This window comes from Dermacentor silvarum, chromosome 7 (genome assembly GCF_013339745.2).
Source record: "Dermacentor silvarum isolate Dsil-2018 chromosome 7, BIME_Dsil_1.4, whole genome shotgun sequence".
Lineage (NCBI taxonomy): Eukaryota > Metazoa > Arthropoda > Arachnida > Ixodida > Ixodidae > Dermacentor > Dermacentor silvarum.
In genome coordinates, this window is record NC_051160.1 from 35,202,756 (window position 1) to 35,346,934 (window position 144,179).

The window sequence follows — 144,179 nt, forward strand, 5'->3', positions numbered from 1 at the left end:
TTTTTTTTTTTTTTTTTTTTTTTTCTGGTGTCGAGTCCGGACATTCAGCAAGTGGGAAACACGCCTTGGAATCGCGTTTTCTTTTTTTTTCTTGCTCGTCAGGAATCTATGAAACAGGTTACCTATCGCACTTCTGTCCTAGGGCGTGCCACCAGAAAACGCGTGGGACATTTTTTGGCTAGAAAAAGAGTGATATGTATTACGGTCTTTAATATTTATAAATGTACTTCGTAGTTTTATGCGAGAGCAGTCGAAAGCTTGAGTCAGGGTTTATTTTAGTCAGCTGTTCATTCTGTTACGCCATCAAAAAAGCACTTCCTCATCCTTAACTCAACCCTAACCACGTGTCGAACAATAACGAAACTCGTCTAACTACCGCCATTGGAATTCAAGCTCACGCAAATGCAGAGATGTGCTTTTGGTAGGCACACGCGCTGGCCGCTGAGCGATCTCCCAACTTTTTTTTTTACCTGTAATGGCCATGCCACCAAATTTCAAAACTTGAGTTATAGATTGCGTATGAAACAGTTTTAATCGCACAGCAAACTGATGAAATCCGAGCGCTTTTGGTGCTGTCGAAAGTTTGGATTCCTGTGATGTCGCAGTTCAAACCGTACAGCAGCAGTACGGCAACACTAACGGGTGATTATATGAATTGCCTTCTCCGTGGTCAGCACGTGGCCTTTTAATTGCATCCCGAGCGACTGCTCGCTCGGAGTAAACGGAAGCCAATCTCAAAGGCCATGCTTTCGTCTACTGCAATAACCGGAAGCAACTTCCGGAGCCGGAAAGACGTTATCGTTACTATGTTTCGGTATTCAAATTTTATTTCCAGTGATGGCTCCCTTGGAGTAACGGAAGCAAATCTCGAAGACCAAGTCTTTTTGTACTCGAGAGCCGAAAGCGTTGGCGGGAGCCGGACACAGGTTATGGTTACCATATTCTAAACGCCGCCCATATTTGCGATATACGCATGGTTTCGTTTTCGCATGTGTGTTTTGGCAGACAACCCGAAATATTATATGTATTCGTTCTTTTGTTTTAGCATTGATTTTCTTGTGCGAGTGAAACATTTGCGGGCGCAAAAACTGCATAGAAAAATTGAGATCCCTTCCACTACTGTGAAGATGGAAGCCAGTGGAGCTGTGACTATGGTGGGTCTGCTGTAGTGAATATTGCTATAGTGAATTTATATAGCATCATTATTGACTTTATTGAGTGGCTTCGGCAAAGAGCAAGGACGCCGTCGTCTTGTTTTCGCCCGGCGCGTTGGCCAAGTAGTGCGTTTGCTGCACCAAGTCCGCCCGCGACGCCGACGAGATTTGTCCCGCTCCTGCTCTCGGCGGCTGATACCCACATATCCAACGCGGGTATGAGCCACACGTGATTTGCTTTCTTACTTTCTTGCTTTCTTTCTTTCTCTATTTCTTTCGTTCCTTCCTTCCTTCTTTCTTTCTCTCTTTCTATCTTGCCCTGGTATATCCTGGCTCATGCCCGCATATCCAATGCGGGTAAGCGCCACAAGTGATTTTATTATCGTTAATTGTGACGTAACTGACGAGCATGTGATGTTATTGATGTCATGACTTATCAGTCATGTTAGTCATACATTCGTGTCCTTCCATGCCAATTTTGGTATATACCAAGTGATCGAGACGCCACAAAACAAGACGCCACCAAATTGTTGCCTACTTCTCATGTACACGGACGCGATCTCCTGGAACCTAGCCCTTAACAGCTTCACTGTAATTTTTGTCCATGAGTTGTAAAATATATGGTAAACGTACGTGGCATGTCCATGAGTGACGGACTGCTTGGTCAATGAGACCCTTGCTGATTGATCTGAAAGCACAGAAAACCGCACGATGTGTGCTATTGTATTCTGGTGGTTTCACTATCTTCTACCTACCTGGCTAGTTCTCGAATAAAAGAGTTCAGTATAAAATGTTTTACGAGCTACGTTTGAACTTGCAGCCGTGATGGTCGGCAATATACATACCCAGTCCCCGCCAGAATCAGACCAGCTGAATTCATTGTAGGAAAAAGATATCGATTGGATTTCCAGAGCGCGCCCGATGCTAGCGAACGTCGTATTCTTGGCCCGTATTCTGAAAAACGCTGCTGCACTAGAACTGTTCGTAAGAGGAAATGCCAGCCAATCGTGATGATAGACATAACAGTGAAGACAAACGAAACACTGTTCTGATTGCATTTTGTACTCTGGGTGACATTTGTGTACCCATGCTTTATGCATGACCACAAAACGTTGAATGTAACAGGACCTGCCTCAAGGAGGGTCAAGTTTTCGGCTGACGTAATGTGTCTCTGGCGTTTGTTTTAGCAGTCCGCATTTTCGGGACCCAGAGGCTTCACGCCGTGCGCGTGTCCAGTGCAGCTGTTAGGATGTGTTCAACTCGTTCCTGGTACATCCCCACTCTCTCTGCAATTACACATTACGTCATACGGCTGTCTGCCATTGCGATATCATGGATTGCTGTGATGTTTTCTTCCATATTAGCAGTATCTGGCCTTCCAGTGCGAGGGGCATGTTGAACAGAGGGGTTCCCTCTCTTGAATTCGGCCACCCACTTTTCCACAGTAGACTAGGATGGAGCATCGATATAACCCAAATGTTTCAATCATGTCCTTGTAAATGCCGTGGCCACTCGTACCCTTTTCAGCATGTATAGGATAACTGCACGTTTGCTCACTGTATCCATTTTGCAGACAATGGTCACCTTCTGCAGTTAAGTCTTCAATATACAAAAGAGGAATTATGATTTTAGCGTGAAATTTTACATGAAGCCTTGCAAAGACATCTACTGTTAGTTGCAAAGCTAACATTTGGCTAAGAAAATATGCATCGTGGTTAGGCCGAGAAGTTTTCAATTTATAGAGTATAGCTCTTACGAGCAAGAACCTTTGTGAATTGAGTAGAGTTGATTAATTTTCAGCACATTGGTACACACCAATATGTACATGAGTGGCAAATGATAGTGGGATACAAGCCGCTTTTCAACAGCTTAACATCCCCCACTACCCTACTACCCCATTATCAAATTGGTCCTTTACCTTTGCATCTGATATGCCAATGGAACATCCGCTATTCTTTCCACGCATCAAGTATTCCGCATAAGTCAACTTGTGTTTCTAAATCAAAACTAATGTTGCTCTTCATACTCCTGCTTTTAAACTTGCAAATTGGGGATGAGGACTCAAGGGGTTTCCTGCGTGTGACCGGGTCTCATAAAAAAAAAACTTGCATATGTCCTTGATTACAATGCTGCAAGGCAACCTGCAGCCTGTGACGATTGCATATTGTCACGATCAAGCCAACATTGATGGGCATTGGATCGCATTGTAGTGGATACCTGGCCACTGACGTACTTAGAAAAACTAAGCGGATAAGAAATCCTACACTTCAAACGATGGCCGAATATATATATATATATATATATATATATATATATATATATATATATATATATATACGCGTATGAAAAAAGGCTCGGGAGTCTGTTGGTTCATCAGGACAACTTCGTGCGATTGGTTGGCCCAAGAGTAAGATTAAGAATTCCGCAGAATGTTCGTCATCAGTAAGATACGTTATGCCGTCGGCTTTGATGTTACCCAGCATTTACTTCTTAGCATTCATCTATCAGCCTACCAAGGGCGAACAACCAAACCCTAGATCCCTACTTTGGTATATGAAAACCATGTTACTTAAATGCTCAAGAGACTTTCTTTCTTGAGCACAAAATAAACATTTTTTTTATGTCCTGCCCTTCAAACACCTCCGGGACTTGGTTTCACTGTTCACACAGCTTTAAGAAATGCGCCTTCCGAAAAAGCTCGAGTAAAACTTTGCGTCAAGCTAGAAAAAGGCGCGAATTTTCCCCCATCGCCTCAACTGTAAATAGTGATGTTCTACAATTTCAAATAAAGGCAATATATTTGTATTCGATTCACTGCTCGCACTGAACAGTTAGTATTTGAAAGAAGAAAAAAAAGAATACTTATTGAATAGTTTTTGAATAAGCAGCAGCGATGAGCAAGCATCTCAAAAAAGAAAGAAAAAAAAACAGTAAGGCGTTCATTTGTATAGTTTTCATCCTTCGACTACGTGAAAACAATGCGTAGTCAAAACTTTGGTGGCCACAGTATTGACCTTGAGGAGATGTTGCCACTTAATGGCAATGTGGCACCGATGTTCTGATGTTATTATCATCTGGCTAGGGGCTTGCATGGTTACTTATATCGCATTCTATCGCAGTGCTTTCAGTTGACCATACTCTCGGCGGAACTCTGGTCGTGGCTCGCACACACCTACTAAATATCATTACCAGGTTTCCGCACACATTTATTGGTTCTCGCCTTTTCTTCATTGTTTTAATCTTTTAATCTCCTCCCTATGCCGATTAACATGTCAGAGGTCCACACCCATGCCGGCGAAAATCCCTGCCTTCAAATAAAGGACTTGAGTCTGAAACCTGGTAGCTAGCCTCAACAGCACCTCACCGAGAATGGAACAAAGGAACATTCACGTCCATGTTCTCCTTTTCCAGTTTAAGACGAAAAAAAAAAAAGAATAGAAAGCAAGCAAAAAGAAAGAAAGAAAGAAAGAAAGAAAGAAAACGTTCATATGAAAAGAAGTAAATAAACTAGAACGTTGCACTTTCGTTTCAGCCTTTCGAAATGCACGCATACCCGTCTCGACGTCTGTTTCCGACCTGTCGTCTGCTTCAAGAGGCGTGACGCGCTCGCTCGCGTCGTCTGCAAATGTGGCGCGCGCGAACCGGAACCGGAAATTGAGAGCCGTGTCGGCAGCGCGGCTGGACGGGCCCCGCCCATTCACCACCAGCCCCCTTTCGCACTTACCGGAAGTGTTCGGGGAACAACACAAATCCCGGAAATACGACCACAAATAAGCCGGATACCCCGCTCGATCGAGAGCCGCTTTAAGCGTAATAATAAACTGCCTATACCCTCACTTTCTCCCACTCCTGTCTCTATGGTCTCCCTCGCCTCTATCAGTTATGGTCGTCTGCATGAAGTAGTCGTCTGCTACTGCTGCTGCTGCTTCTGCTTCTGCTGGGTGTTTTTATGCGATTCCGAGAATGAGTCACGCATACATATAGCGTTGACGTCGAAGTAAGGTTAAATACAATAAGATATGTGAATGGGAAATGTCGCTAGAGGTCTTTCTTTGCTTCTGACATTTCGGGGAAGGCATTGCTCCCTATAGCCGCATATAGCGGTAGCCTGCATTTAGAACGTTGTTTTATTTTATGCATGCTTTTTGTCTCGTGCACAAAGGAAGCGCTTGACTAGAACGCTGCGCTCTGGTAAAGAATTTAAAAAAATGTGAGAGGACGTTCGAAAGGATAAAGCCATAGAGAAATAATGAAGTTGAAGCTCGCCGTTCTGCTGAAATGCTCAGCATTTCACTGGAATCGAGCGTACACATGTATTTCTGCTTGTTCCATGGACAACCGTCACCAAAAGTAAACGTCTGCTTCTGAGCTTCCTTCCCGCCGTAACAGACATGCTGTTATCGTCTGCTCTTGAGGGTGTTGTTGTTCAGAAGTACAATAACATCGTATATAAAAGGAAAAAAAAAAAAACGCGCAGGCCACCGGTACAACTAGCTATATAGCGAGGAAGCGCAACTCAACATGGGAAATTGAAAAGCGGTTGGGGGTGTGTTTTGGTGTCGGGTGTGCGTTACGCACGCCGCCATTGTGCCGTCATTGATTTCTCAGTCACTTCTACACCCTTTTGTTCTTGTCATGCACTTCGACTCACTTCCTGTCTCTCTCGCCTTCTCTGATTTTGTTTTTTTTACCGCTTTTCGTTTTGCGCGCGTTAATCGATTTCGACTCGCAATGCTGCCAGCGGGGTCGACCTGTAGTGGCCACTCAAGCCAAAAGAGCGTCGGCTTGGCTTTTTTTGACGCCTGCCTTCCCCGGAAGCTTTCAGAGGCAAGCAAGCGGCGTTCTGTGAACGCCGACGCCCTTCGATTTTTCTTTTCACCTAGCGCTGCTGTTTCTGCTCCAGCGGCAAAGAAAAGACCTGTCACGGCTGCCGCTCGTGTTGTGAGCGGTTCGCGTTCAACGCGGTTGTCGTCGAAGTGACTTTCACCGCTTTGAAAAGCAGCGCATAACGGTACACGCTGCTCCCCGCCACAGTTAGAGGTTCTTTTTACGGATCCATTTTCATTATTGACTTGACGTCTGCGTTTGTATTTTGTTCTTAATTCTCTCCTATCTCGCGCTACGTTGCACAAGTTTTCAAAACTTCGGCCAGAGTCGATGTTTTAGCGTTATCCTTGCTGCGTGTACAGCCTCGGTGAAGGCGAGGCTTGCATGAAGCATTTTGTCCTTGAATACATTTCCCCATGTTTAGTGACATATTAAGCAACTTTCTTCCATGTTATCGAGGGTACCCTGTTCAGTCAACCCACAGCACTATCATATCCAGTATCATTATACTATTAATGAGAAGCGGGTTTTATATAGGAACCCATATGCTTCTTTGTGGATTCGAGACTTCAAGCATACCGCTGCGTTAACGAGCGGCATTCATCACACCATTATATCCTGATCACAATCAACATTGACCAGCATGGACTAGCAAGTTCAGGATGGCAGTCTGTTGGGTTAGTTTGTCTTGCATTACGTAACTCCAGTATCATTATACTATTAATGCGAAGCGGGTTTTATATAGGAACCCATATGCTTCTTTGTGGATTCGAGACTTCAAGCATACCGCTGCGTTAACGAGCGGCATTCATCAGACCACTATATCCTGATAACAATCATCCTTCACCAGCATGGACTAGCAAGTTCAGGACGGCAATCTGTTGGGTTAGTTGGGTAGGATAATGTTGGGTAGGATAATGCGTCAATTCTTAGCTTAGCGCAAAGAATAAACGGACGCAATGAAAACAAAACAAAACGGACCCGGACGAAACCTTCTTGCAACTGCTTATCCATAGGCCAGGCCACCGATATTTCTACTAATTTGTTGCGCATGCACCAGGTCACATCATCACCTCTCAGAGCACGAGTGTTCCTTTGTAAAATGCTCCATCGTAGTCGTTTACTCCATTCCATGCCACGCGGCAAACTTTACATCAGCCAGACGAAATGATGCGTTAATGACCGTCTTAGGGAACATGCTCAAAAAGAAAACAGAGAATAAGTACGTCCATTTGGTCGCGCATGTTACTACTGCATTGGGTGGCAGACCACGACTGCGGGAGACAAAGATTCTGGGCAGCAGCAAGAGCCGTACGTCTCGGTTGGCCTTGGAGACATTCAATAATCCAAAATAATGCCTCTTTCTGTACCAGCGAAGCATCCTTAAGCCTGCACTCTTCGGAGTCTCATTTTAAGCAAAACTACCTCTGACATGAACGAACTTAATGGCGTGGTTGTTTCCGCTCTGATATAATGATGTCACGGTGTGCACGCGCACAAAGTTAGTACAAATATTAGTGGGTGGCCTACGAATAAACAGTGGTAGCGCCCGTCCGTATCAATTTTGTTTTGTTGTTTTTGTGTAAGTTTATTCTTTGCGCTAAGCTACCATAGTTATATGATTAGCCAGTTAGAGCGTGCAAGCTCAGATCAGCCTCTCTGCCTTCTTTCTCGTTATTGGATTATCGGATGTGGCAGCTAATGTGCTTATGGCCGCTTTCGGTAGGATAGGAGGTGTTCGCGTTTAAGCATTTACGGTTTCGAGGAACCGAATAAAATTAAATCGTTCAACCTGTACGTATACATAGCCAACTTTTGGCGTTTAGTAAAAAAGCAGACGAGATAGAGTTTCACAGTAATGGGGATGCTTGAAGTGATGACTAATGGTCGAACGAAGAATGCCTCAGGAAGAAACGAATGTTTCGGCTTACGGCTACAAGTTGGGCTAGTTGGATTGGATTCGCGCTAACAAACGAAACTCAGCGCTGAGACCAAGTACAGCATTTTTTAATCGCTGCGTTCGTGTGATGCTGTTCTTTCGTTTGTATCGACATTTTGTTTCCACGAAGTAACGTGTCTGGCTCAGGAGGACCCGGAATACAGACACGTCCTGTCGTCGAAGCATTGGGTCCAGCCTGAGGCGAGGCGTCCCTTGTTGGGCCACTGTCCATCACACTAAGTTCAGGCACGCACACACACACGTACATAAATGAACGCACACATACGCACACACACACGCAGACGCACACACCAATTATCGTATTTCTCGGCTACGTCCTACTCAGCTTGTAACGAAAACTGTTTGATAGCAGTGTCATTGACGTATATAGTTTCTCTTTTTTATTTTTTTTTCGACCATGAAACTTAAGCAAGACAAGCACTTTCCTAAATAACTTTGGTTTTACAAGACGCCACAAGATGCCACTAGTGGTGCTGCCGCTTCCGCGTACGTGTAAGGTGTAAACCGTAGTACCGCAAATGGACGGGCTTAATTTCACGGTTACTTACCGTACAGAAACAGTGCATTATGATTTTGTGAAAGTTACAAAATATGTATAAAACAGGTATTCAAAAGACAATGCAGATATCGTTAGGCTGTCGTATGCACAAGCAAGAGATAAATGTATCTGTGGTAAGCACACACACGCAACACGCAGATAATTACAGTTTACGCGTTCCGTGTACTAAAAGGCTAATCGTTAATCGTGGCTACGGTGCAAAAACTGTCAGCAACCCTGCTGAGAGTTTTGAAAACTAATTCTTTATAGGTAACCTCGGTGTTTCTCGGAAACACGGGGATAGCGTGACGTCACAAACCGAACTGAGGCGTGTGTGCAGCAGGCCATGACCAGATGGGTTTGTGGCGGTAATTATTTTGTTGTTGGCCTGGTGCACCGATTAAACGCGATGTTACCGTTTATTTCTCTGTGTTGGAACGTTTCAGAAGACTTGGCTGGCAACCTTCACATATTGATTAATTATAGCGCGTCGGTGCATAGCACTCTACCAATCGTGATGACCTGTTGCGTAGGCGCATTGTTCTCACCAAGAACGCGTAACTAATATACGGCACGCGTCTCCTGATCGATTATACTCGATCTTCGCGTCCGCATCAAGGATACACGAACCATGCTTCACTCGCGTCCTCCAAGTGATTGAAGTGCGATTGAAGCAGACCTGCGAGCGGTCATGTGGTCCCTCTTTGAAGAACAAGCAAAATCGGCTTATATTCGAATGTGTACGGTACTGGTCGAGCCGTTCGCGGACAACGGTCAAATAGGACAGGGTCCGAGCTGTCGTCGACGGAACTATGCTGCCGCTTCGGCAAATCTGTCCCTCTGTCTCCCGTTCTGTTTCTGCCCAGTCCGGTATAGGAAGCTCTGGTGTTTGCCGTACCAATTCCCAGCCAGCCCGCCGTGATGCCTGTCGGGCCCAAAAACCACCGCACTGAGACACCCACGCGCTGACAAGCCTATAGAGAAGACCTTAGACAAGCCATAGCTACTGCCGCACGCCCCTACCCCCCCCCCCCCCCCCGGTTCCTCTTCCCCCTCCCCTTCCCCTCTGCGCACACGCGACCAAAACCACCCAGCTCGTTCCTCCCCTGACACGAACAGTCCAGTGTTTGTTCGAGCCCGTTTTGCGAGCTTTTATCCTCTTTTATTGGTCCCGTTCTCAGTTGGGATTGAGTGTGCATGGAGATAGTTTCTTTTTTTTTTCTTTTCCTTTCTTTGTCCTCTTTGCTTCGTCACGACGTATCCATCATTGTCGCCGATCGGGCCGCCATTTATATTCAGGTCAGGGTGCGAACGCTTTTCACGCTGGATACCGTAAGTGCACGGGTGACCGCTTGCGCGCTGGCAACACTGGGCATCCAGAGTGTGTGTCCAAATCTCTGGACGGATGCCGGATCGAGCCGGAATAAAAAAAAATACGAACGTGAAGGCTTAGTAGCGATCAAAAGTCGTTGCCAGAAAAGAACCACGTCGACTGTACTTCGATTTGACGGAGAGTTCTCAGTGATTTTATCATGTGTACGATGCCAGCTGAAGTGCGAACATTTGTAAAGAATTCTCGCACCCCCATAATGTGTTCAAACTGTGTATTTATGTAGTGTGCCTACTTGACTTGTTTATATACTTACTTATCAAACATACTTGCTTACCTACTTAGACGACTGCTTGCGTATAACGTATCTACTTACACACTTACAAATTGGCTTACTTGCTTGTTCGCTTATCTACGTACTCGGTTATTTACTCGCCTAATTGCTTAGTGGGCAGTTTACTTACTAGCTTTAGTATGCAATACGTACTACTTGCGTGATTATTTACCGCATTCTTTGTTTGTCTACTTTATTGTTTGCGCACTCACTCGTGATATAGCTGCCTTATTTTCAGCTTGCTTACAGCAGCATTGATGCGATAAGGCGCGTGCGATTGCACATCGTAGGTACGGGGAAATCGAGTCCGGCAGAAAAAACAACAACAACGAAAAAACGAGAGAACACGAGAACAAACATACAAAGGAACAAGCAAACAAAGAAACAAGCAAACGACGGCAAAACAGCAGCAAAATACTGGCGTGGCTAATATGCGTGTATGGCATGCTATCATAGGCTATCAGTAAACGGGGCATTTTCATTGGCTGAAATTCACCTGAAAAAAAATCTGGAAAAAAAACTAGAAAGACTTCTAGTGTGAAAAGTATATGATTATATTCTACCCTCTTATGTTTATATATATATATATATATATATATATATATAACAACAAGATATACTGTACAACTTTAACGTACGTCGTACTCTCTTCATTATACTACCGGGGCCATATATATATATATATGCACGTGCGTGTGTGTGTGCGTGAGTAAAACTCGTGGTTGGGCTTGTTTGTGCATGATTTATTTACAATATAGGTTTAGCGCGAACCAAAGACCACACACACAGATACAGGATATACGAGCGCTTGTCCCGTGCGTATTTGTGTGCCTGCATTGTCACTTGCTTTGCGCTAAACCGATCGTAAGCTGTCATATACATGACTGCACAATCACAAATGACACATCTTCAATTCGACAAATATCAGCCACATCTCAAAGATATTGCTTCCGGCCTACTCACAACGCGCGGCGTAAGATAACGTGATGAATCAATGTCAGTACGCGAAAGAAAGTGATTCACATTCTACTTGGTCAGCATTACGTGTTAGATTGACGGCCTGCGGTTTCCTGGCGTCGTCACCTTCCGATGTGTGGTGATTACAAGGTATCAATGTTATACAGGTTTTGAAATGTTACAGTTCATGCGCTGTTCTTCTCATGTTCATTTAGCGTGCTTTTGCCTGCGCTGCGCGCTTCCGACGGATAATTTGAAAGGAAGCTACCTAAGTAGCTCCTACCTAATATATGAGAGCGTAGATGCTTTTATCGGAATTCACTGCACCGAATTTGATAAAATTTGTTCCATTTAAAAGTAAATGTTAAAATACACCGACTGTATAACGATTTAGATATATGCCATTGGTCGTTCTACGATAGTTTGTTGACACTGGCTAAAGTTAACATATATATATATATATATATATATATATATATATATGCATATCCGACGTATATACATACATCTTGGAATCTATGTGAAGCAAAGCTTTCGTGAAGCAGGTATTCAAGTGCTCTAGATTTGACATTTCATTCCTTCGTCTCTGGCGCAAAGGAAACTGACGCGCACGCAAATGCTCTCGCGTACCTGCGCTACCCAATGCGACACATGCATCGATCATCTCAGAGAGCTAATTAGCATTGGCACAATAGAACTATACGCGCGCCGGCGGCTTAATGACGGCAATTTACAGAAGACGCAGAAATGCATTTTTTTATGTAGCCACGGTATGACAGGTAAAGTTGTTGCGTGCAATTTCTAGAGAAACGTTTTCGTGCATTGCCATTCTTTGCGATGTACCGGTAACGACAGAGCATAGGTTTCATGAGTCGTAAATATGCAACATTGTTTCGGGGCGTGTTAGAAATAACTTTCGAGAAACAACAAATAGCTGCGGAAACCATCTTTCGATGACTGTCGACGGTAGCGCGTTTAGCATTGAATCAAGAGAGAGAGACACAACGTATTGACACCGTCGGAACTAGTTCTGCATGACTCGTGTACTGCAGCGGTAGTACTATTTCGAGCTTCCCTATAGGAAAACTCGGTGCCACCTTGCGCCTCTGCCGCGAAGCTTGGGCGTTGGCTCCGAAATGCACGGCGCGCCGGTGCGTGCGAACGCCGAGGAACGCGTCACTGCGGCAACCTAGCTCCGCTCTCGCGCTTTTTTTTTTTCGACGAGGCTGGGCCATCTGGTGGTACTGCCGGGAAGTCCGCGCGTGGCCTCAGAGACTAGAAGCGTGGCGCACCGGTGCCTTCAACCGCGGAGTACGGTTCCCCGACTTGCCGCACTCTTAGCGGCACATACTCTGGGACCCAAGTTGGTCCAAGGGGTTGCTTTCGAACGCTCTTACCCCAGCACAGCAGCCCCAATGCGGTATCCATTTCGGCCACTGACTACCCGGAGACCCAGGTATAGGCGGGAAAACGGTGAGAAACATACGTGTATACATAGATAGCCCCCTGAAAGTGCATGAGGTACCCTACGATTGCTAAGGCGTTAAAACTAATTTGAATTTACATACCGCTCGATATTTGATTGTGTCGGGTGACGACGATGTGCCTTTTAATGTGTTTTTTTTGCTAACTGGTCGGCACATTTTGTGGAAGACACAATGCGGAGCCCGCTTGTTTCTTCGTCAGTGGAGTCAAGGAATGATACGTGCTATGGCCCTACGCGGCCTGGACCCATGCGCGTAATGTGAGGGCTGTGCGGTGAACCTGGGCCCTTGAAGGGTCCAAACTCGCTCGCTTAATAAAGTTTTTCCATCCATACATTCACCTAAAGAGCCATTTAGGACCGAACAGAACTTCAACCGGAATATTACCTCGATTGATTAGTTGTTTGTTGTTGATTTCCTTTTAGGGGAAACTATAGTCTCGTTTCTTTTTTTTTTTGTTACTACACATAGAAATCGCGCTTTTTGTTTACTTGTAAAGTGGCCGGAATTGCCTTTTTGCCTGCGTGATACTTACATACGATGTTAATTCGCTGTAATAAGTACCACGTATAAAAAATTGGAGGACGCTTAAGCTTCGCCTTTAGGAGTGTACGGGTAAGGCGATCGCATTCAAAATTCCCTGGCTACTCCTGATGCTTCCTGGCAACTGCAGCTTATGTAACTGAAACGCTTACCGGGAAACGCTTGCGGCAAACGCTATGCACGAAGGCGAGCTTTCTGGTAGAGAAGTGACCACTTGCGGGGCGCCGATCCAGGGGATAGTGCACAGCCGTGCCAAACAAACTTGCATAATTTTCAAGTTTCTGCTATTGTTTTGCACTTTTAATACTTCAGTCTGAGAAGATTTAACTTAATAGCTAGGCATGCGCTGTCGGTCTTTGGTTTCATGACATTTGTTTGTGGGTTGGCATTCTCAAAATTGAGAGGAATAACTTTGTCAAAAATGTAAGGCAAGGCATGAGCAACTTAAGTGGTAGAATGGTGTGGCAATAAAACCCGCATATGCCGTATGTCATATAGCAAGGCGTGGCATATCAACATATACCTAAATATATACAGATATTTTCGCTCACAGGACAGCGACGCGGACTCTGGATTATCTGCAAAACGGGGCCCTTAACGCTATCGCGTTAAATAAAGTCATTGTGGCCTTATGGTTAGAGCATCGGGTAGCTGTGCAGTGGGACAGAGATGCGATCACGCGATCGGGCAAGTAATTCATTTTTATTGCGATAGCAATTATATGGACACTCAAAAGCAGATTTCTGCCGTCGGCGTCGCCGTCGTCGTCGCCGTCGCCGTCGCCGTGAGGTTCCGTATGACGTCAAAGGAGATGAAATCGTCGCCGCGCGCCGAACGTGGTATGTGCGAGTGAAAGGGTGCGAGGGGCGCGCGCTTTCACGGGGGGTGAACGCACGGCGGAGAACAAACGCGCGTTCTGCGCCGTGCTCGCTTAAGGGCTGCAGAAGTAGGCGTCTCTTTCCTCCTTTACAATCACCATATATGTAGAGCAAACGCGCCTTCTTCCGACGCGCTAGAGGCCGTGGGGGAGGGGGGGGGGGAGGGAAGGGAGGCGACGTTTAGCTGCGGCACCAAGTGCCTATTTATATCAGAGGCTCCGGCAACAGTCACCAACGCCGCACGCATTTTGAGCGAACGCGGGCAAAACGCCGACGGTGTCGACAATAGTTCTGCGTGTTGCCGGTGCTGCTGCATGTCCAAGTTTATACAGCTGATAAAGCTAATATCATTACTACGTATAGCTCTCTACAAATTTGCTATCGCAATTGATGCTTCGCCTTTCAGGTGCAACTGCGACCACTTTTTTTAACTGTGATCTATCCTGCGAAACAGCAGCAGCACCCAGCAGCCAAGGTGAGGAAAATCCGGGAGGGTTACCAAAGTAAGCTTCGCTTAAAAAACAAGGGAAGAATCAAGTTTACAACATTGTAAGTCAGCAATTCTGTAAACTTCGCCTAATTGAGACATCTAAAGTGGACAAGATTTACGTATTATGCGCACCTCTCCAAAATCAACCACTAATTTGTGAGGAGGCCGTTTGGCACACCCTCCTAAACAATTACTGTAGCAGTTTCACAGTAAACTGTGAGCTCATGTATCCCATTCGTCTGCTTGGACTGCTCTGAAATATGCTGGTTACAGAATTGCGATTTTGTTTTGGCACATGCTTATGGGTTTCACAACTCAACTTAATGCTTGAGTTTTATTTTTTAATTTTTTTACGCTTTCCAATTTTGGGCAAAAAACAAAACTGATTCGGGGAGAAAAACATTACAGCACTAAACTAAAATTTCGCTTTTTGCAGTTGCTTTATTTCTGCTTTGTCTCCTAAATGCAACAAATTTTATTCCAATCAATTCAGTGGTGTTGCAATGAGAGCACTTCTGCACGTTAAATGCACTTCAAAATCGTTATCGGAATTGGCAGCGAACTAAAGTTTCTTCAACCTTCCAGGCGCCAATTCAGTGTTAATTAAAACTTGATTTCACTGGCATTTCTTACATCTTCATATCATTACAAGCATGCAGCTGCAGAAGAGTAAGAATTTCCAATTCTTTAATGAGTTTTGTCCAGTTTAAAGAATGCGGGCTCCATGCTAACACTCAATGCAAGCACATCATATATGAGAGCATCCACTATTTCATGTGTAGCAGGTTTAGAAAGCACCTATCCAGCCACTTGTAAATTATTCCTGGTGCAACACATTGTCACAAAGAATTAAAAAAAGTGAAACCGCTGCATGCAATGACACATTGACGTCCACAGAGCAAGAGCACAAAACTTGCTTTACAAAAACATTTTGCGTGCAGAGTTAGCACTTTCGGCTAAAACGCGAAAACGCCAAAGCAAACAAGATCAATTAGATGTTGAAGTAATCACTTTCAACCATGAAATGCAACTTTGCTGGGCTGTTACCCAGCATGAACAGAAAAAAAAACAGAAAGAGAATAGACGAGTAAACTGCTATATTCAGTGAGATTGCAAGCTTGAACTGACATGACATGTGAGCAGCGTCGATTGCACATGAACTGACATACTTTGATTAACAAAGCCCACGCGACCTTGCGCTCATATCAACTAAACTTGTCCCGGCGATGGCGATAATATAAGATAGAATAAAAGTTCATGCAGTCTAGGTGAGATGATGGTTGGAAATACCCGCTTTCACCTTCCATTGGCTTCCTTAAATCGAATAGTCTAATAATTAAGCGCATACTTTAGTAAAATTAAAACGCGACGTATGCGCGCCTCGTCACCACGTAGGTGGTTTTGGCTAAGTGCAGTTATTTCCGTGTCCGGAATGTACCAATGTCCCGTGATTGTGATAACGACACAGCCTTGTCCATATACCATATGTACACGCCGCGTACTGTGTTTCCATTTTCACCATCAGGAAAGCAGAGTAGCGGGAAGTTCGCTGCCGCTAACACACAGCGTCTCGTTCAATGGCGTCCGGTTTACCCTACCGACATGCATTTGCGTCCACTGTGTGCACCTCCCTTCTATACCGGCTTTGCTTCCATTGCCATAAAAATGAATCTCTACTGTTGATTTCAAAATGTTAGTTGCTAGCCTTCTCAACGAACGCATCTTCTAGTGTTCGCTACAGAACTATCGGGTAAACCAGCACCGCTGCGTGCATGTGTAGCATGTGTGTGATGTGTTTCTGCGTACTGTGTATGAGTGGGTAATTTCACGCATCACCCTTGGCATCTTCGCTCCGTTTCATACATCGAGTACAACACCGTTGGAGCCTATCCAAGACGTTTTTCAAGTGGCCGGCACTGGCATCGAAAAAATTAATTTGGTGTCTTGTGTGAGATGTGAAGCTGTTCTTCATTAAGCTCGGTAATAAAGGAAAGAAGTTTTGAACCGTAGAACTCAATCAAATTTTGGTGTACGGCTGGTAATGCGTTGTTGTCAATCATTCTGCTTCTCGTTGTTTTCCGTTCCGGGTTGTAGCGTTTTACGCCCGTCACGGGAGCCTCACGCCCATGCTCGCGCGAGCATACACGGTTTGCGCGCAGTGAAGCTGCACTTGTTTGGAGGTGTGACATGTTATCTCACAAGTCTGGTATGAAGTTCACAAGTTCAACTAAAACAGATTTTAAAATTCGCCATACCCGAATGAAAAATCAAGTCTTCAAGCAAGGTATTCCTTTAAGTTCTTTAATTCAGAGCAGAATGTCCACATCAATGGACCTCGAAATGTTTTTTTTCTCTTATTTATTGCGAGAACATGTAAGCAATGTACTGTACACACGAATTCATCATCATCATCATCATCATCATCATCATCATCATCATCATCGGCCTATATTTATGTCCGTTGCAGGACGAAGGCCTCTCCCTGCGATCTCCAATTACCCCTGTCTTGCGCCAGCTGATTCCAACTTGCGCCATAAAATTTCCTAACTTCATCATCTCATCTGGTTTTCTGCCGACCTCGACTGCGCTTCCCTTCTCTTGGTATCCATTCTGTAACCCTAATGGTCCACCGGTTATCCATCCTACGCATTACATGGCCTGCCCAGCTCCATTTCTTGCGCCTAATGTCAACTAGAATATCGGCTATCCCCGTTTGTTCTCTGGTCCACACCGCTCTCTTCCTTTCTATTAGCGTTACTCCTAAGATTTTTCATTCCATCGCTCTTTGTGCGGTCCTTAACTTGTTCTCGAGCTTCTTTGTTAACCTCCAAGTTTCTGCCCCATATGTTAGCACCGGTAGAATGCAATGATTGTACACTTTTCTTTTCAACGACAGTGGTAATTAAGCTCCCAGTTAGGATTTGGCAATACCTGCCGGGTGCTCTCCAACCCAATTTTATTCTTCAGTAAATTTCTTTCTCATGGTCAGGGTCCCCTGTGAGTAATTGACATAGATAAACGTACTCCTTTATACACTATAGAGGCCAACTGGGAGTTTGAATTACCGTACACAAAAGGCAGCTCAATAAAACCCATTGCTTGGCTTGTTGGGGCGCTCGTACAATGTCGGCTCTGTCAAGCCTGATATAATGCTGCCCCGCAATTCTGGCAAAAAAATCGTGGACTAACAAGTACAGCAACGTGTTTTATTGATCTAATCACAGCGTGCACGCACCTACACGCAAACACGCACACCAACACACGCATCATTACCGGACTTCATGCGTAGCCTCCACAACCGAGTATGAAACGGAGCCTGGATTAACACGCTATAGGCGGGTTAGGGCAAGCACATCCCAAGGCATCGATAGAGCAAACACCTCCAGTATTTATTAAATAATAAACCTCTCTCACCTGAACAAAAATAAGATTTAAACTACAAAGATTTAAAAATCGCCATGACTTACGCCAAGTAGAAATGCAATATAACAAAAATTGTATGAACATGTGTTATGGCTAACGAGCGCTTTCGGATGTTATTTGACTATCCAGAAACACCTGTGACGTTTTCTATAGCATCGTTGTGCTGCAGCACTTTCGTGTACAATACCTGAGAGTTAGTTCGGTGTTTGAACGTTATGTCTACTCGTGCGCCTTGTCAACGACGAAGACAAAGAAAGAAATCAGACAGGACAAGCGCTGAACCTTATGCTCGAAAAAAACGCTTCTTTAAATACGAACAGAGAACACGTATGCCCAGCTATTACATGCCCAAAAAACAACAAACAGGAAAACAAACCAAGAGGATTACACATCCAAGGCCATAAAACCATGTCACAATACTCCAAAATTGAGTCACATTACGAACCTCACGTATGAAGCTTTTTTTTTTTAGAAAAGTTACGTCGTTTTCTAAATGCGAAGCTGATGGCTTGTTCACGCACGTGACCCCCCTTATTTAGGAGGTATGCCTCAATCAGCTCACGCGCACTTTGACTTTCGTGCTGCTACATACCGGAAACATCTCTGGAAACCAGCCCGCAACCACAACTCTTGTAGAGCAAGACCAATAGAGAAAGCGCTGCGCCTTTCCATATGAACTATGATGCCCCTTTATTTTCATATTTCTACACGTCCCAGTTTGGCCTATGTATACTCGACCACAGAATATCGGCAGAAGGGACATCATCCCGTGGCTTTGCAGGAACAAACTGCATGTGATGTTTTCTTTTCTTTTCTTTTCTTTGTACTTTGCAAACACCTCATTCAGGGGTGCAGCTGTTCAGCTCTCACTGATCAGCAAATCGTTCCCAGTTTACGGCATGAAGAAAACACTGCATTCACGTTATTACAATTGCTGGTGATTGTTCTTTCTTCAAGCAATGAGACGGCGCACTAACATGCGGAATCTCTACCACTTGCTCGCTCACGCTTTTCCTGCGCTCTTCGAGGCCGTGTTTTCAAAGAAGCGCCCGTGCTTTTCCAGCACGAAAATCAACGGGCGCCCGTGCGGCTTGAGGCATAACACATAAAGCATAGAGAGATCACGTACGTCAACAAATCATCAGTCTCCCCTTTTTAGAAAGGGAAGTAACCTTTTTCTTTTTTAGGAAAAGTTCTATAGGCACGCGCGAGATATGTGATATATGACTCAATTTGGAAGTAGTGTGTCACGGTCTGGTTGGTGCCTGTGGTGTCCGCATCAAAGTCTTCCCATATATTTACGCGTTTGTTATCCTCGTGGTAGCTTTTTCCGCTTCTTTTCTTTGTTTTTCTTCTTTGCGTGTGACGGCTGGTCTTACGACTTTTCTGTTCGTATTTAAAAGAGTGTTTTTCTTGAATAAATATGTAGTTGAAGTTCAGCGCTCATTCCTGGTGGTTTATTTCTCTGTGCTGGTCGTTCGCGCTGCTCGTAACCATGAACCAATGTCAACTCGCCAAATTCTCCGTCCACTTTTAATGAGCACAATCGTTTTGAATATTCCTAATACATGTCGCTAGTAGTCACCAGTTATATCAGCAAATATGCTTCAATCGTACCGCCACACGAGGATAACATGAAGCACCATATTCGCTGACATCGTAAGCATGACAAAGCACTCGATCGTTGAGACTGTCTATTTTGTTCACCTTTCCGCCATCGCCATCAAGTAAGTATCCTTCGATATGACTTCACAATAGTATATCCGGTCTCTCAAGGATCTACATCTGCACGATAGGAACGGGACGGCTGAGAGCGCTGGCAATTCCGAAGGCTGAGGGTTCGCGTGACGGTACCCCGCGTCTCGTATTTTCCCGTGACTGATGACCCCTGCGCTGTTCTCCGCTCTGCTCACTGTCGCAGTCGGTGACTGACAAATTAGGGGACGGGGTATGTCGACGCGAGGACAGATGCGGGGGTCCCGCAAGACGAATCCAAAAAGCAATGAAAAACGGCTACACCATACAAAAAAGCATCGACAACGGCCCGGTGCGAGCCCCCCTGCGCTGCTCGCAGCAGGTATCGCCGGCCGTCGAAAAGACCTCACCCCTCCGCGACAAAAGGTCTCATGCAAATACAAGCTCTCCCCCCATGGGCCTGCTGCAGCTGACGGGAGGAGAAGATGCCGTTTCTGCCATGAACGCCAGAGGGCGCTCTGAATCTTTGACTCCCCTCTTTCTTCTTTCTTTCCCTCTCTTTACCTCTCTCTCACTAGAGGACGGCGTTTTCTTTTCCAAATGAAAGAAGTTTGCCCCCTCTCCGGAATAGCAAACATTCGGGATTCTCTCCTCTTTTCCTCAGTGAGGAGAGAAGGAGTACCCGCTCCGTCGTCAAGCAGTCTGGCATAACCGGAGCGTCGTCAAGCAGTCTGGCAGAATGCACCCTCCTCTCCCACCGCCTCCCCCCCCCTCCGCTAGCACCGACAGCCCCTCAGAATCCACTCCCCCTCATTTCTGCCTTCTCACCAACCTTGTAACTTCAGCTCTTCCACCCCTTTCATGGCACGGTTAAGAACGAAGCCAACTCCGGCCGGAGGGAGTAAAAAGAGAGAAAGAGTGTCCACTGGGCAAACAGGGGGAACAGACACCAATACAATTCCTCTTCTTCTTCGTCAAGACCTGCTGGCATCCACCGCAAGCATCAAGCTGGGAAGCAAACGCCTCGCAGGTAGGAAGGCCGGCCCAAACAGCTGAGGGGTCCCCGAAGAAGCTCCCGCAAAGAGCGGCAAACTTTCTTCTTTTGCCCCCCCGTTCTCCCTTCGCCACACTCTTCGCCGCCTGGCCATTGTCCGAATCTACAGGCTGGCCTACCGACCGGCCCGCTTTGTGGTCATCGATCCTGCTCGGCACACATGTGCTAGTCGACGATGGCCCCGGGTCCCAGTAGAAAGCCATCCTGCCACTGGCCTTCGGGGCTGGCTTTCTTTCCATCCACTCGGTTCAAGCGGTATGGGTTTCGTGCTCCAACGTCGAAGCTTTCTCTCTCCTTTGCTTCTACGTAGATGTTTGCCGGTTCGAAAAGAAACGCTGTAAACTGATCCGGTTGTTATCCGCTGCCGACTGCTGCCGCTATGGCCCTTGTGAACGTCGCCCGCCCTCTCCGGCAGACCACGGAAGTCTGTGGACATTCCCTCTGTACGTATGCAGTGGCCTCTCGCCCTACCACACTCAACCTGCAGTAACCCCCCCCCCCCCCCCCTACTCGGCCTCCCCCGCACTGGAATTCCGCACGTGCGGCCAACGGAATTTATCTGCCCTTCTCGGGGTCTCGTCCATACCTTTCCAGCTTTTCACCTCGGATCTTTTCACACCCCATTGCCTTTCTCGACAAGGTTAACGTTCTCCTATTCTTCGCCAATTTGCAGAGGCGCGCTCCGGGCCTCCAGAGGCACCCGGTGGATTCCTCGAGATCGCGGTCTTCTTTTTCGGCCAAGGAAAAGATGAAGGGTAGATGTGGGGGTCGGTGGGCAAGAGGAAGTCGCTGACCGCCAATGACTGACTCTCGCTCTTTTCACCGTTCTTGCGCCAGAGGCCTGGCGAACATAAACGTCTCTTCAGCACTCGCGTGTGTGTGCGCGCGCGCGAAGAAAGAAGAATAATTCAGAAAGGAGTCAAGAATGCGACTCCCTTTTGTGGGACACTTTGCTCAGTTCTCTGGAGACGCGCACCTGCGAGCTGAGCCCCTTTCCAGGCAGAGACCAAGGGGTGATGGATATGGTTAGCGAGATGTCGCAGCTCTTTGCGTGCGCTTCACAGCGTCTTTCGACCTTCCACTAAACGCTCTTTCTTTTTTTGTCATGCGCGAACCTTCGGCCCACTGAGAATTGTTTGCTTCGTCTGTAAGTCTTTCGCAATATATTTTGATGCCAAGGGGATAACACTTGGAGAAGTCTGTCGGGCAGCTTAAACGCGGCGTGAAATTGCTGCTGACCTTTCTGTGCGCTGACCTTTCTGCCTCTTCTTCGGCGGCGTCTTTCTTCTTTTTTTTTTTTACGAGGAGAATCATATGGAATGCGCGGAATGTTCCCGGACACGGGCGTTTATTTATTGGTAGCGATTTAAAGACTAAAGAAGAGAGGTTTGGGTGGGGCTTTTTGAGTTTTGTGAATGTTTATCTCTTGCAATAGCTCTGCTTGTGGAACATAGGTGGTTTTCGGTTCAAAAGAGTGGATTCAATAAGAATGATCATTGCTGAAGCCACCTGTTGAAGCCACGGAACAGCAGTTACGGTTTCTTCGACTCGAACTGAAGGGACTCTGATCAGAGATACTAGTAGCTTCAATGAGGAAGCAGATTGATAATTTAGGATGGTCGGTGCATAGTTGAGCAAAGAAAGAAGAGTGTGTATTAACAGGACGTGGAACAGAAGAGACTCCGTCGCTGCGTGTGAGTCGTCAAAATTTGGTCTGTTATTCGGGTCTGCATTCTTTGTGCCGCACCGTATGTCCAGCTGGCACACAAGAACGTTAAAATACACACCACCGGTGCTGTGAAACTTTTTTTTTATTTCTTTGTGCGTTGTCCGACACATGCAAGCTGCATGTCACAGCACAGAAATGAACAGTGCAAAATACACAGTCTGCGGTATCTTGACACAGATGTGGCTTTCCCATTATCAAAATTCAATTCTGGGGTTTTACGTGCCGAAACCTCTATCCGATTCTGAGGCACAACGCAGTGGGAAACTCGGGATTAATTTTTACCGTCTTGGTATTTTAACGTGCACCTGAACCTAAGTACACGGCCGTATTCGCATTTCGTCTCCATCGAAATATGGCCATCGTGGCCGCCGCCGTGATACCCGAAATGTCAAGCTCAACAGAGCAATGCCGTACCCACTAAGCTATCACTGTGGTTAACGCTTCTCATTATTGTCATAATCTGGACACCGTGTTTGGTGACAGCGTTGGGGGGTCTTCTCTCACCACGCCATCTATGGAAAAGAAAACTAAATGATAAATGCCTCTCTTGGAGCAGAAGAACAACATCGGATGTTGGCATGTACTGTAAGAAAAATAATGGAAACAACATTTTCATATAGCACTTTTTATTTCATTCTAATTAAGCATATGAAGCACTTTCTTGCAGGCTATGGTTGACGCAGAGTCATCTTGTCATTCTGTTAATCATCTGTTAATAGACGGACACAATTAATCATCTGGTAATAGACTGACACACCACTGGTGGTGTGTCAGTCTATTAACATCTGCCCCCCTTCTCCCCCAACCGCCAACCCTCCACAAAAAGATACGAGTTAGATGTGCATTTATACAGAACAGAAATGCTCTGCTGGCAAACAGCGTTAATGAACCGGATGGACAGAACATAGACGACACACGTCCAGTGGCGTGTGTTAATCGTGTTCTTCATGCCGTCTTGATAGGCACTACTTATAAAGTAGCTTTTTTATGACTGCCAATCATACGATGGTCAGTGGCTTACCCTTCGGACCACATTATAACGAAAAATATGAGAGGCCTTTAACACAGCAGAAGTTCCTGGGAACGGGCTCTCCGAGTGCCAGCAGTGCAAAAGCTATGGAATTGCTGTTGTGTTTCCGGAGATCCATCGGCCTCTATGACCGCTTGTGGCTGACTGAACGATGAACGCTTGTGAATCTGTGTATCGTGGACACTTTGAAGCTGTATTCTCCCGTTCTACTCATTCTTAGTCTCAATTCCCTGCTTCCCTGTTACGAGTAGCCAACAAGGCTCACTTTGTAAACTCTTATCTTTCCCTAATCCATTCTCTCCCTTAAACCAAGTATGCACAAACCGGCCCAATGTTTTACTCTTCTGCCGCATAAGAGGTTCCGGTAGCTTTGAACGTATTCCGTTAAGGTTAAGGTCCAAGAAACCGTAACTCTAATGTCGTGTACTTTGTGCTCTGTTTATTAGCACTATTTCTTCTTCACCCTCTTTCAGCGTTAATTCGTTGGTGCTGCAGGGCATATCTGCAAGAGCGCGAGTAAACATACTTAGAAGGATCGTTCGAAGGGAAGCCTCCAGTGGCATCCAGGATGGCACAAGATGACTGACTCAATGACGTCAATAGGCAAGGGTGTTCCCACGTCGCCTATTTTCTGTCTAGCGCTGAGCAAGGGCAAATTGACTTTTCTGGTTACTTGCGCGGGGAAAACGTGCTGATATTACCTGTGATAGGCTATCAAAGCTGGACGAAGTGCTCTGGACCCCTATCGCTTTAAGATTAGTTGGTACATTTGATTACATTTGTGCCAGGCAAGAGTGGTCCAAGCGACGACACTTCTGTGTAAACAGTTTTGGTTTTAGAAGACTGCCCGAATCATTGTCTGTTACGTCTGCTTTCTGACAAGTTATTGTGCTACAATATACCTAACTAAATTACTGAAAAGGCCGAATGTACGATTGGTGCCTTTGTATAATGCGCGGTTGGTGCTGTAAACCCATTAGGTGTTGTAATCCATCTTAATGTTTCACTGCTCGAAGTTCACCCTCTAATAGAACATGGTCATATCGGCCGTTGAAACCTTGTATTTTAGGTGTGACAAGTTGCCGATCGCAAGCTATCCCCCCGCCCTGCCCGAGCATGCCGGCGATGGCCGACGACTCGCCACCGTCCAACGTCCATTCGGGTCACCCTCCCCGCCATGGATAACGAGAAATACGTATTGCTCTTCGGGAGCCGCTGCTTGCCCGCAGGAAGCTTTGCTAGCGGGGCCGTACGGCTCAGGTGATAGGCAGGGGGACATGCGAGATAAGATAAGCGCGACGGGTGGGGGTGGGGGAAGTGATGCGAGGGGAGGGGGGGGGGGGAGTCCTAGCCTCTGGGCGGGCAAGAACCGAGATTGTCGCCATGGCCGACGTCGTCTCCGTGGCGGCGTCACTATCGGTTGCCTCCCGGGGACGTACGCGCACAGTCGCGACCCCAGTGACCGTTCGGCGGTGCTCCGAAGCTCCTCGCTTGCCAACCCTGGGCCCCCGACTAACCGAGATTGGAACGTGCCTGGCCGCTGGTGTCGGAATCCGTGGCATCCCGCAACCCTGTCCTGGACCCTTCTGGAAAGGGCGGCGATGCTTCGCCGTCGTCGTCGGGGATACTCCGCAACCTCTCTTCGTATCGTGGTGGTTTAACCGTTCGTCCGCGTTGAAGCGGAACTTCGAATTGAAACCCGTGACGCGTGTGCGAGAGTGGAACGTTCCGGAGTCCAACCCCGTGCCTTCGACAGCGTGCAGCCGCTCTTCAGTTTCCCATCCACAGGAGGCGTTCTTCCATCTACGTGGCCGTCAAGGATTGTGCGCAACGTTTAAAACTGAACATAGAGCTTAGCGTGGCGTACTTCGGCGCTTCCAAGTCTAACAACAAGGCTTTCCTTTGTCTACGCTTGAAAAACTGCTTCAAGAACCCACGTGGAATACCAACTCCGTCTGGATAAGTCTTACATAAGTACATCACGTGAATCTTCTTGGATTTTGAACCCTCTACAGAAGCTGTAGCGACGAGCGAAGTTTGTGAGATTGTGCTGGCGTGCCCAATTTTGTTACTCCGGAGTGTTTTCTCGGTTCCGGTGCCTTGCCTGATTAGCGAAAAGAAGGGTGGTGCCCGTTTAATCCTGCATCTAATCGAGCCTGAATAAAGGTCCACCGTCGATGTGCCCGCTTGGATAGGGCCGAGATATTTGAGTGGACCAAGCGAGACAACATTGTGCTGATCGCATCCTACCTGCCACGTCTATAGATTATTGTAGATTGCCTATAGACTATCAGCGATTGAAGAAAAAGTAAAGGCACTGTGAGCAAATTTACACTGTGAGTAAACTGACAGTGTTTATTGCACTGAATATTCCTCCTACATATGTTGCGTACTAATAGACAAAAAGGTACGGCACTGCTTTCACCAGCGTATTGAGGCGACACCTACGTTCTAGAAAAGTTTCCGTGAGTGATGTCACACGTGCTGTGCTTGAATCATTCATTTCGCCAACCTGTGCTCTGTGCGTGTTCATAAGGGAGCCGCCGTGATCAAGCTCTCAGAACGGAGCCTAATCCCAGGAAGCTGTATTCTAGGAGTTTTCCTCCATCGGGCTGAAAAAGAGTGATAGCCCGGAAGCAAAAAAAAAAAAAAAAAACTTATAATCAAAAACACCAAACTGTGAGTTCTGAGCCCATAGCATCGTGTTCATCACAGCCTGCCAACATTTACCACGTGTGTTCGCCGCGCCCATGTAAGACCACAACAAAGTGTGGAGCATTTCAGACCAACTAATTGTTCAGTCCCATCAAGATTCAAAACTTCTTGAGCATCTACTTCTATTCACCACGTGTGCTAAACTGAGAACACCTTTTGTCAATTTCATCAATCAACTTCAGCAACTTCAACAAACCATCAAGAACTTCTTCTGCATTGATTACGCACTGTTCTTCAACGGAACTTCAATTTCAAGCTATCGCAAGATACACAAAGCGCATATTTTGGAACCTTCACTTCATGTGCATTTCAGGAGGAGTGTCTTCTACTTGCATTTGTCGGCTTGAAGAGTTCTTCTCATCAAGATTACAAACAATCTACAGTTGCAGTGTGCCAGAGCATCAAGGTACCGCCATAAGTATATAAAGCTTTTCACTACCAGCTGCGAAGAAGACGGATAAATATTGGACAAAGGCCATAAGCTTTAAGGGCACTTGTCGTACTGTGGTCCAAAGAACCAAGGAGTGCAGGTTGTAAGAAATAATTTGGAGGTCCTGCAAGAGGCAGCAACAGAAGCAGCTTTGATGGAACTAGGTCCCGTTTCGACGATGATGTATGGCGACCGCTGGTCTGACTGTACGTACATGCCAGACCCCATGGGTCTACAGCCGGGACCGTGTGGCAGTGGTCAGGAGTCGCAGCTTCTGGAGGACACCCTTGATTATCGGTGAGTGAACTTGTTGAGCATAACATTGAGGCTAATTACTCGAACGTTATAGAGCCGCGCAGTTAGGGAAAGTTAGTTTTATGACTTTAGGCGGTACGAGCAAGGAGACATGGTAGCAAACGGTATCAACGATATGCGGTATGCTAGCATTGCAGGAGGCTAGCAAGAAGGCTTCCCAACGTGGGAAGTCTTCTAGAATTCTTCATACTTGTGCAAGTCGGGAATGGTAATGTTGCAGTTTTACAGGGTATACACATTCATGTTACTAAGAGCTGAAGACGTTGTTAGGACTTGAATGATTACTGGTGATTACGCTTCGTTATCGGTCAGTGAGCTTTCCGGGAAAGATGCTTAGTAAAGACTCGAAATATGTAGACATGGGCGTTATAAGCTAGGAGCAATGTAACGTGGTGAACACTGAGACGGGGATACAAAGGACGTGAGCACAAGCTCTACCACGCTGGTATTCCAGCATGATGGACATAAGCCTATGCCTCAGCCTTGTAGTTGACTTGTACATGCAAGTAGGGTACGGATTGTGTTACTGTGGACAGTAGGTGATGTCTAAAACATGGTGACCATGACTTGTTTTCCGGCTCCAAAGTTACCCCCGGCGCGTACACCCCGCAAGAACATAGCCTTTGAGGTTAGTGTCTGTTACTCAGAGGAAACCGCTTCTGAGACACGGTTTTGGACACCACCTATGCGCGTCCATGTTACGACGAAGCTCTAGTTCATGGCCCACTCCGATTTACGTAGTCAAATAGATGTAAAACATACAAGTGCTCACATGAGACAGCCAGTGGACTGACTTCACCAACATCTGTTGCATTGACAGCCGAAATGAAATTCTAGCAAGTACTGGGAAGCAGAATTTTGATTTAGAGCTTCCAGCTTATTGACTAAAATTGCCGTAATCGGTGTTTGAAAAATTGAAGCGCGAAGTTTACAAATTCTCAACTTTGCACCAAAACCAGATATGGCAGCTCTCTAAACTTGATCTCTTAGAACATCTGAAGCAGACGAATATGATATAGGAGTTTACAGGTTTTGTGAAATTGGCACAATGCGACTACTCACAAACCAATGACATACGTCAGAGTAGTGCTAGTACTTCAAATTTGTCTGCTTTAGCTGTCTTAATAGGTACAATTTACAGAACTGGGACATCCTTATTTAATGCTGAAATACCGAGTTGAAACCTTAGTGCTTTATATTTTCAATTTGCAATACTCATGAAATTCTTGAAAAATAAATTAGCGGTGCGAACAAAAACAAGACTACTTGTAACTTTACTTTTAAATACAAGAATCAGAATTAAAATGGTTGCAGTGTATGCCTAGCAAGTTGATTTCTCCATTTTCACGCATCTAAAAGGAAGCTCCTGACGTAGTTTTCTCTGTGTACGAACCGAAGGTATATATCTTTTACTGAAAGTTTGCCGTATATATATAGCTAAAGCAACGACACGAACCTTGGGTTTTGAACAATACAGCAGCGGTAAAGAGTGGGTCAGAAATGCCGTTTCGCTCCTTTGCTACATTTCGGCTACGGCGTAAGTTTATGTAGGACTTGAGACGCAAAAGCCAACGTATTAATAATAATCACATTACTTAAGTCAACATCAGGATGTGGACTTCGTCCACCCATCTTCTGCAGCCTCTGTCCTGCGTCAGCCAAAGTCCATCCTAAACATTCAAATTTCCAAATCTCATCGCCTCTGCGACGTTGAGTCTCCCTTGGCAGCGATTATGCAATCCCTGATAAAACACCGGATGACTGTTATAGGCGTTACAAGATATATCAAAACAACTGCTTCCTTTTATTTCCAATCAAGGTATCAGACACCCACATTTGGTCTCTAATCCTTGCCGCAGTCTTCCCTTCTCTCAAAGTTACACCTCGCGCATCACTCGATCATTAACTTACTTTCAGGTTTCTTTCGAGTTTCCCACGGTTCGAGCTTGCAAGTTAGTAAATCTTCATGAAATACCACAAAGCTAGTAATCCCAACAACAGCGCAGAAAGTGCGCGAACTCGGTCTCTCAATACGGCGCTCTACACCGCTGGAAACTTTCGCAGCACGGTCTGGTCGACCCGTGGTGGCGTCAAGCATTCTCACCTGTCCCGCAACGACGATAATTCACAGTTGTTGTCTTCGAGCTCAAGCACCGGCCAGCGAAGAGGACGCCCTCCAATCACGCCCTTTTCTCAACAAGTTCTCTCAACAAGCTCGCTGATAAGGTACCGTGTTGACCAAAAAGAAAGAAAGAAAGAACAGACGAGAAAAGGATAACGAAGATTCTTCGTTTTCGACCAGAGTTCTTTCTGTCTTTCGGGCCTTGCTCTTTAGGGAGGGGGACTGGTGTCCCTCCGTCTCAGCCAGTTGCTTGGCTGAGGCCTATATATAGTTTTGGCATCGGTTTCACGGCGTATACGAACCTGTTGTCCGCGATGGTGAAAACGTTTGTCTGTGCTAACTGAGAGTTCTGGCAGCGTGCCTCCACCCAAAGGCGGAAGTCGTCCCGGATTACGAAGCCGAATGGCAGTCAGGAGTCTTGCTGGCAGCCGTGGCTCATTGTTTACGGGGCTGTGCCTCTGATCACGAGGTGCCGGGTTCGACTCCAGGTCACAGCTGCCAAATACCGACGGGAGAAGGATCGAAATGGCATTCCTGTGCTTGCGTGCTAGCCAAATCTTACGAAATTTCCGTAAAGTTTACGAATTTCGGCTCGTTCTACAATTTCACCAATGTTACGGCAGGTTCTGCGAAAACTAAATTATACTCGCGAAAAACATGCTTCGCTCATTCATCTCAGACCGTACACTTGGAATTCGCTGTAGGTTCATTAGAGGGGTACTTGCTACCGGGAGTTTGTTCACAGGGGTTAATGAAGAAGCGAAATTGGCAAGAGCAAAGTTGCGGGAAAAGTCTGCGTTATCTTAAAAAAAAAACAAAAAAACACTGTATTGCTTCTCAGTCTCTGCTGTTCCACGTTCACTGCTTGCTTGGGTGCGGCGCGTAAATTCAAAACAACTTTAATAAAAGTCGTAGGTATCTCACAAAAGGTGTATGCTCAAGGCGAAAAACAAAGCGTGCTACTTCCTCCCATTGTTGTGTGGGTAGGATATTAACGAATTTGAAAGCTCACAGGCTGACAGGTGTGAACTGTGGTTTAAGTGCAGGTTGAAAAACACTCGGCGTGGTCAAAAGTATTTCGCAGTACACCATTACGGTTGTCTTTCAAAGAACACTATTACGAAAGGAAAGAGATGTTATCCACCTGAGAGCAACGTGAAGCTAAGCTACAAAGGAAAACCATAAAACAAAACCCAAAGTGAACCTTTAACTAAGATTTAGACTCGCTTTTAACTTACGGAAAGACATGGAAACTTGGTTTCAGTGACTTGAATCATGTGTGGCATTTAACCACAACATCCTACATAAAATATGGTGTGCTGAATCATCCTCATCAGCATATTATAAACCAGATGATACATTTCAGGGTGTCCTAGCTGAACGTTGCCGCGCGACTGGCCGCTCGAGGCTCTTTGCGTGTATTCGCGGGCTTCTTTCATACTCGAAAAAAAAAAAACTTTTATGTAGCACGTATTGAGCAACAGAAAGCTCTATCGGGAGTTTTCATGTTGCTCTAGAATTCTTTCATTGACACTTTTCATGTAATTATATTATTTGAGAAGTTGATGAATTAATTATTCATAATTGTGTAATTAGGCAGGATGCAATAAAATAATCTGAGTATCTCCAAGCGACGGCAAACAGCATTACCTTGGTTCTGTCCAGCTACGTGGCATTTACACATTTTCAAAGCTTGGCTAAAGTTACGTGGAACACCCTCTATAACGCTTCCATACACAGTCAGAAAGCAAGTTCTTGGCAATATAATTTAGCCCCTAATTGACGCACAAAAAATCAATCTTTGCCCGCACATGAAATGTGACATCGGTCAATTTCGTCTAAGTTTATTCTTGGTGCATCATTTGCTCCTCTAAGGACACCGAGAAAACACACACATAACGTTTTCGAGCGCTTCTATAGTCGCCTTAACAGCTTTGCCGTGGGATGGACAGAGACAGAGTGTTTAAGCTTTTCGTTCAAAATGGCTCTATATTCGGCCAACCGCTTTCGCTAATGATATTCCACTTATTGTGATTTACAGGTACTGGTTCTCAAGAAACGCTCTATAGCGTAAGAACCAGTACGCGAGATACGGTCCCCGCTTCGAGCGTGGCTGCCGCCGTCCATGTGTGTCGACTGCTGTTTACGACTCTCAAACAGACTAGGGGGCGCACTCAGTAGCAAACTAAGCGACTAGCTGGTCTCGCACCGTTATCTCGTGATAAAGCCTTCTCGAACGATAAGATTGCCTTATCAACTGCCTCCAAAAACACCTCCTTTAACTTGTTACCGAAGAACGCTGCTACCGAAAAACCCATATTGCTTCCTTTTTTTTCCCCCGAAAAGAATACTTTCCTGCAAGGAAGCGGTGTCGTTAAAGAATGCAGCGTTGCTTTGAGTTCGTGGGACAATCCAGAAAGAAAATAAGTGTTCGTTCGCTTCAGTATTGCTTTTAGTGGCCTCCGAAATATACGGACAGACGCCGCCGCTCTCTGAGCCTACGTGGCGCGCTAATTCCTGCACCATGACGACAGCTCAGAGACATAAGCACTTTTCAAGCCGTTTCTTATTGCTGACTCGAATTTTACGAATTTTTAAAAAAATACCACAGCTAGATTCCGAAGCGGCGACTCCATGTACGTGAACAGAGTGGCCGTCTCCTGTAGTTTGAGATTGTGATAACGGCTTTTCTTCACCTAAACACAGAGGTGAAGATGGAATATCGTCTTCATCTGTGCGTCTTCGCTTTTGTGCGTTAGCTTTTAATTAGGATGGTTATTAGAGATGGTTCTAACAAGACTAATGGGCAAGTTCAGCTACCACATGTGGCTTAATTTGCTTGGAGGCCTTTTTCTGAAAGGTGCATGTCATAACTAGGATGCACCTTTCGAATGTAAAAATGTACGGCACACGAACGTCCAATACGAGCGCACCGCGCGGCTGAATCGGCAAAAACAGGGTAAAACGCGTGCTGGATGAGTGGATGGAATGGAAACACTTTTCCATTTAATTTTTTTTTTGTTATCGGCAGCTGCGTGACGAGCAACCAATAGGAAACGACGAATGTGACATCAGGCTCCTATGACAACGCTTTCACGCCAAAATGTTGAGGCAGAACAAGGCGCGCCCTCTCTCGGCTTTGCTCGCGTGGGACGAGAAAGCTCGAGAACATCGCGCTGTCACGTGACCGCCGCCGCACGTTGAAGCCCGCTAGCATGGCTTCCGTCAAACGGCTTCCGTCAAAAAAAAAAAAAAAAAAATTGTATTCGTCTCGTGTTGGCTTCACTGATGATGAATATCGTTTTTTTTTTTTTTTTGGCGCAAGGACCAGAAACGGCCAAAGAGCGCAATGACATTTGTTGATGAATGGCAATGAGAAGATGAGTTGCAATGGTCTAAATCTAGATGACTGTACATTAATTGGCCTAAAAGTATACGCTGTAAATGGCGTAAGATATCGGTATACCTTTTTTGCATATATAGACGCATGCCAGTCAGTCATTAACGCCATTATAATGGTGCCTGTAGCCCCTTCTTCTCGTATGGAGCGTCATTTGTGTCGTTTCGAAACAACTTCAATTTTCCTCCGATGAAGCATATACTTCATGAACGAACTACCTTTACGTGAGTATACGACCATGTCAACTGATTACCGAGACATTTCACAACATTCAAGTCGCATCCATGTCGGTCGCGCTTTAGTATACAGGGATGACTAATATTCGCACGTATACACCCAGGGCAAGCCTTTGTCCCGAGGAACAAACCAGGCTTGCTTGCACGTCTTTAGCGCCGCGTTAGACTACAGGGAAGGGAACAAACAACGAACGCTCGCTGCCTGCCTTTCAACTCTCTCTAAAAAACCTCGACAACCTTCTTTCCTCTAGCCCAGGGTTTGCCGACCTGGCGTGAACACAATGGAAGAAAAGCCTCTCGCTTATCGGCGCTCCGGGCTGTCTCCATTCTTTTGTCTTTTTTCTTTTTTTTTTACTATTTTCTACATGTTCGTTCGCTTCTGCCGTTACTGATGGTGCCTGAGCTTGCAAGGCGACCTCGCCATCTTGGTTTTTGTTCCGTTTTTCTTTCCTTCATGCTTTTTTTTATCTTCCGGCGCGTTCCTGTTGACTAAATCGTTTCGAGCATGCGCCGAGTATGTGGTGACACTGTCGAAACGCACCTGAGGCCTGTCCTGTGATTGCACAAGCCTTCGGCAACATCGTTACGAAGATGCGAAACAAATCAGGTGTATTCGGAAATTTCGTGTTCAGACGTTAAGCCTGATACACCGTACGGAAATATTAGACTGCATTTGGGAACGTCTTCTTCGCAGTTGCCCCCAATGTTTTATGTAGCTATCCTACTCTGCGCCGACAATTTAGGACCCTTGCCGTACGTCAGTAAACAGGGATTCGCTGGTAAATCACTACGGGGTTTTCTCCCGGACAATGAACACGTAGATCCTTGCGTGAAACAAACGAGTCACAGAAAAAAAAAGTACTCATAATAATAAATAAAAAGAAAAAAAAAACATACCGTGCATAGACACGACACTTTTCTTCCGCACCTGTTTTGGTCATGCGTTTCACCCAAGGATCGAAATATTCACGGTCGTGAACTGACTACCTCAGGTATTTGTCAACTTAAAAGCTTTATTTTTTTATCTATGCTCTCACCACTTCTTCATGCACGTGTTGTACTTTTGCTTTTATAACTGCTTTCTTTATTTTTGTTTAAACAAAGGAAGAAGGGGAACCAAGGGGTTAGATTTTGTTAATCATAACCACATAAAGCCAACAGACAATGAATCGAAGGAAAGCATCGGGGAAACTAGGTGCGGTTGAAATTGGAATGGAGAAAATAATGAATAAAAGGGAAATGAAAGTGGACGAAAACATAACTTGTCACCGGCGGGAGTCGAACCCGAAACCTCCGCATTACGCGTGCGTTGCACTATCAATTCGTACACTCACTTGGGTATTTATGTTTACTATAGATGTAGCCCTAGCTGTGCTACCCAAGTTAGTGGACGAATTGATGGCCGTCGCCGTAGCACAATTGGTAGTGCAACGCACGCGTAATGCGGAGGTTGCGGGTTCGGCTCCCGCCAGTGACAAGTTATCTTTTCGTCCACTTTCATTTCCCCTTTATTTATAATTTTCTCCATTCCAATTTCAACCACACCTAGTTTCCCCAATGGTTTCCTTCGATTCATTGTCTGTTCGCTTTGTGTGGTTTTTTGTTTCTCATATAAGGGGTTCCTTTCATATCATTGTCCTATATCGTTACGTCTTTTCGTTTGCTTACTGATGATTTCTTTGGCGTAATATTATTGCGATAACAATTATATGGACACTTCAAAGCAGATTTCTGCCGTCGGCGTCGCCGTCGCCGTCGCCGTGAGGTTTCGTATGACGTAAACGGCGATGAAATCGTCGCCGCGCTCCAGACGCTGTATGTGCGAGTGAAAGGGCGCGAGGGACGCGCGCTTTCACGGGGAGCGAACGGAGGTCGGAGAGCAAACGCGCGTTCGGCGCCGTGCTCCCTGAAGGGCTGCAGAATTAAGCGTATCTTTCCTCCTTTCCATATATAGAGAGCAAATGCGACTTTTTCCGTCGCGCGAGAGGCTGTGGGGGGACGGGAGGGAGGGAGGGGAGGCGACGTTTAGCTGCGGCACCAAATGCGTATTTATATAAAAACGCCGCGCGCGTTCGGTGCGAACGCGGGCAAAACGCCGACGGCGTCGACAACAGTTCTGCGCGTTGCTGGTGCTGCTGCATGTCCAAGTTTATACAGCTGATAAAACTACTATCCTTACTCCGTATAGCTCTCTACTAATTTGCTATCCCAATTGGTGCTTCGCCTTTCGGGTGAAACTGCGACAAATTCTTTAGGGATACATGGCGCTCCCGGTGGCTAAACTTCCCATATTTCGTAGCTGATACAGAAGAAGAACGTTTCAATGATTGCACAACACAGGGAAATTTGCACTTGAAAGCTCATTCTGCATTCGAATGAGCATCGAGTGTGGAGTACAAGACTCAGCTTGGGGACACAAGCTTAGTGTCCTTAGCATTTTGTTCACTTGAACAAAACGTTAAAGGTAGCATAAACTCTCGCATAATATACGACGTTTCCTATTTTTTTTTGGGGGGGGGGGTGTCAGATTTTTCTCTCGTAATCCTTCGCGGTGCCGACGCTTTAGGGGTTTCAATGTTCATTGGTCTTGTGCAACCGAAAGCAGCGTGCTCTCAGTCGCGTCTTCGGACAAGTTTCTTAAATTTTCCATTTCACGAGCGCAATTGCCCGTCGCGACATGTTCTGGGTTACACCAAAAGGAATAGAAAGGAAACTACAAAATACGAAATTTACAAAGCATTACCTGTTCTGTCTTTCGTAGGAAGTCCTGTTTGCTCGTGTGCGTCTACGCACTCAATAAGAGAAATAGGTTTTTCGTAGTTTTTTTTTCCAGGACACAGCAACGTCAGAAACAGCTCCGAATAGCTGCCTAGTACAGTTATTATACGTTTGAATGTTCTGTACTGTGATCGGACACGGTGCGTGCGCTCGTATATAGTTGAGGAATCCATACTATGCCCCCGTCATAGTAGCCGTTTTACTCTTAACAAGCTAAGCCGCAACCTTTGGCGCATGCTTAGTTTTTTTCTTGCGCTGGAGTTGGGGCTGATTTAGGGAGATTTATGGAAATGCCTGTAGAATCGGAAGGATTGGTCTGAATTCGGGAGTCTCCCTGCCAAATCGGGTAAGTGGCAGGTATGAAAGGTGTCAGCATGGTGTTGCCAGCGCCCACCAGTAGCGCAAAAAGTACTGGCAGCCACGCGCTCCAAGTATCACGCTTAAATCGCTGAGGACTAGCCATTAAGTAGCAGCGTAATGTTAAGAAAAGTGCCGCAATTAACTGAGGCTAACACAGAGAAAAAAAATACTATTTCACGGGGAAAAAGGCGCATACAGAGTGCCTCCTATTTGACATGACATCTGCCTACCACAAGACACCGGCTGATTTCCGTAATGACATCGATGTACTTATGTAGTTGGCATTATAGTCTGAAAGATAGAGATTCCTTTTGTAGATAACTGTAATCCAAAAGCATGCTTTAGTTGGTTTTGAAACAATCTTAGAAGATAGTTGCCCTATGGGCCTCTATATCGTCAAACAGTCTTTTCCCGGTGTTGTGTGCACTATGTACACTTAATGAGTGCAATAAGTTATACATAATCATTAAACTGCGCGTATTGTATGCGTTCCTATAACCTGTGTATAAACAGGTGTACGATTTTATCTCCTCCACAGGTTGTGCTTACGAAAGTGTTTTTACATCTTTATCTTCTTTTTTTTTTCGAAAATTGTTGCTCTTACTTTTCGTCGTGGAGTTCTTGCGTGTGGGGTAATGAATTATGAACTGGCGCATCGGATACCCCAATACAGCTACGTGTACATGTCTTCAGCCTCATCCGCATTAGATTTACTCTTCATAATGTAATAAAGAACAGCTATCATATCAGTACGTAACAATCCCCTTTTATCTCATGTTTACGAAAAATAATATATTATTTTAGGCCTACTGCCACCTTGGCTACTCAATAAAAAAAAAGAAGAAAGCTTCTGGAGGTTCCGCTTAGCAATCTTTCGTTGAGTTTATGTAGTCCTGCTATACTCTATTTGAAGCTTCGGTACTGAGCTTCAAGCCAGCCATGGGTACGTTTGCCGGGCCATATACGAGTATAATTGCCTCTGCGAAACAAAAATAATGCTTGTACCATGCATGTTAATAATTTTCTATAACAATGGCTCGCTCCATATGCTTTATACCCTTGGTTTCTTTTTCATTACCAAATTTTTAACAAATTCTAAAAACCGGAATGAAGCATACAAAGTGAATATTCGGGAGATCTCCTTTTTCACACTTTCTATTTGCTTAGCTACAATTTTTTTGCAAGGCTGATTACCCTATTACGCATTCATTTATTGGTCTCGCGATAGGTCTCTGTTCTATTTTTGATACTGTTTATATTTTCAGTATACCACACATTTTTTCGCCTACCATGAGTACTGTTTCGTGTCATTTTCCGACGAAATCGGAGATCATTAGCACCATCATCACCAGAGAGCGGTAATCGTACTACGGTCTCGACCGTAGCAGAAGTGCCGGCCTTCAAGGAATGTCAAAGAAACTCCGAAAAAAAAAAGACAAATTGCCTCGCGAGAGGGGTTCCCACGTCACTCGGGTAATGGAGCAATTTAGAAAGCGAAGGCGACGTCTCATTAGACTATAGGGAGGGCAAATCGATGTAGCCCTGCGCAGGTCCCGAATCCCCAGCTAACCAGAGGAAAATCGCTGTCACTCCCCATTTTCCACATCCCCCCTTTTCCCTGTCCCGGCGCGCGCTCCGCTTTCCTTGGAAACCAACCCCGCTTCCCTAAACCACACCCCCCAGGTGGTTCCCCTAATTGTCCCGACAATTGATGCGCTCCCAGCGTAGATTGAGCGTGCGTCATCAGTCGCTGGCCGCGCTCTGGGACCTTTGCGCGTCCGTTTCCGGATCGTCGAAAGGTTCTGCATCGAAAGTCGCTACTGGAGTGGCAGTGTTCGTACTTTGTTCAGGGATTTCAAGTACGTGCGAACCTCGTGTATCACATTTCGAGCAGGCAAATAGGCTGATGGCCGACGCGGCTACTAACAGGGGGAGAGACATGCCATCGCCGCAAGTTAGTGTATACTTTCTACTTAAGTACGAGGGAAATGCCTGTTACATTACTCAGGAACAACAGATTATTTTTCCCACGAAGTACCGGGAGCATAAGTTGGCGTGATGTTAGGGAAGTTTGGGAAGTTATCAAAGGAACATTTCTGTTCCTTATTCAGTTTACGGTAATAGCAAGCATTGGCAAAAACGCGAGGCGCCCTCGGCGACTGCTACAGAAACTACTGCCCATGGTACGCTGTGGTGGTCCGGGCTGTGGTTTCTGCGCCCGGCGCGTCCAGATGGCCAGAGAGCCGGGATGTAGTTTCGCTGGAAGAGATATAGTAACCTAAGATGTTAACAGTGGCCTTTGAGGCCAAAGCTGAGTGCAGGAAACCTGATCTCTACACTGGCGCCCAACTTGGAGACAGGAACCCATGACTTCGACATTAATAGTCTCACGCTCTACCTAGCAGAAATTGAAACACTTTCTTTCTGCTGTGAATACTTCAAGTTTTATACAAATCAGTCCGGAAACATTTGACAACTGTTCCACGGCAGCTTGGGCAACAGCGGAAGATGTGCGCGATTTCATGTAAGAAAGAAACTGAGAATATTTACAGAACTAGAGTTTTGGGACATTGCTATCGTATTGTTTCAGTTGATTACTATTATTACTACGATGTTGTATTAGTTATTAGTATATTTATATAGTCTTAGTCACCATGATGCATCCCTGTGCTTTCACTCCCTTTGTGCAGAGTCGCAGGGCAGCTTCTCAGCTTTTCCTTTAATCAAAATAGCATTTTTTTTGTCAAGCTAGATTGCTAGTCACTAGGCAACAGATGTAGCCGGAAAGTTCATAATACTGTTATAACTGTGCAGATCGACCCCAGTGGAATGCTGGAAAGCGAATGGGAGTTTTGAAATCCGTTCCCGTGAAATGGTTTAGACATTTCCTGTCCCGCGGGCCTTCAGCGCGCCAGGCGAGTCCTCCAGGACCGCTATAGTCGACCACCGCTGACCTCCAACCAGGGACGGCCGAGGGAACTCAGCGGCGAGCGCAACGATATATCCGGGCGGGTCTAGAGAAGGGTCAGATGGCGGACACGTAGCCCACACTGTGACCTCGCCTGTTTTTGCACGGCGTTCAGTTTGCACTGTGCATTGTGCTCTGTTTACACGCTCGCGCGAGCACGCGTCGATAGCGAACGGCGCGGTGGCGACACGCTATTCGCGTATCACGTGGACAGCGCCAGCCTCACCCTTTGAGAAGAGCACGCCACTGCACGTGCAAGCCGGAAAGATTGGCACGTGTCTTTATTTTTTGTTGTGGTTGCTGTGACCAACGGTTACGAGAAAGAAAACAGGCCGGTCTTGTTGGTTTTGTTCGCTCTTTCGTTATCATTTGGTTCAGGCACGGCTGTGAAGAAAGAATACATTTTAACGAAAGTTATGACGGCACGAAAACATCGAGACACCACGTCATCGACGAAGACGATGACTGGGGTGACGACGGCAAAATGTTGATGGCATCGCAGTGACGACGCTGACGTCACGACGATGACGACGTTAAGAGAGCAACAACTGCAAAAGACCATGAAGCTGGCATGAAAATGACGACGTGACGAAGACACAGTGACGACGATAATGATACAACGCGATGATGATTGCATGAAGATGACGAGATCACGACAACGACGAACTGCAACAGCACGATGACGATGGCATAAGACGGCGCAAGACGATTACATGGCCATCGATGACGACGACTAGATGACGATGGCGATGGCGTGATGAAGACGTTTCGTTGACTAATATCTGAGTCCGCAATCACGTAGGATACGCAAGATCATGTAAGAGTATTTGGACGTACCTAGAAATCAGGGGCTTGGAACTGTTTTCCGCAATCATTGAATTTAGGGAATCAAAACGGTCGCTCAAGTACACGCAGTTTTTTTTTTCTTTAACCGTTTCAAAGCCACTTGCTATCGATGGCACCAAAAATGAGAAACAGAAAACTTCAAACACGAACCCCTCCATGAATGTAAGAATTTCTTAAGTAGAGTTTATTGGCAATCATCGCCATTATCAGCATCAGTGGTACGTGATGTACAACGAAGGTCTCTCGAGATTTCTAATTGCTCTTCTCCCGTGCCAGCTAAACTTATACCTCTGTCACACGAGCACGCAAAAACTCTTTTACACAAGCGGTCTTTTACCAAGCTGAAAGACTTTTGAATGAAGAGGTGTTGCGCAGCAGACACACGGCGCCGACATGCGCCGACGATCTCCTTTTAGTGTTTCCTTCTTGACATGCTACCGAAAGCGTGGCGCTAGCGCTCGAAACAATGTCGGAAAAAAAAAACTTATGTATCTCGAAACATAACGTGAAAACTTATTGTTTACACGTTTTTCAATTAAATTTAACATAGGAAACGTTAATATATAGATTTATTATAGTAGTTTAAAGAGCGTCATCACGTGACATTCTCAGCCCGTTCGACCTGCTTACGAGAGTACAGAAGAAAATGAGCATTACTGGGTTTACTACACCTTCTGCGAGACATAAAATAATTTTTTATGATGAGCCTAGGCGACAGAAAATTACGCATTCGATTATTTTGCTTAATACATGATAATTGCTCGTGCCGACTGGTTTCGAGGCTACTCCTTTTCGGCCGTAAAGGAGATCAGCGAACTCCTCTTCCAGAAAAGACCGCTTCTGAAAAAGAGATCGCTCCCTCTCGTGTGTGTGCGGGTGAAACTCTTTTTCGGGAGAAGTCTTTTTGCTCAAAAGAATTTTGAGTGCCCGTGTGACAGGAGTATTAGTCTTTCGAGGCAAATATATTTCATATGCGCATACTGTTATATTTTGTCCACATGTTACATGTGTTGTCACATGCATGGTTAAAAATCGTTACTTTAAGAATTTCAAGGATTCGCTCAGGACTCTAAATAACTCTTTCTCATTACTCTCGGAAATTGAAAAAGAAAGAACATATTTATTTAAAGCAAAACCCCATCCTGCCACACTGGCGAAGGAATACCTAAAGTCTTCGCTGTTACTTTGCCTCCACGTTGATGAAATGTGCTTAAAATACTTTATTCAAAGTTACGGAACAATCACGAAGAAAAAGAAAATTGCTTCCTCCACACCTGATAGTGTGTAGGGCGTATAAAAAATCACAGCCGCTGCGCGGCGCCCATACAAGCTTCCTAGATTGGCACATATGTGCCTCCGCCAACGCCTCCGCCAACGCCAACGCCAACGCCAACGCCAACGCCAACGCCAACGCCAACGCCAACGCCAACGCCAACGCCAACGCCAACACACACACACACACACACACACACACACACACACACACACACACACACACACACACACACACACACACACACACACACACACACACACACACACACACACACACACACACACACACACACACACACACACACACACACACACACACACACACACACACACACACACACACACACACACACACACACACACACATACATACACATACATACATGCACACACATACATACATACATACCATACCATACGGCAGAAATCTGCTTTTGAGTGTCCATATAATTGCTATCGCAATAAAAGCACAGCCGCTGCGCTGCGCCCATACAAGCTTCCTCGATTGGCAAATATGTGCCTCCACCAACGCCAACACACACACACACACACACATACATACATACATACACACATACATACACACACATACATACATACATACATACATACACACATACACATACATACATACATACATACATACACATACACACACACACACACATACATACACACACATACATACATACATACATACATACATACATACATACCACACACACACCACACACACCACACACACACACACACACACACACACACACACACACATACACACATACATACATACATACATACATACATACATACATACATACATACATACATACATACATACTACGGATTTACACTTCCCGAACCCGCACATCTCGCTGAAAGAATGTGAGGTGCGATGCAAGCGAAGAGAGCTTCCCCGCACTTCACGCGCATCACCCGTTGTACTAACTACGTTTCGGTGAAACCTGTGGTACTGCGTACGGGATGAGGTCGACAGAAAAACTTTCAGAATTCGTCAGTGCCCAATAAAGCGAGTGTGCCGTAGTGATTGTCAATGGTTGGTTTGAAACGAAATCAAGTATTTAGTTGGATCTCAGGGTGGCATATCCTTTTAAAGAGAAGCTTTGTTAGCCTGTTGTCACTGTTTTCGCGTGCTGTTTTCGCACTGTTTTCGAGTGCTGTCTGTCAGAAAAAAAGACGAAAGATGCCTATGTTGGACTGAATGCTCATGAACAAATTTACCGGTGAGCACCCCTGTGTTCCGCTTAAACATAAGTAAATAACGACATAAATGATCTACATATAATGTTGGCTCGTGGAAATATCTAAGTCACATTGATCTCGTTATGGAATTACCTTATGTAAATGGCTTCTTTGATTGTAAATTTCTTATATATATCCCATTCTCGGACCACTGGGTTTAAGACGACTTAAACCCAGCACATCCTTGGCAAATCCCCTAGCACGGCTACACGCCACTGTAATACGAGGAGTATAGAAGCCTCAACTCTATTTATACATGTGTCCTACTTGTATGTGCATACACCCATCACCATTTGTAATTTAATGGCGGACAGTGCCAAATGTAACGCACGTAGCATGGACTGAACCTAGAAAACATCTACTGTGTGACTGCGCACTGTAGTAGGAAGACCAGAGTCTTCACCTTCGGACAGCTTTGTGACAATTGCATGACAGGCCTTTGGCAGGAGAGAATATCCTGGGATCAGTGCATCGTGCTGTATGCGTAGTACAAAGCCACAAACGGGCAGCTGTGTTTTTAGGGGTGTACCGGCCCATATGATAAATTGCGACGAACTGAATGATGGACGTTTCACTATGCACGTGTGCAGCCACGCTGCGGGGAATAATCTCCTTCTCATTTTTCAGTCCGCTTTCCCCCTTCCCCAGTGTGGGGTTGCCACCGGACTCACTCTTTTTAACCTCCCTGCTTGTCCTATCACTTCTATCTGACCCTATCACAAGTTTTCTTTCGACAAGCATCAGACATATCGCCTTGGTACCCATGCATTTATGAAGCCTCAGGGTTTGCTGCCGCGCCGAATTGTGGCGCCATCTGGCATGCATTAGGCGAATGACAGATGCTGTCTCCGAGATATTGATACCCATGCCTGTGTATTTTCCCGCCTTTCTTATTTTGTTGTTTTCTACATGATTAGACATATGACGAGCATGCGGCTTCAAACAAGATGACTTACAGCAGTGTCCTTCTTTCCTACCAGACGTAACATTTTGCATAATTACAAATCTCCGAAGCACGTACGAGAGACAAGCGGTTTCGGAAAGATGAGGCAAGCCGACGTTGTTCCATGCTGTCATAAGTAAAACTTAGCGCAGTTACACGTCTCGGAGGCAGATGGGGCTTCACGAACCAGTACAAAGGGCTTCACGAACCATTACAAACACTAACCAGACATCGCTAGTAAACCTTACGCGGTAATGGGGGGAACGAGTGGCTTTGTCCCGACACGTTCTCGGCGTCAAGGTTCGCTGTGGTCAGATATGACAACGCTACGCCGTCCGCTCCCCAAATTACCTAGCTCTACACATACCTCCTCGTTTGCCCGTTCAAGAAGTCGCCGTGCGTTCCAGTGCAATCTGATGAATACGTATATAGGCTGACGGCAGAGATCGCCGTCACCGGAAGCTACGGGATGGAGGTGCGAGACGGAGGACAACGATTAAGCCCCCCGATCATCGGTCTTGCGGGAGAGCGCGTGCTCCCCCCTCTCCCCACACTCCCGCTAAATTTGGGCCGAGATCAGACAGGATCACCGGGATTCATTTCGGAATCGGTCTTCCGGTTCCTGCCCGGCAAAGCCGGAGCTGGACGATCTGAAACATTCGGTTCAGATATGGGAAGGGCCCGCCCGGTAGCCGTTAGATTCCGCGTAATTAGGGAAAAGCAACGTAGTACATTTCCTCTTTGCGGAGGCTGTAGGAACGGTGGGAAGTTGGCGGGAGGGGTGAGGAGGGGGCAGGAGGGGTGAACGGGGATGTTGAAGGGGGGCGAGGGAGGAGAAGGTTGCTGCGGCGTGGATGAACGGAAGCCATATACGTGTAAGACCAGGAAAATTTAATGAAGCCTCCTCATTTCTTGTCGTTCTCGCTATACATTTAGGGTCGTTTTACCGCTTGTATAAATGCATGCCTCGACGTTCCAATACCTCGCGAATCCGGTGGTTCTTTAATTGGACTCCGTTGCCGAGGGAAAAGCTCGTTTGCGGGTGCATGGAACGAGGGACGGTGGCGGGCGGGACCGGAAGGTTGGGGTGGTGGTTAACCGCTACTCCGAATCAACGTATGGGTGACGTGTCTCTTCGAGCAACTCGAACGGAAGGCGCTTACAGTAAGATTAAACAGACAGCAAATACTATCGCCAAAAACCACACTGCTTCACAAAGATCCTGACGCTGGAGAAAATGCTTCTGCCTGCAGCGTGTGAACCAGAAGAAATAATCATCGAAACCTCAATGCTTGTAAACTTAAGTAGTGTGAATATTACTGATTTCGATGTATTTTTTCCTGCATAAGCAAGTGCGGAACAGGAGGACTTACCGGAACTGGCTATGGTGAAACTTTTGCACTCAAAGCATGCGATGATGTTCAAACCTGATAAACAATGCACTCCATCTCACAAGTCACTGGCAGCACTGCGGAAACTGCAGGGACTCCTTAGAATCAGAATTTATTATTAAAAGTTCGGTCATTGTTACAGGTATTTAGCATTCAGAAGGAGGTGCCACAGTGAAATACTGTATTGGGACCTCCAATAGGAAGGCAGAATCTCCCTCGATATGTGGTCGTCCGCGCCGCGGCGTCTGCTGACCGCCACGGTAATTCGCGGTACACGACATGTATGCGCAGACGTCATAACATGTCACGTATCGCTGTAACGTATCGTGTACCGAGCACCAAGAAAAAAAAAAAAAAGGTAAGTGGCACTTTAGCGGCAGACGCGTCATCGCACCGCCTTGATGTCCCCTATTTATGATCGAAACAGTGTTCACCACATCGCAAAGTGTCGTTCAGGAGCTCACTCGACACGCGTCCTGACCCTTCGAGGAGCGAAGCGCAACTGACGATAGTACGGAGCATATCACGCTATTCTAAGCTCTCTCATACACTCTCCGCCTCTACCACGTGACCACCGTCCCACACTTGACACGCATACACTTTTTTCCACTTTGACGCTCCTAAAGATAACGCATAAAAAAGAAACATCCCTAATCCCACCTACAATCAGACAGTCACGCCCGGGACTACTATATATTCCGCTGCGCAAAGGGTATATTGCCTGTGTACGCCTCGTACCTTCCGTAGTGCTGCAAACAACTTGTGCGAGGTTGTGTAGACCTGAGTGCACTGTGAGTTGGAGGGAAACTTCAGGGGTGCTGTTCCATTTCGTTTGTGCGTATTCCCCGTATTACCAAGCCTATTCTGACGGTGAAATAGCCGTTTCACTATTACGCTGAGGTAATTTAATAATACAGTGAAATAATAGTCCTCTGTAGTGGGACTTTTCTAAACCAAGTTAAACGAAATTTCGCGCAGTTTAGAAGGCTCGGGTCCATAATGACTGCTACGCATTTCCGCGTAGTTTGGTTGTAGCTTTAGAGTGTCTAACTGGAGGCTCCACCTTTTGGGCAAGTACCATTACCCTATTCAGGTACGGGCAAAACAGGGATACCAATTTGACAAAAGTTGCACTGATTTGATGTAAATATGCTTTTGGGTGAGAAATCTGAACTCCACCGATCGCAGGAAGCAGTTCTTAATTTAGAGCCTCAAAGACTTTCCGAGAATTGCGGAAAATTGTCAACCTAAAGAAATGTCAAGGGCGAAGTTTTCAAATCCTACACAATGCTACAAAAAACACATATCAGCGCTCTGTAAACTGCATGTTAAATCGCGTGAACCGGAAGCGTACGGTAATAGTAACAATTTTTTACAAGACTTTTGCAAAAGGTTTTGTTTAAATCCGTGCTGCATTGCAGAGTGGTATACAATAGATCACTCTTGTCTGCTTTAGACATAGCAGTTGCTGTTTAAAGTAATTTTTATAGTTTTGATATATTTTTTGTTACAGAGACGCAAATATGATACTTCAATTATATTTAAAATTTTGCCATGTTCAATACTTTTTTTATTGATGGCCTGGATTTAAAACCTTTTTCCCGCAGCCTGCATATTTTAACGTTTTCTTTCAAACGCAGAAAAATTTGCAATGCCTTTATGGCGATGTTGGCATAAAATAAATAAATTAATTAATACGCATAAATATTTTACAATGGACAGCTGAGCAAGACAATTTCTCTGTTCCCATGCACTTAGATGGAAAATTCTGAGGTAGTACTTCCCCTTACAAGCCCCAGTGATAGTAAACTATTTTTTTTTCAATCGATCATTAAATCAGCGCTTCTCTGTAGTGTTCCTTGGGGAGCAACAAATGGGCTATCGCAGCCTACGTGGCGCATCCCTGGGAGATATAGTCTATCGGTTTATCTGAGCAACAGAATCGCGTGCCGAGGCAAGCAATACGCTGTCGGGATTTGCGGCGATTCTGATTGGCCGATAAGACGGGGAAGTGCGAAGCGCCAAGTCAGCTCTTTGGCTGTCTTTCGTTGCAGCTGTAATCCCGGGAATTCAGATAAGCCTTCGTGATTTAGAGGTGTTTGTCATAGATTTTTCACAAGAACTATGCGAATTCACTTCTACTTTGGTGAACTCCCGTGCACCAGCGAAATAAATCAATATATATGTTGTTTACAAACGAAAACATACAAATACTGCGAGGATTAATTTACGCAGCATTCAGCGCCGTCGGGAAAAAAAAAAACCTGAAAGCAGCTTGAGTTGATGTGCTCTCCTACAGCTTAAACAAACGGCGCTAATTTTAGTGGTGAACAGATACGAAAACAAATTTATTAATCCGAATGTATAGGTGTACAATACAGCTTACTGCACAATCTATAAAGCAGATAATAAAATATAATGAATTAAGTAACGTGGCATCATGTAGTAAGTAAACTGTACTAAGTATATATAGTATCAACTAAGTAACACAGTATAACAAAGCAATGACTAAATAACACTACACAGAAAACTACATGCCCAGGTGAATTCGCAGTAAAAAGACAAAGTCTGGGAAGAAAAAAATCAACGAAAGACTGTGAACATAATTCTAGGGATATAAACACAGTAAAGGAAATAATAAGTTCCCGACATGTGTTAAAAAAAACGAAGTGAATTAGTCTTATTATTATATACGTCGCAGCACCGACATTGTTGTTCTGCATGACATCGTCCATGCGCATTCCGAAATTTCAGTACACGCTACAGCGCCACGTCTCCCTGTTGGCAAGCTCTTGAAGTTGTTTGTTGGCGGTGAATTCAATGACTTCTTTCGTTCGTTCTTTCTTTCTTTCTTTCTTTCTTTCTTTCTTTCTTTCTTTCTTTCTTTCTTTCTTTCTTTTCTCGTGTGGATTCACACAAGACCGAACCCTGTTTCCGAGAAGCAACGTGGACTCTCGGTTGCAGTGCGCTGCCTGGAACCGCCGCAATCCAGATTAGGTTCGAGACGCAATGCACATAGGTGTGCATAGGTGTCCTCTGCACATAGCCAGAAGAAAAGCTCGCCGAAGAAGCTAGGAGCAGCGGCGATAAGATTAAGGTGGCGGTCGCGCGCAAGCTGTATGCGCCCGCAGACGGGACCGAACGGAGACGAAATACGTTGCGCGTATCGGCAGTGGCCGTCTGAAATCGAAGCCTAGCTCGGGGGCACGCAGCACTTCAGGCGCTCGCAGTGCAAGAACGCGAGCGGCGTTGAAACCAGGCGCAGGTTACTTTTCTATTTCTCAAGGTCACCGATGCCGCACGCGGCGCTGACGGTGGCGTATAGAAAGTGTGGGAAAAGCATGCAGGCGCATCTTTCATGTGAATTGCTGCACGTTTGATCGTTAGATTGCTTGTAGGGTAAGTCCTAAACGATGCTGACGGGGTATAAGAAAGAGCTTTTTGACAGGAAACAAGCGTAGGTTTGCTATGAAATGTTGCAACATTCATTCATTCATTCATAGAAATATTAACTGACCGACCGACCGACCGACGAACCGACCCGACCACTGACTGACCTGACTGACTGACTGACCGACTGACTAATCACCCACAAGGGTGGTGGCTTACTGGCTATCAGGTTCTGTTGCTGAGCAGGAGGTCGTGGGTATGATTACCGGCAGCGATGACCTCATTGCAACGGGGGTGAAGCCAAAGGCGGTCTAAACTAATCCGTAGCCTTCCGCGAAGCCTCATCTACTAGCCCCATCATTTCTCTGGGGCGTCTGCGAGGTTATCCGGGAGCAGGTGGAATTGCGCCTCGGCCTGGACCAACGAACATTCAGAATTCTGCGTCCAAAATGGCGGCAGCTGAAATCGAACCTCTGCGGTATCATGGAGGCGAGAGCTTAAGTCTGGAGAGAGAGAAAGAGAAATTAAGAAATGAAGAGGGAAAGGCGAGGTCACTCTTGTGAGGGTCATTCAAGCCTAGTGCTACTGTAGGTCGCCTGTGCAGAAGGCGAAAGAAAAGAACACCCGACACGTTGGACACGTCGCAGAGCAGGTGCCCTTGTGCCTGTCTGTATTTAGTATTCTTTACTTGGCTCGCTAATGGGTGAGAGGGGGGGGGGGAGCGAGTGCCACCTGACATCTGGGAAGCGGATGCTACAAGCTGGTGGATCTATCTATCTATCTATCTATCTATCTATCTATCTATCTATCTATCTATCTATCTATCTATCTATCTATCTATCTATCTATCTATCTATCTATCTATCTATCTATCTATCTATCTATCTATCTATCTATCTATCTATCTATCAATTATTCAATCATTTAGTTATTCAATCAATCAATTACGCAATAAACCAATCATTGATCATTCGATTGAGTGATGTCCTTTAAGGTCCCACAGCAACAAGCGGTTTTAAGGCAGGCCGGTAGTGGAGGGCTCCGGTTATATTTTGACCCCCTCTGGTTCTGCGAAGCACACTCAAAGTGCTGTACGCGAACGTTTTCGCAGTCCGGTCCCATTGAAATGTGGCTGCCGCGGAAGGCGGGATTCGAACCTTCGACGCCGTGCTCAAACGAAGGACGCCATACTGACTGAGCCACTGTGAAGCGGGTGACTACATGCTTGAAACTCAAAATAATTATAGCGATAATAGATGAGATAAAAATCTGAGCACACAGAATGATTATTATTATTATGTCGTTTGTAAACGTGCATAAATATTGACAGAGATGAAAACAAGGGACGGGAAAGGCTGGAAACTAACACCGGAAGCCGCACAACGACAGCCTGTTCTTCAGGAAGGCGGGGACAAAAACACAGCGATGGAAGATGGGAAGAAGGGAACGAAAGTGGAAATTAAAAGAACGCAATGATAAATAGATAAAAATAGATTGTAAAGTAACACATTGACAAAGAATAACAATGACCGAAAAAAATGACCACAGGTAGCACTAATTAGAAAGGAAAGGAGTGCTTCAAAATGTAGCTACAGAGAGAAAAGCCAGCACGACCGCGAAAATCCTTGGTTCTTCCTCGTCAAGAGTGCCGGCAACTGTATACGCCCGTACGCTCTCCGCATCCTGCTCAGATGCCACTCTTGCGCAGCTACATACCCTAGCACTACCAACCCCCTCCTTCGCCCCCTTCTGCCCAAGAGCCCACGCACACCCTCATCGTTACTCCGTCTCGCCAATTCTGCGCAGTGCGGCTAAAGCTATGGGTCGCGTCACTCAACCGGAGTAAAGAAAACCAGAATAAGGGCTCTTTGAATTTCCGTCTCTGAAAGGAAGCAAGGAGCAGCAGAAAGAAAAGGAAAAGCATGGTGGTTAGCCACTGTGAACACCGCCTAGCTACCCTGTGCTGGGGAAAGGGTGTAAAGGTAATGAAAGGGCATGGAAGGAGAGAAGAAATAAAACAAAAGAGAGAGAAGAAAGAAGTACGCACACAAACGCGATGTAGTGCGCTACGTCCCTTCGCTTGCAAGAACTCGACGCAGCAGCTGGTCGAGTCATAAGTCGATCTGACCCATGACCGACCCGACAATGTTTACACGCATCTTGCCAAGCGGGTTGGGTGATTCAACTCACTCGCTGGTCACGAGTTGGCCAAACTCACTTCGACGCTCCCTCGAACCGCCCCGCGCTGGCATTGACGCGAATCCGATGGCCCGAATTTCGATCCGACGAGCCGATTCGAACCGATCTAATTGAATTTCGTGCATAAACGTAGCTTTATAGTCGGTCACACCGTCCGCGGTTTCCCCAAGTAGCCAAGCGATGCTTTTAATTCCTTATACGTTGAACACGGTTTGTGCGCTGAAGAATTACAGTACCGTGCAACGGTCGAGCCCTTTTCTTCCTGGCTAACCTGGAAGTAGGCTTCTCATTACTACGGCTGATACGGATCCCATACGTGGCCTTCGCCGCACTGCATGAGTTGTTGCGGCGGAGTGCAGACCGGCGCCTTCGCCACTTCGGGCTTCCCGTGATCCTCGCTTCACGCCTCGCTAGACCCTCATCACGGCTTCGCTATGAGCTCGACGGACAGCAGCACAACAGCTAGCTGCGAGAGAGCCAGGCTATAGTAAAGCGTGATTAGTCCCGACGTAAGAGCCCGCGGGTCCTCGAACCGACGTTATTCTTCGTTAGCGCGAGGCCGCACGAGAAGAGTTTATGAGGCCCTCCAGATTCGCGTCACGTGGTGCCTCGGCTGTAGCTTCTGCTATCCGAGCTGAAGTCTCGTACAAGAGAGAGAGAGAGAGAGAGTCAGAAGAAGTTTCCTTGGGCTTCTGGCGCGGAGCGTGCGTCGGTTGAGTGTGGCGCATGTAGACGCTGCGCGTTCGCGCAGATCATTCGTTTGTGTTTGCTTACTCAGCGGAGAACACCACGCTAAGGCAACTGCAGTTCCGCGAGAAGTGTTGTTTACCGCGGGGCACGTTTCTCGTGTCGAGGGGCTTGGTCAAGATGGTGGATATTCTTTCCGTTATATACTTCGTGTACTGTGTGTGTTGCGCCTGCTGCTTCAGCTGCCTTCCTTCAGCACGCGAGGGTTCTTTTTGTGATCCTTCGCTGCGTGTGTGTTTGTATTTGTGCGCATGTGTTTGTGTGAGTGTGTGTGAGACAGAGAGAGAGAGGGAGTGCTGTGTGCACTTCGTTTTGTTGCCATTTCTGTCAGTAACGAAGAAACTCTCGCGCACAATAAATAGGCGGTAAGTTCGCGGTTTCTTTTTTTTTTTTTTTGCTTCTATGAGTGAAACGCATTGCACTGACTTTCAGAGGGCTTACCGTGAACGACGTCTTTCAGCGGCCATCGATGTTAGAGAGAGAGGGCTTTAAAGAGATTTGTAAGACTTTGATATATGCGCATACAGGCACGCTTTTCTGTCTGAAGAACATATGCTGTAAGTCTATGCGGCAGTTAGAAACGTCTGGGTGCTTCGTGGTGTTCCGGGTCTCAAAACGCGTGCAAATGTTTACGCGCTCTAGAGCGTAACACAGAGCGTAAGAAAGGAGGAATACGCCGTTTCGAGTAAGCTCTCGAGAAAGGGCCGTTTAGAGAGCTTATAGTCGAGACGGGGGCTCTTTTCGATCGTGTGCCTACATCGCTGTGGAGGAATATCAGTCTTCTTAGAATGTAGCCCAACATCTAGCTCACTGCGTGCATCTCGTTTGCATGTCAGCATGTAGTTGCATCGTGAACAGAGCCGTGTTTTGTTTGAGAAAGGAATTCCAGTTTTTAAAGCTCGGCAGCTCTCCTGGAGAAAAGAGAGAAGAAAAAAAAAAACGAAAGAACGTTTCGAGTTCCTCGCGTTCAAGTTTGCATAAGAGATCTCGCCGCTGAAACCTGAGATCATCGAGAGAGAAAGAACATTTATAGGCAACTGTGTGTTTTGGTGGTGGTGAGAGTGGGCGGGTAAAATGGGCCGAGGGCGTCACGTTGATGACGTTGCATGCCTCGTGATTTCGGATTGGTCTGGCTTCTTTGTCAAAGTGACTCGAGGGGCGGTGGTCATCTCCGTAAGCACGGCCACGTTGGCCGGTGTTGGGTTTTTCACAGTTTTGACATTTTTGATTGTGCGCACCCAAAATAAATAATGAAACTAATTTCTGGGTTCAACGTTCCGAGGAAAAAGAGTGGCTATGAGGGACGCGGCAGTGGAATGCTCCGGATTAATTTCGACCCAGCTGGGATTCTTTAACTTTCATCTAAATCTAAATGTACGAGAGCGTTTGCATGCCGTCTCCATTGGAAGGATGTCAGTAATCGAGCTCACGACATCATGCTGAGCAGTAGAACGCCGTAGTCAGTGAGCCACCTAGGCGTGTCGATTACGTATCGTGGTGTTTAGGTAAGTTCTACAAAAATCCGCTAGGGGGAGGAAAGTTAACCCATGGTGGGATGCCTTGGATCAGGTTACCTTAGAACAGTGATAAGGTGGGGTACATCAAGGAGGAAGAAGCACGGGCTTGCTACGGTAAAGCCAGGGAAACGATGATGTTGTTGTTGTTGATGTTTTGAGGCAACAAGAACCACAATGGAACATGTTCTAATAGAATGTGAAGATATCTGCCCGGCTATCGGTTTAGGCTCCGCTGGCCTCTTTGAAGCCCTTGGTTTCAGGGATGGCCGGGGGAAAGTAAACATGTCCGCAATAGAGATTCGTAAAAGCTGTTTCGAGGTTTGGTGGCAGAAAATTAGGGAAGCCACAAACTATATATATACGGAGGCGTTCAAAAAAGAAAGCGCCCAATAAGGGTTCAGAATGGTTGATGCTGGGAACCTTACCTCTGTGAAAAGAATGAGATAGGTAAGACATTCGGCAAAATAATAAAAAGAGCTTGGTGGCGCAACCAACCACCCTGTTTCAAAGGGGACGCTCATATCATCCCTCCAGCCGATCTTCCATCTATTCGGTGAGAGTGATTTTTTTTTCTGTAAGACATTGTGTGCAGTTGTCAGCAATACACGGAATTCATTTCTGGCAACGAACTAACTGTTCGCCATCGTTGGACTCAAGAGTGGAATGTTCATATTTACCAAGGGTCAAGTAGCTTTCCCGTCAAACGCTTTGTCTACTTGAACACTTTTGTACGGGTTATACGTGTTTAGGAGCTGGACAGCCTCTTAAAAGCAATTTTCGTGTTCCCCTTCATCTAGCTGAAGGGGCGCATCAAGGTCTACTTTCCTGTGTAGGGAGAACGTGCGTTATTTGAAACTTGAGATCGTAAATCCCTAGCTTTGGGCTGCAAAAAGCTATAGAGAATATTCGACGAAGATAACACTTGGAAAGGGATAACGATGTATTCACTTGACCGAACACTCAGTGTCTAAAGGAACTCATCGTCATCATCATCAACACCGTCAACGTCGGGATCATAATCAACAGCACCATCGTCATCACCAGCAACACCATCAGCGTCACCATTATCAGCAGCAGCAGCATCGTGATCATCGGCCTCAAACAGGGTGTCCCAATTATCATGCACCAAGATTTAAAGATATGCAGAGCCAAAGTGCCTAGAGCGGCCTGTCACGCGACAATTTCGCGTGTTCATGGGCCTCTTTCGCGCTCAGGAAAACACATTTATGTAGCACGTATTGAGCAACAGAAAGCAGTACCGGGAGTTTTCCATGTTGCTTTACAATTTTCTCATTGACACTTTTCATCTAATTATAATATTTCAGCAGTTTATTAATTAATTATTTAGACTAATTGTGTAGTTATGCGGAATGCGAACAATAATCTGAGTATCTCCCAACGACGGCGAACAACATTACCTTATAGTTCTGTCCAGCTACATGGCATTTGCATATTGTTAAATCTTGGTGCATCATAGTTGGGACACCATGCATATGTCTACTTCAGGGCGGACGCTTCTCGTAACGATATCGAATTACGTCTGTCTGGCGAAAACAATTAAGCAATCGCGTGCTTAGTTAAGTAAAGTCGTTGTGCTGCGACGTCTTCCGAGAATTACGCGTTGCCTGTGGGGCACAGCCTTTGCTTCGCGTAACTGAGATAATCTGCTATTTGCCTAATCAGCGCATTTTTATCGCGAATTCCTTCTAGAAGACTGCCGTCGGCACAATCTGTCGTCAGTGGGTATTTACGTTAGGCCATCGACAAACCTTCAAAGAACGAACTTAGTTATCTCAGGTATAGAGTAGGAATTGAGCAAAACAAAAGGAGATGTAAAGCTCGGAGGAGATAGTGAGAGTATTAGGCCCGCGCTGCCAAGAATTATCTCTCCTTGTCACTTTGTTCCGGCGTGCATCGCAGGTCGTAGGACAAAGGCAAGAGATATACACCAACGTTTGTAGATAAAATGGTGTGTGGAGACCGACCGCCGTTCATTTTTCGAAGGAATCTTTACCTCCCGGCTAACTCATATTTGTCTCTATTCATATTATATATATATATATATATATATATATATATATATATATACATGAAAGAGAGAAGAAAGGAAATTGAGGGGAGGGGTTTGGTTTTGTTAATGATGACCATAGCAAGCCAAGTTTATATGGCCATATATATAGTTGATTTCATAGGCGCTCATATATAAACGCTCGCATCAGACATGGACTCAGCTGATTTGAAGAAAATTTGTGGAATTTAAGGGGGACAGCCCATTTTTAGCGACTGTTGGGAGCGGAATTTTGATTATAGACCTGTAATGTTTTGCGAGTATTGACAACGTTTCGTAAGTTTAAAATAAAAGTCGAAGCACAATGTTTACGAAACTTTAACCCTGCACCAAAACAGATACTGCAGTTCTGTAATCTGCACGTGTTAGTGGATCAGTAGCGGATAATGATGATATAAGAGTTCGCAGTTCGCGTGAGATTGTTACAATGTTTATGAGGGCTTCCCTCAAGCCCTGTTCACAAATTATCCTGTTATAGATTCTAAGAGCGGGGCATAATATCTCAATTTTTTCCAGCTTTAGATGCCTCAATAATTGTAGTTTGTAGAAATGGGTCATCGCTCTGTAATGACGTTTCAAAGTTGTGAGCTTGATGTTTCGGTTCTTTTTATTTAATTTATTTTAATTTTGCGATCTTAAACAATTCTGCTGAACCAATTGACAGCCTAAAGATGACAAAAAAAATGCAAGAAATCTGCTTGACGCCGTCAGTGCATTTTTTTAGGTTTAACAAACTACATCTCAATCGATACACTGAATGGAGAGAAACACGATTTCTTTGTTCTCACGTACTTAGATTGAATCTCCCGAGGTAAACTTTCCTCTTAACCCGTTTCATTATACTTCAGCATTTTGAAAGCTTGGCATTGAGTTTGCTGTGTCTTTCCGTCCGGCCGGGCGAGTTGGTGACGATGATTTCCACTGGCATCTCCTTTGAATCAAGGTGGCATTAAATAGTCCCCTAGCCTCTGCGACATAAGCAGGTGTTATTACTTCTATTGTGGTCTAGTATTTTGCATATATCTACTACATATTCTTTCTCTTCATTAAACTTCAGATGAGCACGTATGTGTGCGGCATTGTGTGCAACAGGCGGGAGCTTGAGGACAGTTGCAGTCCTATGCAATTATTTTATCTATTTTCACAATTTTTAAAAAAAATGTTTAAGCACCGCGCAGGAGAGTCACCGATCTTCGTTCGTGACACGCAACTGCCGGTAGGGCCTATCTCGTCGGCAGTACAACCAAAGGCGTGGATGGCTTAATCCCGACGTCAATGCATTGGGATGCGTCCTCGCTAGGCTTCCATAATGTGGCCGAGAACCCAAGCACGGCAAAGCAAGCGGGGCCTCTAATCACGAGCTCCGGGCGTCAAAGTGCAGAAGCGGTGCTCTTTATGTTACTGATGAACTATTAGCATCGGTGCATTGTAATAGGCACTGCGGTAGAAAGTGAAACAATATATATTATCGCAGGAAGATAGAGGCCTGAAGTGATCAGATATCAGCGGTCGATCGAGGGAAGTCGCTGCACCTACGTTTCGACATGGGGGGGAATATTGGATTCAGCAACATCGCCTGGTGGACCGCTTTTGCTTTAAGAGGTAAGGAGAGAGAGAGAGAGAGCAAGAAAAAGAACAAAGGGGAAAGGCAGGCAGGTTAACCAGAGGGAAAGATCCGGTTTGCTACCCTATGCAGGGGAGAGAGGGGGGAGGGAGGTAATGTGACAAAAAAGTAGAGAGAGAGAAAAAAAAAAGAAAGGGAGCACAGATACACTATCACACTTGGTCGCTGTCACCGCATACTGTCGCCGCGCAGCACAGTAGCATTTGCAGCACTCTAAATATCAGTTCAGGGTACAGCAGCTTGTCCAAGTGTGTTGTCCTTAAAAACTTCATCAGTGTCCTCGTCGCCCTCCGCTGCGATGGCTTGTGAAGCGGTAGGGACATGTGTATGCATAAGTGATGCGTCATAAGTAAAGAGAATGAGTAGCAGATGAGGCAGTGCGGAGTAAAAAAAGGGTAGCATCAATAGATCGTAAGATAGTAATCGTTCACGAATGACCATAGGATGGGCGAGGGGGGAAGGAGGGGGGAGTTCGTTTTGAAATAAATAGACAGTCGACGAACGCCGCAATGCAGCCGCGTAAGCGTCGCACAGACGTGAAGACAAACAAGATTTTGTCCCCACTAACGTTATCTGTAAGCTACCGTTCGTAACTTGGCAGCGCTTTCACTAGTATATACGTCACTGATTCGACCCAAGCCGCATGTCGCGGATCCACGTTTGAGTGGCCCATTCAAAACAGAGAGAGTACGCGCGGCTCGAGCAGCGGTGCTCGAAACAAGTGGTCGTCCTCTCGTGCGCACGCGAGAGTTGTGGCTTGGAGCGCAACTTTTATCGAATGGAACGAACATCCCGAACGACGGTGTCGAACGCCGGCGGATAGTGCCGCGCGCCAATTGCGTGATCCAAACACGAGTGGCACGCGCCCTGTTTAGCATAGCAAACAGGCCGTTCTCCTCGCCATTGTGTCTGCGGTCGTTCGTTGGGGAGGTGGCTGCTTGCATCGGCACTTCGGATATGCATGATGGCCGAGATAAACGCGGCTGCTATACTGTTTCACTCGAACGAGCGTGGGGCTCTCGGCTCGGTGGGCGCTGTGAGCGCGAGGCGGGGAGAATGTTTGATTAGCAGTTACGTTATCTATCACATGCGAGCCACTTTCGGGGCGAGCCCTTCTGTGTCCTGTAGGATTTGCAACATACAATAGGATTGCGCAGGCTCATTGACGAAGCGTTCTGTTGTAGGCTAGGGACTTATACTGCAGGCCGTTATCAAGGTAACGCGCAATTCGTCCATCGGTGTCCCCGTGACTCTTGAATAAATAAATGTAAGAGTCACACCGCCCTCTTCCTGTCCGTCAACGTTACGCCTAGCATTTCTCTTTCCATCGCTCGTTGCGCAGTCATTATTGTATTGTATTGCATTGTATTGTACGGCATTCTCTGTATTGTATAGCTCTACAAAAATAGAAGCGGTTTCGACAAAACAGCGAAGTATTGACGACAGCTAGCCCACCATGGTACAACAGGTACTTGGCATTTTTATCAGATCAACCCTGACCGTTCCCGGGTCATTATTACCGACGTACAATCACCATTACCGGAGAAAACAAAATCATACTGCATCGTTCAAGACCCATCAGAAAACTAGAAGACAGTTTATTCAAAGACCCTGTTTTCGCTAGTCCATCGCTTGCTTTTAGAGGAGATACTACATGTATAGCCTGTGTGTGGTTATGTCGACGCTCCTAAAAAGCTGTCCAAGCAAGAGCGTGCGTGTTCGTAGCAAGCTTGTTCTTCAAGCTTGGTTTCCCCGCATTAAGGGAAACCCTCGGAAGAAGCCAACTTAGCCGAACGCCTTAAAATTAGCGGTTTTGTCAACGGCGCATAACAGAACGGCGCGTAAAAGCGAACGATAGTAGTAAGCGTCAGAATCAGTTTATATAAAGGATAACTACTTCAATATAGCGAACAAGAACGGAAGCTCGAATAAAGGCCCATCACTTGTAATGTGGAGCAAAATTGGTGTTGTTATTATACAGGGCGTTTCAACTTGGGCCAAACATGAAAAATATGCAAATGCTGCGTAGCTGGACAGAACCAACGTAATGTTGTTTGCCGTCTCTTGGAGATACTCAGATTATTTTTTACATTCCGCCTAATTAGATATTCAGTCCTAATTAATTATACAGCTTCTCAATTATTATAATTAGATTAAAAGTGTCAAATGAGAAAATTGTGGAGCAACATGAGAAACTCCCGATACAGCTTTCTGTTGCTCAGTGCGTGCTACATAAAAGTTTTTTTTTTTTCGAGTGTGAAAGATGTCCTTGAATACACGGAAAATTGCCGCGCGACTGGCCGCTCAAGGCACTTTGCGCTCAGGGAACGATGCGCCTTCAAGCGCATCGTTCCTGAATTAAAGCGAATAGCTTTCCAGAAGCGTTTAGCTATTCGCTTGGATTGAAAACCATCGTCGACGCATCGTTCTTGCATAATTCACTCAAGAATGAATAATTTCTGCATAAGGGGTTTTACATCGAAGTCATTTCGTTTTATTGCGATAGCAATTATATGGACACTCAAAGCGCATTTCTGCCATCGTCGTCGCCATCACCGTGAGGTTCCGTGTGACATCGAACGGCGATGAAATCGTCGCCGCGCGCCGTATGCTGTACGTGCGAATGAAAACGCGCGAGGGACGCGCGCTTTCACGGGGAGCGAACGCACGGCGGAGAGCAAACGCCCGTTCTGCGCCGTGCTCCCTGAAGGGCTGCAGAATTAAGCGTCCCTATCCTCCTTTACAATCACCATATATATATATATATATATATATATATAGAGAGAGAGAGAGAGAGAGAGAGAGCGAACGCGATATCTTCCGTCGCGCGAAAGGCGGCGGGGGGATGGGAGGGAGGAAGGGGAGGCGACGTTTTTCGTCGAAAACCTCCGAGCCGGCCCCAGAGACACCGGCAGCAGTCACCGACGCCGCGCGCGTTCGGTGCGAACGCGAGCGAAACGCCGACGGCATCGACAAGAGTTCTGCGCGTTTTTGGTGCGGCTGCATGTTCAAGTTTATGCAGCTGATAAAGCTAATATTCTTACTCCGTATAGCTCTCTACTAATTCGCTATCGCAATTGATGCTTTGCCTCTCGGGTGAAACGGCGACATTTTACGTGTTTTGATTAGACAAGCTGTGATTCCGCAGTTTCTATAGCTCTGATTCTGATTCGCCCTGCATTCCGATTGCTTTCTTTACAAATTAAATTAAAACTATTTGCGTACATGAACAATGCGTTCTCTTTAAGGTTACCCCGTCGTTGCTGCTACTGAAAGAACACACGCATTCTGATAACACTCGCGCAATAATTGGTGCAAGTGACCGGATCTGACGACATGGCGCAGGGGTGGTATTAGTGTAGTGAACCAGGCTATTTTATTACACAGTAATTTAGATCACCGGCCACGCAGAGTAGCTATGCAATGATGGTAATGATTATAAGTTGCTCAGACTTTTTAGCTTTAAGAGCGAAGCTTTTCATTGCGAACCTGGCCCGGTTTCGTGACCGTGGGCGCTGCGGCCTGGCTGTTCTTTGCCGAATAGGCCAATCAATCCCAGCGGAGAACACGCGCCGCGCGCGCGGCTGGCTTCCTTGCAACACCACCAGGTGGCGCTCGCCTCCGCGCATCCGCGGCAGTGGCGGCGCCAGCCGTGCGGGGGAAAGAGAAAAAAATCGCCAGAAAGCTCGCTTTCGCGCATTCGCGGCTGCATGGTAAAGTGGAAGTAAACGTTTCTTGTGGATGAAATTGATTAGAATTGGCACTACGTACGTATGCGCATACTGCCTCTGAAACCATGGTGCAGTCAAGTCGTCCGTCATACTGTCATACTCGCTAGTAGTCAGCAACTTCACTTCCTGTGGCGGCGAGTCAGCCGTCCGAACACATAAGTAACACAATACCTTATACACAAGCTTAAACAAGAAAACCTGGCGGATCAATTTGCCGCCCTACTTTTTGGACGCTGTAGATGGCTTCTTGTAGCTAGCACCATATTGCCGCTCCTTCTCACCGGACAACAACAGCAGATTTCGCAGTTTTGCTTCACCTAGTAAATCAGCTAACTTTGATGCCATCTAGATGGCTGTCCAATTAGTTCATCGCCCCGTATCGCGACAAGGAGGGCTTACGGCATGTATTTCGGCAGTTTCAAAGAGGGCGCAGCCAAGGCTCGTGCACATGTACGGCAAATACGGGACTTGCATAAACAAAGGTAGCCACCAGAGGTGTGCTCACTGAAACTTTCGCGATTTCGCTGCGTTTTACACTTGCCTTCTTCGAAAGTCTAAGAAAGCACGTGAGAGAACCGCTGGTGGTCAAAATTATTACGGAGTCCCCACTATACGGCGTGCCTCATAATAAAATCATGGTTTTGGCACGTAAAACCCCAGAATTCATAGTCTAAGGCACTGTGGCAATACTCTGGCAATACTGTAGAAAACGCTGACACCACTAGAAAAAAAGTCACTAAAAAGTCGCTATAGTTTCCAAAAAGGTAAAGTTGTCGTTAAAGTGCCTAAAAACACGCTTAATTTACTAATTGACAGTCTTGATAAGTTGCAAACCCTGGTTTGAGGCGTTTATCGCACTTTCCTGGTCATAAACGCGTGCTACAGGACGCTCTCAGGACGCTACAGGACGAGCTGTGAACAACATTCTTCTTTCCGGGGCTTTACACGCCAAAACCAGTTATGATTATGAAACACGCCGTATCTCCGGATTGTCAAAATTAATCCGGAGCTGTTAACAACAGCAAGCCTTTGCGTTTCCTTTGGCACTTTGGAGACCTGCGTTGTGTTTTGTTTTGTTTAGTTTTAACATATGTTGATAAGTGTACGTGTTTAAATAGCAACACATACGGTCTGCGTGAGCTCTATACAGCAATAAATTATGCGCGGTACGTTATGTACTACGCAGCTACTAGTGATAAATGTGGCACACCAAACAACAAACCAAAATCAGTATTCATGCTTTTGTGCTTAAGTTGACCTTAGTCAACGTTTTCTGCTCTTTGACCACAGCGTGTACATTATGTCATAACTCACAGATGACTATGAGATATTAGAATAAAGAAGAACTCGAGCGGATGTCGATTAATAGCCACCGAATGATAGGACCTCTACACAAGGAACTCAGGTGAAGACGAAAACTCGAGAGCTTTCTTTTCTTTTTTTAATGCATACCTTTATCTTTGATTCTTGACTTCCAGGTGAAAGGTGGTCCAGTGCATTTTAACACTGAAGTTTCACTGCATTGAGATGCTTCGGACAATAACAAAATGTCTGAGGGGAAGAGGGGTTCCATAAGGTCCACGAACATTGATTACGGCTCTTAACAGATCACCACTTCAAACTTCTCGAGTGCCGAAATGTATAACACGTCTCTCCAAGCTTCAAAGCGGTCGTTGAGCGCTGCTCAAGTCCTAGCAGCTGCCGTGGGGGGTGCACCGCGCCATTTCTTCGCTTAATCCGCCAGCTTATACCCATAAGTATCCAGCGCCTCCAGCCCTGTCAAGGGACAGCTCCTTCCCGAAGAAAGCAAATCACAAAGGAAACGCTATGCGGATTAAGCCCAATGAAGCGAAACCCGCGGGTGAAGGATTTTGGCCGCACATTTATGTAATCTCATCTAAGCGGTCCTCTCATCGAGTGTGCAGTCGAGAGAGATTCCCCGCACTTTCTTAGCGGAGACACGACGGGTCTTCTGCGATAGCCATTATATATACGCGATCGCAAATGGTCCCGGACATTGCCAATACAATCTATGCGTCTCCGGCTCCACGCATTCAGGACGTTCGGCCCTTCTTCACTCCCGCTTGCGATGTCCCAACGTTCACCGAGTTGGCTCGCAACTAAACAGTGGGAAAGGAGGTCTAAAAGGTGCGAACGAACTGCATTCAATAGACAGCTGACAGGAGTTCAACGAAAAAAAAAAAGGCAAATGAATGTATGTGGAGGAGGTAATGATAAACGTTGCCGCTTTCAAGAGCATTCTTCTCTTCCTAGCTATATAGCATACAGCCTTAGGAGAGGGATTCAAAAGATGACAATAATAATACTAAAAGGAGCGGGCGAAAACCCCTCCTGCCGATGTGCCTTCCCCCCCCCCCCCCCCCTTCTCCACCCCCAGCACCAACACCTCGCTCGCGGGGGCATATTAAAGAGGTGCGCCGACCGTTCCTCGAACCTCCATCCATCCAGTCATCCTCCATCCAGGAGTGCGAGCTATAGCTCCGATGCTCGAGTCAGGAGTGGGGATTAGCGCTGTTTCCTCTCGTCTTTGCGACGAGGTGGCGGGCTGTCCCTCTCCTGAGAACTTCAAGCAGGAAGGAGGGCGAGAGGGTGCCTTCGTAAGGGAGTGTCAACTTCGATGACGAACGACACACGTTTCTGTTGTAGTTTTTTTTTTTCTTCGGCCTGCCTCGAGCTAAACTCGCTCATCGGCTGGCGGTCTTCACGTTCACGCCCTCTTTCTCCCCGCTGCATCCTAAATCTCCATCAACCTCATCTCAGCGCCGCGCAAAGGAATCGCGCACTCTCTCTGAAGTGTATACATGCACGTCCTCCTCGAACGTGGAGGAATCGAAGGCGAGGTTTTTTTTTTTTTTTTTTTTTTTCAAGGGGGGGGGGGGGGGGAGGGCTCGTCTCCGCGCCCGCAGCAACAACGAGAGAAGGGCCGCAGCTGAGAGCGCTTGACTTCTGACGCCCCTCCACGTTTTGTCAAAATCTGCCGCTTGTCTTTTCAGAACTCGCGCGCAATAAAATAAAAAAAACAGAAAGGCAAGATTGAGGGTGGTTATGAGCCACCACTGCATCGTTCTCGAAGCCGTATGCGCTAAACGCAAGACTATGTCCAAAGGAAATGAGGGAGAGAGATAGAGAGAAAAGAAAGAGAGAGAGAGAGAGATAGAGTAAGAAGCCAGTCAGTCCCTACATTTCTAAGGCGCAAAGCGGCGAACAGTATACAGGAGGGCAATAGGCCCATAGTGTCGGCGGGTGTTTAAAACGATACCGGCAATGCAAGGATGGCTCTCCTCCCATTTTCCTCGGAGGAGAGGGAGAGACGCTGAAGAAATGCAGGGCGACGATGGAAGACCCGATGGAAGTGTGCGCAAGCACCACACACACGGGGCAATCCATGCAGCACGCACAATGCGTGACGCGCCCGGCGATCTTGTACCACCTGGATTCGGCGACCGAGGCGCTCCGCGACAATGGCAAATTGTCGGAAACGGCCTCATCCATTGTCGGGCCGTCCGCCGCCGCCCGCTTCAACGTCGACCGGCAAGAGCGCGGAGAACGCTGCCAGCAGTAGTATAGCCGGGTCTCGACGTCAACGCCAATGCCCGCGAACGCGTCCATGATTTAGAAAGAAGGCAAAGGGCGCTGATGGGAGAATTGGATGGTGGCAGTGGTTGGAGGGGGGGGGAGAAGGGGGGAGGGCAGGCTGCGAAGGGAAGAGGAACATATAGTTGCTTTTCAAACAGTGACCGACGAGGAGATTTCCTCTTTCTATTCTCTCTTCTTTCCTCCTCTGGCGAACGCCTTTCTTCCATTCTCTCCGTTTTTGTCACGCCCTTCCCCTGTCTCCTCTTTCTTCCCTGCTTTTTGCTCCCGCCCAAAGCCAGTATACTACTTTTGTTCCGGCAGGAGCCGCGCCAAATAGTGTTGGCAGTCAGTGGTGGTGTGGTTGAAGCTCGAGCCCGCGATCTCTTTCTTTCTCTGCTCTGTTTTTTTGACTCTTTACTTTATCTACCCCCCTACTCCCCCTCCTCCCCCCAGGCATTCAAAGCTCGGAGGGCACCGGCGCGGCCTTTTATTATTTCAGTCCGAGCGCTGTGCAAATACTCACTCCCACATTTGGGAAAACCCACCGCCGCCATCTGGTGCTACGGAGTGGAATCCTCTCCTCTTTTTCGGTATGTGTTTTTTTCCCCCTTGCGCAGGGGCCTCGGGAGGCGAGGGATACTTTAAGCGGGACGCGAGGAAGAGAAAATGCGAAGTTTGAACGCGGAGCGTCGGGAAGAGGAGAGGAGCATAGAGTCAGGATAGAGAAGAGGCGAGGGAAATGGTTACGACGGGCGAGAGAAAGCGGCAGAGAATCGAAGGAGCCGAGGAGGAGAGAAAGCAGTCGAGCGCGTAGAAGGAGAGAAAGGGCACAGAGTCGAGAGGAAAACGTGGCTCGAGGAGTACGCCCCCTCTCTCTTTTAGCGCGCTGTCGTTGCGGAGCGCAGGAGGCGTGCGCCCGACTCGACTTGGGGTGCGCTCCTTGCGCGACCGTCCGGCCTGTCTCACTCGGCTCTCCATGTACGATGCGGCGGCTGCTTTTCCTGCGTTTGCGGCGCTTTTGCTGCGCTTGATATACACAACGCCCGGCTCTCCCTATATGGGACGCGCTATACCGACAGAATGTGCATACGGGCGATGGCATAAAGAGCAGCAACTTGCCAGTGAAGCACGTCTTCTCTGAAAAGCGGCCATGAATTGATAGCCTGCCTGCCGGCCCCAGTAGCAAGGGGCCGCGCGACAGTCGGCTCCTTTGATGGAGAGTTTGTCGTTGAGCTGCACTGTTTCCCTGACGAAAACCCCGGTTGATTTGATGCGGCATCGGTAGGTTGTTTCGGGAAGGCTTTGACCAGTCAGTACGGGCATGATCAGAATAACCTTAAGCTAGACTACCTATGGAAACTTAAGCCCTAATCTACTTTCCTAATCTTACACGTGGTAGAGGTCCTTTCTCAGGATATTTTTCTTACTATTCTTTACATGTTACCTCTGAACATCACTCCAAAAAATATTCACCAAAATGCTCGAGACTACAAGTTAACACAATGCCTGTGGACAGTCTGTGGGCTATAAACAGAATATGGACATTATTTATTTATTTATTTATTTATTTATTTATTTATTTATTTATTTATTTATTTATAATACCTTAAAGGCCCCAGTGAAGGGATGTCACATGAAGGGATGGCTATTACATGTGTGTTACATGTTATACTTTTTCTCGATCATTGCCTTGAAGTCGGTGCTACTGGAGTGGAGCACAACGTCAGCGGCAAGGCCATTCGAATGTTTTGATGCCTTGCCAAAAAATGAAGAAAGTTGCGCGGTGGTTCGAGCAGATGGCGGGTATACAGCTTTTTCGTGATTGTTGCGATGTGAATGACGATGAACTGGCATGATGACAGGAGTACAGGGTGGCGCGTGATAAGACTTGAAGATATATGGGCACAGACGCGCTATGCTGCGGGGCGATGAAAGACTTTCAAGGTTAGCACCACGAGATCTTAGTTCGTTGACACTATTGAGTGATATGAGTAATCCGAGAAAATGAATCGGGATGCAGGGTTCTGTGCATATTCTAGAGTTTTATTGAGGTTGCATTGGTGAGGGTCTCATACAGCGCATGTGTGTTCAAGTTGCGGTCTGATTAACTGTCTGATCAGCGAGAAGTCGGACGGTTTAGATAGTTTATGGCCCTAATTTCTTTGTATTTCTAATACCTGTCGATGTCCCTAGAAAGTATATGTCAGTTAGCTTTTGCAGATCTTTATACTAATTGTATATATTTCCGTTAAGGCGAATTCATGCAACAGGATGGTCCAATTACGTTCTTGTAGAGTAGATTCTGTGCCTCAGTTGTGTAAAGGGAGATCGTACGCAAGTAGCTCAGAATGCGGTAGTGGGTGAGCTTGGCTGGAAACACGAGGAAAACGAAAGAAAGTCACTATGCCATATTGTGAGAAGCAAGAGAGCTTGAAACCAGCGTACAGCAACCAAGGCAGAGGTACAGAGAATGGGACGGAGTGGATGGAAGGGGGGGGAGGGGGTGACTTGCGCATTGAGGGGTCCGGGGAGTTCGTACGCAGTGCATGCGAAGAGCGTCACTGCCAAACAGAATGCAAGAAAGCGCCCGATGGTAGCGGGCTCCTTCCCTTTTTCTCTCGCAAGCGCTCTTCGTCGACGACGACATAAGATTTGACAAAACCCTCGTCTTTTTCTAGAGCCCCTTCTCACTCAAGTCAAGGGGTGGCGGCGGAGACGCCAATGTTGAGGGGGAAGGGGGGGGGGTGAGAACAGAGCGCGCGGCTCCCCCATTGGCCGAGTAGTTCGGGATCGATGGGCCAATGGCGCTCCTCCGGACCGGAGCCGGGCGCCAATTGAGGACCACACCCCCCCTATCCTGGCCCCCCATCCTCCGAAACTAAACCCGCTGGAACGTGCATGGCCACGGCCACACCATGCATACGCACGCCGCCTTTTACCCCACTGTTCGCCGCTGCTGCTGCTAGTGGTATACGTTGGGATGTTATTGACGACCCCGACACGAGAGTTCGAGAAAAAGAAGTGGGGAGTCAAACAGATCTCACAAAAAAGAAGAGAGCGCTGAAACCTCTCCTTCTTGTAGTGGAGTCTTTCTGTCCCTTCTTTCCCGTCTCTCTAAAATGGAGAGAGGGGAACGAAACGACGACCAACGCGAGCGAAAGGAGAGGGTGCGGAAGGTTGGAGGGGTGGAAGTCGGGAACATGGGTGGGTCTCTGCTCTCCTCTAGAGAGTACGTGTGTCCCCCCCCCTCCGGTGGCGGGGGGCCAAGTGGTATTAGCAGAAGCGCCCCTCGTTGGCGCTTCGCGACTGTCAGCGGGAGGATCCTCGGCCCGGTCCGTCGTCCAGCCCCTCTCGTGCGCTTTCCTCCCCATCTTTTGGAGACCCCCCCCCCCCCCCCCGCCAACTCTCTCTTTTTTTCCCCGCGATTTCTTTCTTTTCCCCCTCTTACGTGTTTCCTCCCCACCATCTCTCGACTCCCTACTTTCGCGCGCCCCGCACTCGAACACCAAAGCGCGCTCGGCGGCTGACAAGGGGTACACTCTGCTCCCGCTGCTAGTGGTGGTGGAGGGCCCTGCGAGTGAGAGGGTGTGAACGAGTGGGCCGGCAGTACGCGAGGCTGAGAGAGAGAGAGAGAGAGAGAGAGAGGCAAGGCTCGGGTGGTGGCGGTGTGCTTGTCAGTTTTTGTCCTCAGTGTGCGGATTTACAACGAGCTCGAGAGGCCGACGGTCGTCGGCACAGCACGCTCGCCGGGCTACTTACACTACACGTACTCGTCGACGTCGGCGCGCGCGCCCGCTTCAAGAGGTCTACTCTCATCCCAGCTACTCAACTAAGCGGCTGGCCTACCCTGTGGAGACCTGCTTGCTTTGCTCGCTCGTTTGTTGGTTGAAGCGGCGGCGATGACGTTTTCTCGTCAAGAAGCATCGCACCCCCCACGGTTGCCACTAGTACCACCCTCTTGTGGGACGAGTGCGTGTTGAGTGCGTCTTTCCGGCTGCACTTGCGTTCTTCTATACCTGCCGGCTTACGGGAGGACCGGAACATTTCTCTTCGGAGCTGCGATCTCTTCAGTTTAATCTTGCATCTTCCTTTTTTTTTTGTGCGTGCGTGTGTTTGTGCGAGGCGTTTTACGAGAACTCATCGAGAGAGCAAAAGTGTGTGTATTGTGTTGCGTGGTCGCGTGAGACTCGTTCCTACCTTGCGGCTGCCCATCAGTCGTCCTCTTTCGGTCCTGAAGCGCGCGCGTCTTCAAGTTACCGGAGCTGCACAGACAGACAGCATTTGAAGTGATCCAGCTACTTTTCGCTCCTTCTTGGTGACGTTTTCTCTTGCAATTCATTTTCCCCTGAAGTTATTATTCTAAGTTTTTTTCTTTAAGACCAGTCGTTCATCCTCAGCCGCTGAAAGCTGCAGAGTCAACGAGAAGTGTAGGCTTGTTTCTGCGTAAACGTCTGAGTGCACTCGTGATGCGTTCCCCACCAAAGCTTGGCTGATGCTTCTCAGAAAGGTATCGCAGAGACCCCAGGAATGCAGCGCACTTGCCCGGTCTGTTTTCCTCTCTCCCCGGCCAGCCGTGTCGTTTCGCGCCGGGAGTCAAGATCCCGAGGTGGCCGGTGAGGTCTGAGTGAGCGGTCTATCGCACTAAGGACGGAAGGACGTCTCTCGCGCATCGATCACCGGGAAACGCGACGTACGTGCGGCAATGCCTCCGAAACAAGTCGCAGTAGAAGACAACAACGTGTCCCCGTCCCAGGTCTCTTACTCCGTGCTTCTCGTAGACCGACCCTGCTGGGTCGCCGACGCTTGCGTCTCGCTTCGTCGTCAAAGTCATGCAGCTGCACCGGCACAGCGCGTCCCGCGATGAGGCCCACATGCAAACGCTGAGGGAACTAGCCATTCCGCTTCTCAAAGAACGAAACCACAGTGGCACCGCTGGTGGTGCTGGTGGTAACAACAACAACAACGGCAGTGCTGCGGTCGGTGGTAGTTGTGGTGGTGCTGGTGGCGGCACAGGCTCGGGTCTGGCTCCGTCCGCAGGACCGCGGGTCGCCGCGTTGCCCATCTCCTTGCAGAACATTGCGTACGTGTCGGTGCTTCGGCGGGCCGTGGCCCAAGCCACAGCCGCGGCCGAAGCCAATGCAGCGGCCGCTGCGGCCGCAGCCGTGGCTGCTGCGGCAGCCGCGGCTGCCAAGTCGTCCAGGAACGGCCAGGGGCGGCCGGCCAAGCTCAGTTTCTCGGTGCGCGACATTCTGGACTTACCCGAGGTCAAATCTGGCTGTTCCAGCCCGCACTCGTTCCTCGGAGCCAACGGACAGTCCCCGGTCTTACCTGGAGGAGGTGGCGGAGGAGGTGGAGGTACGTCGGTTGGAGGTGGTCCGGTCGGCGGTGGTGTTTCGGCGTCCTGACCTGTGCGGCGGGCCCGCTGGTGGCTGGACCACGTCCGGACATGTCCACGGTGGCAACCCGGCCGCGGGCGGCCTGGGCCAGGACCTGGGAGCGTCTCCGTACTCGCTGCACTATGGCGGAGTGTGCTCGGACACGGCGTACCGGTGGTTCCACCCGACGCCGGACATGCTCTCGTACGGTGCCCTTGGTGAGTGTCGATTCACCTTATTATCCTTTAACGCGATAGAATTTTACAGAACAGTCACCGGCCTTCATTCGAGAAGCCGACGGAAAACTCCCTTCCGTAGGGTCAATTTTTGAGGCAGTATAATCAAAAGCGTATAGTTGGCCCAGCGTGTAACATTTCTGACGCAGGATAGGTGATTTAACTGTGATGTTTGATGACGTACTTTACAGGATGTTTAATCACGTACTAACTGCAGTGTTTGTGCTGTTGTATTGCAGGAGGGCTATACACTATAGCAGTCCTGCGTAATAACCACTGTGACATAGTTATGACTGAGGCAGTGTAGAAAGAACCACTAGAGCAGAAGGTGGTTAATATTTCACGGATGATCTTGGGAGAAGGGTCAAATTTATGTAAATGTTGCTACCTTATCACTGAAGGAGAGGGTACCGTTATTGCTGTTGCATTATAACCACTTAGCTGTGCAAGCAGGACCTTCGAGTCTTCTTGCGTGTATTGTGACCAAGCATGCATAGTGCCATGATAAAAACAAAATGGATTAAAGCGTTGACGCCTCTAATCCAAGGCCATGTGTAAAGTCCGATGTGTTCTTGGTTGTTCAAACAATTCCTTTCTAGCTCTATTTGCGAATTTGCTACTCTCGCGGAAGCAGCTGTTGTTCTTTTGTTTTCTTAAGGTCGAGTATATGTACAATATATCGCAAGTAATTAGTTCAAAACGTTTGTTTTTTCAAAGGTAGTACGTAATAATGAGTCATAACTCATAATATTCTTTGTAGCGCACTGCCTCAATTAGGCAGACATTTCAATACCTATTACGTCACGATTTGTATTCGGGTAAAAGTAATGAAGTCTGTTCGAAAACTACATGATGGTATACATCGTTATAGCGGTTCGTTTTTCCGGGCTTTGAAGAAAACCTGCGTATATATGAAATTGCAAGAACAGCAACCTAAAATAATATCAGTAGGTACATATCGCTGTATTGTTAGCTTCAGGTTTTGCAAACGCGCTGTGGTATAACGTTTGCCATTCGGTACGTGCCTTAAAATTGGCGCAAAGCACTGACGCCGAATCGGGATAGATGGGTGATTGTGTGTTTCCTTCTTTTTTTTTTGCCGCTTTCCCTTAGCATTTTTTTAAATTTCTTTTGCAGCTGCACGAGAGATGTCATGGATAATTGCTTTTCACGAGAGTATATATGATATCCTTATCACTAGCTTGTTAGTTTTCGGTTTAGTCAGTGCTCATCAGTTTATCGGTGAAGACAAACGAAAAGACCCTTGAAATGCTCGTAACGTCGAAAGATAAGGGCGAAGGCTGCTATCCCCGACAAACAACTTGCAAACGTCTCAAAGGGAAGCGTAAATTATCACGCGTACTCTACAACGCTATTGTCCAAGTCTAAAATTGAAATAAATCGCCTTATTTAGGTTCAACAGCTTGTGCAGAAGGAAAGTGACAGTTTCTTTAAGAAAATTCACAGTTACCTGCCCGATATTGCGAATGTTTTGCGCTCAGACTTTCCGATGAGGCAGGGGTTGGGGAGGAGGCATTAAGGCATTTCTTGTAATAGGGAGAGTGGAGGTGGAGAGTGAAGTGCTGAGATTAACGATAAGATGATTTTAGCCCGACTGCATGGTTCTTGCATGATATTCCATCTGTTGATATGATACAACAGTGTTGATATGATACCACATATATACCGAGAAAATAACAAGAAGTTGCAGAAATGTACATAATGTACGCCTATACTCTGTCCCGCGGAGTCAGAGGATCCCCACGCACCACACAGGCTCAAGCTATATTAGTTCCTGCATATATACCTTATAAAAACCAGAAACTCTTTTGTAGAGCGCAACGCAGAGGTGTTGTTAACTGCAGCGGCAGAGCGTAATCACGCGCAGCAGCAGTAACCAATCTTCAAGACAAATTCATTCTATAGCTGCAATACTTTACCGCGATTATTTCCTATCCCTAATTTCCCTTTCCTCAAACATCTACAGCGGATCGAAGGCCGGACCTCTACTTCAAGATATCCATGCCAAGTTAGTCAAGAAGCGATTTGGCTTTAAGCGCGTGAGGAATTATATAGAAAATGCAAGCTGAACCCACGTGATAAACAACGCGCGTGCATTCATAAAGAACTTACCGATTTTCTTGGCTCACGGAGTGACCTTTCAAGTGATGTATGCATGTAATGCGATGTTGAACGTTAGCCACATTTCCACGGCTATAATATCCGTTACTGCGCAAAAACTTTCCTCCAGGGCCATTAAGTTACTGATGAGACATCGCCCTAATTATGCAGCTTAGTTGACTGAGCGCAATCTCATACAACAATAAACGTCTAGTGACATCTACGACTACGTCTACGAGACGTGCGCACGTCACAGTAATACAGAGTGCGTATTATGCAAAATGCAAATGTTCTAAACAAAATGTGCAGAGATATATAAGGCCTACAAGTACCAAACACCATGGGACGATAAGTATATATATATATATATATATATATATATATATAAATATTTACAGACGTGTTACTGAAAAAGAACAAAAAGAAGACATGAAGATATCGTAGCCATATTGCTGTGACCAATTCTTGTGTGAGGAAATGGAATGGTCGCCTCACTTCTGGGAGCCTGCGGTTTTATTTTATGCATTCAATAGTTAAAATCTTTTGGCATGTGAATGTGGAGAAGCTTGTGGCTGATGTTCTCGCTGTCATTGGGAGGTTTTCTTGCTTCGCGAGAACGAAATATAGTAAGAAAGCTCTACCTTCATTTTCACGATTAATAATGTGCCATTTCTCGCCAAATGAACCAAAACGGTGTTTCGAAGGAATACTCTACAAAGCATCAACTGTTCTTGTGCTGCTAATCGTTGTTGATTTACCATGCGCCCACATTTATTTAGACTCGATGACAGGCTTTCTTTATGCGATTACTGGGGATAGATTAACATATAAGGAGTAGCTGAACTCACCAGTTAACGACAGAAAAAAAAAAACTGCGCTGAGCAAGAAACTAACGCGAATGTCACTCACAGTCATTGCCTATGAGCCAGAGGAAAATGATCTAAAAAAAAAAAAAATATGCCGCTGCGTTACTTGTTGTCTGGCGGGAAATAACTATAGATTACTGCACAAAAGCCGACAATACACAAAAAGAACACACACATGCTTGGGTCAGGCCCTGTCTTGTCTGTGTGTGCTTTAGTAATCTAGTTGTTTTCCGTTAAAATAAAGGTTATCCGATGGGCAATGAATGTCTAGATAACCAACCGAAGGTTTAACGAGTATGCAAAATTAAATAACACGTGAATATAATCTGACTGCATGGCTGTACTATAGTTTTGAATAGATAACTCGCCTGTGAGTGATACGGCATTGCACGACTCAGCTGTGCTTATACTAGTTGTCTCTTAAGCGCAACAACAAACGGTCAGGTTTCGAACTAAATATGGCAAAGGGCGATGCAAAACCAAAGAGCAGACAACACCGACAATCGCGCTAACGAGACTGATAGTTTTGAGTGTAGCGCACTGGCTTTTGTCTGCAAGCACTGACGACTGCATATAGATGCGTTCACTCGATATCTGTGAAACACGAGAGCAAACGAAAAAAAAAGGCTAATAATGTTGCTGATGACGCCAAAACTTCATTTAGCGGGACCGATAGATAAACGTTTGCTCGTGAAGATATATTATATATATACGGACTCGACGTTGCTGTCAGCTTCAGTTGCATCAAATTTTTGTTTCTCCTTGCTTTCACCCTCTCTCTCCGCACGGTTGTATTCTTTATTTGGTTGCTTCCTTAACCCTGTAATGTTCAACCTATATCATATATGCTACGCTCAGCATGATATCTCGAAATCGTAATATATATATAGGCATTGGAAACTTGACACACAGTCTATATAGTAACGCGACAATATGGACTATGCATTAAGTTTCCAATACCTAATTTACGATTTCGCGATTACATATAATGTGTTTTTGATGTGCTGTAACACGCTTTCAGTTGCGGATAGTTAAGTAAACCAATTACAGATAGACAATTACTACACGAATAAAATTGTAACTCAATTAAAAAGTAGGCTGTTTCTTTTTCGAAATATATGCATTGTACATGGCCAGAAATAAAGGTGGTGAACAAGCTGTTCTAAGTTCCCTTGATGTGGGACCCGTGTTTGGGTATATACATGTAGGGCTAATGAACTGCTGCAGTATATACCTGTAGAAACGATGAGTAGATGTCTAAGCATGTGCGCGTCATGCAGTAGTGGTTAGTGTTGCAATGTTTAGTCGCAACGCAAAGAGCAAACATGTACATGCACACAACATCAGTATAGGACAAAGTGCATCACCCGTGGCTGTCCAGCAGTTTGTTTATATTGTTACTTTCTGTATACTTTTGTCGCCTGTTGGCGATAAGCTTATATGCAGACATGTCGTAAAAGCATCGACTGGTAGGATACTGGGGCACATTTACCGGGCACAATGAAACGGCGGACGCAGTAATTTTGCTCTCGTCTGTCTATAGAAAAAGGCTTCTATTTTTATGGGCTCGCGGAAATTCATTTTGCCCTTATTCGTGTAGCGTATGGTCAGGCTGGTCATTTGAGCATTTAAACTGTCCATATTCGACGAACACTCCAATAGAAATTTGCTTACCAATCCGGTTATGATGTGTGGGTTGGCATTACGAGAGCCACATTAATATATATATATATATATATATATATATATAGCCGTGGCCTTGTGGTAGAGCGCCCACCTCGGCTGCGGGAGGCTATGGGTTCGATTCCCACCGTCGCCGGGCACCCACTGGTTCAAATGGGTACAAGCGTGACCCGGCCTGGCGTTCGGCTTTCTTCTGGGGTGAAGCGCTTGGGAAAGGAGCCTGCGCCCTGAATTCCCGTCTACACTAACGTGAGCACGTAAATATATATATATATATATATATATATATATATATATATGAGTCCTATTCGAACTTGTCTGGCGATGGATTCCGCCTTGCATTGAAGCAGGGTGTAGGTGGCCAGGTCAAGGCCACCGGTGGCAATCGCGGCCCAGATTGATTTGCCTCGACGAAGGGGGCAAATTTCAGGACTCACTTGTTGTGTTTGGAAGTAGAATGCCCTTTTGATCTTTCTTTTCGTGGTCAACGCGCTCAGCAACTGTACTAAACATTAGCAAACCGAAATATAGCTGTGGTAAGAAATGAAATTAGTTGGGAGGTTAGTCGTCTTAAATAACTCCACCTTTCCCAGTGCCCTTTGATGTATACTGCGCAACGCTGAACAACTTACGGTAAATTAAGATATCGCATTTATTTCTTCATCTTTATTCATGTGAAATACAATACATAAATAAGTACACCAAATGAATACATTACAGAAGTGCTAAACATGAAGTGATAAACAAAGTGCATTTAAAGTTACAAAATTATTGGTTGATATATCGATTGATTCGTTGGGTTTGACGTCGCAAAGCAAGACTTGGGCCCAACTATGAGGGAGGCCGTATAAAGTGGGAGGCTCTGGAATAATTTTGCACACTTCGGGTTCCTTAAAGTGAGCGTAGCTTAAGCACACACTTTTTTTTTGCGTTTTGTCCACGTGGAGATGCGACAGCCTAGAACGGGAGTCGAACCTCAGACCTCATGCTCAGTCGCATAATGTGCCACCGAACCACTACGCGGCGTTTAAGTTGCACATCTTGTAGAGAACATCGAACATGACAATCGCTTCATGACAGTAGGCTGGAATGATGGAAGAATTGGGGAGGGGGGAGAGGGGATGGTGTGGAGAGTGCGCAAGGGAGTGAACTGTTGAGGCCCTATCGGACTTCGGACATTAAGTCTCTGGACGTCATGAATTTCAGTAGCAGCATCCGATTCGGACATTAGCAGCTTGGGACTATACGGTCGAACCCGAATAGAGCGGACCGGGAAAAGTGAAATGCTGTTTTACTTACTGACTTAAATTACTGACTGATACTCATGTGAAATAACCCCTTGAGAACGAACTTGACGTTGACGATATAGAAGTCGAGGCGTTGGCATGAGGCCGCTGAGATAAGCGCTAGTGCGCGCACACATTAGCGTTCCTACTGAACGGCTCTGTGCATATCACACCTATATAGGTGAACACATTGTTGAGAGAGGAACGTATACAGTGAACGTCAGGCTAAATCTATATAATGATTATTAGGGACCGATACTAATTGCGCGAAACGGGAAACAGACCGCTCGAAGAGAAGGAGTATGGAGAAAGCGTGAGCGCATCCATAGTGAGCAACAACCTAATAATTGCAAACAAGCTCTACCCACAAAAACGCAGTGCATCTATCATTCACTTTTGATAGAGAGCCAAGCCAGCAGGTGTCCACTCACAATTCTACACAAATTACACGGAATCAAAAAAGCTGTGCAGTAATTTCTCATACGCCAAGTAGTGTCGCGTGTTGATAACAGTGATACCTTTACCGATCTGTGTTTGTGTCACTGGTATCAGGATGAAACATGAATGTCTATATGCGGCAAATTTCACTGGTGATCCTGACACGACCCAGCCAAAGATAACACTTTAGCTTGAAACAACGAGCTTTTATTTTCAAATTAGCCCAGCATTTACATTAGCAGAGCAAGGGTATTAAGCTGCGAGCGGACTTCATGTGGCTCTGCTAGCTTTCAGAGGTTATGGGCAGGTGTACTGAGTTTTTGTTGGCGGAGCTTCTTGTAATTCCTACGTTGGCACAGACTTTCTTCATGTTCCTTCTCTTTGCGTTGTCTGTTTCCTGCCTCGCGCACTAAGTAGCAGTCCATAACAGTGAACCAACTAGGCTCGCAAGATTATCTGAGTCCTATCTGTGGCCACTGAAAAGCGCCCAAACGCTTTTTCTCCTGTGTCACTTCGTACAAACCATGGAGGTATAGCGCTTTTAATACCATTGTCGTCGCTTCTCATTACATCTTTCTGAGAAGCCTTCAGCGCAATGATAAACATTGCTATCGCTTTCAATGCTTCTTCGCCTTCGAGTGAATCTGCCAATTTTTCAGGCCTGTGCTGTCCGATCTATAAGCATCCCAAAATTAAATTCTTAATTTTCACGTGCCAAAAATCACGACCGGATTACGAGGCGCGCCGTAGCGGGGGTCTACGGAATAACTTTGACCGCTTGGGGCGTTCTTTAATTTGCACCTAAATCTAACCGCCGCATTCATAAATGCAACTTGGCTTGAAGCCCATATGAATAAATTGATTTAAATGACGCCTGGCCTGAACTTGCATGCCCAAGACGCTCATTGCATTTCATTGGGCGTGTTCACGACAGGCGTCATCTAGATCAAGTCGAGCATGCGCTTCAAGTTAAGATGAATTTCTTAATACGGCGGTAAGTGCACAGGCATTTTGTCCCCCTATTGAAATGCGGCCGTAACTCAAATGCGGCCTCCGCGGTGACGTGGAGCTCTGCAGCTCAACGCCACAGCCGTTGGTGGTTGTTTAATCACAGATTGATTGATTCGTCAACTTATACGAAAATCCTTCACTTATCTTATTTTGACTCGCCTGAATTCGGTAAATCGGTTCGTCTGCTGCAAGTTTGACGACTGCGCGCAGAGGGCTGCGTGCGACGTTCGAGAGTGTCGAGATCGTCGCAGATCTGCCCAGACGCATCACATTACGTACGTCAACGTAGACTAGAAGTCAAATGAGCAAACAGCAAACGGTATTTAATCTACTCTTCATGTTTCGACAGTTGCAATAATAAGAGAAATATTTGAAGAAAAAGATCTACTTTGGCCGTAGCCGCTGTATTGTCCGCAGCGATAGGGCATCAATTGGCAGGCGCCTTGCATTCGCCTTTGGTTTCAATAAGTTCTTGATCCTTACGCCTACCCTATAAGGGACTTACTTTGCCGCGTTGTGTCACTCTCATATGCCGACAAAAAATTAGGCAAGTGTTACACGTTCGTAACATGTGAATGCGAAAGCCTGATTGCACGCTTGGCACCCAGTTGCCACAATTCTTCATAATATAGACCGGCCACCGGCGAGGTCTGTCTCTGTGACCATTTGACTTTATGTACCATCTCCGTAGAAGGTTCGTCCATTGGAGCGCACGACAGAACTCACCAAAATCTCCGCCGTCAGCGCCTTAGCAGAGGGAGGGGCAGTATATAGGAACGCTGGCATGATGAGTGGCATCGGAGCCAGCCGTGAAAGAAGGCGACGACGAACGCGCGAGCGCTGTGGCACGAGCGCGTATCTTTGACGACGTGACTTCTTTACTTTCAAGGTCGTTTGAAGGTCATTGTGCGATAAATTATGCATATCACTGTGGGGATTAGGATGCGCGAAGCTTTCATGAGCCAGCAAGGGAAAAGGGCGCCTTACGACAAGGACACACTGCAGATTTCAGTGACTGAACGCGTCCCTCAGCCACCATGGTGTATCTTGAAGGGCAAGCGGAAGTTTTATTCAGCATCGAAACATGATGTAGAATCACAAGACACGACGTGCTCGACCTTTTACAGAAACACGCGCAGCAAATTTGGCAAGTAATGCAAGCTGTAACTTTTACCTTCAATGACAACTATATAGAGATGGGCGCGCTCACATTTAATAAGCGAGTTGTTGCTATGCGGGGCGGCTCACGCGCCCAGCCTCTCAAAGCGCTGGTTTGCACGAGAAAAAAAAACAATTGACTTCCCGTCCAGGCCCTGCGAGATTGTCTGTCCAGCGATAACAACATCCAACGATAACAATACCCATGTGACCAAGTGATGACGTCACGCTTCACATCATGACCTAACGTGATTACGTCATCACGTCAAACGTCGCGTGAGGTACGCCGTCACACCAAAGGTGGCGTTATGACATCATCATATCAAACGGAGTCCGTTGCGTGAAAACGTAATCGTCACGTGGCGATATCGCCTATATGACATCGTGTCATGACATCATCATGTCAAACGTGATGTCATGTGATGGACGTAATCCACAAGTGATGATGCCACCTGATGACGTCGTGTAGTGCCTATTGGAGAAGCAGCACCACTGTGCGCTTGCCGGCTTCTTTGCAATGAATCCGGGATCGGCTCACATTTTTGGGCGAGCACGCTGCTACGAAAAATTAATACCGACCAATTAGAGGCTAATAGCTTCGCTGTAAAATTCGTGAGGGTGTTTGATTCCGTCTGTTTAAGCATGCGTCCGTGGCCTGTAGGTTAGACACGTCAGGCTTCTGTGGCGCGCGAATTGGATTCGAAACCAGCCAGCGGAAATGTAATTTGTTTATACTATATAAGAGTGTATATCCTGTGGCACGATTTCCGTGAGTGTGTGGGAGCACGGCGTTCTGACCTCGGTTTGCAGGCGGCGCAGTCGATAGCGGTTAGACGGGTAAGTGCATGCAAATTCCAGGATGGGGCTAAGCAATCTTGGCTTTAATAAAGTATATTTTCAATTTGGCTCAACACACAAAACACCGCTCATTAAAAAAAAATTATACGCAGAAAATGGCAAGGTAAGATACGTTAGAGCCAGCCATTCCAAATTCATTGCTGAGGCAAAAAAAAAAGAACGAAGAAAATATCAATATCAGCAGGGACTACACAAACATTTCACAAGCACACATAGATCGTCTCCACGGGCAGCAGTATCGAAAGCTCAGTCCCGTACTTATATCGCGGTCACCCATATCACACAGGGGTGAAGAAGTCCACAAAAAACATTTCATGTGTAGATATAGATTCTTTTCATGTTTACAGAAGCAGAGTTCCGGAAAGACTTCCTGTTAAGCCCTTTAGAACAATAGAAATTACAATAGCCCGTAAATATATATAACTCTTATTGTGGCACCAGTTCTTGCAGAGTTCGAAATTTTGACAATTGAGTTTTGCTGCGAAGTATGCAACAAGAAATCAGGGAACGGCCCGGGGCCCGTTCCTCATATTCGCCCTTAAGAAAATATGAGATGAGTTTCACATGAAGGTCTGATGACTTTTGACATTACAGCCAAACGAGTCTCTGATGTGTTTCTTCGGAAATATTCTGATGTATTCCTAATGTCATTCTAAAACATATTGGCCACCGTCGTTCTGATGCATACTTGATGAGTGTTTTTCTTGTGAGCATGAGATGTCTTCCTAATGCGTGCTCCAAAGCAGTTTTCATGTGACCGTGTCATGTCTTCCTAACGAGTCTCTAGTGAGTTTATACATTAGATTGCTGGCATTCATAGAATTCCTAAACAAAATTAGCCACGACGTGAAGCAACATTTTCTGATGTGTCTTTGGTGCTTGATATACATATAGCAAGCTAAGGTGCAGCACTTTTTTCAGCATCCAACATGTACGTGGGCTGGTACATATGCTGCACATTAGACATTTCTCAACGAAAAAAAGTTGATAAAACCATTTATTGAGCATATACCACGCTTCCTTAAAGAGAGAAGGTTAAATGTAAGGAACACATAGTATCTGTCTGGGTACGGATGTGGTATTTTCCTTTCATTTAATCTCCTTGCTAGTCTTTGAGGAGAGGCTGTTTTTGAGGTGGAGGGTCGTCGTCTTGGAGTGCACGTGTACCCTGCATGGTGAAAGGACAGAAAATTAACAAAACTTGGCAATGAACCACACGAACACACACTGTATCACTTGCTGCGGAACGATCTGGATATGTTAGTTGTGTGAAAAGTTTATGCGATGTCGGTTCACATAAAATCGTTGAGGAACCGCTGTGTAGCCTTTGGGTGTAGCAGTAGCTACAGTATGCCCAAATTTTTCTTGGCTGTACAAACGTGCAACATGGATCAGCTGTGGGGTGTACATGTTGTGAACTACTTTGGCTGTATTGGTTTCCACTCGACAAAGAGCAGCAGTGTCTGTGGATTGCTAGCGGGAATTGGAAAATCTATCTGATCACTTGGCGTGGAAACAAGCATAGCAGTGCTGGTGTAGGGGCAACCCAATGCAACCCCAAAACATTTAAGTGCCAGCCGTTATAGAATATTTGCATGAGCTACCGGCATAGTTCTCATGCATTTCAAGTCCACTATGCCATGCCTATGTTGGCCTAAGTCCACTATGTCAAACCTACGTTGCTGCTCTCCCAGGCACATGTTGAGGCACCGGCCAGTCTGCCCCATGTAAATCTGACCAAATATGCCCATGATCAAAGGAATAGACCACACAAACCCTGATGGATACAAGACAAGTTTGGTGGTATCTTTAACTAAGCAAGTCTCTCTTGCCTGGGTGTCTTTCTCAATTCGCTTGTGGACTGCTATGCACATATATAACCAGAAAGAAATAATGTAGAGAGGATATGCACGACAGTCCGAAAGTGAATTGTGAAAGGCGAGCAGGCAAGCGAGGCTTGCTTGGTTAAAGATACCACTAAATTTGTCCAGTGTGTGTCCGAGGCAGTGTATTGTACTCCTTTCCCATATGGTCAAATGGACATAGTGCAGACTGGCCAATGCCTAAATATGTACTTAAGATATCAACCATATTTGACTCAAAAGACCAGTATGCTCATCCGTCTTGGCCATGCATTGCAGCAATAGGACTTCTGGCCAGATTACGATCGTCAACTATTTTTCACCTACAGTGGAAAATTGACACGTGAAATCAGTGAGGCATACTGCATAAATAAAAAGACGTGTGAGCCAGCCCCATTGGTCTCCCTTCTCTCACAGTGTAAATTTTGTCCTGAAAAGTTACATGAACTGACCGGTAAACTCAAAAGGACACTACAAATTTCACCTAGTGGACACAGCTGCTTCTCAGAAAATGCACAAATACAGGGATGGGTATCCATTGGCATACTGTAGTAATAGTTGGCGCAAGTTAGCTTCGACATTGCTGCCACACTTCAGCTGTCACAAGGCTACACCGTCACATTTCAAGAAATTTAAGCTCATCATATGTGTATTTGCCAGTGGCAGTTAGTCTGAGAACAAGACGGAAATTATTGTAAATAGCAATTAAAGTAGCAATGGTAAGCAAAGGTAAGCACGCTGCACACTTAGACCTGTGACATATTTGGCACACTACAGTTCGAATTCTAACATGCACAAAAACTGCACATGCGTGTAGCATAAACAGAGAAAAACTACAGAAATAAAAGCTACAGCATAAGGAACAGTTTCAAAACAATAAAACCAAAATAAGAAGTGTAATATACTGTGTGCAAAGCAAAAATAAAATTGAACTTGCAGCCAAGTGATTGAAGCGAGAAAAAAAAAATGCTAAACATCAGGACATGTTAGGTTTAGTTTTATATAGAACACAATAATGTGTGCATAATGTTATCAACACAAATAAGCAGCAATTTGAATAAAGCTGCATAAATATTTAGCCTATTTAGTAAGCCGAGTTGAGTAATATGTCGATAAGCTTATACACAAATCATACTGAGATCGTACTTTCTGGTACACGTACACTTCATACATACCTGACATGACATCCAGATTACACGTCGTGCTGCTGTAGCCATGGCTGCGGGATCCCTGCATTTCCCTGCCATTATGTGGACACTGCTGTAGGGTCACGGTCTCACCACTGCAAAATGAGTTCTGTGTTAACTTATAGCATTGATTGGCACAATAAAACTGTCATATTGTGAACACATGTAAGGTGCACATAAAAACAGTCCGGAAAACTTGTGTGCACTAGTGCAGGGTGGCAATGGAGCACAAGGTCGAGTCACTAAATAATTTCATGATAATAGGGACCCCTTCATGAAAGTAAAACTTTGAACACGCACGCAGCAGCGCATACAAGAAATGTTTGTTTACATACTAGAGTTTGCTTTCATGACTTAGTTTAAACAACTTTCCCCAACCCTGTTTAGCTACGTCAAAGTTATGGCAACACCCATTGTTTTGAAAAGAAAGCTGTACTAGTAGCAAGCTGTGACTGCTTACATTTTCGTTTTCTCCTCAAACTGCTCGTACACCGAAAACCTCGTAAGCAGAGATTATTTACAACGTCGAAGAGTTTATAAGCGAAAGAAACGTAATTGCAGTAAGAATCAGTGAAGAGACAGATGAGTCGTTATTATGCAACTTCAGCAGAAAAGCGGAAGCGCGCGCACAGGTGAACACGATTATTTCCGAACGTAATCTTTCTCATCGGAAGAAAACGCTTATCAGGATATTCAATTTCGCATCAAAGCAATAAATTTGCGTAAATAAATTCTGACAAACAGCACGCAACATGCACACGCACAGGTTTCACTGTTGTCGCGGAAGTTCTATTTCCTACGTTCGCAAGGCACGCTATGCACACACGAGGAGCACGCACAACACACGTGTACTTAGCAAGTACGACTGCTTACCTTTTCAATGGTACGACGCTCTCCAAGTTGCCGGCGCTGCGTCGACGACATTACTCCCATCATAGATGTTGCTGCGTAGTGGACGAGCTGAGGCACGCCAGCAATACCGATTATTTCTTTTCGACGTACAGTACACCCAACATTCCACGACAACCAGACAAAGGCCACGGCGTGAAAATCGTTGGTCCACATTTGCCTGGCGCGCCACGCATACGGCGAGTTTGCAGCGAGACACAAGGCATCTTCTGGCACTTTTGTGCACGCTAACTACGTCCCGTTTCATTACAGCAAACACAAAAACACACGATGAAGCAAAGACATCGTCGCAGCACACTAGCAGTACAGCTCGCACAGACGACCGCCATCTTGAAGACTGAGAAAAAACAACAGCGCCACCTGCATACTGGTGAGGTTGTTGGGCCTCCGTGATGCAAAAACTTTTAACTAATAAATTCATGTTTTGTGCCGTGTTACGCCCAGCTACATATATATGTTGCGAGGCAAAACAAACCACCGAACAGTGTATATTTTACGCTATATTTTATCATAGAAAGAAACTCTATGACGTCTTTTAATTTTTAATTGCTTCCGCCCTGTGCAGATAGCAAAAGCATGGCCTTAGAGATTAGAGTATTATGTTATCCTTTGAAAGCTGTCGCTGGGGCGTGAGTTGAATGATTTTGACTGCCTGCGCCGTCACTTCGTTTTAGATAACTTCCTGCTGTCGTTAACATCAGCTGTAGGCTAAGAAATTGTCGAAACGATCTCTGCAGTGTACCTCGATCGTAGTTTTCGCATAAACCCCAGAATTGGTTTTAAATCAACATTTGTGGCAGACTATGTAACACTGCGATTTGCCTGTAAATTGTGCTCGATATGATAGACTAATAATCTGTATTATTAGCCCCCCCCCCCCCCAACCAAAAAAAAAAATTAAAAAAGTCAGAGCCCTTCCACTATGTGAAGATCGAAGACCAGCGAAGCTGTTGGTTTTGCTTAATTATATTCAAAAGTGTTTTAATTTGGTTGTTATGTTAAATGGTTGGAAAGACAACACATAACTTCGTTGCAACGCCGCGCGCCGTATTCTGTATGTGCGAGTGAAAGCGAGTTTAGGCGACTAGATTCGCACCACCTTGCACCATCGGCCTCAGCACCTTGGGCCGCTGCGTGTATCGGCTTCTCGTTGCTTTCGCATCCATTCGCGCTGTTGAGTGCGCCGGCGCTCCTCTACCTCTTCGGAGTGAGCGACACGGGTCTTACCCATACCGAGTCCAAGGGGCAACTGATGACGTCGTTAGGGAAATGGCTATGTCACGAGAGAATGAGACACAGTTACTATTACACAGTTGGTAGACTATTACACAGTTGGTAGACACAGTTGGTAGACTATTGCGTTTTATCACTGACGTTTCGACACGCATTGTCATAGACTAGCGTTTGGGCAAGAATGTTCATCGCTCCGGCGCATTGTTTTTGTCTCTCTGGGTCCCACTTGTGACAAGGGTAATTCAAGGGCGCGTTACAGGTCCCCGAGCCCACAGGGGTATGCGCCATTGAGATTGGACCCTTTCTGCACTATCGCCAGGATCGGACACATGGCATGCGCATGTGCCCTTGCGCTTGGACCCTTTTTTCACTACCTCCAGGATCGGCCCACTTGATTTTTTTTTTCAACATTTCGGACAATTTTTTTTTTTTTGCTAGATCGTAACCATGGACAGCTTCGCTGTATAAAAAAAAATAAGAAAAACGAAAAAAAAATATGAGTTGGTTTCATACACATTTTTATGTCATGTGCTTTGACATTAGCAATGACAAAAAAAATCTGTGTACTCCTCTCATCAGAAATCCTAATATGCATTGCCATTTGAGTTTCTGATGTACTTGTGATGCTAAACAACATTAGACGATGCATTTCTGATGCCTGTCTGATGGCACATTAGAAATGCATGACGTCCTAATCAGAAACTCATGGTTCATTTTCATAAGGGCGAACACGTCAAGAACATATGTATATATAGTAAACTTTGGGACAAAATGCTTCTGTTTCCTTGGCTTACTTGACAGTAAAAAATGCATAACCGGAATGTTTCTGGCGTCATGAACATACTGGTGCCCCAGCGCGGAAAAGCGTGCGTATAATATAAGGACAACACAGCCGCCACATCTTCACGTTAAAGAAGCAACATGTGTACCCACAGACCACTTATCACTTATAGGCAATGAAAATTTCTACGTGAAAATATTCTTAAAAATGAACATCATGACTGAAGCGCAATTATTTGTAGTTTTCGAGTAATATACGTGGAATAAATTTGAAAGTTGGTCATTGACTACAAAGGAAAACTGTGGAATCTGTCTTGACAAATTGCACTGCTCTCTGAGCTAAACTTTCTAATAACCAAATTTGTCGGAAGCTCCAGACATTAAAGAAAGTTTAAGGTATAGTCGTAGCTAGCCGCAAACAAACATTCGCAGTAATATCGGCTATCCCGTTTACAAGAAAGGCAATGAAAAATGGCGCCGACCTCAAGGTCGCGATGCCGCCAACAGGACTACATATAGGACGACCGGTTCCATTTACTGACACACACAAGAAAAGGAAACAAAATGGACGGGGCCATTACATTGCGACCGCCATTGATAAGATAAGCGCGACTTGGGACCAGGCAGGGAAAGATTGGCATTTGTTCGGGAAGAAATCCATCCCAGCAATCGAACGCCAACGCACCGATGGCACTGCGGTTCATTTCTTCTGTGCGGGAAAGAACGATTGTCCGATCATCATTTATCAATTGCAGGACATCCCGTTCGAAAATCCACACGCTTTTCAATCGCAGTTCGTCTCACAGCCACATCTCGTCGAGCTGCGAGAAAATAATAAAAGTACGTACTAAAGAAGCGTACAACCAAGGCACCGTCAGAGTTGCCCACTATGCCTCCACACCACAAATCACGAGGATCTTGTTCACGACACCGAGGAGTGATTCAGCACAAAAGGCAGACAAGAAAGGGGATGCAACGAGTCCCCCAGCTCCCGAACCACGTCTTTAAAAACCATACGGAAACCCAGCGTCCTTTTTTATTCTTCTTTCTCTTCTACGGAGTAGTGAGATATCGCAGCGTTTATACAATAGCGGTGTGTATCTAAGTGAAAAGGACACCATACGGGAAGAACTAAGGGGTAAAAAAAAAAAGAACAAAAGATGGCGCCCAACGTTAGGAAGAAGCAGTAGCAGCAGCAGCGACACCACCGACGTTGCTCCCGGGGCGTTCGTTCGGCGATGATGGTTTTCGCGGCCCGCTCGCACGAACGCGCCGCACAATCGCGTTATGTGCGTGTGTGTGTGTGTCTGAGCGTATGTGCCTTAAGCGGCACGCGACGTCGGCGACAACGCTGACGACCAGCGCTGTGGCGAAGGGTCGCGAATTGAAGATGGATGCGCCCGTTGTGCCTTCTTATCAGCTCCGGGGATCTCATTCTCTCGCGGGTCCCGCAGACGAAAAAAAGAGAGAAGGCAGTCATCAGGAACCGTTTGCGGGGGGGCTTTATAGCTATAGCTTCGAGCGCAGTGTCGAAGAACACAGGCTTCCCGCCGCCTAGCTCTGTGCGGGTGTTTGTGTTTGTGTGTGTTTCTCTGTCATCTTCGCCTTTATTTTGTGTGTGCCTGCGTCTGTTTAGCACGATCGTCTGCTTGTGTTCGTCTGCATTTTGGGGCCTTCTGGTAGCGCTGTTGCAAGCAGGCGTTTGTGCTTGCGTTCGTCTGCATCGGCGGCCGTCTGTTCGTTGCTCTGCATGCTCGTCTGTTTTTGTGCGCAACGGGAAGGATATTGGAAGAGGGGTCGTTCGGAAGTGAAGGGGAGTATGTGGCATCTCACCGTAGCCCAAGTGGAGGTTTGTCCAATTTTGTCGTGTTCGGAACCTTGATCCAGCAAGCCAAGCCGAGCGAAGCATCCTACAACCCCATATTCGCCCCGTTGGCTCTCTCAGTCCGTTCTTACAATGCCTGTTTGTAACGTTCCCCATAATAGTTCGCCGACACTGCTATAGTAATGAGTTCTCACCACATGTCTGGCTGACGTCCTCGTTTGTTTTAATTATAATCTTTCTTCGGTCCTCCAGAGATATATGTAGAAGTGTGCGAATAGTATTTTTTGACGACGCATGCACTGCATACGAATCGAATTGTATGCGAATCGAATCGAATCAAAGTATACCATATTTTCTTTAATAGTTCTCGAGAAAGGAACACCGGATTTCTCCATTAACATGATGCGATGTTCACATCCTAAAGAATTCATAATGTGAGCAAGTTTTCTCGTGAAACGTGTTTGGTTGGAAACTGTGAAAGGGAGTCGCCTGCTGAAACCGATGTAACGAAAACATTTTATAGCATTATCGCTTATATATCTTTGGAATTATACTACCCACGCACTTTGTACAAAGGTATATCGTTGTGCGCAGGAAAGAAGCCATTACTTTATGCCATGCATGTGTCGCGTGTGCCGATGACGCCATTATCACGTCACGCATGACGCAATCGAAGCTGAATTTAGCCTCGCGCTCAACGTTGATAAAGGCATATACCTCGAGAGTATACGCTTATCCATCCGAGCAGAAATGCGCCTGTTAGAGAGGGCTCACTATGCCATACAGCAGGTATAATTTATCAAACTCAAGCTGCATATGGTGTTTTTTACCAGGAATTGTAAGGCCTACAAATATTTAACATGTTGCTAAAATTCACACTTGCTGAAATTGAGCATTTCGGTATACTTTAAACGCAATTAATAGTGCAACATAATAACCTTCGTAGTGTTCATTTAAGATGACACGCATAAGCAGGCCCTATTAATAGCTTGACATTTCTGTAGCACATCAACTGCTCGGTTAACACAAATATACTGGTTAATAGCAAACGGAATCAAAAGAGCCATTTAAGGCAAATAATGCTCCGCCGCAGGCAATGTTTCGTAAGGCATCGTAGGCACCACTCCTAGTATTCTATAGATATGGCCGTGGCGTGCCATAGCTGACTTAAATGTCACGGGAAAAGGAGGCATTGCTGTCACGTCAGTTGATTCAGCACAAATGTACATTAAGTCACGCCTTTCAGTTTAGGCGTATACGTATAAGGGCCGTTCCGCTCCAGTTCCGCTCACAAGGATTCTTCAGCTCGAAAGATTCTTGTTTCGCCGTATATATACATTTCGGCGGCTACTTCCGGTTCATTTGGTCGAGTCGAAACCAACGGAAACCTGTGACGGAAGCTCGTCGCACGCAGCCAGCACCACACAATACGGCCGTCGCTTTTACAGCCACAGCGACGTGGCGCTGTGATAATCGTCAGCCATAAATGCATATAGCTCCCATTGTATATGGCGGACGCACGATTCTCTTTCGCCTGGGCATATGGCTCAGACAGTGCTCACAAAACCTGCAAACGCGTTATATTTCCGCCAACCCTCAGCATACCGGCGAGACGCGCAGAGAGGTACAAACTATACAACATACAAAGAAATTTCAAAGCGCGAGCTGCTCCCTATTATACGCCGACAGACTCGTATAATGGTGCTCGTAATCGCTGGCATTATTACTCTGGGTATGTAATAATTCCTAACGGGATTTCGTGCCTCATCGCGTGCTTTATTGCCGTTGGGAAGGCGCGAAGTCGGGAGCAGAGATGAAAGAGAGTGGTTGGGAGGGAGGGGGTTGCCGTTTGAAGGGGAGAAACCACCGCCGGTTGTTCCTGCGGTGTATAATGTATGCGTTGCGGCCTGAGCGGCGATTTACAGCTCGTACAAATGTTCGGGCGTGATCCTTTAGCTCGACGACGAGGGCGCGCGGGACTATGCAGGATTGTACGGATGCCCGAACGAGCTGCGCTAAGCCTAACGATGATGACGTCCTCCGATGCGGTTTCCACTCGTTAGGCCTAGCTCGCGCACGGATCTCGCCCTCCCCCCATGCAGCTTTCGTCCAGGCGCTGACGCGCGCGGGAATCTTCTTCGAGTCGACGAGTTTTTTTTTCGCACGCATTACGAGTGCGAGAGAGCGTTTAAAGGCGGCGGACGCCGTCGGGCTTTGGCTGAGTCGACAGAAGTCGTTCGCGTGATGAAGGTCATCATCATTTTCGAGCCGCTGGGTGATGCGACTGAGCCACGACCGTCTGCGAGCAAACCCGTTGGTTTGTCGTCAGCGTTGAAACCGAAACAGACGAAGAGCGCGTCTGCTAGCATGTCTGTGACTGGGCTACGGATGAAGGAAATTTTTCGTCAAGACGAGAACGAGGTTTCATTCTTGAATAGCTGAGCGATGGGTATAGAGCGAACGGTTTCGCAATTCGTGTACGTTCTGTTCTCTGAGCGCGAACAGCATACGTGAAACGCAGCATTCCCATCCCGCGAAGTTTCCCTGCACTATATACGTCGGTGTTTGTATTAATGCGAGAGCGTTGAGGGCTCCGCGTGTCGCCGAAAATCCGGCGTCGGTGTCGGCAGCGTTGTCCGCTAGAGAAAATTATATTTAGGTATATGTATATGCCACGCCTTGGTATATGGCATTCGCTATATGCGGTTATATTGCCACACCATTCTATCACTTGAGTTACTCATACCTTGTCTTACATTTTTGAAAAAGTTGTTCCTCGGAATTTGGAGAATGACAGCCCACAAACAAGTGTCATGAAACAAAACACCGACAGCTAATGCCTTTCATGCGAAACCTTCTCAGACTGAAATATATTGAAAGTGCGAAACAATATCAGAAACCTGAAAATGATTTATGTAATATTTTTTTTTGTGTGTGTGGCTGTGTACCTCCAGGATCGGCCTCGCAGGAGGCCGCGTTTCTATACCGGAAACCTCGCCTTCGTGCATAGCGTTCGCCGCCAGAGTTTCCCTGTAAACATAACCGTTACTTAAGCTGCAGTTGCCGGGAAGCGTGAGAAGCAGTCGGGGAATCTTTGCATGCTATCGCGTTCCACTCTTAAGGGTGAAGCTTAAGCGTCCTCCAAATTTCTTCGCACAGCTTGGCGCTCACATTTCACGCTGTAACAACCGGTACATGCTTCGCGCGTTGACATTCCTCAAACAAGACAGAGGTTAACAAGACGATATATTCTCGAAGCATGGCATCCGAGATGGCAACCGCGGAGCAATCTCTAGAGGCCACACTTCAAGCAATTAGCAGTGGTCCAACAAGGGATGCCTTTCACTGGAGCGCAAAGTTTTGACAAGGGAATTTAATAGTCTTTGTCAGTGACATGTTTCAAGTGTCAATCGCTCAACTGCTAACATATTCCAGAAGTGGTTTTGACGGAGAAGTTGATAAGCGTATTTATTGGGTATTTCATTTAGGTTAAAAGGTGCACGCTCGACGTCTAATGATATATCGTGGCTTTTCGATTTTCGACCATGTTACAAATGTAGTCATCGCAATCGCGAATATTTACATAGATTGGGAGAACAAATGCGGTGGTCACGGAGTGTAGGATGCCACCATTTGAACGACAATTATACGTATGCCATCTAAACAATTCACTGCTTATAGTATGTGCGTCATCTACTTCTCAGAATTCGTCGCTCCACTGCAAACTCACAAACACTGGCATGGCGCTGTTTGGCCATACCTTGCCCTTGCGCCATAAAACACCAAACATCGTCATCATATATATATATATATATATATATATATATATATATATATATATATATATATATGATGACGATGTTTGGTGTTTTATGGCGCAAGGGCCAGGTATGGCCAAACAGCGCCATGCCAGTGTTTGTGAGTTTGCAGTGGAGCGATGAATATATATAAGTCGGTAATGATCACTACATTTTATCTGTGGGACAACAGCCACAAGGTGTATAACGACGTGTATTACGAACAATAAATCAGTATTTCTTTAGCACATGTGCTCTCTCTCTCTCTCTCTCTCTATATATATATATATATATATATATATATATATCTTTTTACAGCGAAGATGTATACCGGGTGTTCAAAATTAAGCTTTACGGAATTTTTGTAGTCGCCTGTGGCAGTTAGCATGATTCTTATCATGGAGCTGGGTTATTCTATGGGGCGGACATTAGTAGCACGAGAAATTGAAATACATATTCAATTAATCAACAAAAATTGACTAATGAACTTCTTAGTTAATTACTTTACGACACATATTACAATTTGCCGGGGTAGCCATACATGGCTACCCCGGCAAATTTCCTGCGTCCGTGCGTGTACACAGTCGCGTCGACAAAGAAACATTTTCGTCTCCAGTGCGAGTATAATCTTGAGTTTCCGCGTTACAGAATTATGTTTTCTCGTATGTTCGAATTACGATCCGATGCCGTCCTGTCTGCAGGTTGTGTGTAAGTCGTACTTTACCAACATTGTGACGCACTTAACTTTGAGAAATTGAATTAGTTCAATAACGCACTCGCCCCAGGAAGAGGGTCAACTACAGAATGAGGATACATGCTGCACTCCGGCACACCTGCCCACGCGCTGTGACGAACGTGTGCACCCGATGTATCTGTCCGTGATGTGTGGGCGCTCTGTCCGTTGCATCTATTTGTTGCATCGGACGTCATGGCGTGAAATGGCGGCGCCATGCAGGTCGTATACGCGGGCAGCCATTTGTGAATTTTTTGGCCACTTTCACTAAAGTGAATGGGGTCGTATATAGAGTGTCGGTGCACGCTTCGTCTCACCTTGGCAGGAATCTTCGAACATTATCTCGACTGTATGCTCGAAACAGGTATATACTCTATATCGGGGCATGAAGGCGTATATAGTGTTCCTACTACGACACGTCATGGATCCGTCGTGAAAATAGCGCATGCATCCATGCACGACATGCAAAGAATTCAATTCGGAGCGAGTTATATATATATATATATATATATATATATATATATATATATATATGGATACAACAATTTACGTTAGACGAAGTGCCGATGGAAGGAGGGTCTTCGGAACGATCAAGAAAACGCTGTGACTACATGCGTTGGTCGTAGACTATATATACAGTTCGCCAACCACTTGCTGGTTGCACAAATCTTTCATTACTTTCTCTGTTTCTGCAGCGCTCAGCAGCCTAACTTCTGCAGTCAAATAATTTAGCTGATAAATTAAGCAGCCCCAACTCTTCTCTTAAACCTCGTAATATATAGTATGCACAAGGGCAATAATTAATACACAGGTATACACCACAAACGTCCGCGACTTTCTTATGCAAGTCAGGAATAAAGATTGATATGTTCACGACGATATATAGGTCGCCCATAAAAACCTTGCCACGTGCCGGATAATCCGCTATAACTCAGCAGTCACGCGCATGCATGCGACGCACCCTCGATTGGTTAAATTCGGGCTAATCTCTTGCAACACGGCCCACATAAGCCGCGCTACAATTTAGCACTATTGTATATAGGGACACGCGTCAAACCGGGCCACGCGGAAACGTGTATACATTCAGATCGTGCACGCTATCTCGGCATCATCCCACGCGCGTGAGAATCACGGTCCATAAAGATATAACGTATACCGCCACCCCAAACCTCCGTCAGGCGAACAAGCAATCGGACGAAATTTTGGTGATCCGGCACATCAGCAACACTTGCTTCACATACCGTGTACCGTATTTCACGCCTCTTTCGAATGATCACGCGAATGCGTGGGACATTTACGCCAAGACACACAAACACAAAAACCGCTTAGGCGCCAGACTTCCACAAACACACACGCACAAACAACCACATATGCGCCACGAACGGTCGTTTCGCCGCTATAAACACACTTGGACATTTACATCCTTCAGCGAGCAGGCTATGTATAGTTATGTATATGTTTTCACATACACAATGCGAACGAACGAGGCTTGTTCCACGCGCATGCAACGCCGCTGCAAGCTAACTATAACGGCGTTCGATGCGTAACGGAAGGGAACACGCATTCTTTCCTTCATCGAGTATATAGCACGCGCGTGAAAGGTGTGTATCCCAGCACAGTATAACAATGCGAAGGGGGAACTGGACGAAAAACGATGGAGGGTGCGGGGGTGGAAAGGAGTCTGTGTCGGTCGGGGCAGCGATCGGAGTGACAACTCATCGTGACGTCACCGGAAATGGCGTTCGGAAGTGCGCAGAATGCGTCGATTCCGGCACACCTTCCGCGGGAGAGGGAAAATAAAATAATAATAATAATAAAAAGGTCGGGCATGCGGGGCGTGCAGTGATCACCGCCACGCTGCCGTCAACCCGTTCCCAAACGGACTCGGAGAGAGCGTGGGTCCGAGATTGGGGATAGAGAGCAGAATAAATTGGGTGAGGAGTATAGAAGCTGGGGGGGGGGGAGGAGGTTTTGGTCGTATGGAAGGCAAGTCCGCAAAACACAAACGCAAAAGAAAAAGGAAAACAGGGGTTACGCGAGGAGGGAACGCGAGGAAGGAAGAATGTGATTTTTTTTCTTCCAGTTTCTTTTATTCTTGATTTCTTACTCTTTGGGAGAGGGAGAAAACGAAAAACCGAGCAACCACGTTGGGAAATGGAAAGGAGCGTCGACATCTGGTGCTCCGGAATAGAGAAAGAGAGAGAGAGGGTAGGTGAGATGAGAAAGCCTGTGGAGAGAAAGAAAACGCCGATATAGAGAGGGAGTTGTCTCAGGCGAAGAGCGAACACTGCTCTCTCCTCTATTGTTAGGGAAAAGAAGGGAGAGACGTGGAAAAACGAAACGGCGGAGAGGAAAACATATGTGGAGCAGGAGTACAAAGAGGGAGGCGTTTGAAGGGAGGAACACGAAGAGAGAGGGCAGGTAGGCCGAGGGAAGGTTTCTACGTCACTTCTCCTCCCCTCCCACCATGCTGTCCTCTCCGGGTCACAAGCAAAAAAGAGGGGAAAGTAGTCGGAGTAGGCGGAGCTATAGGATCCGGAGGCTCCGCCCTTCGCGTTCTCGTCGGGGAGCGAAGATTCGGGGCGGAGAATGTTTTTTTTTTTTTTTTTTTTTTCTCGGGCCGAGGACACGGAGCAGGCCTCGACACAGCGGCGGGCTCGGTGCCTGTTCGTTTGGCTGTTTTCGCATATCGCGCGATCGGGAATTCGCGTATTACGTCCGGCGAGTCGCGCAACGCTTCGACTGCGGAGAACTTCATTTGGTCCCCAAACGGGGTAGATCTTCTTTTCCGCGGAATGTGTCAGGCTTATTAAGGCGAAGCTTCCCGTTGTATTCTTTTGCGACTCTTTGTTTCACGTAGAATGGGCTCGGTATTGTTTCTCTGCAGGCCGACACGCCGTTGGAGATCAGTTTGTAAAACGCTACGTGAGTCTGAAAACGTTGAATTGGCATATGCAACTCTCTTGTTGCGTTTATTGATGGGCCGCAGAATTTCTCGTTTTCTTTTCTTTTTGTCTTTTTCTCTTTTTTTTTTTCGCTGCCATTGAATGTATTCATGGACGGCAGCGCTGCAAGGTCTTCACGTTTTCCTGTTTTTCTTTTTTTCTTTTTCGTGAGCGCTGCACAGATGACAAGATGACTCAAAAATCCTTTTCCTGGTTGACCACGAAACTTTTAATCAATCGTTCTGCGAGCCTATTTTACCTGTGATCGGTAGCCAAATATTAACTCAGTGTTCGCTTTAAAAGTTGGCTGTATACTGTACATGTATACATGACGGCAAAGGGCGCACTAGGGCACTAAATGTAAGTACCCTGCTCGAAGAAAATTTGACGAATTCAATTGCGTGTATGACGAAATGCGACCATCAGACGCGGCACTGACGTTAGCTGCAAAGATTGCGAGAAATGTATATAGGAATTTCGACATATCGAGAATCTATGGAAGCGCCCATTGCAAAATGACAAAGTTCTGCTTGCGTATAAATTGCCTTCCTCCTGACTTCGTCAATGCTGACGCACAGACTGACGCTGTATACCAAAAGGTCCGATGCCGCGTTCCAATAGAAGATAAGCCATGGACTACGCTTGCTCTTATCATGGCCTCCTTCAATCTCACGAGTGCAAACAATGAAATCTGGAGCGTAATATCTCATCTGAAGCTTGGCATGCGTCCATCTTAGAAGTGACAGCACATATATTGCTTTTATATCGACCACGTATAAGTTCTTCGAGAGCTCTTTGACGAAGTGATGCGGGAACGCTTTATATAGAGCTACCTCGTGAAACGTATTTAAACAACCTGAAAGACGCGCTGCCAATTCGAATCAAGAACTTTCTTGAATATCCCACTGGACCCGTGTTTTTTTGTTTCGTTACTGTTACACGTTATTAAAGATTTTGATTGCATGATATTTGATTCGTGCTGGTTACCCCTGTTCACACAGAGCGGATATATAATAAAATACAAATAACAATTGGCCTGCAGTGAATACACGGAATTTACGAACAAACAAGCCAGATTTGAAGTCAGGTGACATAAATGCTCAAGTATAATTCTTCACAACAGAGGTGACATAAAACACACGGAAAAGTATACAATCAGGTGACGTAATGCCGAAAAGACAAATCAGAAAAGAGGCCACATAAAACCCATTATAGGATGTAAGGCTAGCGCACGTAAATGCGCTAAGGATAGTCCACAATAGAGCTCGCATGAAACACACTGGAAGGGGTAGTTAGCTCCACGTATATACAGAGACAGTAAGTATACAGAAAAGACAACGTCAGGTCACTGGAAGGCACATGAATTCTACGATAACATGAAGGATTGGATAAAGCAAAGAGAGCTTACATTGTATTATGCAAATTGTGATCCTGAATGCCCTAAATGATGGCGCAATATAATCTTATGATAAAGGAAGTCGGGGTTACATTGTCCTAATGCATGTGTCGTGTACAGCCTTATCAGCTGCAACGTTCTCAGATATATTCCAGCCATGGTATAGCTATTCTGTCGCGACGCAATAACGAACTGGCAGCAGAAGTATATACGTATAAGCAAGCCTTCTACATTATGAGATTGGCAGGCGCTCCCGTGTACGCTTGCTTGATAAGATATTTAAACATTTGTGCGCATATGTATTGGTGCCAATCTCGCTTTTGATCGTGTAGCATTGTTCATTTTCATTTGCTTTTGATGGTATCGCATTTGCCATTTGCCCGTATGGTGTTCCAACAAAAATTTAATAACTAGAGCGCATGCTCTAGCGCTCCGTTCTCTTCTTCATTGTCTAGAGTCTGCAGACTCAATGCATTGCATAAAACTTTGGCTATCACCGTCATAAGTTTACGGGGTGCAGAATCTGCAGATACATCTTCTGTGGTCAAAAAAGCCCAACAACAGTATAAATGATCGCGACAGACCAGTGCTATAGCTGTATTATATAGACGTGCTATGGTTTGTATAAAGAGTGTGATTAACATGAACTCCAGTCTTCTTTCTCTTTCCGTACTACATCACTCTCCCTTCGTTTAGGGTAGCAAATAGGTGGCGTACAAAACGTAACATGTATGACATGTTTGTGGTCCTCAAACACGTCATATAGATGCAGTTCGCAAAATCGTAGCCTTCGAGATCGGTTTGTATTACCCAGAGAGCCGTCTCTGAAACGTGGTTTTCGACCCCACCTATTCAACTAGGCTATATAGTTATTCTCCTTGGCTTTATTTCCTCGTTTTTCTGCCTCTATCTCTCTCTCTCTTTGTCTACTATTTGCAGGCAAGAACTCTTCGAAAATCAAGCTTCTTTTTCGCGAAACCCGCGTCCGCAAACTTCTGCCGCCGACTTACCCTAAAAGACAAACTTCGCTACACAAACAGCAGAACGCGCTCTGCATGCGTGAAGTTATTGTAAAGAAATGAAGAAATCTCCGCGCTGCTTCTTTATCTCCGCTTTTTTTTTTTTCTGTTCGCATTTCCAGCAAGCGCCAGAGCACATTCTAAGCGTTATCGCCCCGTTCTTTCTTTTCCTGTTTACTGCATGCACTTCAGCTAATCGCGCTCCCTCCATCTGGCGTTATGGGGGTCCGCCGATTGGTCGACGCTGCGGCGCGCGCCGTGCAGGATTGGCTTGCCCTGCCGGCCGTTCCTCCCGCGCGCGGCGACGAAGTGATAAGACCAATCTTCGTTCTTCGCCCGCCTTTTCGTTATCATCGCTCGTGTGGTGTCGCTCTTTCTCGGTGTGGAAATTGCTTCCCGCGCGGCGAACACCTGCCCGGCATAGCCCTGTATTCTCGCACAATCCTCGACTTGAAGGCTCTTCCTCCAGTCCACATGAGTTGAACAAAGCGCCACGCTACTCGACTGACGACAACATTACGCTTCTCAGGGAATGTTAGTGGAGTGTCTGTGTAGCACAGCGACTGCTTCCGTGGAGGGAACTCTTGCCCCATAGTCTCTGCAGGAGCTGCAGTTGGGGTGGTTCTTCCAGCATGGGAATTATAGGTATGGTACATGGATTTGTCTAAACTTCGTCCTTGTGGCTTCAAACGGCCTCGTGGCTTTGCAAAAGCGATCCTTTTAAAGAAAGTATACTGCGTTATAAATAATTAAATAAACAGTACTAAAACTATCCGACGGCAGGATTCGAACACAGAACCTCTAGCACTCAAGCCAGATATTGAAGCAATTATGCCACGGACGCATATGGACACGCGGAACCATTGCAGTTAGCAGTGATGATGTGGGCTTGCGTAGTCTTATTACTCTCTGCACTAAAAAAAAAACTATAAATTTCTTTGAAATCGAAGCCACTTTAGGCCCAGATAAAGCGTAATAAACGGAAGCCACAAGAACGTCTGAAAGCTCCAAACACGAAGATCAGACAAATCCATGTACTATACCCATCATCATGGAGGAAGGAAACAGTTAGGAGGGAGCATCCCGCAACGCGATTGAAGCGAAGCGTGTCGGCCCAAACACGTGATAGTCACATCTGAACGCGCGGTCAATTTAGGCCTCCCTTTCTGCATGCAGCGCCGCGGCAGGGCCTCCGAACAAAACCACCGGGCACCAAACGTCTCGGCAAATCTTGATTCTTGCTCCGTGATCTCGACCCAAGAGGTCGCGTGTTGGGCCGACACTGTGCAAAGGCCCAACACGCGAACAGGCTTCACGAAGCGTTCGCTGAATTGCCAAAGCTGGGTGCGTGACGTAATGTTCCCTCCCAACTTTTAACGCGACAGACTGAAATATTAAAAGTACGAAACAAAAACGGAAACCCGAAAATTATGCATTTTTTTTTTTGGCGCGGCTGTGCAATATCTCCGGGATATTCCGAATACATATCTCCGGGATATTCCGAGGCCACGTTTCTACCAGAAAGCTCGCCTTCGTGCATAGCGTTCGCCGCCAGTGTTTTCCGGTACCATTACGGTTGCTTAAGCTGAAGTTGTCGGGAAGCGTGAGAAGCAGTCAGGGATCTTTGAATGCTATCGCGTTCCACTCTTAAAAGCGAAGCTTAAGCGTCCTCCCAATTTTTCCTTCCTCCGCGGCCTCCTGAGACGCGGAGTGGCGTTAATTTGGCGCCAAAATGGGACTAAACGCGCACCATCAACGCTCCACTCAGTCTACTCGGTTGTAGTGGAGCCAGGACAGCGTCCTTGCTTCCGCTACGGCGTATGAACCTTGTGCGCATGCGCGCAACACTCACAATATAGCATTTCTGCTGAGCTTACGTGTGTATGCACTGGTCTTGCATAGCGTAACACACCGTAAACTCTGATTTAATATTTCGCCGTGCACCATGGAGGGTGCGACGCCTGTAACGATGCTGGCGCCACTCCTCATCAGGTCAGCACTGTGAACATGGACTCCGAGATCGGGCGGCGCGTGCTATTTTATGGGAAAGACAGGACGCGGCCCGATCTCGGAGGCTATGTTGGGAGACACATGGTAACTGCCGGGGTGCATGCTCCTTCTGCGCAGCAGCAGTTGCCTTGCGTGCGCGCTGCTTCGCGCCAAACGTGTCGCACCCGCGCGTCTTGTATATATATATATATATATATATATATATATATATATATATATATATATATATATAGAACACTGTCCCCAGGAGTTCACAAGCGCAACGCTAAACCTTGGTCTCACAGTTAATGCCGTGCCGATGCCTTTTTATTCACGCGAATAGCTTTACTTCGTCTCCTTCAACCGTTTTCGCGGTTGACGGTCAGTGGCCGGATTAGCTATCGGAGTTTGCAACTCGGAGCTTGAACAATGGCGTCCAGTTGATAGGCAACCGAGCTGCATGGCACGTTTGTCATCGAACCCAACCTATATCTCTTTCATATACGCACGTGCGGTTACGCGTTAGACTTGTGGCTTTAAAGGTTTAGATGCTGTATTGCAGTTTTCCCCTTTTTCCACTGCCCTATTCCCCTGTCCTGGATACGTGAGAGCTATAGTGCTCCGGCTTGAGAGGAGTTATGGCGGTTTCGTTCTACGCCGCCGCTGCACATAACGAACACGTGATCAGCCGGCTTATATACGTAAGGCCACCTGCGTACGCTATACCGTTACAGGTGTACCAGTCAACGACTCTGTTCTCTACAGAATTGCGCGATCAAACTACAAGCACCACCTAATTTTTTCTTAGTGTGAGAAATATTCAAAATAAAGTGCATCACTCGCTTATTAAAGCGATTACACTTCTAGAAACATTCGGCTATTCGTTTACATTGTTCAGCACAATTCGTTGGCGGGCTAGTTGGTGCGAATCCATAATTACTTGTTTAGCGCAAAAAACAACGGACACGTGAAAGACGACAGGACAAGGCGCTTCTCTCAACTGAGAAGAGGAGAGAAGCGCCTTCTCTCAACTGAGTTGAGAGAAGCGCCTTGTCCTGTCGTCTTTCACGTGTCCGTTGTTTTTTGCGCTAAACAAGTAATTATGGATACGTTTACATTGACACAGGTTCCTTTATAAGGCTCTCTCAGGGTTTCTGTGGGCTCGTTTCTTACGTATAGCTACCGGGGGTAAAGAAATGGCAAAGCGGGGCCTATCCCGGAGTCGGTGTCATCAAAGGTGGGAACTTGGTGGAACGATCTTTGACAACAGCGCGCAAAAATGTGCTTTGTGCTTCTCACAAAGACTCTCCCGAGGTTTGCAACACTCTCGGCACCGGTAAGGGGGCACTGACTGATCATGTGGTATGCTCAGAGGTGTTCAAATAAGCATTAAGCAAGCTTCGCGGCGGTTAATACTTTCCCTGCGTCCCGTACGCCTCCGCTCATGCAGTGATTCCTTATAACCGCTTGAATATCGTCGCATTCGCCCGCGCGAGTCATCAACATGCAACCGCGTCACACACCACGTGACCACCCGACTCGGCGACTCAGTGGACACAGTACTGTGCTACTCTAGAGGGCCTAACTTATTATTGCTGATATACGCCGAGTTCGATTCCTTGAAATTCTGACGTAAGCCCGAGACACGTAAGTCGAATCGCAGAGCAATGCGTTTTTGTCACCGCAGTAAAGTTTGAGTCTTGAATAATCCAGATAATCAATTCTACTTATAATTAGCACATGAAATAAATTCTAACCAAATACAATTTGAAGTTTCTTTTCCGTTTAAATGTACCAGGCGCCACAAATACAGGTGAAAAGTTGCAATTCTCTTTGATGTGTATATTTTTATTGACCTATATATAAGTAAGGATAGAATGCCACCAACATAGTTCGCCGGCTACTCCTGTTCGCATGATTAACATGGACATGGATCACATGGCCATGTTAATCATGTGAACCGGAGTAGGAATCATGTAGTGTCTGTTCCGTTCATGTCTCTTTGTGCTTTTTTTGTAGATTCTAGGATAAACATTAATAAGTAAGGATCACACATTCCAATGGGAACAAAGAGGTATCATAAAATTAAGCATTACAAATGTCCCAAGCACTAGAGGTACAGTACAGATGCATACACAGATGTCAGTTTTAAAGCATAAGACGGTTTTGGCTTTCTAGAGGTAAGGTCACCCCTTCAGTAGCCTTCGAACGACTGCAAGACCTAACCCAATGCAAGCGCCACTGCGCTTTTTTTTGTTTTTGTTTTTTGCCCTCACGCGGAGCTATATACGATAAGAGGAACAGGATCCGACCGGTCTATCATCTGATATCGCATTGTCCTTTTTCTTGGAAATCGTCTCCTCCCACCGTTCGCGTGTGTGTCTCGAATGCTGCACCCGAATGTGCCTCAAGACGATGTTTGTACGCAGTGGATGGAGAGGAGATCGATTCTTTTGCAACCGCAAAAGTCGTCTGCTCACGCATCGCCGTGTAGCAGACGATATCTGAAGAAGGTCGTGCGCGTGGATGCACTCATGCAGCAAGACGTCTTCGATTAAAGGCACGAACGCGAGTATCGAACGATATATATATAATAAAGAACAAGAGTCGGGATACAAGAAAATCAAAATGTGACACGATGTTCGGGACGAAGGGTCACGTTGGAAAAAAAAAAGCGCGAGAGGAAAGAACGCTCGATATGACGACAGTATAAGCTGTCTTATGCGTTATCGCTACGACTTACATCACCACTTACATCCCACGACTTACATATACGCTTACAATCACATGACTGTTGAGTAATTCCCTGGGCTGAGTGACTCTATATAGTGTGATATGGCACGGTGGCATCAGCCAACGTTCGTTCATGTGCAGCTCATTTTATAATTGACATTAAGCGTCCAAAAAAGCGGCGTTCGCAAGAATAATTTTCTTTTCGAAGTGTACTTTTGTCACACGCGACGCATAAATTGACATAATAAAGAAGTACCTCTAGAGGTGTACCGGGTCGAAGGGACCTCCGGCCGCTTTCCATAAATAACGCATGGTCGCCAACGAAAGTTTAAAGCTGCGAAATGCGCTTAAACATGACGTAATCGCGAGCTAGCCTCGCTTTCATGTAGTCACGGTGTTCAATATCGCCACTGCACTAGTGGTACCATCGCTTTTGCGCAAATCGTGGTTATACAGAAATACAATCCTGAATTCGTTACAATCAGTGTTCCACTTCGCACGTGACTCCGGTCACTGCAAAAGCGTGTGAGGAGTCGTGCTATACGTTAAGCTATCACTTTAGGTTAAGCTGTATAATTTAGGTTCACCTAACCATTGTGTTGTGCTAAAAACCCAAAGGTCAAACATGGCATTCTGTTAGGTTAGACGAACGATTAGGTAACCGTTGTGTTAACTCAAACGTTTGAGCCTCAAGTTGGGTGATGTTAGGCTAACGATGGGGTAGCCGTTCGGTTAACCTAACATCAGCAAGTTTCCTTTTTTTTTCTTTCTGTAAAGGTGAGCGCACTCAGTGTTACAACGTCGTTAAATCAATTGCACGGGTTGCTTACTTCGAGCGAAATGACGGTGGTGATATATGGGCACTTATCAATTTATTGTCGTACGCTGGCCCTGTCACGTGATGAAAAAAGAAACTGCCGCAATCTTTGGCTATTGTTACAGAGGAGAAGGCTTCTTCTTGCATCTCTTTTCTATTATATTGTTTTCTGTCGAGAGCCTTTCTCTTTTCGAGCCACTAATACCCCTTTTGTTTGAGAACAGCGGCGACGCCAGACACAATCCCCCCCCCCTCCCCCTTCCAACTTATTGTTGCCATGTTAGGGAGGGAAGAGAGGCTAATTGAGCCATACTTTTTATCGAAGGAATTGTCATTTACACTCTTTTACTCTTAAAGAAGCAAGCGCTCACGCTACTTTATTACCAAGGAGGTTCTTACCAAGAAGCGCCTTTCTTTGTTCACTGAAATGTGAACGATCACACAGAAGGTGCGCTAACGTATTCACGACGACGGAGGAAGAGGCATTTGTTATTTGTGTAACTAATTCTCCTCCTACTCCCAAAAAATTACAGTAAGGGGCTTTACGTGCCTAAACCACGATCTGATCACGAGGCACGCCGTATAGTGGGGGACTGCGGATTAATTTCGACCACCTGGGGTTCTTTAACGTGCACCTAAATCAAAGTACACGGGTGTTTTTGCATTTCGTCCCCATCGAAATGCGGCCGCCGCGGTCGGGATTTCATCCCGCGACCTCGTGCTTAGTAGCGCAACATCAAAGCCGGTAAGCAACCACGGCGGGTACTCTTAACTGCAGCAGGTGTCCGCTTCGTTATCACCGAAGCTTAATTTTATAATGTAGCCTACCATGGTTTTATGTACTGACCTTGTCATTTTCGTCTTCTTTTTTACCACGTGCGCAGCGCTGGGCTCGATGGGTGGCGGAGGCATGGACGCATTGCAGGGACAGCTCCCCGTGGGTTCGGACCCCTCACCGCTCCTCTCGGAGGCCGGAGAGCTGGGCGAGCCTCCGGCACTCGCGGCCTCGCCCCACCAGGAGTCGCCAGCGCTGCCTACCGGAAGCACGCCGCTCGTGGCGCCCTCTTCCGTGTCCCCGGGATCTATGAGACCTCTCCTGGGTGAGTACAGTCGCAAGTGACTTGTTGATACACGATTCCCCAATAGTCTTCGATACACTCACTCACTCACTAACTAACTAACTAACTAACTAACTAACTAACTAACTAACTAACTAACTAACTAACTAACTAACTGCAACACCGGATAAAACCAAAATTTTCACGTAATGCTGTGTCTACGAGTATACTTCAATTGATACATTTCTAAAATAGGAATCTAAGGACTCAAGCACGAAGCATCACACCTGCAAAATGACACAGGCTAGAGTTGCTACCTTTGTCACTCGGTACCTGTTTTATGTAGCATGGAGTGTTCTCTAAGGCACAGGTATAGCGCTCGGAGGGACACCTGGGAGACGCTCTACTGCGTATGCATTCACTCGAGTGTCAGGTCCGCACGTTTCTCAACTATTGCTCCGCCACCATCGTGCAGGACCGGCGAGCCCCAACGACTCAGAGTCATCAAAGCCGTCAGTGGACCTCGCGGTGGACGACTCAAACAGCGAGGACGAGGATGGCTCCGACCTCAAGGGCGACGACCTCGGGCCGGGCGGCGGGCAGAACCGCGACGGCGGCGGGTCTTCTGGTCCCGGCTCCCAGCAACAACCCCAAAAGAAACGGAAACGCCGCGTCTTGTTCTCCAAAGCACAGACGTACGAGCTCGAGAGGCGTTTCCGGCAGCAGAGGTTAGCGTGATATGTCAATCAATCAGTGAATTAAAACGTTAATTAAGCGAACAGAGCCTGATGTCCCTCGCTAAACTCATTCAAGCCACCGAGGCAGCTAAGGCAAAAAAACGAAAATACAGAGTAGTGTGTAAGAGAGAGAGAGATGGATATAAGGAAGGCAGGGATGCTAACCAGCCAAGAGTGGCTGATTGACTTTGCTGGTGATTCATCTTAGCGAAGACGAACGAGAGGTGAATCACAGGAGATTTTAGAATGCATTGCAATTGGCACATTGCTATATGGTGGACGTGGCTGAGTTATGGGGTGACATGTTGGCTGCGGCTTCAAATTACTGAGGAGGTCGGCGGCGAGGACCTCACACTCTTCTTCAAAGTGAGATCAGACGCCAATAGTACACTCATTTGTATTGGTTGTTGGAAAACTCTCAGACTCGCTAATGTGCGCAGCATGTAACGTTCCGTTTATCCGCATTGCGTACTACCAAAGTGATTTAGTTCGTTTATAGTAAATCGATTTTAATAACAGCTCAATAACTGAGTGTGGACGTGTTGTTTCGATATCGGTTATGCTTTCGTTTTCCTCTTGTGTGCCACGTTCTGTCCTTCACCCTATACGTCTGAAGTGGAACGCCGCGCCTGCGTGGCCGGGCCTTTCCATGTTTAATCAAACACACATATTTCTCTTACATATTCTGTAACTTTTCTAAAAGCATAACTTCAACGAAAGTACGTGGAGCAGACGATAGAATAGTCGAGACAGAGCGCTGACTTCGAACCAAAGCTGAAAGTGCGGTTCACGTTATGAGGGATAGTGATCGCTTAAGAATTCGGATAGTTCCCATTCTTCGTGTGGTATCCGTTTTCTTCCTGGGTGTATCAGCACCATCGCCCTGAATAACCTATATTTCTTTAGAAATCAGCATCTCTTCTGCCGTGAACCCTATATTCAGCATGGGCCTGAAGATAAGTGCTCTCGATCAAAGTTTTCTCATTGTACTCGCACCTACCCGCGCTACAATGATACTCTTACCTCCGTATACTGAATGCATCTTAACTAGAAGCCCATGCTTCACTTTATCATAATAACGCTTGTAGTGACAGCGCCGAAGGAAACGCAATGAGCGTCGTGGGCACGTTGACGCCAGGCGTCACTTAGATCAGGTCAACCGCAGATTTCAAGTTAAGATGCATTCCTGCATACACGGGTTAGAATTTAGATGCCCACAAGGGCAAATAGGTCACGCGTGTGTAAGGCCATGCGTGTGTCCTTACAAGCCCGCGCGCACCTTTTGCTTGTCACGCAGGTATCTGTCTGCTCCCGAACGCGAGCACCTGGCCTCCATCATCCGGCTGACGCCGACGCAGGTGAAGATATGGTTCCAGAACCACCGCTACAAGACGAAGCGCGCCCGGCAGGAGAAGGGCCTGGACGGGTCGGCCGGCGCCGGCAACCCGCTGCCGTCGCCTCGTCGGGTTGCGGTGCCCGTCCTGGTGCGGGACGGAAAGCCCTGCCAGCCCGGATCGCTCAAGGACGGAACCTCGTCCGTCCTGCCCCCGCCACCGGGAGGACCGGTACCGTTTCCCGGCGACCTGGGCTCAGCAGCCGCGGCGGCAGTGGCTACGTGCATGGGATCCTTCGGAGGGAGCGTGATGCCCACCTACTCGCATCCGATGATACCACCGCAACCCAGGTGGTGGTGAACGCCGAACCAGAGGACGGGTCGCGAGGTGGATTAGATTCATCGCGAGACGAACCGAGTGACAGCCGCCGCCACCGTGGGGTGGTGAATTGCGTGTGGTCCGGCATAGTCCGGGACAGAGCCGTCACAGCGAGCCAGAGTGTTTGGCTTTCCCCGCAACGTGGACCGAACGGAGATGGAGACCGAGCCGACGCTCGCGGTTGCAACCACTGCCCTGACTCGACTCCGGAGTTCATGGCAGTCCAGGACTGAGGTTGTTTGCGCGTTAGTGATGTGGTTCGTAGTTTCACATGACGTGGACCGAAACGCAGTGAGCTGATTCGGCAGTGCTGGCGCGTCTCGCGGCAACCGTGAGTCCGGAGTCCAGGACAGATAACCTCAACTAGATATCGTCGTTGGAAACAAATCGGCTTGTAATAGTAGTGACAAAAAGAAGCGATGACCCCTTGACGTTGATGTGACACCCGAGAGTTCCAGACCGTTGGTGTGGTTGGTGTGTTGCTAATTTCGTCTTATGAAAGAGGTGTCAGAGTGTGTGCGCGTCTTGGTCCGATGCAGCGTTCACAGAGAATGACAGCGCCCCTGGCGATTCTCGTGGCGATGTGTACGGAGAGATTGCAAATTCTAGATACTACGGAGGTGTCTCCGTGGTCGACAGGAGTGGTGATTCGATGCGCGTTGACGAACACATTTTCGACAATGTTCTCCGCATGCCCCTGTATGAAGCGGTGAAGTGCGAAATGGCCGCCCCTTCGACACGTTGTGTAAAGAAGCGGACGTTGTGTAAAGAAGCCAGCGCTCTTACTATAACTCCAGGAGTGACGCCTCTTCGAGCCGCGATTGGTGCCGGCTGGGATTTGCACATATGTGGTGGAGAAATTCGTAGTCTTAAAGCTACATGCAGAGTGCCGAGTCGGTCGCAAGCAGGTCGGAAGACAGACCAGTGGTAATAGCCATGTTTGCGAGTGCACCGAAATGAATGCAACTACGAAGGCTGTCCTGCATTTTCGAACAATGGAACGCGCCGTGTACGTTACAAGTCAGGATACGGAGCGGTAATTATGTTGATTGAGGACGTCGCTAAGCCTACACACCGTGACGCAGACTTCGGCTGTAGCGGCCCCTCTGCAGCATTGAATTTATTTCGAAGACACTGTGTCGTCAGCGATCAGCGCGTGAAAAGGTTTTCTTTCGCATTTTAGGAAAGATAATCTAACACGCGTTATTCGTCAGCTTCAGAAAATGGAATACGCGCTTTCGCAAATTCTCGCTACCACTTTCCATTTCCATTGCAGTTGTTACTGTCGTTGTGTAAGGCATCGCGTGGCACATTATTTCGTGGTTGGCGGAGTTGAAAGCACTGTATGTACTCTGTGCAGCCGAGCGTACACGGCGTCCAGCTTAGATTCAGGTTTTGCCGTCTCAAGTCCTGGTGCAGGCATGATAGGGGATGTGTAATCTTAAGTGCGTCGAAAGGTGTGAAATAGGAATTTCGTGCAAGCGACTTTCACAGACGCGCTGAACGCGTATAACAGTGAAAGCAAGCGTAGTGTCGTCGCTGGCTGCTCGGTGTTCTTGACCATGTTCATGACCAGAAAAACTTTGAACATTGCACCCATTAGTCCTTTAATATTGACCTGGAACGCTTTCATAAGAGTACCTCTCCATTGGAGATAGGTGTTGACTGAAGTGCTGAGCTTTCGGGCATCAGGGAATTGAAACGGAGAGCATTGATTCACACTTGACAGAGGGGATGTATTCGGATGCCCAAGGACGGTTACTGACAAGGATCTCTTTTATGAGAAAAACCTTGTAAGCCTTCTAAGAAACATCTAGAAACATATGGTTCCAAGCATTTGAAAAAAGTAACATGTTCTCTTTCACAATCGCTGTTGCTCATGTGTTACTTTTTGGGTCTTCACAGCAGTCCACAGTCTCCTCAGTTGATCTCACTCCATCGTTACTGGACACCATTAAGGAATGATTAGCAGCCAACGAGAAACATTTTATCCTAGCTGTTTTGACCCTAAGTAAAGTTGAATTTTGCCGGAGGGTCTTAAGCCCCACTTCTAGGCAAAGCCTTTCAATAGCGATGTAGTGCTTTAACTCTATCTGGAGGTCTAAATATGAAAAGTTAGAGGGTCTTTTGCATTGCGGTGATATCAAAAGTTGAAGATGAAGACAGCACTATATGATGACCCTATCGATCGGTTTCTAGCGCAGTCCACGAAGACATTGACTGACCCTGGCCCAGTAGGACTAGCTGCCCCGTCCTAAAGGCACTGCTACGCGTTGGTCTTGTAGCCATAGACGTTGGCTTAACGAGATCCCTGCACAACACTGCTTGCGACACACCTTTGTAGAGAAGAAAACAACATATCCGTCAGCGCGCTTGATTAGGAGGACTGCTTAGATGTAACTGTCGAAGAGCGTCTCTTGCCACAAGCTCTAGCCACTGAGTCATTCTGTTCGGACGTGTGGACAGTTCACGCGCACACGTGTGAAGCAACTCCGTTCTGGCTGACCTGCGACTTATATGCCGTATTTGTTCTTGAGAGGACGAAGGACCACCCAAGTTCGAAGTGCAAGGCTCGTGTACTCCGTGGACTCTGTTCCAAAACCGCGTTCGTGGCACCGCAAGGGTGACGTAGACTTTGAACATGCTGACATATACCAAAGAAAGACTCTATGGGGCGCTATGAATGGGAAAGTGCCTTAGTCCCTGCGTACCAAGTTAAGAGTAAAAAAAAAGTTTGTTGCGGGCCCAACAATGACCCGCAAACTGTGTGCGCATGTGTTTGTGTACGTGGTATGTACACGGCTGCGTGCATTTAGACCACTGGCACGGGCGACCGTGCACGGTAATGTGTCAGCGTTTAACGCAGCCTCGCTTACATACAAAGTGTGTAAAGTGCGCAAACACACGCCCTACATATGTTGTTTCATACACACCCATTCACCCCGCAGCTTGTGCATGTAGAATTAGTCTCTCGTGTTCCGTCTCTGCCACTTTTTCCGGTTTAGTCTATTCTTCTTTAATGTAATGGGCTGAAGACACCTTTGTCTCTCTAACAAAAGAGTGATTTCAAAATCCTCAAACGGTTATATTGTTTCTGCATTTCACACCTTGATCCTTGTTCTAATACCACGCTTAGTGTCCTGCATACAATGTTGTACCGAATACAATGCTGCGCTTAAGCATTTAGTAGCCATTTGAAGAAATTTCCTTGTAAGTGCGCCTCCGCCTTCTGTGCTAAAAGGCAGTGACGAGGAGTTTACGACAAAGTTCGAATCGTTGGAAAGTATTCCGCGATTTGTCCAAGTCTTTGCGTATTCCTAAGTTTATGAAAATCATCTGTCAAGGTTGCAAGGAGTCGATTAAATATTTTTCTCATTGGCGGACTGCGCTATCTGGCCAAGAGATATTAAAGGTATAGTTGTTAAGAGATGATTTACTTTGGCCAAAAGAAGTTGCTTGAAGTTTTGGCCTGTACAAAATGCATGATCTTCTACTCTCAGTCTACACCGAATCAGAAATCAAACACGCACAGGTACTTGAACTTGAAACGAACGTGTGAGATGAATCCTTCACTAATGGATGTCTGTGTAAGACGTCGTCATGACATAATATTTCTTACAACTTATCAGATATCTGTGGTGCAATGCAAGATTGAATTTATGTGAAATGGTGTGCCTAGCAGTGAGCGACCATGTAACCTTTTAAAAAGCGTCACTTGAAACTACGCATGGAAATAAATTATTGCATTGGCATCTTCATAAAATATAACGTTTCCATAGTTGTATACTAGTGCACGGAAGGGTATCACTACAATTGAACTTCATCGTAAAGCCACACTTTAACATACACAAATGCAACATTGGGATCACACGCGTGTACTAAATTCAGCAACAACACAAGAGAAATTTGTACTTTTATTAAGATGATTTGGTAGTTTTGTCAAAGCGTTCCTATTCCTTAAATAATTGAAAATTTTGCAGTCGCTACAATCTACAAGCTCTACGTTGGATATTCCAAATGACAGTGAAAATATTCACACTTGTTACTGTATTGCATTTAAATGTTGTTCAGTTTGCACCCTGCCACCCGTAGACGGGGTCAGTTCATGATATTCGTCGTAGAAAAGATTCAAAGAAAAATGTTTCCCTTGCTCCAGCATTTAGATCGAGGAGCACTCCAGCACATTTAGCGTCGAGTTGCCGAGTTTGGAAGAGTTTTCGCTGTGGTGTTTTAGAAATGCCGCAATTCGTCTCCCATTCGAGATATTGAAAGTGACGGGGTGAGTGCACGAAATGTTCGAGGCCTTTCAGTTCCGATTTCTTACCCTGTACGAGGAATCTGCGGGACCGCTTTTCAATTCTGCTTAACTAAGCAGCTGCTGTGTTAGAACATGCTTTCAGTTATTGCTTGTATTGTAGTGCTTTCGTTTTTTTTTTCGCATTCACATGCTTCATCTAGTCTCAGTGTCAAAATATACATGTACATTTCACATTTTGCGGTTGTTTTCTTTTTTTTTTTGCTTTTACGTAGATGTTGGAGGGCGAAGTAGAAATGGACAATTGCCGTACCTGTTTTAAATTTTGTGTTGTTCTCAAAGAACATATTGTCACCTGACGAGTGCGTCAAACTGTCATTTTAAGACAGCCTCGATGTGACTCGCGTTCATAGATTTCTACTTACCTGTTGGCAGCAAGCGAAAAATGTGTCAAAAGTATGGAGAAAAAAAATATACGTTGCAAAAAAATATGTGTTGCAAAAGTGCTCTTTTGTTTTCTAGTTTTGCTAACGGCTTTGTGTTGGCATATGTACATAAAATAAAGAGAACGTGTAAGTAAAACCTATCATCTGTTGTCTTTGTTATCTATGGTTTATTTCAGGTCGTGAGCTTGCAATGCTCATGTTCTTCGTTTTCCAGTGCATTACATTTCGGGGAGAAAGCAGTCGGATAGGAATACTCTCAGTTTAGCCAGCGTAGATTTATTTATTTATCTATTTATTTATTTACTTACTTATTTACCTCTTCTGCACTAGCCTTTATCACAGGCTGTAACACGCAATGGGACATTATATAAGCACACAGGCTCTCAAAAGATACATGCCATTCCCACTTGAAGCTAACTGTTGTTAAGTTAGGTTAACTACGTATCTACATAGAATAGGCTGATTTGTATTTCAGAGAAATCGGCCCTAACACGAAAGTGAAACCTGTGTTCTAAGAAGCAGAAGCAGCTCTGTTGCACATTCACAAATACAAGTACATTAATTCGCACAGTATTTGATTAACTATATGGTGTCGACAGCGATAGCAGGCAGGGGAGGCATCTACTGCTGTGCAGGGTAAACAGCACCCCAGAGACTGACAGGCGTCATATGCATATCCGACGTGACGGCGAGTGCGTACGTGGCGAAACTGCGTCGGTTTGGTGGCTGTCCTAAGTAATGTTTTATCACTGACGCCCTGCTCATACGGGCGTTTAAGGGCTCCTACGCAGGTTGCGATGCTGAATGACGCCACAACCTTTCACCCGCTGCAGTTGTACGAAGTTTCAAGATGGCCTGACACGTATTGCCGGTAAAACACGACTTGAAAAACAAGAATTACAGATTGCAGGCTAAAACGAAAACGTCTAACGAAGGTTTTGTCGATCGGTTTGAGGGGTACGCAAGGTATCGTTTACACTATAGTCATCGATGACTATGTTCCAGAGCAAGTAGGTAGGGATACATTTTGCGGGTTGATGATAATTTCGGGACGTACGTACATGGGACATATTTTAGAGAAAACTTTCGTGCGGGAAAAAAGGAACAACTAGCAAACGTAAGAGCACAAAATAAAACATCTGTGACATATATCATCTGTAGTATTTAGATATTTTGTTAAAACCAGCTTTGATTCTAGTGTTCTTGCCATGAAATTACATGACGCCATCATTGACATTGTGACGACTGCAGCTGTCACAACCCCCGAATAAAAATTGAGTTTTGGAAATCCCGGCTTTACTACGCATTTATTGATGATCACTATGTCTTGTTTACAGACATGACATATAGGCTCTAATATGTCTGTACATAGACAGTTCACAGAAGTCGAGAAAGAGGCCATGTATTTCCGTTATTCAAACATGTAAATTGAATCTGCATAATTGTTTTATGACTCTGCTTGACGTCAATTTAGCAAATTTATTTGAGGTAATTTCCTTTATTTTGCGGAACAAAGCCACGATACGTTTATGAGGAAGGCCGCAGTGGGGGACTTCGAATTAATTTTGACCACCGGGCTTTCATTAACGTTCACTAAATATTAGTGAACGAACCTCTTTGCATTCCGCCCCCACCGAAAACCGGCCGCCGCCTCAGGGTTCGAACCCGCGTCCTACCTCGAGCCCAGCAGCACGACGCCATAGACACTGAAGTACCACTGCGGGTAATTTCAGTAAAAAGGGGAAGTTCGTTATCACTGCAGGAACTGAAGGAAAACCTTCCTTTCCAATATATTTGCGCCGAACTCTCAGCGCCGGTAAGTTATTAGCGTGACGTCATGATTACAAGTTATCTCGCATTTGGGCAGTTCTGGCACAAGAACATTTCTGCAAACGCTCCACGGTTGTAAATTTAGTCCTTTTGAACGCAATCTGAAGTCCTTCTTTGCTGACAAGACAGAGTTAAATGTGAGCTGCAACGAAAGTTTGGGCACGTGATGGGCCTAGCTTGAAATAGTGCAGATGAAGAACAGCCAGCGTGCAAAATTTTACGTTTGCAACATGATTGTAAGCATCAGGAAAAGCTCGTAAATGTATACGATTTTCGATACCGAAACTGCCGATCGCCGGAAGCGGCGCGTGGCTCAGAACACGTGGCTCTTCGGCATGACCTCCAAGATCAGTAGCTTCCCGCAACTGCGCGCGGCTGCGCGGGAAAAAAAAAAAAAAAAAATGTCGGAGGTGGCGTGCTGAAACGTCACATCCGGTAACCACCGGGTGGACCCGTCGTCGGCTTTGTTGCTATTGAAATACTTCTAATAATAAGAGTATAGACAATTACCAGCGCGTAACCTTTCCCCCAAATTGCTTCAGTAATATACAGGGTGTTCCAACAATACAGTGGGTTCCAACGAGTGTTTTTCCGAGCGCGAACGAAGCCCGCGAATACACGCAAACTGCCACGAGCGGCCAGTCGCGCGGTCATTTTACGTGTCTTCGTGGGCTTCTTTCAGTCTCGGAAGAACACTTGTGTGTAGCACTTTATTGAGTAACTGAAAGCTGTATCGGTAGTTTCTCGTGTTGCCCTACAGTCTTCTGATTGACACTTTTCATCCAACTATAATAATTGAGAAGTTGATTACTTCATTAGGAATAATAATCTGATTAAGCAGAAAGCAAGAACTCATCTGAGTATCCCCAAGCGACGGCAAACAGCATTACCTTGGTTCTGTCCAGCTACGTGGCATTTGCATATTTTTTCAATCTTGGCGCATGATAGTTGGGACACCCAGTTTACGACTCGTTTATTGCCCATTTAGCCAACGTTAAATGTCATTCCGGTTGGCCTTTAGCTGCAGCAGAGTAAGTGCTGCCGCAACTTGCGACGTCGCGGTATAGGCTTTGCGCGGGAGCCTCTGCGTGGCGTCGCAAATCGCCTTTCGATCCTGCGTCTCTTCTTCCTTACAACACCTCTCGAAACAATAACGACCATTTTGCTGTTGCATAATCACAATGTATCAATACGGAGACACTAGAGGAAAATATTAAGTTACTCGCCGCGGCGGCTTAGCGGCTATGGTGTTGGGCTGCTAGGTACGAGGTCGCGGGATGGAATCCCGGCCGGGGCGGCCGCATTTCGATGGGGGCAAAATGCGAGAACGCCCGTGTCCCGTGCATTGGAGGCACGTTAAAAATGTCCAGGTGGTCAAAATTATAATGTGTAATAACAAATTCGCCAATCGCGGTCAGAACAGAGCTTCTGTAATCGAGGCAATGACCAAAGATGAAGGATTGGGGGGTGGCGCCGCAATATTCATTTATTTATTTATTTACTTATTTATTGGAATACATTCCAGGCCCGCATGCGTTACAGAAGGGAGTGGTACTTCTCGTGCGACATCAGCACTGGCTGACTTACGTAGGAGGTCCCGTGAGGATTACGACGACTCATCCTTTTTGGCGCGCCTGATTCAACATGCGGTGCCGCATCGGGACCTTCGGTGCCCATTTTCTACGCAACAAAGCCATGTGTTGCTCCGCTGGAAAATGATAATAGACAAGTAGAAGAATAGTCTATCGATCTAGTCCGACTTAAACATTTTTCTTTGTTGCTGTTTCAACCTAATATTCCTCTTTAATTAAAGCGTGCCTTAAACGACACTTTCCAGACAAAAAGTATCCGTTTTCTTATATACCACCTTAGTCTGCCGGATGCGCTCGGGCTCCTGAAAGATCTTCGTCGTCACCGCATTGTTGCTGAACAGCGAGTGTGGTGGTAATAGCAAGAAAAAAAAAAAAAAAAACACATCCTGCGCACGTCTGGAACCAACCACACAGGGACCTCAAATATACGAATGGAAATAACACAATGTCGTGTAATATCTATAGCGTTCATCTCTGTACCACTGTCCCAGCTTTTTCACACCTTTTACGGGTCCGTGGGCGATGTGCGTTCTTTTATTGCTTTTGTTTTTTATTCATTATATTTTTTCTTTCACCTCGAAATCTCGCGCTTCGCGCTTTTGCGTGACAATGCTTCCCAGTGGTTGTCATCTCAAAGCAATACGAAATATCAGAGAGGAATGCGGTAAGGTGACAGAATCAATAATTGGGGCGAAAAGACAAAAGAGGAAAAAAAAAAACATAGAAGAAAACTCGATGCTACCTATAGACGTCGCTTCGGTGCCTTCCGCTGCCTTTTGAAACGTCAATCAGGTCGGGAGACACGGTTTCCCCTAGATTTTTTATCTTCTATTTTTTTCCCTTTTTCCTTTCGGGAAACGTCCTTCTTTTCCTTGTTTTCGCCTGACTTCATTGTGTTGACGACAGGACTTCACGATGTGGCCGGGCCCTTTTATTCTTATACAACCTTTGGTCTCGCGCGATAACGTGGCGGCCTGTCGAACGAATCTCCGGATGTACGTTACACACCTTAGGCACTGTCAACGCGCACGAATTTTTTTGCTGCTCGATTCTCTCTTCACAAAACGCGGCGCTCCTCCGCGCATGTGATATGTACTCGGGAACTTTACTGCTGACGTGTATCCGTTGTTGAATAACAACGACGTCACTCGTGGTTGCGTTCATCAAACGCTGTGAAGATAAACTAAAAAAATATATGCATATATAAGAGACAAACATCTTGCGGAAGCCTAGGAGACGTTTTAATCATTGGGGCCTGGTACAAAAGGAGCCGCTTCTACTTGTGGTCTCTGCTTTTTCTCTTTCTCTCTCTCTCTTTTTTTATGTCTCGACGCGAGGTAACGTTTTAGTTCTGTGCTCATATTTTAGAGAGGATACGAGCCGTTAATTTTCTTTTTATCCCCTGAAGGTGACACTATAGAAAGGCTGGTTTTCGTGGATTTCTTATAATGTGTGCGTACATATTGCTAGATTATTTCGTTTAATAATTACATTCTACATACAAATAATGACATGTATCTTCCTAAGAACTTCTCCCCCCCCCCCTCTCTCTCGGTATCATTTGGTTTAAGTTATTTGTTTATGTTTTGACGTTCAGATGAAAGGAAGCATTTCAGTGTTGCCTGTCTACAGAAACTTATTGTTTGTTATTTTTTACTTCTGGTGTTGTGTTTCGTAGAGAAAGGGCATTCATCTACCGTTACAGCTCTTAATATTCGAAAAAAAAAAGGTAAGTACCGTGCCGCGTCAACTAAACTGCTTATTTTAGTTTTGCTCATTTCTTTTAAGTAACAATGCGTCGTCACGATCTCACAACTGGCAGCCACTGACTTTGAAGATATCTTCTGATTTTGTTCGACACGGCTACTTCGCATCGTCGTACGGCTTGTCACTACTGCGACCCACTGAGGCGAATTCCGTTTACACAAATGATTTCATGCATCTCTTTGTATTAATCTATTGATACGAGGCAGGACCTCAGATACTGAGACAATATAATGAAATGAGCCTATTGCAATTTCATTTCTTTTGTTCGCTTCGATAATAGTCAGAGCGGCACTCCGCTATACTTTATCAGGAGGACAGACCGGTAGCGAGTGCTGTATGATAACAAAGAAATAGAATCGAGTGAAAAGAATGCTTACGTTATTGTGACATTGACTTGATAATTGCGCCTTTCGTTCCGTTCCGGTGAGATCACATCCGTCGTATGTAACAGTCACTCCGATCTGTGTTTCGTTGAACTTCATTGCAGTACGCTGTACACATCAAACGGGAACAGCAAAAAAAAATAATAAAACAGCACAATAAAATATAATCTCATGTTTTTTGCAATAAATATAATGGTGGCTATCATAAGGAAGTGCGCTATGAACATTGATAAAAGAAATAACCTAATTACCTAATTAAGAATTAGAATGCAACAGTAACGCAACACCCAGGCTATTCACGGCAATCCGTTAACGCCTGTACTGGTTCGTAATTTTTTTCTAACTTCCATTTCATCTAAGGAAGTGCAGGGTAGCAAAGCGCAAATTTGTATCTGGTTAACTTCCCTGCTTATCTATCCCCCTTTCTCTCTACGAAATCAAACGACAAAAAAAAAGGCGTTTTGAGCATAAGAAAGTACAGTTACATCAATGCTCGCGATCCTGTTCTAGACAGAGATTACCCCATTTTCTTTCCTTGTTTCGTCTTTAGTTAGAAGCTGGTGCCGTTTTTCATGTTGAACGTCTATCAACTGGCGATTCTGCTGTAGAAAATGACTTCCACAGGCACAGAGCTAGAACATAATAAGAGTCCTCGGTTCATCTTTCCAGAGGAAAGTTTATCTCGGGAGCTTGCGTATCTAAGTACATATAAACGGAGAATTCGTTTTGTTCGACATCCACTGCCCAGAATTTCATGAAGTTTGTTCCATGTACGCAAAAACGAAAAATATGGAGTATATCAAGCGGAGTTTCTTAATTTTGGCTGACCCTTTTTTTTTACAAGAAGTTGTGAGAATAGCAACTAAAAAGAAAGACTGACACAGCAGGTCCCCAACTTTGTAACTTAACTTAAAAAAAGAAAAGAACGCTAACACTACTCTATTAGCTGAAATTTGTAAAGTGGCTGACTTTACATGAGACCGATGGAATGTGCCGCTAATTTTTAAGCCTTTCCAAATTCTCAAAAACGGTGTAAATATTTCCTTTAAGGTTTACATTGACTTATCAAATTTATCCGTTTCGCGTGTTTTTTGCGAGATGCAGTTGGTAGGAATACGCTGTGTGTTTAGATGCAGAGTTACGAATTTTTAAACTTCGTGCTTCAAAGTTTCCCTCACGCTAAGCTACAGATGACAATTTTCTTCAAAAGTTGTCGGACCATAAATCAAATTTCTGCCTCTTGCAGATGTTATATACCTATAAGCTTCCTGTGTTAAATGTAAAACATTCAGCACAAATAGATTCATAGACTGCCTCCTCTAATGTATTTTAACGTTTTCTACTTTGTTTCATTCACCAATGAGTTCACATCAGCTTTTACCAAGCGCACTTCCTCTCCCCACCGCCATATGTTAAGCCCAATCGGCTACTTTGAATACTAAGATAAGAAAAGAGATGCTGCCGCTTCTTTATATCGTAGCTCTCTCGAAAAACTCGGTACAAAGACGAAATCGTTTCATTCGGCACGTTTGAAAAAAAGATTAAGTCGTCGAACTGAAGAGATCTTTAGAAGCCGTACACAGTTTCCATCCCGAGAAACGATATCTCAAGTTCGAGCACTAATGGCATTCTGCTTCCGAGTAAACGAGAAAGCCTTCAGTTCTTCGTCGAATCTTGAACGGTCCCGGCCAAGATTCCTCATGGTGAAGTGCTATCAAAACGGTGAAAGACCGGGCGATAATGACCTTATTTACTTAGATAAATGGTTGGAATCCACTCGGGATATTCCGAGAACACTCTGCGCTACTCTTGCAAAACGAGATATATATCAAACTTATGCAGATGCTTTGTTCACTATGCTGCCTTGGCGTGGATGTTACCTTGGATATTATAAGATGCAAAGAAAGAGTACCGATAGAATAAATAGCTAACGTCAATTTATTTTTGTAAATTTGCTGTACCATACCGTGAGGCTGCTGACACACACACACACACACACACACACACACACACACACACCACAGCACACACACACACACACACACCACACACACACACACACACACACACACACACCACACACACACACACACACACACACACACACACACACACACACACACCACACACACACACACACCACACACACACACACACCACACACACACGCACGCACACACGCACGCACACACACACACACACACACACACGCACACACACACACACACCACACACACACACACACACACACGCACGCACACACACACACACACACACACGCACACACATAGACACGCATGCACGTACGAGCACATACAGACGAACGCACACACACTATAGGGAACGACCTCAAAACAGTGAAATAAGCCTATACCATGAAGCCAATAACAAGTGTCAAGCATGAACAGTTCGAGTTGAAGCGGCGTCAGCAGCCATTTTAACTGAAAATATTTTTTTAAAGCGGAAGCATTATACGGGTCGTGAAGCGGAAAATCCGTCGGCGTGACCGGAGACGGTACAGAAAGTCACGGGGTCACAGAGACGCGCTCGTGCCACTGCTAGCGCGTATGTCGTCGTCTTGTTCCACAGCTGGCTCCGATGCCGCTCATCATGTCAGCGTTCCCATACTGCCCCTCCCTCTGCGAAGGCGCGGACGGCACTGGCCCACTTCCAGTCGGTGCGGTGATTTCGATGAGTTCTGTCGTGCGCTCTAAAAGCCTGGCGCGTGCATGGAGTGGCTATATATAGTGCGCTCCGATGGACGAACTTTCAACGGAGATGGTACCAGAAGTCACGTGATCACAGAGACAGACCACGCCGGTGGCCAGACTGTCTGGTTGGGTTGGGTTAGGTTGGGTTGGGATAGGCTAGGTTGGGTTTGATCAGGCTAGGTTAGATTAGGTTAGGTTGGGTTAGCTTAGGTATGCCATGTTATGCAGGATGCGTTGCTGGCTGCTCTGCGACCAGCTCCTTAGGACATCCACGCAAGTACCCGAACGTGACCGAGGCATGGGATGTGAGAAATTATAGAAGGCAACATGAAAACAATACCATTACGCTTCACAAAACGAGTCGTCATCAGGAAGACGTCGCAATGCTTTCGTATTCATCCACGTAGGGATACCTCAGTGCCCTTGACTAATCAAAAAAGAAAGAAAGAACGAAACATGCAAAAAAAAACAAATGTCAAGTTCAAAACTAAATGATATCGCAATTCTGTAATCGGAACCTACATACTAGAATATCTAAAGCAGACAAAGAGAGAGAGAGAGAAAGCAAGGAGAGGAAAGGAAGCGAGGTCAAGCAGACGAGCGTCCCGTTTGCTACCCAACACTGGGGGTAAGCGGAAGGGGGAATAGAAAGAGAAAAATAGTGAGAGATTGAGCACTGACTGCACGCGGAAGTACAGCAATACCCCGTTAACTAGAAGTAGTAAAAATTGGGAAAAATGTCAAGGATAAGCGGAGTTTTGAGATAGCCGAATTCATGAAAATATACGCATAACCATCGCGTAAAGCCAACACTGACGCCTCTCGAGTATGCCGCCGGTAACGGCCGACTTCCTCATAAAAGCTCAATGTACCAGGAGCGGTACTTTTAGTAGATCATTTTCACGATATTATTAACCGACACGTCGGTCGTATATAGGCAACGGCAAACCTCGCACATATATGCGCAAGCACAGATGCATGTTGACACCGTGTTCGAAACAGAGTCACGCTAAAAATCTCGCTGACGTGTTCGGTTCCCCGGAGTTTTCGACCAAGGATAACCTCCTGCAGAGTGTCGTTCTGACCACTGACAAAGCGCGAAAATTAACTGCACTGGATAAGCCATCGCTACAAAATCACTGGCCCTTAAAAGGGGTAGTGGGTGGCTACATACCGGACATTTCCGCACAGGTTCAATGCGGTTTCAATATTTCAGGTCGACACAGTTGATTCTCGAGCTATTTACTTTCCACAAAAGGAAACTTGTAATGCTGGTCTGCTTGGGGCTGCACTCGGTGCTCTGACCGCGCTGACCAAGCACGAAAAGGCATTAGCATCGGAAAAGGCATCGCTACAAAATACCGGCCCTGGTTTCAATTTTTGTTCGATACCACAGCTGCGCCAAAAAGTACAGAAAAACGTTTTTCAGTACTGTGTTTTTTTTTTTTCAACATTTTCGCAGTCTAGGTTTTGAGACATCCGGAGTTAGGTGCAGTTGCGTTTCGAGATAAGGGTTGAAAAACCCATGGAGTTGACACCGTGCCAGGGGAAAAAATTCGGCTTATTCCATTATTCGAGATATCAGAGTTCGAGTTAAGGAGGGTTTACTGTATAAGCACAGGGGCACAATAAGCGGTCTCTCAAACCGGTGCACTTCAAGTACTGTACCATAGTGCACCGAATCGCTTTTTGTGCCACTGACGGATGTGGCCACGGCCCGAGTAACCTTGACTCGGAGAACGGTCTCGAGCACAGTCGGTATATAAAGTTGTCCGGACAAAAGTGGTGTATTATGCATGGCTCCGAAACATTCTCCTGTAAGTTGGCACTTTAAAATAACATAAATTCTCTGAATTTACGTGCCAAAACCACGCTAAGATTATGACGCACGCCGTAGTGGAGTACTCCGGATTAATTTTGACCACCTGGGTTTTTTTTAACGTGCATCCAATGCACGGTACGCGGGCTTTTACGCACATAGCCCCCGTCACAAGGCAGCTGCCGAGGTCGGGATTTGATCCAGCGCCCTCGCGTTTAGCAGCGGAACACAAAGGCCACTGCGCCACCACGGTGGGTATGAGATATTAGCGTACACTCGTGAACATTTTGCATTCATCTTACTTAATCTGTAAATTCATTCAGTTTTGTCGGCTTCAAGAGCTCTAACAGAAACGGTTTACAGAACTTCAGTGTCTCTTTTGATGCCAGGGTTACAAACTTGTTATCTTTCTGGTTGAAACGTTTTTTTTTTGTTAGCAATTATCTGCAAGTTTTATTCAACCTATGAAGGCACGAATCAAATTTATACTTGGTGAGCCATCTACAATTCAGCTTTCCCCCCTAAAATACCACAAGGTTTCTTTTTTTTTTCAAATTGGTTCAGCAGTAGTGACGTCAGCAGTATACATCAGAAGTATTTGATAATTTCAACGTTTGATTTATGACGTCTTGACAAGCTGTTCGCTTACTCTAACCATTGGTTTCGTGGGTTCCTTCGCAAATATTTAAGTGTATTTCAGGCCGAAACCTGTGACTTCTACAAAAAACGTGTCACGGATTCTATGGGCTGCCACTGGCCACGGTGGTAACGGCTTCGGCCGAGCCATTAGGCTCTGTGCTCAAGGACTGGGTCACCCATTTCTTCGCTGAGACTCCTCACACGCCGAGGGACGTGCTCCACTCCCTGTAGGTCGACGATGAAACAGAGTGGAATGCGGTTATGTATAGTTTACAATTTAACAAGAGGCATGTTCACGGTTCGAACTTTCAGAAAATATCTGTCAAGTTGGAATAAGACTTCTGGAGATGGATGAGTGACCACCCGTTCGTCTGTAAGTAAAGGTTTTTCTACAGGACTTGTCCTGAAGAGGCCTTTGTTTAGGCTGATACCTAACAGTCGGACAGGGTCAAGCATATATACGGTGCGTGTCCCCTGAAGCCCTTCAGTTGGACATGCGGGAATATAAACATAAAGAAAACCTAGTGATAAGGACTCCCTCTAGTGCCAAACGTGTCCAAGCCATGATAATTCGTTAGAAAAAGTGCTGAAAGTTGGGTGAGTTGGTAGCTATTTATCTATTCAGTATTTATCTATTAAGCCGGAGTATATATATATATATATATATATATATATTTGTGTGTGTGAGTGTAACCTTCCCTCCAAAATAAACTGAGTTGCGAGTGGGTGCCTGTGTGTTACCTTTGCCTTGTGTCCTCATTTCTTGTGTGTGCGCTGCAAGTTCAAGATGAATTCGTTAGTACACCGCCTACCATTCACACACATCTACGCGTCTTGTAAGGACAATAGGGACCCCCAAACGGCGGAATGATCCCACAAATTGGGCGCCGTAGCCATTTCCAACTTACGATTCTCGTAGGTTGAGATGAAACTAAAGCCCAATTCCCCACGTATGGGCTACTATGCGCGATGGCGAGACGTCCTCGGTTGGGGCAGTTCAGAACTCAACCGGGAGCAACGGGCGCCGCCAATGTTAGCCAACGGTTCATTCCTTAGCGTACGTATAAGCCACCGAAACCCAGTAGCGTAGGAGCATTAGCCGTGAACGGAACGCCATTTAAGTACGCAAGGCGTTTATATACGATCGCTTGCGAGATATGTTTTTGTACGATTCTCTCGCTTAGCTCTTACAGGGGCTTGCTTAATAGAAAATTCGTCGTTCAGCTATAGATAAGGTCGAGGATGGGCATTCCAAACTTCTCAGTTGCGTTAGCCGCGTGATACCAATAACCCAAATGGTCCTTCACGGAACAACGTTTATTGCGCACATATCCGCGCATATTGTTCCTAATAACAGCTAGACAAATTAAAGTTCGTTCAACTTAAACAAGCAAGTGCTGCTTCTAATTTGGGTCGGCATATCTGATGCGAGTGCTAGACGCGAATTCAACAATGCCAAATGCGATCGCGCTGCAGCGTTGGCAAGACCAGTGAAACGGCGACAGCCAACTGCGCTTCGGAGCCGTAGTTAGAAGAGCGAGTGCTGAAGTCTACCTCGCTCATTCCCTGTAGTTTCTCTGGAAATACTTGCACCCTTGATAACACGACGGATCGACATTTGTGGTGACCTGCAAAAAGCCTCTGAAGTAACGATGCATTTCGATCAGCACTTCTGACCTTTAGTGTAACAGCGTCTATCGTTGTAAGAAAGTGACAAAGATATGAATTCCCGCCTAATGTATATCCGTTTTTGGTGCTGTTACGTTGCGTATGCATGCGGCAAGCATCAAAGAGAGAGGGAGAGAGAGATTGTGAAGAGGGCGAGGCGCTATTTTCTGCAAACCTTGAAAAATAATCAAAAATTGCTCTTTTTTCTCTTCAAAATCACTCTCACTATCGCCAAATCATGACCGGAAACTTACAGCTAGCCTTGAAAAGAAAAGTGTACAATCATTGCATTCTACGGGTACTAACATACGGGGCAGAGACATGGCACAAGGAAGCATGAAAGCAAGGCAAGGACGAACAAGAAAAGAAAATGTTAGGCGCAACATTAAGAGACCGGAAGACAGCGATATGGATTAGAAAGCAAAGAGAGCAAATGGGAGTAGCAGATATCCAAGTTGACATTAAAAGTAAAAAAAAATGATGTAGCTGGACAGGCAATGAAATGCATAGAACAGATAATCGGTTGTCTATTACACTTACAGAATTGGTGCCAAGGAAAGGGAAGCACTGTCAATGACAGCAGAGAATTAGTTGGTGCGATGAAATTTGCAGGCATAAATTATAATCACCTAGCGCCAGTCAAGGGTGATTGGAGACCGCTGGAGGATGCCTTCGTCCTGCTGTGGACATAAAGATAGGCTGACGTTGACGGTGGCAGTGCCATATGTTAAGGCAGGGCTTGCCAAGAAAACTTCCGCGTAAAACGTTTTGGCAGCGTTTCGCTTTGGGGTCGAGTGCCGCCCCTAAATGAGTGGCGCTGCAATCAGCGTGACGTGGAAGGAAACATAAACAGATCAGCCGTAGAGATCAGCAAGAGACGATTAGAGTACTGGTGGAAAAAAAGCAGGGAAAAGATGGATACGACATGATCTCTTAAAATCATAGGCAGCGGTACAAGCTAAATTTTTGAAAAAGAAAGATAATGAGAGGTATACAAAAATGCTAGATAAAGAACATGTGTAGTATACCTGATTAAATCAAGCAGGCTAGGTGACTATTTGTCGCCACCCCGTTTCAAAGGGGATGCCAATAAATCATCATCATCATCATCGTAGCATAAGGGATCACGTGGGCGCATCCGCCCGCAACTGTGGGTGAATGGGCCCACGTGCCACTCTGTGGTTAGGAGATCACCTATATGTTAAACAATAAAAGACCAAAAAATAAAGAAAAGATATTGCAATATTTCGGAAGGCTAGTGCATGTCCTCGTGAAGGACACTGTATCTAGCTGCGCAGCTAAATAATTTTTGCAATAATTTGGGAAGCATTCACACAACTAAGCTTCCTTTTATCCTTTCAAATGCTCATATGCTGCGACCTAAAGCCCACGTCACGGTGAAAATATGTGTGTTACGTGCAGGTGTTGCGTGTTTGCGAGGAAAAGAAAAAAAAAGTTGTCGCAGTTTCACCTGAAAGGCGAAACATCAATTGCGATAGCAAATTTGTAGGGAGCTATACGGAGTAATGATAGTAGCTTTATCAGCTGTATAAACCTGGACATGTAGCAGCACCGGCAACACGCAGAAATGTCGACGCCGTCGGCGTTTTGCCCGCGTTCGCACAAAATGCGTGCGGCGTTGGTGACTGTTGCCGGAGCCTCTGATATAAATAGGCACTTGGTGCCGCAGCTAAACGTCGCCTCCCTTCCCTCCCCCTCCCCCCCACGGCCTCTCGCGCGTCGAAAGAAGGCGCGTTTGCTGTACATATATGGTGATTGTAAAGGAGGAAAGAGACGCCTACTTCCGCAGCCCTTAAGCGAGCACGGCGCAGAACGCGCGTTTGTTCTGCGCCGTGCTTTCACTCCCCGTGAAAGCGCACGTCCCTCGCGCCCTTTCACTCGCACATACAGCGTTCGGTGCGGGGCGACGAATTCATCTCCATTGACGTCATACGGAACCTCACGGCGACGGCGACTGACGACGGCGACGCCGAGGGCAGAAATCTGCTTTGGAGTGTCCATATAATTGCTATCGCAATAAAAAAAAAAGACTAAGCTGAAAACTGGGACAAGAGTGGACCGAACACCGTGCCATCCTGTCCGTTCTATATGGTCCCGCTTTCATCGCGGTGTTTAGATAATGAAGCCGTATACCAATTTTAAAGTCAGGTGCATTTGGAATACGAAGGGTCTCTTTAGCTGCACCAAATTTTTAGAAACTGCCTGTGCCAGATGGCACAATTCTAACCCATGAGCTAAGTTACTCGTCGAGGCGGACATAACACCAGCGAGGCGTCAGCATGCTTATTTGAGTAATTAACATATTTGCAGTTTTAACTTTCTAATTACTCACTTTACCGTTTACCGCACATAGTGCACTTTACGATTTGTAGCCGGTAAATTGGCAAGGCATGCACCCACTTGCAACGAATTTTCCAGACTGCACCAGTTTCGTGAAGTTACTTTTCAAAGTGTCCTACGAAATAAATTGGCGTTCCAGTTGCTTTTGTGCTTCTATGCCTAAAACAGCGTTTACGTCAAAAAAGTCAGTGGAGCAACAGTACACTTCTTACCGCAAATTTGTGGCGCACATCTCGAAACTGGCCCATCCTCAGAATTCGTTCCAAGTAAATATGCCCTGGAATGTCACAAGCTAGAATGATTATATTCCAATATGTGCTGTAATTTCGTTAGTAGAGAAGTTAAACATTTAAATTTTCTTAACTAGTGAACTTCTCATTTAATTATTGAACGAAATTACCGGATATCTGCCACTGGTGGTATTTAGAAATTTGGTGCAGCTAAAAGTGTTTATATAGAGAGGGTGCCGCCATCTGGACAATTCGCATTGAAGCGGGTGCCAAAGGTGCCGCGATGGTTTGACGACGCTATTTCCTAGCGAACGTAAACGTTACGGACTCGTAAAAGACGTCAGATTGTGTGCACAATGCAGCGTACATCATAAGGCACACTGTACAGAGCATGCGCAGTAAGGATAACGTCCGTTACATACGTACGGCGTTTGCGTTTGCTTCCGAACGCTGTATTCTAAAGCTGCGTTGCGAGACGAAAAGCGCGCCTCTCCGCAAATGGGCACCACGGTTCCATATATATATATATATATATATATATATATATATATATATATATACACTTGGCTGCTTGCCGGCGCATTATCCGCAGTAAATGCTTCACGCATCATTAGTGAGAGGGTGGAGACAGTTGGCTGCAGAGCTTGCGCCCGCTGACAAAAGGACCTAATACTCTATACCTATTTTTCTCCACTGTGACCGTTTCCGGTGGCTGGGCGGTGGGCAGGCAGTCATATATAGGAAACTTGTACTAAATAAGCAGCCATCAGGCACGCAGCCGCTTGTGTTCTACTGTTTTTTTTTTTTCGTTCTTTCTTTTTGTTTGTACGTTTCTCTTCGTATATTGAAACGCAACTAACAAAAAGGTGCCGTAGGAGTGTGCCCGTGGCAAATGAGCCTGAACTGATGCGGTTGGTTCAAATTTGAGACCAAAAATCGCGTACGTGCGCGCGGATTTGGAGGGAAAATGTGAGCCTTCTGCTGCTGTTGAGGAACAGGAGTTTCCGTTAGAACTTAATTGTTTCGGACTGCATACGCAACTTGCTGTTTACAACCGGGTGGTTGCGTTTGCCCGAGCATGCTCTCTGGTCGTCGTCTGTTGAGACTTTGGGCGAATAGTTCCAGACGACGTGTTCCAGACGTATAAGCGTTGCTTTTGCCTGTTCAGTTTCGTCACAATTTGTTTCAGACTACAGGCGAAACTTTGTTTGCAGCCTGGTAGTGCTCAATGACCTCTAAGGTAATTTTGAAAGATGCCTGTCAGTGTTATCGCGGCTATCAAGATCAGAAGTGCGCATGCGCGGAGGCTGCCGCGCGCGCCATATATGTCATCGCGGATGGCTGTAATGTGTCAAGTATCGGCTGTTCTAAGGTAACCGCATAGGAGAATGGCTGTGCGGCACATAAAATTTGTCGCAGTTTCACCCGAAAGGCGAAGCATCAATTGCGATAGCAAATTAGTAGAGAGCTATATGGAGTAAGGATAGTTGTTTTATCAGCTGTTTAAACTTGGACATGCCGCAGCTCCAGCAACGCGCAGAACTGTTGTACCGCCGTGGGCGTTTTGCCCGCGTTCGCACTAAACGCACGCGGCGTTGGTGACTGTTGCCGGTGCCTCTGGGGGCGGCTCGGAGGTTTTCGACGAGATCAGAATGGGACACTCGTCGATCAGCGCCGGAAATCTTACCCACCTTCCCGCCTCGCAATGTTTTTATATAAATACGCATTTGGTGCCACAGCTAAACGTCGCCTCCCCTTCCTCCCTCCCGTCCCCCCACGGCCTTTTCGCGCGACGGAAGGAGTCGCGTTTGCTCTCTATGTATGGTGATTGTAAAGGAGGAAAGAGACGCTTAATCCTGCAGCCCTTCAGGGAGCACGGCGCAGAACGCGCGTTTGCTCTCCGACGTGGGTTCGCTCCCCGTGAAAGCGCGCGTCCCTCGCGCCCTTTCACTCGCACATACACCGTCCGGAGCGCGGCGACGATTTCATAGCCGTTTACGTCATACGGAACCTCACGGCGACGGCAGAAATCCGCTTTGGAGTGTTCATATAATTGCTATCGCAATAATATTATGAATTACAAACAAGCCCGGTCCAGCACGTTGCCTCCGGATGTTCTGAAACGATCTAATGATTTACATAGCATGGCTAGCGCTCCCTATGCTCACCCCTTACAAACATTTATTGAAACAGCCTGTAGAAGATGCGTAAACATTTTTCTGTCAACGCTGTAGATTGTCAATCACAATCCCGTTATAGCTTATTCTCTTAAAGGTGTTGTCGACGAATTCCGTGGACTTTCAGAAAACACCATGTGCTACAGCATTCGCTTCGCGTGCGCAGTGCGATTAGACAAGACTCTTTCCCTGAAAAACCCGCGCAATCATAAATAATTTTCGGGTGACACTTCCTGTGCTGGGCGACCAATCAACAAGAGTGACAATCCGGTAAAAAAAAAAAAAAAAAAAACATCGGTCACCGCCAAAATGTAAAACAATGTACGCGTGGTAATATAATCCATGCAACTGTCTTGATGCTGCAATAAACTCCGAGTACAAGTTGTATATAGCCCTTATTTCCGTCCTTTACAGGCTTCGAATTGGGATTAGACGGCCGATGAACATGGATTAGCTCGACGGTTGTTCGTTTTTGTTTGTTCTTTTTTTCCCGCATAGCTTGTGCGTAAGTACAACTATTCGTCGATGGCAAACCATATAGAGACAGCCTTAGCCCTGCATCGCTACTTTTCTTCTCGCATATTTCGTGCACATATGAAGTGACAACTGTCAGTGGGCAAAACGCTCGTATCACGACACCCGGTATTCATCTATAGCTCTATAACTCGTCTGGATCGACCAAGCCTAACCTATTGTAGTACATACAAGGAGAAGGGGGGGGGGGGGGGTGGCGGTTGCCGACGGGAGAGGTTGTAATACCATAATTCTCGTGGACAGATGTTTCCTTTCCTCCTTCCCACAGTTCCTTTCAACTCCTTTCTTTCTCTCCCTCTCTTCAACTGAACTTCTTCAAAACCACCCGTATAATACGCAATGATCGTGTGGGGGTCACAAGCCTCGTGCACCCGGGACTCTGCACAGTAAGCGCGTAAGCGCGCACACACGACATTGTACACGCGGAACACACGCATTACACGACAGATTTCAACTCATCGCGTATTCATGATTTCACATGACGCCGCCAGAGGGCAGGTCCGGCGGGGAAGGGGGCTGCACCAGAAAAGCCGTTCCCCGTCCAACCGACGAAGCGGATCGCCGACCGAGGCGAACGTATTCAAGCTTCCCCCCTCACCGGCCCACGTCGCTTAGCGGCCGGGACCTTTAAAAAACAGTCGCACCCAAAGAGATGCAGCCGGCAGGGGAGGCGGTCTCATACGCTGGGTGCCAACATTGACCAAAGCAACTGAAGCGCTACTTGTAACGCTTTGGCATCGGTGCCATGCTTGATCGTTGCAAGTAATTTATGCAGGCCCGGTTCGTAGACCGGCTTCCGTTCTATGACGCCCGTCGGCGGTTTTACGCGACTTCTGTAGGCTATCCTTCTTTCCTATTTTTTCTTTCTTTCTTGCTAAGGCCGTCCGTTGAGTGCGTGTTCCACTTTGGAAGTCTGTCACTTCTTTTCATCATACCAAAGCCTCTCATAATACATAGAGTTTAGGATACATGGCACCAATGTGGCGCCCGTCCAACCCGAAGTAGCGAGTACACAGCAAAGTTTTGTGTACCACCACAGCGCATGCGCGCTCTTCCTTGTTGACTCGCGCACGCGTCGTCTGCTGCCGATGACGACAAACAGACGACCTGCTGCAGAATCGGTCTACGAGCTCCAATCAGAATAAGCAAGCGCTTTAGCGTTGACACCAGGTCGTGGCTGGAAGGCAGCGGTGATGCCAACGGCGCTAATTCGCCTCGGCAGTACCTTTAACTGCTTTCGAAATAAATAGAATACGAAAAAACCCCATAAACTGCAATTCCATCAGAGGGGGTCATAGCGCTAGAAGACACGGACAAGAACGAGAGGACCAGGACGGGCGCTAACTTTCAACTTTCAACTGAGTATCGGATAAATCTAACCAACTAGCCCAAAACGCCATAATCTTAAACTGCAATTCCGGCCTCGCTCAGGTAATTGGAGATGTAATCCCAAATTTTCCTGCGTCTGAAATTGAGAGCGTTAGTGCCATAGGAAAGGACTACTGGAAGAGCGAAGTACACGCCACACTTTTGAACGGATTCTTTCAGAAGGGTCCTTCTAAAGTTTCTAAAGGATTCTTGCTTTAGCGAATCGAGGAAACGTTCTAGACATTAACGTTCATTGCATAAATGATGCAAATGTAATGGAGCCGGCACTACACGTCACTTTTCCTCTCACTTGGTGCTCCACCGCATAGCAGGAGCTTCGTTCTCCTTCGTAAATCGTCTTATTTTCAGTAAACTTACGCCGCTACAACGTAAAACTATTCCAAGCTGTTTTTACTCTAAATATACCGTTAGCCATTCCGGACGGGTCAGAATGTATGGGGCCTCACCTTGTTATGGGCTAGTTATGTACCAGTTTATCAGTTTCATTGATACGCTTGCTGACTTTCGGAAGTACAGACATATATAGAAGGAAATTACATTTACGATGGTCGCTTTTGAACTCGGTTCTCCTGGAAGAAGAGCCTGTTGCTCCTATGGCGGAAGGAAATATACTAGGATAAAAAAAATTGCGCCAATATACCAGGAACATGCTTTGGTAAGCGTACTATCTCTGAAGCCATTTCCTTCACTCTTTAACTCTAAGTAACGGCCACTGCCTGGACTCAACTGTATCGGCCACTGCGTGGCTTCAACTTTGCCCCTGGAATAAAATATCCACGGGCAAAGAAAGCCGTCGCGAACACATACACACAGACAAAAATGTTATGCAATACATAGGCCTGACCCATAATGTAGCATGGGCAACGACACACGATTGTTCCTAGTTACCCCAAAGCGTGTTGGCCAACGTAGGAGAAACTCTTTCTTTCCCAGAACCACAAGTTCGCTGTTCAAATAGTCAGTGAGACGGGGACGTAGCCGCAGTGACATGGCCATTTGTGACCAGGCTCCCAAAGCAGCAGAACCACGCTTCTTTACAAATTACAAATGACCCAACACACGAGAGTAAGTTAATAAACTGATTCTGCGCCCTGCTACGTGCATTGAGATTCACTAAGAACACACAGCTCAGAAGACGCCAGAAAGTGGATGCGACTACAGTCTGAATAAAGCACCGTTCTAATGTATCTTTTTTTTCCACACTGTGGACAAGATGCAGAACGTACTACAGTACTAAAGTTCAGGAAAACGTAAGTCTTAAGAACATTTTAGGAACACATGATCTTAAGATTCATGAACTACAGCACACCGCACGCCGCGAGGCGGTCACCACGGTTGGCAAAACCTACCAACCACGTAGCCACCCGAAGTATCATACGCCTGCCGGTAAGCTCTGAGGGGTGAACGCCAGCCTTTGCGACCTCTTTTAAGTTGATCTTCATCAAGTTGGCTTATAATGCAATCTCTTCACATAGTCGAGGCGCTGGAGCATGCCTGAAGTTAACATCAGGTAAGAAATTTGCAAGCTACCATTTTGCCGTAATGACGTAAGCGTAAAATCGTGGGACGGGCTTGGTTGAGTGGGTCCATATCTCGGATGATATATTTGTGGATATATCTGCGAAGGTTACATGAAACTACCGGAGAACTGCTTTATACATTCCTTGATCAAGTTTGTAAAAAATTATGTTAATTTTTATATTAAATTCTTACACAACGTCGTAATGAAATTGCCTCAAGCGGCCTAGTCGCGCAGCGCATCTCGCGTGTATTCGCGGGCTTCTTTCACGCTCGGAAAAACGCCATTATTTAGCGCGTATTGAGCAACTGAAAGCCGTATCGGGAGTTTTTCATGTTGCTCTACAATTTTCTCATTGACACTTTGCACCTGATACTAATATTTGAGAAGTTGTATAATTAAATAAGAATAATTATGTAATCAGGCGGAATGCAAAAATAATCTGAGTATCTCCAAGCAACATCACCTCAGTGCTCTCCAGCTACGTGGCATTTGCATATTCGTAAATCTTGGTGCATGATAGTTCGGACGCCCTATATATATATATATATATATATATATATATATATATCGTTCCCCACCTGCGGACAGTTGTTTTTTCATCCATTTTCATTTCCATTAATGTATCATTTCTTCAATTCAATTAATAAGTGCAAGTAATTTCCCCTATGTTGTCCTTGGTGCCATTGTTTGTTGGCTTCTTATGATATGTGTAATAATTATCGGGCCCCTCGGTTCCCTTTCTTCTCGTTCATTACATTACCCCACCCGCCGTGGTTGCTCAGTGGCTATGGTGTTGGTCTGCTGAGCACGAGGTCGCGGGATCGAATCCCGGCCACGGCGGCCGCATTTCGTTGGGGGCGAAATGCGAAAACACCCGTGTACTTAGATTTATGTGCACGTCAAAGAACCCCAGGTGGTCCAAATTTCCGGAGTCCCCCACTACGGCGTGCCTCATAATCAGAACTGGATTTGGCACGTAAAACCATTTAATTTTTTTTTCATTACATTACCCCCTGCTATTATTAACCTTATCCGCCAAGAAAACACCGGCCAGCAGAGTGTGTCAAACTTACTTGTGTTTGTGTGTGTGTGGTGTGTGCGTGCGTGTGTGTGTGTGTGTGTGCGCGTGTGTTGTGTGTGTCTCAAAAAAAATTAAATCCAAGTACCCATTTGGGCACCACAGGACCAGAGGAGGTTAACTGAAACACCGCCGGTTGCACCGCCAAATCGTGCGTCTCTCCTGTCAGCTGCCGCTGCTGTATACATGTTAGCAAAACCACGGCGGGAACAACCACGACAGCTCGAAAACACGGTGCCATGCGGGACCGTTCACGCAAATTAGGGCGTCACCGGCCGAACGGACGCGTTTGCATCATTTCTGTGCGCCCACGCGCTGCCAGAGCCGCGGCTCAAACCTATTCATGAAGAAAAGACACCGATCACTGCCCCACGCCGCCCCTACTAAACTACCGAAACAACTGCTCGCATGACAAGGGCGTCGCGGGGCGTGTCGACTCAATCTGTGCCGAGTAAGGGGGGGTAGGTCGCCCCCTCCAGCGAGGCTTGCACGCATCACTCCTGGCTCTGCTTCCTCGCGTTCGTCCCCCCCCCCCCCCCCCCCCCTCTTTGCCCTTGCGGTCGCAACAGCACTCTATTAGCGTAGTGTGGTAGGCGCGCAAGGCCGCGCTCGGAACGCAGCTGAACGTTAAACGACGCCATCTGCCGACGGGCACGCCACATTTTTGGCGTGCTCATCGGGGGTCACTCCCCATCGTTTGCTTGAATGACCCTGTCAATGCCTAATGTACAAGATGCATGGACGTGACGGCGTTAACTGTGACAACTAAAACAACGACAATTTGCTAGCTGTCGTTTGTTTTGCTGTTACTGTCGTTGTTTTAGTTGTGGCTGGTAACATCAAAATACTGACATTAGCAAGAATTTAGAGATGTTAGCCTGGCTGACGGACTGGCACGCTACTGCAGTTGGGGAGATAGGCGACGACACAAACCGTTATTTTACGAGCCCTCACGCACCTAACGCCTAAATACACAGTAAAGCTGTTCACAGTCTTATTGTGACCAAAATGAATCCGAAGGACTTGTAAAAGCGTCTACAAGTTTGTGCTAACACGTCAAACGACTGGTGGTTTCTCTCATTTATTTAACAGGTTTCGGTTTCTCTCACAGTGATTCTCCTAATTGTGTTATCGCGATGTTTCACGAATGACGCAGCAATGAGCCACACAGTATAAGAATCGCGCATGTCATGCGGGCAATCTTGCAAGAAAACTGAACTCGTAAGTGTTGCTGTGTTGCACAGTCAATTTCAGTTTCCAGTTTGATCGCTTTCACTGGCCTCATAGTTAAGTAGCTGCACCGCCAGTGGAAGGGATATTCAAAAACCGTTACGCAGTTTCGTAAACATTTGTACCGGCGACAGTTCAACGACTTCTAATAACGCCTTTATTTGTAAGAAGCGGCCAGTGCATAAATGATTACCACGAAATGCACATTAAACTACACTGTTTTGCATATAGGCCGAATCACCATCCTGGTGCGGTGCTCGACGGCCGGACCACCTTTTACTACTAAATGTTGCGTTCAAACGTGGTAGAATAAACAATAAAAACTAGTAACTTCAATCAAGGATTCGAAAGAAAACTTCATCTAATCACCCACCAGAGACTACCGGTCGTGCTACAGTCACTATACCCAGCTTATAAATAAAACTAACGTTCACAGTCCATAACCCAGAAACTTTAGTTAATTCTCGTTCAACTTGCTGCACCGCGTCATAGAAAAAAAATGAATATAAAAGACAAAGCGAGCTCGCAGTGAGCCCAGTTACGAGGATATTGCTTCTCTTACGCACGTAAGCATTCCCTGTACATACATCTTCCACTTTCAATTTCACGCCTCGAGTCAGACGGCATCTTTTCCGCGCATGCATTCAGATCCGTGCCGGCACATCTCACTTTCTTATTGCGTAAGCCGTCCACTTTCCCTATCGCATGCACGCAACACCGCAGAAAGAACCCTGTTTCCGGCCTCTATTTGGACACTCACATACACGAAGAGCGTGTGCCATGCTAGAAACAGAGAGCTAGAAATTAACTAGAAAACGAAAAGGAGCCGACACACTGCCATCGTGCACTTCCAGGCATTTAATTCGGCCTCACCCCCGCATCTCCTGGCTTTGCGAAAGCGTCGTGCGTGTGCGAATCGCCTGCAGAGAATCCTCATTTTGAACTGGGACTCCCTGCTGACTCGATATTGAGTCGCATCCGCCCACCTATCTCTTTTTTTTTTTTCTAATACAGCTTGTCGTCTTTTCGGAGCGGGCAATATTTCGTGATCCTACCGACCTATTTCTTCTTCCGTATGACCACTGTTTTGCCACGAGACGCCATTCTCCCTTCCCCCCTTAACCTCCTTTCCCACGTACTTTTCATCCAGGTTTATTTCGTTTGCGCCATCTACAGTCACCACTTTCCCCCCGCTCTATCGAATAGAAAGGCTCTACGTTCCTTTATAGGCATTTCAGATCTGCTACAGATAGTCCCAATCCACCCCGGAGTGCGCCGTCCACGATTCTCCGCGGCTTTGATGCCCCCTGCCGGCCACTTTCGGCGGCCTGTTTGTGCCTCCGCCGAGCCCGGCCCCCCTGCAGTTTGAGCCGGTTCCAATTGGAAGGCGTCGAGACAAACGGCACGGCATTTCCGCAATTGCTGTCTGGAGGATTGTAATCCGTCGCGAATGAAGCCGCCGTTCAGACGACGATGTCCATAAATCACCGTTAACCGGCCGCGTTTCTCATTTTGTACGCTCCGCGGAGCTCCGTTTCGGTTCTGTGGAAGAGAATAGGCCCGTCTATGCGTGTTCCTGAGTCCGCACTTGCAATAGGAAGTTATCCTTAGTGTCAGGCAGCGAGTGGAGAAAACTTCTTGACTGAAGCCTCTTGTGAGTCATATGTGCCTCCGTGGTGACTAATCACTTGCTATTTTGCTTGCGTGGCCAGAACTGTTACTTAGTACATCAGTGTATGCATTGGGTCGTGTCCACAAGCCGCTTGTCTGCCTTATCACTCATAAACAACGACCACGGGAGAAGATCCAAAGGTGCGCACGAATATCTCGTAGGCAACAGCCGTCAGTAGCCGAGTGCATTCTAGATGACGCCAGTATTCCGAGCCGCAGCAGACATAGAGGCGTCACCAATTGCCTACACTCCATCTCACAAGTCGTTTGAAAGCACTGTTGAAGCGCAAGGGTGTCAATGTGTCACCTATCACTGTAAAGTATCGTGTACCAACCTGAAATAAAACTCCCTGAAGCACCAATCATCAGTTATGCCCGGAACTATATTCCGCCGCGCAAGGATATCACCTGTGTACGCCTTGTACCTTTGGTGGCGCTGCAAGCGACTTGTGAGATGGAATATACTATCTAGACCTTACTAGCGCAGGTTCTTCATCGTGACCCTGAAGCGTGGACTAATGAGCAAGGGTGTGTCGCCGGTCGTGTGTGCCAGGGAGAAGTGAACTTGTTACGGAAAGTCATTTCAGTTGCCAGTTTTGCGAGACGGTACTTTAGACGATCCGTTGTACTTCACTTATATTCACTCTCAAGACGTCAATATTACATTACAGAAAGTCAGGCGTGCTGTAGAACTAATACTCATCAAATCATGACTGTGCCTGTCCTCGGAATTTATATATCTGGGAATGTCATGACATTCCCAGATATCACTGGCGATGCATCGCCAGTGGCAGCTGTGATATCAAACGTGTTTAAGAAAAGAGGCCTCTCACAAGTTGACTTTTACGGTTGGAAAAGCAGCGCTAAAGAACACAGAGATAGAAACGCATAGTACACATGACCAACTCGCCCAAACCTAAGTTCCGCTTGACTGTTTTGTTTGCTCATATTGCTCCCGCCTCCCTGCTCTCCCCCACCATTCGAGGACCAATCCCAATTCATTCGTGTTGAAGTAGCATCATCCGGTGGTATTCATTTAAAATACTTGCATAACGTAATGAAATGAATCTAATTCGGCCTCTGTGCATGCCATAGAGAAACTAAAGTGGGATATTAGGTTAAAAGCAGCAATAATAAGTGGCGCTTCCGCAATAGGAAAATAGCCACATTTACCAAAGATAACGCTTGGTAAACCACAAAGGAAGCAACTGCGAAACGCAGCTGGAAACTTCAAGGCGGACGTTCGCCTTGAAGTTATCGTGCTGGCTCGTCGCGGCATCATGTATTGTTACAGTGCGTAATCGGGTATAGTTAATCGTTTATCGATCAAGAAGCACTAAATCGCACAATACCAACCAGAAACTCAAACTATAGCCAACATTTCCTACGACAAAACGGCTTAAATACTCTCAAGACCCGAATGCGTCACAGAGAGCAGTGGTTAAAGGAAGAAAATACGTATTCCGTGAGCATAACAAAAAAAAAAAAAAAAAAGAGCGAGAGAGAAGGGGAATGGCAGGGAGGTAAACCACAAGGGAAGATCTAGTTTGCTACCCTACGCTGTTCAACTTGACAAAGGGCATGGTAAACCGCCGATGTCAAGCTGTTACATTCGCGGTTGAGAGGGATGCAATCAGGTAGGTGCTTCCAGTCGACGCTTGTTCTCGGGATGAAATATTCGCTGAACAAGTTGGCATATTATGGCAACTGCAGGCACTCCTACTGTCAGAGGGCGCTTGAGCTCGAGACTAACTCCGATTTCCTTATTCAAATACTTCTAAAACACAAATATACTTTATAATAAATTATTATTTATTATTATTATTATTATTATTATTTGATTTGAAAACATATACACAGGAACGGGGAAAGCGAGGAGTAAGGCCGGCAACTGCCACCTGAAGGGGCACAACGCCTGCCTACTCTTCAGAAAGCAGGAGACGGAAACATAGAATTGGAAGATAGGAAGGAGGACAGGAAAGAGGAAAGAAAGAGCGAGTTGACAAATTTCAAAGAATAAAGTAGAACACACGTACAGTACAGGTCACAAACAGTAGGGCTCGTCACTGCAGGTCACGCTACTAAAGAATGTTAAATATAACGAATAGTTTCTGGGTTACAAACGCGCCCCTAAGTTCGTTACTTCTGGAAAAGTAAGGAGAGCGCGATGAGCCTGATCGCGTCGAGACGCACAACCATTGGAGTACCAACAGTGGTCTAGTGCCGTACACCGCAGGCCAAGAAGATTATAGTGCTTCAATATATCGACGTGCACTGCGTGCTGAAGGCGGGACACTCCAATATCAGGTGCTCAAGTGTCTCGCAGCAACCGCAAGACGTACACGATGAACTGGCCACACCTTGTCTGTATAAACGTTCGCACACGTTCACACAGCCAGCCCTACGCTTCAATAGTTGCGATCTAGCGCTACGATGAAAGCGTCTACCATGAACACGCCGCGGGAACGTTCCATTTGCGACGCGCTGATCTGGATGCTTTTTGAGTAGGTGGCGACGAATCAGCAGACGAGCGTCATCAAGCTTGCACAAAATTTCAGGGCAAGCACAGTCGTTATGAGTGCAAGTTGAAGCCAGCCGATCAGCCTCTTCATTTCCGGCGATCCCTACGTGTGAAGGTATCCGTTGGGCAAAGAGAGATAACCCCCGTGATGAAATTTTGTTGGCAGAGTCAGTAATGCTGCGCACCACTGGGCAATCAATATGATTGCGTTGTAATCTGCTAAGTGCAGCGCGGGAGTCTGGAAAGATGGCAATCTTCGATGTGGTGAAATCCCCTTGCACGTATTTCAGTGCAACATTAATTGCTGCTAGCTTCGCAGTTGTTGACGAAGCTGGATGGGGTATACGAAATATACGTCGTATTGCAGTCGAAGGGCAGAAAAAGCTGCAAAGGCGCCTTGACTGTCGCTGTGTTCAGATGCATCTTAGAATATTTGAAGATAATCTGAAGATATTTGAAGAACATTTCGAACACGTGCGACTGAGCCAATTGGAATATTGTCGAAACAGGCATATCAGACGTTTTGTGCGTGTCAGGGACTGTGAGGTAAATGGGGAATGCGTGTTTGGTGATATATTTCGGAGGCGGAGGCGTAACTGAAGCCGCATGTTCAGAAATATCAGCAATGCTCATCAATAATGCCGCCATTTTTACCATGCGAGAAACGGGCGTTGAATCAGACTATCAAGGAGCGATTGACCATTCGATGCGTGGTGCATACGCTCAACATGATATAGAGCTCTCTGGTCTGCTTGCAGCCTCCGGGGTAACTGATGCGCGTCAGTGAGTAATGGAACAGATTGCGCCTCACGAGGTAATCCCAGCATTAGTCGAAGGGCAACGCGATGATCTCGTTCCAGCTGGGCCACTTCACCAATTTCGATGCAATTTATTTCATTTATGAGAGCAAAACACATTCTAGCAACTCTAGGCAGCATAATTTTATTTAGGGCATCACAATTTTGATCTAAATGGCCGAAAGTTGGTAAGTTGCTAAAATAATATCGAAGCGAAGCGAAGTTTGCAAATTCCTAACTCTGCGGAAAAAATATAAATCGCAGTTTTCGGAACAGCACCTACTTGATCATCTCAGGCGGACAAAACTGACCTATACATATGTATAGCTTACATATGTATAGTGTAGTGATGTACAAGAATTGTAGTGATGCACAAGAATGCTGCATAGGTCTAACCCGCAATAATTGTGGCACTTTTCATAGCGGTGCCTACTACTGAATTCTGTCTGCTTTAGTTGAGTGATTGGTTACTGTTTGCAGAATTAGGATATTGCTTTTCAGTGGTGAGTTAATTTGTAAACTTAAAAGGGGGATATTTCTAAAAATGTGCAATGTTCAAGAATTTATTTCGTAGAATGGCCGGAAAAATAAAATGTCTGCTTCATACAGTCACCAGATATTAACGTTTACTTTCGAATGCCACAAATTCCACCAATATTGCTGCAGTATACGCTGAAAAAACTATTTCTCCATTCTACATGTATTTAGGTAGTAGCTGCAGAGCTTAGAAACTCCTATCTATATAAATGGAAACGGAGGAATTGGTTGTCTCGGCAATTAGTGCTTTGATTTAAGTGAAATTTGTTGCATTGAAAAGAAGTTAATATCTAATATTATCTAGTATAATATATAGTATTTTCTAGTATTATAGTATAATATCTAGCATATCTAGCATGAAGAAGGTGTTTAATTTAGGCCATGCAATTTTTCACAAAAAAGTTTGAAAATTGCGAATAAAGAATACTCATGTATCAAGTTCCCAACTCTATAACTCAGCCATAAAAATAACGCCACAACTTTCTACACTGCATGCAGTAATGTATCTAAAGCGGACAAAATTGATGTATTGCACACTGCTCTAAAATATGCCACTAACCATGACTATAGGACTTTTGCAAAACTCTTCTAAACATTGTAACAACCTCTCATAACCTGCAAATTCACATATCAAATTTCTCCACCTCAGATGATTTAGCGATGCAGTTTAATTACAAGACTGCGATACCTGTTTTTTGGGGCGCAGTTACAGAATCTTAAACTTCCCGCTTCTATTGGCTGTGATGACCAACTGATCAATCGTGCATTCAAATTACACATTTGATTTAGTACATCATAAAATGGATGATGTACTAAATATGTGACTTTTAGACTCTCTAGAATTGACCTTTATTTATCATATGCAACAAAAAAAAAATCTGTGAAAAGAGATCAATAGGTTGTCAAATATAAGCATGAGTGAGTGAAATAACTTTATTGAGGTCCAGAGAAGACGCAGGGGACACCCCGCGCCACCCGGCTATTCCCATTACTGAATATAATATAATATATATAATTATAATAATAATTATAGTAATTATAATATGTATAATTATATATATATATATAATTACACATGCACCCCCGCAACATGCACCCCCGCACATTATTCCATACCAGGCCCATGCTGACACTCAGTCAAAACAAGGTTCCACAGCTAGGGCTAGATATCAAGTTTGAGTAATTTAGGAAAACCAAGGCACGAGGAACGGAAATGCCACCAAAACTCCAAGCAACTTGCAGGTGTGCCGTGTGTTCTGAATATACAATATAAGCATGACTGTGTTTTACACGTACTTGAACAGGGAAAGTGGAGTTGGACCCGTGCTAAAGGTTCCTTTAAAGTTGTGGTCAGGATATTTCAAGAAACAATGGGGAATATTTCTTGTAAAATATTACATGGAAGCTTGGACGCGTCATTGTATACCATATCGTTCGCTGAATGGCCCTACATATAGCCCCGAAATTAAGGACTTGTGGTCGGATCACGCCAGTGTCATTCACACTGGCGAATGTGGGCGAAAATATTTACCCCGAAGTTGGTTTTTCTCTCGTTGGCGTTGAATTCAAGCCTGGGACAGCGTTATTGCATCTCTCGCCACTATGGATACGTTCGCCAGTGTGGTAACATTTCCGTACGATGCTCATCAGCCTAAGTCTTGGAAATGGTCTATCTCTTCATTTGCATTGACCAAACTATCATAACTAGTTTCAATACTCTTACCATCAAAGTGTCAACGCGAAGAAGCACTACTCACGCATTTTTTTTAGCGCATCAAAACACTTTGAACCAAGAAACCGAGTTGAGGCCAAACTAACAAGGCCTGAAATGAAGTCAATGAGCCTAAAAAAAGTTATCGTGTCCGTAGCCAACAGATATTCAAAAGCGTGCACTTTCTAAAATGTGATTGGATGCCACTCGCATAGTCTACCAATACTAGGAATATCAAGTTAGCGTAAATTTTTAGTCACCAAATCCCGGTTCGATAGGGGCGCAATGCAAAAACGTCCGTGTACGGTGTATTGGGTGCACGTTAAAGAAGCTCAGCTGGTCAAAATTAATCTAGAGTCCCCCAATACGGTATGTCTCATAATCATATCGTGATTTTGGCACCTAAAACCCCAGAATTTAATTTATTTAATTTAACGTTTTAGTGTGGCGAAAGTTACAATCTATGTCATGTACCGTTCTTGCTTTGAAGCAGTGATCTGTGTTATTTTTTATTATTTATAATAGGTTGTGCGCTAAATGTTTCTAGTGTTTATGACACCCTAAGCTGTGTGGTTTTTTTTTTTCAATTGTAATATTTCGTCTTCTGAGCTATTGTACATGCTAACATACTTTTATTGTGGTTATTTTGTATTTGCTAAGTTCAGTTTACTGGTGACCAATTTCCTATATACGTATTTGTTTCTCTTGCTCTAAGAAGTAGTTGACATGACTTCTAAGTGCCTGCACGTCCTTAATTAGTCACGTCAATAATGAAGACGGTTCATTCGTACTGCGTGGAAGCGCTTTAAGTGACTCTGTAGGTTGCTCGGCTCCAAAAAGTAGCATTTTCGCGAGCAAGCTCAAAAGAAGTTAGTCGTTGGGACACGGAGAAACAAAAACAATACCAACCAAGTTCTTCGTCCTAGATCAAATTTATAGCGGTCTTCGCTCGTTTCCCCACACTCCACTACGTAATAGCACCAGATACGAAGCACCATCTCGACGTCATACGTTGGAAATGAGTGTTCTGTTAGGCGCGCACACTCAGTGGTATCTATGGGCGCATACGCAACATATTTCATCGTCTCTAGTGGCAGGTACACCATTTACAACGCCTTAGCACATCCTGGTCTTGCTTCGATTTTGGTCATTTTCTTTTGTCGTCTTCAAGTAGTCGTTAGGTGAGCAATTTTGAGCTTTTTTGGTTTTTCTTTACTTTGCCTTTAGTGTATGAAAGTCTCATGCACCATCGCGTCGTCTGCTCGCGCCATCTTCTGCTCTGTCGTCTGCTTAGCCGTCCTCTGCACTGCGGTACTCACGGGGCCCGTATCGTCTGCTCCACTACCGGCGTCTGCTCTCTTCCTACCATATAACGCGGGCCATATTTCACGGCGCTCCTTTGGAGAGGCAGTAATTTCCTGGCGCCAGCACGGTTCGCACCGCGGCGCGATCGAGAAGCACCTCTCGATGGACGATCAAGACGCGTAAAACGTCCGCCCGCTCAAAAGAAAACGCCACGGGTGAAATATGGTCGCGAAACGCGACGCGTCACGAAGCCAGTGAGCGAGGGAGAGAAATTTTCGCCACCCGCTTTGCAAGCGGTGTGTGGGCCACTTGGTCTCACTACAACAGTGCAGTGCTGCTAAAGCTATGGAAATCGCTTGAGCAGACGATACGCGGGCTAGCACACGACCACACGTAGAATTCTGCTCCACAGAACGTCGTCTGCTCTTCTAACCACAAGCGGACAATTGTTTGGTAAACTCTTTTATTGAGTGTCCTGCAGATTGATGACCCGGGCAATATGGCGAAGAACTTTCACCTAATGAGGACACAAATATCCATAGCTATATAACCCGTAACATAAAAAAAAACTGGTGTATGCTGACGACACCGACGTATGCAGACGACGCATACGAGTTTCCTCAACGATTCGTCGTCGGCTACACAAAACGCACGCAGACGACATGCCGAGGAACCTGTGCTCAACGAACGGACAAATGATGATCCTTGTCGATCCAGTATTTGTTTTGACACTGGAACTGCAGTCAGCTGTCATACACGTAACGTATCTACAAATGAGCACTCCTATGTGGGGAGCGCCACTGCACTTAACCTATAGCGTTCACAACGTTGAACAGTTTGAGCTAACGGAAATAACGGCTCGCGTATGGTGTATGTGTAATCCTTCTCGAGAACGTGCATTCAACTGTACTGCACCGCTTGCTGCCGTGTCCTCGATGTTGCAGGAACCGCTGAGTGCAGCGGCACTATATCTAAATCGCTTCTCGTCGCTGGGGAGTGCGTACATCGTACACGCAGTTACCGCGCGAGAGGGCGCTCGCGTCGTGCGCTCATCTTCCTTCCGGATGCCAGTTTTGAAGATGGCGGCGAGTTATATATGGCCGTATTCTGATATTGGCCGTTATTTATCGCCCTCCGCGTGGCGCTCCGTCCCTTTTGTTGGGGAGGCTCCCAGCCCCCACTCTCGGGGACACGTTTCGGGTGTGGAATCTTGTCCGAGCTGCATCGGGCGTCTCGGTAAATGTGCTTAGTGCCCATTCGCTAGCATTTCTGACGGCTTCTTAGAGTGGCGCGCGTTAGGACTTCATTCGGCTCTCGATAAGTTTATTCTTATAATCGCGTCGTCGTGGTAAGCATCAATTGAATATGAAATACCGAAGAAAACGAAAGATGGCATCGACTAGTGGGAAAGATGTCTCCTTGATGGTCATGCTCTGGGCCCTCAATGAGACAGTGCTCAACAAAGCTTGCGTTGTGATATTTTGCGGACACGCAGAGAATGTATTTTTGTTTGCACGACGCATGAAGTAACGACTGTAAGCTATCCTGAGGCGTACGTAAACGGCGTATAGGAGCGCGGATCGTGAGCGGTCGATCTTGAGGTTATGAAAATTATGCTGACACTGGTAATACACACCGCGATAAGAAACACGGCGTCGAATAGCAGACATGGACAAGCGCTGACTTCCGTGTCTGCGATTCGTCCCCGTGTTTCTTCTCGCGCTGTGTATTACCAGTATGAATGACCAACTAGCCCAGTCAGCCACCTTAATATTCTGATACCATCGATAACGGCTTTAGTTGTCCAGGATGCACCTTCGGAGGGTAAACGCGATCAATCAAATATGCAGAAAAAAAGTGGCCACCGATGTCGTCGGAGAATCTAATGCCACACCATGCGTATTATGAAATCTTGTCAGCCACCCCAAGCAATTTTTTTCGACGCGCATTCAAACGGTAGAAATATACCATGTAGTATAAACGTTGCTTCATTGCAGCGAACGTGACATAACGCAACAAAACCTTCTCATTCAATAGCCGAACCGCGCCGCACAGACGTTTGGCAACTTCGTTCCGGACAGGGAGTCGCCAGTCTGCGGTAATAACATCGCTTCCACATAAAATATTTCTGAATGGGGTTAAAATATTATGCACTCAGGTTGCGCTATATACGAAACGCCGAAATACATAATTGGCGCAAAGCAGACACGCACAAGAAGGTAGCTACATTAACGACGACTGAGGCTGCTGTTTTAGGTGCTATACATATGAGCCGTTTCGTGAAATGTGTGTTTTCTCTTCAGTGGCGCGATCGCCAGCGTGGACGGCGACCGCCCTCCTTTCCGCGCAGCGGCCACAGAGAGAGAAGGAGGCGGTATAAAGAGAGGACTGTCCTTCCCGAGTGCTCCACCACAGCGTCTAAACCCTCAGACTTCCCAAAGCTCTCCGGCGACAGCCCGTGCGCCTCAAAGAGCTATGTAGTGGGAGTTCGGGGACCAAAGTGGCCCGAAACTCGATTACGCGTGAGGAAACATAGATTTTTGAATCCTCCTCGCCGACAATCACGAAAGCTGGGCGAACGGGCCAAATAAAGGTATTAGCTTTAAAAAAAATTGGAGGACGCTTAAGCTTCGCCTTAAGAGTAGAACGCGATAGCGTTATCGGGACCCGTTCGCATCGCATCGTTCGCATACGGCAAGTAGGCTTCATTCACTGCAACACTGAACGTGGGAAAGCCAGCTTACAAAGACCAAGCTTACACCGATCCCCTTAAAGTCGGCTTCACTTTTAAACAGAAATGCATTGCTGGAGAGACGTTTTTCAAGGGCAGTATAAGTGGTCTTATATTAAAATGTGAAGGCCCTAGCACCTTCTGCAATTATTTTATTGATTGTTTACTAT

General features: G+C 46.1%; 1 protein-coding gene and 1 long non-coding RNA gene across 2 annotated transcripts; one reads left to right on the plus strand and one right to left on the minus strand.

Annotated features, from left to right (window-relative positions):
- Window positions 1-67,789: 67,789 nt before the first annotated feature.
- LOC119457910 (homeobox protein Nkx-3.2) lies at window positions 67,790-109,946 on the plus strand. The gene is made up of 5 exons (XM_049671433.1): window positions 67,790-68,599; window positions 68,631-68,934; window positions 102,483-102,698; window positions 103,132-103,384; window positions 104,691-109,946. Exons 1-5 carry the CDS (start codon window positions 68,171-68,173, stop codon window positions 105,085-105,087), a joined length of 1,599 nt encoding a protein of 532 aa, XP_049527390.1. The 5' UTR covers window positions 67,790-68,170; the 3' UTR covers window positions 105,088-109,946.
- Window positions 79,359-82,651, minus strand: LOC125946678 (uncharacterized). Its single transcript, XR_007467768.1, has 3 exons — window positions 82,296-82,651; window positions 81,411-81,517; window positions 79,359-79,541 (listed from the first exon to the last, which is right to left on the minus strand). It is a non-coding gene; the product is annotated as an uncharacterized LOC125946678 (long non-coding RNA).
- Window positions 109,947-144,179: the final 34,233 nt, after the last annotated feature.

Bases quoted from the DNA above. Each gene is read 5' to 3' on its own strand.
- LOC119457910 (XM_049671433.1), top strand. From the start codon at position 68,171: ATGCAGCTGCACCGGCACAGCGCGTCCCGCGATGAGGCCCACATGCAA. The intron at 102,699-103,131 runs GTGAGTACAGTC...ACCATCGTGCAG, and splicing joins ATCTATGAGACCTCTCCTGG to GACCGGCGAGCCCCAACGAC. The intron at 103,385-104,690 runs GTTAGCGTGATA...CTTGTCACGCAG, and splicing joins AGGCGTTTCCGGCAGCAGAG to GTATCTGTCTGCTCCCGAAC.